General features: G+C 37.3%; 6 protein-coding genes across 11 annotated transcripts; 4 read left to right on the top strand and 2 right to left on the bottom strand.

Moving 5' to 3' along the window:
* Positions 1 to 474: 474 nt before the first annotated feature.
* Positions 475 to 9,677, top strand: CFAP410 (cilia and flagella associated protein 410). 2 transcript variants are annotated; one of them, XM_039364213.1, is made up of 7 exons: positions 477 to 728; positions 2,287 to 2,305; positions 3,210 to 3,256; positions 4,159 to 4,388; positions 5,480 to 5,648; positions 5,918 to 6,005; positions 7,492 to 9,677. In XM_039364213.1, exons 1-7 carry the CDS (start codon positions 544 to 546, stop codon positions 7,618 to 7,620), a joined length of 867 nt encoding a protein of 288 aa, XP_039220147.1. In that variant the 5' UTR covers positions 477 to 543; the 3' UTR covers positions 7,621 to 9,677. The 2 variants fall into 2 exon arrangements, with proteins under 2 accessions (XP_039220151.1, XP_039220147.1); XM_039364217.1 differs by lacking the exons at positions 2,287 to 2,305; positions 3,210 to 3,256 and having other exon boundaries at positions 475 to 728.
* A 1,758-nt stretch (positions 9,678 to 11,435) lies between these two features.
* On the bottom strand, positions 11,436 to 49,768 carry PFKL (phosphofructokinase, liver type). Its single transcript, XM_039364203.1, has 22 exons — positions 49,663 to 49,768; positions 41,292 to 41,365; positions 40,282 to 40,359; positions 36,365 to 36,554; positions 34,587 to 34,752; positions 34,300 to 34,344; positions 33,977 to 34,085; positions 32,619 to 32,714; positions 32,228 to 32,320; positions 29,440 to 29,565; positions 28,017 to 28,081; positions 25,593 to 25,656; positions 23,315 to 23,461; positions 22,964 to 23,034; positions 20,069 to 20,156; positions 19,074 to 19,226; positions 16,955 to 17,119; positions 15,632 to 15,693; positions 14,139 to 14,250; positions 13,329 to 13,428; positions 12,866 to 12,971; positions 11,436 to 12,448 (listed from the first exon to the last, which is right to left on the bottom strand). The coding sequence occupies exons 1-22, from the start codon at positions 49,766 to 49,768 to the stop codon at positions 12,301 to 12,303; spliced, it is 2,364 nt and encodes a 787-aa protein (XP_039220137.1). The 3' UTR covers positions 11,436 to 12,300.
* A 6,594-nt stretch (positions 49,769 to 56,362) lies between these two features.
* Positions 56,363 to 64,051, top strand: LOC120317512 (endothelial protein C receptor-like). Its single transcript, XM_039364178.1, has 4 exons — positions 56,363 to 56,745; positions 58,810 to 59,061; positions 60,826 to 61,095; positions 61,781 to 64,051. The coding sequence occupies exons 1-4, from the start codon at positions 56,685 to 56,687 to the stop codon at positions 61,891 to 61,893; spliced, it is 696 nt and encodes a 231-aa protein (XP_039220112.1). The 5' UTR covers positions 56,363 to 56,684; the 3' UTR covers positions 61,894 to 64,051.
* A 367-nt stretch (positions 64,052 to 64,418) lies between these two features.
* Positions 64,419 to 80,004, bottom strand: DNAJB11 (DnaJ heat shock protein family (Hsp40) member B11). Its single transcript, XM_039364164.1, has 10 exons — positions 79,846 to 80,004; positions 76,639 to 76,795; positions 75,158 to 75,255; positions 72,949 to 73,081; positions 71,911 to 72,053; positions 68,750 to 68,832; positions 67,768 to 67,825; positions 66,807 to 66,918; positions 66,445 to 66,604; positions 64,419 to 64,803 (listed from the first exon to the last, which is right to left on the bottom strand). The coding sequence occupies exons 1-10, from the start codon at positions 79,911 to 79,913 to the stop codon at positions 64,739 to 64,741; spliced, it is 1,077 nt and encodes a 358-aa protein (XP_039220098.1). The 5' UTR covers positions 79,914 to 80,004; the 3' UTR covers positions 64,419 to 64,738.
* Positions 80,005 to 80,148: 144 nt separating this feature from the next.
* TBCCD1 (TBCC domain containing 1) lies at positions 80,149 to 100,316 on the top strand. 5 transcript variants are annotated; one of them, XM_039364135.1, is made up of 9 exons: positions 80,149 to 80,191; positions 84,922 to 85,089; positions 86,510 to 86,871; positions 87,130 to 87,279; positions 88,719 to 89,085; positions 89,392 to 89,578; positions 89,690 to 90,187; positions 91,994 to 92,152; positions 93,556 to 93,970. In XM_039364135.1, the coding sequence occupies exons 3-8, from the start codon at positions 86,536 to 86,538 to the stop codon at positions 92,121 to 92,123; spliced, it is 1,668 nt and encodes a 555-aa protein (XP_039220069.1). In that variant the 5' UTR covers positions 80,149 to 80,191; positions 84,922 to 85,089; positions 86,510 to 86,535; the 3' UTR covers positions 92,124 to 92,152; positions 93,556 to 93,970. The 5 variants fall into 5 exon arrangements, with proteins under 5 accessions (XP_039220069.1, XP_039220087.1, XP_039220080.1 ...); XM_039364153.1 differs by lacking the exons at positions 80,149 to 80,191; positions 93,556 to 93,970 and adding exons at positions 80,972 to 81,315; positions 100,181 to 100,316; XM_039364129.1 differs by lacking the exon at positions 80,149 to 80,191 and adding an exon at positions 80,977 to 81,315.
* On the top strand, positions 96,728 to 101,994 carry CRYGS (crystallin gamma S). Its single transcript, XM_039364189.1, has 3 exons — positions 96,728 to 97,012; positions 100,181 to 100,423; positions 101,546 to 101,994. The coding sequence occupies exons 1-3, from the start codon at positions 96,992 to 96,994 to the stop codon at positions 101,816 to 101,818; spliced, it is 537 nt and encodes a 178-aa protein (XP_039220123.1). The 5' UTR covers positions 96,728 to 96,991; the 3' UTR covers positions 101,819 to 101,994.
* Positions 101,995 to 121,896: the final 19,902 nt, after the last annotated feature.

Here is a 121,896-nt window from a genome sequence, read left to right as displayed (position 1 = left end):
AATTTTTGCTTATTATGCTTCTACAATCCACAGTAACGCTGCATGCAGTCTGCCTCGTTTGACTCAGAGTACGACATAAGTGTTAAGAAAATGAAGCACAAATGGGTGAAACCAGATGTGTTAATTTTTATTTTAGAGAGAAAAGGCTGAATAAAAGTAGGTGGGAAAGCAAATATTCAAGTAATAAAAAATACGAGGTCCATCCCCAAACGTCGATCAGCCCCACTCCAAAGGACAGTTGACAAATATGGGTGCACTTATTGTGACACGCAAGCAGTCTAATGCCCAAGTAAGGTAGGAAGCTATCACGGGCAACAGTTCGATGGATAAGCCCGCCGTGAAGCGCCGAGCAGCGGCACGACTACGACAGTAAAGAAACCTTCCCGCTTGCCCATTTCAACTCCCGGGATCGCTACAACCGACCCCTCCCCTGCAGTGGTTGCTCAGGCTTGTGCGCCGTCGTTAATGGGCGTGGCGGCGACGAGGGGGTGGGAATAGACAGTTAAGTTCCGCCTCTGGTTGTCACTCTCCGCTGGGAGTGGGATGGAGATGATGGCGCCTGCGCCTGGAGTCGTCGTGGGAAACGCGTCGGAAATTCCCAAGCCAGCCTTAGCTAAGAGACACGAGAAGTCCGATGGTTGTGCGGGGACCATGAAATTGACTCGTAAAGCGGTTCTGGCTCGAGCGAAAGCTACGAGCCTTGCAGGGGTCCGCAAGCTGAATTGCTGGTGAGGAGTGAGCCCCGGTGGCCTTTCATATTAACTGCAGTTTCCGGCGTTCCTTGCCATTGGCCGTGGCGGCTGGGATGCTGGTCGCTGTAGTTCGGGCAGGGATTGGAGAGCTTCTGCTTTTCGATTTTAATTTGCTCTGTTGTCTTCTTAACGGGCACCAAGAGGTCTAGTACCGAGAGGTTCAGTGGTGAGAACAGGGTGCCTTGCAGAATTTTTATAAAGGCTTTGCCCAGCAAAAAGTGAATTCCTGAAATTCAATCGTTGTAGACTCTTCTGATTCCTAAATCCAGAGATGTTGAATTGCGAAAGAATTCCGTCCCAGTAACGATTAAAGCCACCATGTAAATATTGATTACTAGTACTATATGCCATTTCAGAATATTTTGTGTTTTGCACTATTAAAAATCACATTTCATTATCTGGTCATTTTTTTAATTCTCTTTTCTATCTTTCGGTTCATAGCCTATTTTCCTTCACCACTTCTCTTTCCCTTGCATTCATTAAGTGTGTGGCATAAAAAAGGTAGTAAAACTTGACTTTGATCCATCCAGCTATGCCCCCCCCAATTACCTTGGGTTCATTTATCTCTTTTTAAAATGCATAAAGTTACATTATCCTGATTTCATCTGGACCTGTCTAGCACTGTATATGGAGTGGTTCTAAATCTATTCAGAATTTAGCCAAATACAGCCTGATTAATATACACTATTGTGTAGGTAGACCATCCATCACTCAGCTGTTCCTTTTTGAGTTTCATGGTTGCATATTTGAAACTGAATTTTTTTTTTTTTTTTTACTGTTCTGGAAAAGGCTACTTGAAGCCATTGTTTCTTCCTAATTATCTTCCTGACAGCTGCAGGCTGTTTATAAGATTTTTTTGGCTCATTTGAAAAATATTTTTCCATACTTTTCTTTTTGGTATTAGATAGCATATATGCCTTATTACTATATCTCTCTGTATTTTTCTTTTCCTTTTTCTCAACAACTGCAGTCCTTTCATTTCCTTCCAAAAATATTCTGAAGTTATCATTCAGAAATATCGTACACTTATCCCACCACTCTTGTTTTCTCTGTCTGAAATGTCTTACTTTTGAAATTGTTACATAATACATTGTAAAATCAATCAGAATAAAGAACTTTGTTTTCATTCATTCCAAATTATAGGTTCCCTGGGGATAAGGACTAGAGTGGCTGCTCCACTGTGATTACAGCTCTGTTTTCTGTAGATCCTGTTTCTGTTTAACATCTTTCCAGAAATGTGGGGTTCCCCTTGAAATATTGGGAAAATAGCTCTTCCCCCATTATAATGCACACACTTGTTGACCTAGCTAAATGGAATAGTATCTGTGCACATATGAGCATAGGCAGAGAAATCAACTAAATGTATATAGCAGGTCATAAGTAGGCCATGCTGCCTTTCACAGGCTCACTAAAAGAACAAAGGGCATTTGTGGAGGGCTCCAATTGTTCTGTCATATATGGCTTTCTTTAGTGCGAATATTGCTTTAGTTAATGTGCTATTTTATATATGCCTTTTAAATGTGTTCTTTTTTAGGGGAAGCCACATCTCAGATGTAAGTACCATTTCTAAGTTTCTAATTTGTAAGAAATGGAAATAATTGTTGGTATATTGGTTCTCTCATAATCTGTTCTCAGTAGAGGATTGTGAATTTCTGACTGGAATAAAGTCAAGATACCAAATCCAGGGAAGAAGCAAAGACTCATCAGTAGGTACTTTGCTTCTTTCTCATTGGAAAAATAGTTATTAGAGGGCTGAGGTGCTGGCAGTGATGTAATTTTGAGCCACCTTTAGCTACAAGTACTTCATGCTGAAATGGCCAGGGAGAAGAGGTAGAGGATTGACACATCATTTGGAAGTGTTATATCACTGTGATTTACCTTGCTTGATTGACACAGTTTTAACGGACTCTCAGTTGCACTGTATATCTGAACAGTCATTCAGGAAAGCACAAGTTATAATGTATATTTGTTTGGAAAAGGTTCAATCCCTCGCATATCAAGATAAAAAAAAGACCTGCTTTTATATTCCAGAGCAGTTTCTTAACCTTAGCAGCTTTAAGATGCATAGACTTCCATTTCCAGAAGGTCTCAGCCTTCCCCAGCTGATTGGGAAATTCTAGGAGTCCACACATCTTAAAGTTACCAAAGTTGAGAATCACTGTTCTAAAGAATACTGTTCTTGAGATTCTGAAAAATAGCACCCAGTAATAATGTAGATTACTTTGAAATAGAAAAACTGTTAACTCAACTGATCTCTGTAGTTCAATCAATCCATCAAATATTTGGATTCAGTGCATTTTGGCCTCAATTGACATAAGAATGTGTTGTACTATGGTGCTTCTGTTACAGATGCTTAAATACAATATTTCTAATCAATCAGTTAATTGTTCCTTCTCCTTGGAAGACTGAAGTTTTGCTAATATTTTATTTGTTTTTTTTTTCTTTTTAATCATATAGATATCAATCTGCCATGAGCTTCCTAATGTTGAGGTGGTCACATTCAGGTGTGTGTTAGAATGGTGGCTGCCTAAAGAAAAGCCAAAGGAAATCAGTGGTCCTACTTTCAACATGGAACTTGAAAGAAAATCCTTATTATTTCTTAAGCATTCAGGCATTGTACTTCTTCAATCATTGTGTCTTCGTGTATCATTTTTAAGTTCTAATTTTTAGCAAAATTTCAAACTTCTTTAGCTGTATCTATAGATAATTGTTCAGTGGAAAGTCATATAGTGGTTTATTTCAATTTTGGATCATGCATGTGTAATCTCATGTTTCTACATTATGTGCCTAACCTACCCCTCCAGCCATACGTACCCTCTTTTCTATGCTTTAAATTATTGTTTTTTTAATAACACCAGATCACAAGGAAGAAAATTACAGTTCTTCATTTTTCATTTCATTAACTGTACAAATTAGCAATCCATCATTTAAATATTTTGAATATCTCTTTATATATTTGCTGTCTATGTGTGTATTTACATATCATTTCAGGAATTTATTTTTGATCCCTGATCTCTCTGTAGTTTATAAGTGCGCATTATCATAGCTCTGTACTGTGAATCCCAGACTTATCGTCTTTTACTTTCTTTTTATTCAATGCATTTTTAGTTACTGACCCAATCTCTACTCCTAGGTCCAGTAATTAAAGCAATCAAGACTTGTACTCTTTTAGGAAATGAGTAATTTTGAATATCATTGTGTGCAGTCCAATGCTATATTCTGGTTTCAAAATGTTGAAAATGTAATGGACAATCTAAATGTAATGGTTTAGTTATTTTTATTTCTCCACTTATTGTTCATGGTTTCAGGTGTTCTATAGAACCATAAGAAAGGGCACAAACATATGTTTATTCAGCTGACCTAGAAGAATTGTAGTTGTTAATGCTGCCCTTGTTTTCTTCTCTAGTGCAAATAACATCTCCAGTCTGGAACCCTTTAACCAGTGCGAGAAGCTAACTGAGCTTTACCTCAGGAGAAACTGTATTTCAAGCCTCCATGAACTGTTCCATTTGAAAAAACTGCCCCGCCTGAGAATCCTCTGGATGACTGAGAATCCCTGCTGTGGATCTGACCACCATCGCTACAGAATGACAGTTCTGCGTAATCTTCCCAATCTCCAAAAGCTAGACAATAAAAGTGTGTATAGCAGCACATTTCTTGGTGGGGTGTGTGAGAAGCTTAAGAAGAAATGTGTCGCAAAATGAGATTTAACTTTGAATTAATATTTCTTTGAACTAATGAGGGGAGGGTATTCATTGTTTCATTGAAAACAACTCCTTGTCAGGAAAAAGTGCACAGAAGCTCAGCATTGTTGGATTCCCAACAATTAGATATCTCTTTAATATTCTGGTGGGCAACCTTTGAACAGTTTGCAGCCCTCCCCAGTATACCATTTCTAGTCCTCAGAAAAAATGAGGCTGAATTTTTTTCCAGTCTTTCTGGAGCTCAAAAGAGTAACAATGTTCTGTCAGCTAGTTTACAATTAAGCCTATGCTATTCTTGCCTTGTGTAAAGAATTATCTGCTGTTGAAATGCATATTTAAACTTCAGAAGATTAAAAAAAAGTGGCAACAAATTTTGGCTCCTCATACTTTATTCTTTCTCTAATATTTTATAAAATTCGGGACATGTTTATCAATGGAACAGTATTTTTGATAAATACATTCTTTAATATATTCCTAGTTTCAAATGTGAAAGAAGCAGTTTTTCTACAGTTATCAATTCATAAAATTAACTGTTGGAAGAATGGTATATAGCCAAAGGTTTTATGATCAAAGGAGCCTTGTATTAATAAATACATCAAATATAATATATAGGACGATATCAAACATTCTATAGGCTTCAATTTAATACGAAAAGCCCTGATGATGCAGTGGTTAAAGTGCAGTAATGCAGGCTAACTCTGCCTACAGCCTAGAGTTCGAGCCTGACAGGGCTCAAGGTTCACTAAGCCTTCCATCCTTCTGAGATCAATAAAATGAGAACCCAGATTGTTGGGGGAAATATGTTTATATTATAAACTGCCCAGAGTGCAGTAAAGCATTATGTGGTGCTTTATAAGTGCTATTGCTATGATGAATCTGCTTGAAATACTTTTTATTTATTTTTTAAAAAAATGTTGCTGTAAACTGCTGAGGGTCCTCTAGGATAGGATGGACTATAAACAGTGTAAGAATAAATAAATAATATTCCCCCCCCCCCCGTTGGTTTTTGTTTGATTTCTGTAGTGGTGACAGAGGAAGAACTGACACATGCATTAGTAGAAGGAGAAGAGATAACAACATCCCCAGCTAAAACAGATGGAGACAGCTGCTGCCAATATTCTAATACTGAGTCCAGCACGACAGAATGTACAACAGAAAATGAACTCATGAACTTCAGCCTTGAAGAGACAAAGTGAGGCGAGCTCTGTTATTTGTTGTTAGCATTTATTTTCTGGACTTAATTTATGTAAAATGCTTTGTCCAACATGTGGTTCAATCTGAAGAAAAAAATTATTTCTCACTTGTGTAAACAATTTGTAATATGAGAAGGGATGCTATGATTTTTAAGTATGCAGAAATATTTAATTTTGTGTGCAACTGTTTAAATATATTACTTTGCCGGTTACATGTTAATAGAACCTTGCATTAGATCATTCTTTTACTTTTGTTCCTCTTGTACAGTAAAATCCGTGAGCAGCTTGGTATGAAGCCTGTTGTTCCAAAAGATACATTTTCACCCAAAGAAGTAGGTGGTAGCCAGACAAAATGGGTGAGTATAAGAGTCTTCACCATCCCAAAATCCATAGTTCTGTATATTTTGGATCATATGATGTATTATCTTGCACTAAACAATTGTATAAAACTCAGGTAATAATCAGTCTTGCTCAGCTGCATTGTTACAGTGAAAGAATTGAGAAGACAGCAACAGAAAACAAATGCTGTCTCTGCAAAGAAGCTAGTTAGAGGTAATTCAAGCTAATTAAAGAAACAGTGACCAACAACTCATTACAAATATGGCATAACAAAGTAGCAACAATAGTGCATTGGAATATCTGCAAGAAATACCACTTGCCTACAAGCAAGAACTGTTGGGAACTTAAAAAAGTAATAGAAAATGAAGAAACTAAAGTGCTCTGGGATAGACAAGCACCTGCCACATAACACCCCAGACTTAACAGTTGTCAATAAGAAAGACAAAAAAGTCTGGACAGTGGATGTGGCAGTACCTGGAGACAGCCAAAAAGAAAAGAAAGAACTGGAGAAAATAACAAAATGCAAGGACCTGCAAATACAGGTAGAATGATTGTGACAAAAGAAAGCAAAGATAGTACCAGCAATAGAGCATCTTGGATACAATCTCAAAACATTTGGAGCACCACATGAATATCATTGACACTGACAAAATCATTACCTTCATATACATCAAGTTATTATGATTGATTGCACAGTCACAGATGTTTAGACTGGTTTTGGCATTTTTATCTATTGTCCTTCCCAAAGACATGGGATAGAGATGATGTCGTTTGATGGTGGTAAAAGTTATTGCAGGATGTAAGCTGTTCCAAGTAAATCTCCCATTTGCAATTGACTGATAGTGATGATGTCGATAACGGTGTTCTAGTTGGTAGTCAAGATTTTTTGGGAATCGGTGCCCTATTACTCTCAATACCTTGTTTGCTTTCTTTTGCCATAGTTGTTCCAATTGTGTTGTGCCATTGCTAAATCTATCTTCTGTGAAATTCAGGTCTATTCATAATTTGCTTAAATATGTGAGAACAGATTGGAGAACAGTGAGGTATAGGTAATCCTCAACTTATGACCATTCAATGTTACAACAGTACTGAAAAAAATGATTTATGAACCGTTTTTCACACAACTGTTCCATTATCCCCCAGTCATGTGATCAACGTTCAGAAGCTTCTGGCTCATATTTATATTTATGATAGTTGCAATGTCCCAGAGTCATGCAATCACCTTTTGTGACTTTCTGGCAAGCAAAGTCAATTGGGAAGCTATATTCATTTAGCAACCATGTTACTAACTTAACAGTCGAAGTGATTCACTTAACAACTATGGCAAGAAAGGTCATCAAATGGGGCAAAACTCACTTAACTGTCTCATTTAGAAACAGAAAATTTTGACTCAATTGTAGTCATAAGTTGAGGATTACCTATAGTAATAAGAGGACTAGACTGCTTCTGCGCAGTAATTAGTTCTATGATCTGCTCTGATTTTGTTTTTTGTCACCTTAACAGAATAATATCCTCAGTGCCATCATGTTACTTCTAGAAGAGCTAGATTCAGAGGGTTTAGAAGTCATCCATCAAACAATTGGAAACAAACTCCAAGTCTTGCAGAAAAAGGAACTCCATGAGGACCGATAGCACCTCCAAGGAACTGTTTCTGGATCAGCAAAAATTATTTCACTAGTCCTACTAGCATTCTTTGTGTGCTGTTGGACTTCCTACGAGAATGGATGGTTTTCTACAGAAAAAACAAGCACATCTTGTGTTTCCTGTGCTTAGAACCATGTTCTACAATAATTTTTCATCTACAATGTACATGCCTGCATTTTACAACTCTTATTCTGCCTTCCAAAATGGCTGGCGGCAGAGATAGCAAACAAGCACGTATAGATTACGTCTATTTGTAGACAAATATTTAACATTTGGAAGAGGATGTACTTCATCTCCTGCTAGTGCCTTCCTGCTGGAAGAATCATGCCTAGACTTGTTTACTCATACCTTTGTCAGACCACATCTGTGATGCATCTGACTTGGTTAGCATCGTGGCCTTCCCTAATATCCCAATATTGGAGCAAGTCTAAGCTTCATATCTTCATGTCTCTTCCTTTTCCTTCTCCATTAAATAGTGTTTGACAATCCTGCCTCAAACCCAGAATTTCATAAAAAGTTAAAATTCATAAAAAGAAAATCATTGAATGTTTAAATTAAAAGCTTGAAGTCAAGTGTTTGCTGTCCTCATTCCTCCTCTGCTAAGTAACTTGAAATTTATGTTTGTGGGGGCGGGAATTATCACTTGCAATACCAATTACACTTACATCTTACAAAACTTAAGATTTCTTTCAGTCCATTAATTCTTCCAAAGCCGCCTAAAAAATAAAGGCTTCATGGAGGGGAGGATACAACATCAATGTGATTATATAAGGAAGCAGCAAAATCCAGTACAGTATTATTTGAGATAGTGGGTGCTCTAGCCTGTCAAGTTACGTCTAGTGCAGGAGCACCACTATGCCATGAAATAGGTAAAATTTTCCTTCCATAATATGAACATTGTTTGATTAATGACTGTGGCTAAAAATTATATACTTTTTTGCTGATTATTTATAGAACTCTGATCCAGATCAGTGTTTATCTCAAGATGGATGGGACTATCTGGCCCTTACTAATTTGGTTTGCAGCAGGTTCCATTTGTAACTTGGGATTTCCTGCTTCTGTTAAAATTACCACATGCATGAAAATAAATTTTACTTTACAGTCTAAAAATATTTATTTCTATGATCTAGTTTGGTGGGAAAATGTATTTTTTATCCAGCTTCACCTATTTGATTAAAAATGCTGACGAAATTATGTGTAAGCTAAGTGATTCAGTGATGTATAGGAAATTCAGTGTTGTAGAACACTTAAAAGTTCAAGTTTTTCAGATTCTGATGTTTAGTCCTTGATACTTAATTGGGCATCCAGTATTTTAAGTATGCAAAAAAATGGCTAAGTCCTTTGGTTTTGCCGTGACTCTAAACATTATGTGTGCTTTCTAACAGATGCTTTAAAGCCAGTGCTTCTTTCCTGTGATCAGGACTTCAAGATAAACACTTGCACAATGTAAATGCTTATCTCTGACCTTACAGTTATGTTCTGGAAGCATTATCTTTATTCAAACCTACATAGGAATCAAGAGTTTTGCTCAAACTGTGGTAAATATGGCTTATCAAAAGAATAGTAGTAATTCAGAGGATGTGGAGAAGATAGCATTTGTAAAAGTTTTAAATAAAAAGACATCTGTTATATTTGAATATTCTTTTATAGATAGCAAGGAATTTTTTAGTGCAAAAAAACTGGGCAGATACTAACCAACTACTGTATTTTCCGGTGTATAAGATGACTTTCTAAACCATAAAAATCTTCTCAAAAGTTGGGGGTCATCCTATATGCCCAGTCATCTTATACACCGGAAAATACGGTACATGTTTTTCAGAAAAGTTGAATTGCTTTGAGAACTGGACTATAAGACAAATCCAGCATATAATCTTGGAAAAATTGGTTATATTGCATTATCTGCTATAGAATATGCTGCTGTCAAGGAAGTGTGAACATCAAAGATGTCATCTAACTATATTTAGTGAAACTTAAATATATTCACAAAGGTATTATATTCCAGTGAAAAAAGCTTAATGAAGTCAAACACAAAAAGACTGAAAAAAGGAAAAAAACATTAAATATGCCACATATCAATAAAGAATATAGTTTAAACTTCACAAATGTTTCTCAAATCACAAAATATAAAAATTTTCCTTTTTTCAATCTTTTGTGTTTAACTTTATGAGGTCAAAATTCTGAACAAGGCCTTAGTTTGTGCACCTGCAGCTTGTCTTTTAGAATAGCTGTTGGAACACGGAAACCAGCAAAAGCAGTTTTAAAGTACAGAATGATTCATGTCTAAAAAGACATATATCATTTAAAAAAAGATATTGTCCTATTACACAGACACTTAAAAGAGAATAATAACTACAGGCATCAGTGTGACGTATTTAGTTTGAAATACCCAATGGGGAAAAGACCAGGCTCTATGGTAGTTAGTACTCAATAGGTGGGTGATCATAGTCCAGTTACCACCTTTTAGGCTAAAACATAGCTTGATATACTTTATAGAAATATTGTGAAGACATAGGCAATATTGGGGAAATAGCATAATAAAATGTAATAGCAATAGCAGCAAGAACTCAGGTTGTTTCAGAACATGAGAGGTTTGTATTCCGGACATTGTGTCCTAAAGCTGATAAGGGCGTTTCTACCAATGTGTTTAGTAAGAATTTTAGTAAATTTATGAGATGTTTTGCTGTTTATCACAGCACATTCTTTCTCTGCCTTGAGCTACTTATTCTTACACAAGCCCAGCAAAGAAATCTACCTGAAATCATCTGTTGAACTGGGCAATGATTTTTTTTTCTAATTGAAAAGAACTTATGGTATTCAAGATTATCTTCATGAACACAACCCTGAAAGAACAATGATATCCCCCCCCCCCAACAAAACGGATAGCATTTGTGTAGACAAGCAATGAAAACCTTGAAAGCCGCTGAGTTGAACTTTCCACTGACTGGAACTGCCTCAATGCCTCACAGGAAGGTCTCTTCACTAACAGCAATGCTTTTCGTGATGCAATTATAAATAACTTATCCTGAGAAATTGTGCAGTTTTATAACTTTTGACATGAACTCTGTTGTTTAGTGGATTTTAGTCTTCATTTGTTAGAGCAACTGAACCAACTAGCACACTTGACCAATAACTTTGCTATAATCTTCATAGAACAACTCATTCTGCTCTATTCTTTATATCCAGGTCCTGAGAGGTGCACTATACTGTAGTCTCAAGTATATTCTCCTTCTTTTCCCCTCTCGCCTCCTTCCCCAAATCTACCACTGTTTAACTCAAATTCTCATAATTTCTTAATTCTCCATGAAACAAACTTTTTCAATTAACAATTGTATGTCATGAGAATTGGCACCTATCTTATTGGATTAAAGATGATTTGAGATGCAACAGGTTATGTGTTAGATGCCTTGCACGCCAGTGTCTTATTAACATAAGTCAGAGCATGTGCATACCTTGCATTTTCATCTTGAAGGATCAGACTGCAGTAATGAAAAACATCAATTTTTAAGATAACAGAGAACTGCAATTTCCAATTACGAAATCAAATAATTGAACTTTTGAACAAATGCAGCATCTTAAATTCCAATGTCTCTTCTTAGTATGAAAATTTATATAGTTATAAACTAACATATTATAGTTATAAGCTATCCTGCCTTCTGTCTTTTACTCAACCCTATTTAGCAAGGATATTCTCAGTGAAGAATCAGGTATCAATAAGGCTGGAATTTAAACACCTGTTAACTTATCACATCTTGCAGATCTGAGGCCGATTTCCAACCAAAAACACAATTTGAGCATACACAGAATTGACTCAGTGCATGTTTTAATATCTCTACAGGACAGAAAGCAATGCCACGGACAAACAGGCAATATAGGGCACTGAATGCACAGAAATGCACCAGAAAGGTACAGACACAACAGTCGAGCTGTGCCATCATCACAGACCAGCCAGGGATAGTGAATTAAATACATGAGCCAGACAGAAGGAAGAATGGGATTCTAAGGAGAATGATGGCATACCAGCAACTCCTGCTGAGTACTCAGAAATACTACCCTGGTCGGCATGAACTACCTCAAGTGAGGGAGGGATGGGAAGAAAGAAGACCTCTCCTACTGTTTGTTGTTATATTGCAAACATGTTCCTTCTGCTAAGAAGGATCTTTGCTGTGCGTCAATAGTGATGGCAATAGGAATCCTTGGTTATTTTAGAGCATTTTCCCAAGGAGACTTTTTGGGAAACTATTTTCTCTAAATTACAGGAAGTCCCTTTCTGAAAACTTGCATTCTTCATGGCACCAGGCCAATCAAAATCTAAAGTAGCACATTGTCCACTGGTAATCAGTACATAATTCTTCTAAGTAATGTAGGAATGTTTCAAAAACCCTGTGAAATAGGAACAAATTCTGACCGGCATTGTATACCCTCTACTTCATGAGGCAACAAAGAGGTTTGAGGAAGGATAAGTGAACCCATCCATGCTCCTCAGTGGGCAAGAAAGAATGTAAGAATCGGTGTGGGCATGGAGTAATTCTGCAACAAAGGCAGGCTTTCTTCTGGCCACGCTCTTGTAGACTCACAGTGGCATCAGCTTTGCACTCGAAAGGCATGAGAAGGCCAGAAAGGGAGAGAACTACACAGAATTGATCTGATACATGGCTAAGGGAAGACTAGCTAGAATCCCTTCTCGATGCTGAGTGTACGCCGAGTGACATGTTCCATCTTTCCAGTTACATATTCAGTTAGACTGATCTGGTAGTGGGCCAGCATCTTCAGCATAAGGCGCAAATTCAGCCACCACTGCTCCTTAGGAAGCCTGTGTCTGCCGAAAAACAAACAAACTCTGAATGAATACCAATCTGGCATAGGTGATGCAACCACAAAGCAGCTCTGAATATATGCATACCATGTCTCTCTAACCAACAATCTCAGAATATCTAAATCATGGGGCAGAGCTACCAGTTAGACCTCTACATTCTCTAAAGCTCAAGAGAAAAGTAGATATATAATAGTCAAGAAGTACCACAGCTCACTTTTAGATTCAATATATGTAGTACAGTTCTGAAAAGATCTTCAAAAGGAATAATTATGTATCATAACTACATCAGCAGACAGAAAGGAAATTCAACTAACTGATCAATGCATGAACAAAGTATCTGACATCATTCTATATGTCATAATTTCCAGCATATCAGCGTTCCTTCTTAGAACTTTGGTGATACTCCACCAATATACTTACTCAAAATCGGTGACCTTTTTAAGCTCTGTCACAGGACTAAAGGACACAGTCTTCCTACGCAGGCCAATGACACAAGCAGATTCTGCAGAATTGGCAAATACTCGGCCTAGAGAAACAGAGAATCTTTACTTGTAATGCAAGAAAATCATCTCATCACATAAATGCCTTGGTTTTACACGAGGTATCTGGATATGTAATTCTGGATATTGCAACAACTACCAAATGATTGAAAGCTTCCTAAACTTTTATAAATAATTATATAATTTACCCACAGGAAACTAGCTTCATGATAATCATTCTGATAAGAATGATTAATCTATAGCTTTGTTTGAAAGCAAGTCTTTCCACAATTTGTTGCATATTGTTTCATCTCCTTTTGCCAATAGGCTCTGAGCATCTTCTTTTGTTACAGCATGCAATGGCATCAACATCTTCTATCATTGAGATGATAATTATGATCTACCTTTGCGGTACACTTCTTTCAACTTTTCTGACATCCATAAAACAGCTTTCACACCCAGCTTGGTACCATAGTTGCGGTCAAAGGGGGTTGGAGCACCTCCCTAGAGACAGGAAAGTAAAAGTAGAGCCAAAATAACAGCCATGCCAATCCTGTTGTAGAAGAGGCTGAGCTGCTGTATAGTTGACTGGAACCATTTAACTCAGAAGCCATTTTGCAAATATGTTCTGCAAAAGTGGGAAATAGCTAAAAGCAACAAGGTCTAGGCAAGTGCAAGATGGAAAATAACTATTAATTATATAGCCCTGAACTGAGAAAGCTCTTACTAAATATGTATTTTCTTGATGACACCAATTGTTGATAAATTGTGGTGTGCCTGGGATGAGGAGAGTATAGCTTTCCTGATCCTGCTGGATCTACAGCAGCCTTCAGTGCCATGAATCATGGTATCCTTCTGGATTGCCCATGAAGGCCTAGGATGGGCTTACTGTTTTTCAGTTGTCCTCCTCCTTCTTGAGTAGATGGTTCCATTTGATAATGGCATATATAATAGAGATATATAATAATTATGACTTATATTGAATTTTAAATTTTAAAATTTTAAATTTAAATTTTAAAGTTTGTCATATAAATAGCAGTATAATCCTCTCAGATTCATTTTTTTACTAGAATGGCAGGTAAGCTTTAGTAAGTACGTAAGAATTTCTTTATCATGTGATGTCTGCAGTGATTCCCTCCATTACAAATTTTAATCAGCTAGCTCATGCCTCCTCAAAATGCTAATGTAATCTCATGACCTTTAGCTCTACATACCTGTTGGAGATGGCCTAAAACATTAATTCTGCAATCAAATATTCCTTTCCCCTCTGAGGAGTACAGGTTGTACAGGAACTCAGTGGTGTAATGTTCATGGCATTTCTCATTGCTGATAAAAGAAAGAATAAAATACTGTATAATGTAAGCAAGTACAATTATATCTTTTGTAGAAAAGGTGGTACAGAATTTTTTTCCCGGAAAACAAAGATGTTAACTTCTGAATAATAAATCTGTCTGTAGCAAGTTTTGTCTACTTTTGGCTCTTTCTTTTAGTGTATCCATGAATCTTTCTGCCTTTTTAATTCATAAGAAAGATCTCTGGTGCAGCTTTCCCCCGCCATCCCAAACAAGAAAATGCAAAGTTTTTGTTTGAAACTAGTATTAAACACATGGAACATTGACAGAATTATTAATTCTTAACTTTCTGAAGACAAGTAGGTTTTCATTTTATTGCTTGTTTTGTATTTTTTATTAATTGCTTTATGCTGCACTTTTACTTTTTCTTTGGGGACATATACATAATATACAATATGTTACAATATTTTAAATACTGACATCTGTGTGAATATGAAGGAAGGCGAAGGCTTTGGAAAGAACCATTTACGAACCACAAAATATAAAGACTTAATCATTACTAAATTTTTACCCCATTAACAATATACAAGGAACTGAGGAGGAATTGGCCAATAGTATCCTCCAATTTGATGTTCTTTAGCTGTACTGGCCTGCAAACAGCATCGTCTCTACCAGGTATATGATGGGAATTTTAATCCAGCACATTTTCAGGATATCAGAAAGGGAGAGATAACAGGAGCCCTTGTTTAGCAACCCCAATTCAGATTAGCAGCTCTATTATTAAGTGAAATGTTTGCTAGTGGAAAATTATTTGATTGCCACCGTGCTTATGATTTAACTTCAGTTTTCTTTTTTCTCCACTCCTCCACCTTTTGGAATGCTCACGCCAGCACTGGGGTAATTAGCAAGGAGAGAATGGGGAATGCACATCAAAAGGAATATGGTGGTGCGGAGCTGCAAGTATACAGAGCAAACAGCTAGTGTACTCCCCATTGTATGCAGGCATTAGTTCCAAAGTTATTTTTTTAAGCACCTGTTGTAACTTCAAACAGTTGCTAAATGAGGCAGTTGGTAAGCGAGGTCCACTTGTAATGTATATTATTAATAACCAAACCACTGAACATCAACAATGCAAACTATTTTAGTTTTTGCACTTGAAAAAATCTTTTTTCTCTGCAGCCCACTAGATATCTACAGATCAAGGCCAATTTCTCAGGTTTGAAAATTATTATTTTCTCTACATTTCAGAGAACTACAATGATTTTTGTTCTGTTGAATCATTGCTCAGTTACAAAACATTAAAAAAGGTACAAAGTTCACACTTTTTCAGTGTCGTGTTGCAATAATAGGAATGTGCATCTTCTTTGACAATTCAAAGGACAATATGTCCTTGTTAAAATATTTCTATGACTTACCGGAGTACCAGACCTCTCTGAATATCTGTTTTCATTTTGTCAGTCAAATGTTCAACATTCGCCTGGCAAGATAAAAATTATAATAGTTTTTATTGGAACATTTTTTTGCTGATCAGAGTAAAAGAAGTTATTTAGACAAAAGGAGGAGGAAATGACATTTCTGAGCTACACAGAACAAGATTAGATAAAAAAAAATAAATGCTTTGTTCACGTTGGACAGAATGACTAGTTATCAGTGCAACAACTATCTGACAAGTCCAGATCAGTCAAAAATGTTAAAGAGAGAAATTTAAGAAACTCAGATCCTGTCTGTATCTTTTGTTCTGAGAATCCAGGGCTTCACCTCTCATATATCATTAAGAACATAAGCTACAACGACAACTACGGAATTCTTAACTAAATAAATCTAGATCCAATGTTTTCAGGCTTACATGGCTCTAGTTCAGAACAAATAATGAAATAATCAAAGTGACAGAAGCACTGGCCGCTGGATCGTGTTGTTTTTCTATCTATACAATTACTATCTCTAATCACATATTTATCACAAAAAACAATATGGTTTCACCCACATATAACTGTCATCTGGGATACAAAATGCCTCATAGCCATAAATAATATAAATTCTATTGCTTTTAATCAGATTTTAATGGGAATGAATACAAGCTTTTTCATTTGCTATGTAATGTTAATGCTAGATTAATATGTTCATATATGTGTCAACTAGGGATAGACATTTAGCAGTCAGTTTAGGTAGGAGTGTTAAAGAACCAGAGAAGGAATTTAAGAACTCTGTTTCTTCTCATAGAATGCAATCAACACTGTATAGTTGGCAGCCATATCATGATAAGGACCTGGTGCTATGATCTGGAGTCACTATGTATATCTTAGTTGGGGCTGCATCATGGAATTATTTTGCCCCCCAACTTTTCAATTTCCAAGTTCCACAGAGATATTACCAGACTGGGGAGAGATTTTTTTAAATCCCATTTTACCTTTTTTTTTTAACTTTTTTTTAAAGCTGTGAGTGTTTGAAATAAGTGTAAAACAAGAACATTAAATCTTGTACAGGTTTAATCTGCCTGTATCCCCAGTTTTCTTTTATTGGGAAAATATACACTATAGTGTCAAACATGTACAGCTGAACTTCAGGAACTGCATAGCAGGAATCACAACATGCAGAGGGAGGAAAGAGCATATATAGTTCATAAGCAACCCAATCTGACATATGATTTTCTACATTTGCACATAATGTTATTTACATAATAAACAGAAAAAAACATTTTCACACATTTTCATCACTTTTCATTTTCTTTACCAGCACACCTTTAAGTCATGAATGGTGAAAGGGTCTTCATAGATGTAAGCAGCATCCGCTCCCACTGCAATTCCAGTCACTGTCGACAAGTAGCCACAATAACCCCCCATAGTCTCCACAATGAAGACACGCCTTTTGGTACCTGAAGCAGACTGTTTGATGCGGTCACAGCTCTAAATGGCAAGAAATGAAGAGGCAAAAAATTACCTGTTCAGATATTGGAAGGCATTAAACCAGTGGTTCTCAACCTTTCTAATGCCGCGACCCCATAATACAGTTCCCCATGTTGTGCTGACCCCCAACCACTTATACATCACCGGGTGCCAGGGGCGTGGCCAAAGAAAAGGGGGAAAAATGGCGGACAGCCTTGTTTGGCGACCCCCGTGAAATGGTCGTTCGACCCCAAATGGGGTCCCGACCTACAGGTTGAGAACCACTGCATTAAACAGTTATAGTCTGCCAAGTCATGCAACTATGCTGGTATGCAATTGCTTAGCAAGAACAAACCTGGCTTAGGTCACAGTACAGCATTCCCAAACTCAACAGAAGAAATTGAGATAGATGATCTCAGTTATCATCACTACCCCCAACAATGTGAGGGACAAAAAACATTTCGACCTGACCAGTTATACTTCAGAATATCAAGAATCATCACATCTAATGTAAAGACCACCATAAAAACTTGTAAAATTGGGTCCAACTTGACTTTTGACTACAATGACTAATGGCAGAAATTCTGGTCCCAATTATGGCTGTAAGTTGAATGCGACTTGTATGCAGAATTTTGAACAACAAAGCCTGCCACTCAGTATCCTACAAAGAGTTTGAGAAAAGAAAAAGATACAGATACAGAGAATCACAGCAGATATAATATTATAAAAACTGAGTGAACATCACCAAAGAATCCACTGTGTAAATAAAGAAATGTTTCTTGCCAGCTTATCTTACTAGTGTCAGCTCTCCCATGCCTTTTGGACACAGAGTCTGAATTCTTTGGCCCAATGCCTGAAATCTGTTTTGTTAAAAACTGATTCTCTTATAGTTAACCAGCCAATACTAAGAACAAGGAAACACTTAACTTCCTTTCCTCTTTAACCCATTGTTTCCTCCCCTTATTGGAGACTGTGATTGAAACAGTGCATAAAGATAGTGGCTGTGATTTGAGAATACTTAAAGGTCTCTCAGATGGCCATCAGGCCACTCGTAATTAAGAATGTAATTAAAATTACAACAGCACTAAAAAAAAAGTGACTTATGACCATTTTTAACACTTGTAGCATCCCCATGGTCACATGATCAAAATTCAGATGCTTGGCAACTGACTCATATTTATGACAGTTGCAGTGTCCCAGGGTCACATGATCACCTTTTGTGACCTTCTGACAAGCAGAGTCAATGGGGAAGCCAGATTCACTAAGCAACTGTGTTACTAACTTAACAACGTCAATGATTCGCTTAACAATTGTGGCAAAAAAGTCATAAAATGGGGCAAAACCCACTTAACAACTGTCTCGCTTAGCAATAGAAATTTTGGGCTCAATTGTGGTCATAAATTGATGACTATCTGTAGATTAATCTTTTCCCTTTTTCATGATACAGAATTCATGATTGAAAGTAATTACAGACATACGATATAAGTGCTTTCTCACAATAAATAATACATAAATCATAAAACAGGACAATAGTTCTTAACTTAATTGGCTTTAAATAGAAATTATAGAAACATGCCATTCAAGCAATTTATAACATTTTTACTACTTAAACAATTAGTAAATACTTGATTTACTGGAAATGAAACATCTGTGAGAGGGAATACTCCAAATAATTGCATCTTGAATTGTGCAGACAGGGAGAGAAATGTGCTTCCTAGGATTAGTTATAATTAGTTTATACATTTTTAGGAAAATACTTGAAAATATGCAGTATTTGTTGAAAGCTGATAATCAAAGGAATGTCTGGGCAGGATAGCTACAAATCAGATTTATGAGTCTCAGTATTACTCCATGTTCCTCATTTTTTTTTGGCCATTTACAGAGAAGAAATGCATTGATGTAAGGATGTTTAAACAACTTATCTGCCAATCTGCCTAATTCCCTGGAATATACAGTTGCAATAACCACAGCTCACCTCCATGGCAGCATTGACAGCTGTATCAGATCCCAGGCTGAAATCAGTGCCAGGAACATTATTACTGATGGTAGCTGGTATCACACACATGATGATACAAAGCTCATCATACTGCCCACGAGCCTCCACCAACTGTAACACTCCTTCATATGCCTGCAAAAGAGAGAACAAATCGTAAGTCTAAGCCACAGCAGGAGGGCAAAAAGTGTATGAGAAAGACAACTCTTGACTTTGAATGAACTTGTTTTGAATTCTGAGCAGAGGTTAAATTTGCAAGAATTACAGTTGTTGATAAAAATGCATGATTAAAAAAATATGTAGACTAATATGAAGACTGTAAAAACGTATTGAGTTGCTTTATATCATCAAGGCCAGAGAATTGTTTATCTCAGTGTACTTAGTGTACATTGTACTGTGTGCTCACTGCCTAGTTTTCCACCCTCATCACCTACTTATCAGGAAATCAACTGCCTGTTTTTTGTTGCCATTAATCAACTGTTGAGGGTATCAGGGGGTAGCATCCCACTACCATTCACCATCTGAAGCAGATTATGGGAAAGGCCCTTTCATTATCCTTTCTTCTAAGTAACCTTGCTCAGTATCTGCTTTAAGAAAAAGGGAGGAGACAGTATGACTGATATGTATGTGTATAAATGTGTATGAGAAATAGTGCATGTGAATGGGTATACTGGCTCAGCAGTCTGTACTGACTGGCAGACTTCCAGCCTTACCTGAAAACTAATGAGTGTAGCTTGGATGCTTTGCATGAAAAAGTACCAATTCCACCATACAGCTATAGTCAGACTGCATAGAATAATGATTTAATCAATGTTCATTTAATTCTAGGCTTACATTCTATCCATGTATAATACTTACACTACAAATATGTCTGTTTAGAAAAGCCTTTTATAAAAAGGGTTGGGGGGGAGTGAGGTGAAGTAAGGTGAAAAGAGATAGTAATTAATATTGAAATGACACAACCAGTTTCTCAGTACCTCAAAACCTCCAATGACTAGCAGGGCCTGGATGTTAAATTTCCTAACATTTTCAGCAATCTGTTCCATACATGTCTTTGGAAGAGTTCTGGCAAAACAATAATAAAGCAAGTTTTAAACAAAGTTTTTTCCAGTTAGCATATGCATATTGAAAAACTATGTTCTGAGATTCTTCACAGTTATTAAACATAGATTTATGGAAGTAATTGATATATTGGCATTTTTCTCCACAAGAGAAAGTATGAAAAACGAAATACTGGCTTCCGGTTCCGGGTTGCAGTGTGTGCAATCACACGGAGAGGCTCTTCTCTTCGCTGGCTGCTTTCCCTCTGCCGGTAGACCCCTAATCGGGTCAAAAAGTCGCCCTGGAGGGGTGACTACCGATGAGGAGGACTCTCGTTAATCGTGGGGGGAGGCAGCAACTCCTTCCATGGTCTGAGGCAGCTCCTTAGGGTTTAGGGCCAACGGAGAAAAGATTGGCCAGTAACATGGCCAATCATTTAGCTACACCAGCCGAAAGTCAAAAGAACCCCTAAGCGTTAAGAAACCACCATGGATGATCAGGGTGAGACCTTTCCCTCTCTCTCTTTGCCCTAATTACTCTCCTGTTAAAAGCCTTCTGGAACTATTTCCCTGCCTTTGTCTATCTAGGAAAGAGCCTTAACAAAAAAAAAAAAAAAAGAAAAAAAAAGTTAACTTCCTATTGACTATTTTTATTTTTGGTCACTTTGGGGCCCTGGAAAAAGCCTTATCATAGAACTTTATTATTATATCTATTGTTTAAGCTGGAGAATATTGTTTTCCTATTTCTTGGATTTATTTTTTTTTAAAGGGATAAATCTTTATTGTTTGGGGGAAAAAAACTTTATTGGAAGCCGAAAAAGAGATTTTACAGCTTACTGAGGGCATCTTGTGGCGAAAACTATTACTGCAACTACACTTCCTCTTTGTTTTTTGAGGTTTTATCAAATGATGATAAAAGCGAAAAGATAAATGATATGAAACAGCTGGGTGGTGAAGTTGCTTACTAGTAATTGTGGAGGTGGATAAGTGCTGACTGTTTCTATGTGTTGACTGTTAGTAAATATAGCCTCCTCTAAAAAAGTAAAAGACTATCTCACCACTGAAATAGAGGAATTTCATCCACAGCTTGATTATGAACTTATATTAGAAGCAATTTTGGAAGCAACAATATATATGAAATCTTGGAGAAACATTAAAGATGACATCTCTGAACCACAAATTGAATCTCAAATCCCAATGGATCAATCTACAGGTCAAGGAACTAGCTCTAGAGAGGCCTATATGCAGCAATATACACAACTTAAAGAGACAGAGGAACAAGTCACTGAGCAAATGGATGTTAATCTACAATTTATGGAGAATTTTGAAGATCAAAAAACGACTCTGAGACACTTGCAATATTAAAAGTATCAGGAACTGACCTTCAGATACGAATTACTGAGAATAGTGACATAGTGGATAATCAACTTGTGACTATAACACAGAAACAAACTGTCTACACTATACAGATGATATTGGAAGAAGGGAAAGAGAACTTGGCCCAGATTGAAGTATTGATAAATACTCTCACTCAAATATTGAGACTCGACAATACAGAAGCTCTATTATGGAAACCAGACTGGGACAGAAAGAAAGCCAGAGTAAATTTAAAAATGTGATTTAAAACTTTACTTGACGGGTAAATAAGGCTTTAGAGACCTTGATTGAATAAAGATTAATTAAATACGTGAACTTAGTAAGAAAATGCTTTTCTGTATTAATATGCTTGTTGTGGATATAATAATTATTTGGATCAATTTAAACTTTATTGAGTGGGTTAAAAGAGTTTTTCAAAGATATAGATTGATTGATAGATTATAGATTTAAAAGAGTAGAAATGTATTTTTTGGAGTAATATTCTTATTTCAAGGAAGGATAGCTATTTGATAATAGAAGGAGATTAAGAGGGATTTCTCATAAAAGAAGAAATGGTATTAATAAATGAGTTACTAAATTAAAAAATAGAATACTTGTAGAAAATATAAGAATGTTATGGTTGAAATAATATGTGTATTTTATAGATAAGGATTATGCTAAGGAAAAAGGGAAAGTTGGGACACCTGAAGTGTTAACAATATATTTAAAAGCCAAATTGGAATATGGTAATTGTAAATAGTAAAGCTTAAAAAGAGGATTTGGATTTATACAGATGAAATGTTATTGATGATTATTCTGATTGACTGAATTTTATTGAAAAATACATTAATTTGAATATATTGTATTATTTGAGGGAAATAGAGAGGGAGTTTCTAATGATTTAACCTGAGTTAGATACCGTATTTTCTGGAGTATAAGATGACTGGGCGTATAAGACGACCCCCGACTTCGGAGCCGATTTGCATGCCTAGAAAGTCGTCTTATATGCCGGAAACTATCATAATTTCTGGCGTATAAGACGACCCCCGACTTCGGAGCCGATTTGAATGCTTTAGAAAGTCGTCTTATACGCCGGAAAATATGGTATGTATGGTTTTGTTTTTGGATGATTGATTACCCTACCACCATGTTGTTTCTCAAGTACCTTGTTGTAAAAATAAAAAAATCAATAAAACTTGTTTTTAAAAAATACCAAAATAATTCAATTCCACATTAGAAAGGCAGATGCAAGATAAGATAAGGTTCTTAATTAAAAGAACGGTTCAAAAATAAATAGTGATTATTCATGTCTTTCATGGAGGTAGGAAAAGGTTGTAGAATTTACTTGAGGTCAAGGGCTGACTACGTCATTCGCATATCCTCTCACTTTATGGAGAGTTTCAACTTGACTTCCTATTCTTTTTATACTCAATGCATACTTTCTTGTAAGTTTTTATTGGCTTTGATAGCACTAACCGTTTGGTGCCCAACATGGATCCTCCACGGCCCAACCAGCCTGCAACATCATGCCAGCACAGCTCTCTGACCTGTAAGAGCAAATAATTAAGTCTGTTGTGATTTGCTCTACCAACCTCAAATAAACCAGCCAATGCCAGTTTTCTCCCTTACAAACCAGTGGCAGATTAATATTTTATTGCATGAGAATTATTAATAACAATTCTTTAATCTGAAATTTTAAAACTCTAAGTGGTGTATTCAGAATTCATAAAGTTCCAAAGGAATATTGATGTCTAATTGTTCTCATATCAGAGAAAGAAGACATCCAGGAGAAGGAGTAGTCTTTCATCTGATTAGAAGAAGACTTACCTGTCCTTTGCTTAAGCCTTCAAAGCCATCATTCACCACATACATTGTGTGACCTTGGCAAATCCCAACACGAACAGCCGATCGGACTGCTGCATTCATGCCGGCTGCTGGAGCGCCTACATTCAGAATGGCAATGCTGAAATTGTTCTGGTGGAAAGGAAAGACAATTAGCAAACTATGCAGAACTTGAAGACCCTAAAACTATGGATAAACAATAAAAGTGGGTGTGTTTTAAAATAAAATCTATTTTCCTCAACACTCCTCCAAGTCTTTTAAGGATTGAAGCAGGATTCAGAAGATGCAAGGTTGTCTCAGATATATCTTCTTCCCCCTTTCCCCCCAAAGACCTTTTAAAAATGATAACGGGACAAAAAAGTAAAGGCTTTTGGGATTATGATTTGGTGGAACATTCAAAAGATTTTTAGAAGAAAGATAAAGTTTACTCCTCAACTATTTTTACTTGGTATTTTCGTTGACTTAAATGAAAAAGAAACTACTTTGATGTTGAATTTATTAACTGCAGCAAGGTTATTAGTAGGTTTATACTGGAAGAAAGATTCTTTGCCTACTCTAGAAGAATGGATATTTAAAGTATCTAGTTTTGCAGAAATGGCAAAAATTTCTGCTTATTTAAAGGATCATACACAAGAAAGATATATTATTGTATGGAGAAGATGGATAGATTATATTCAGAAAAAGTATGGAATTAAAAAGTTTCATTTATTTTTGAATGAATATTAAATATTATAGAGAATTGTTTATAGGTTATGGAGTTAAAGGTTAATTATGATATTTTTTTCCCTTTTCTTTTTCCTTCTCTTTTTTTTCTTTTCTTTTTTTATTATTATAAATTTTGTTATTATTAACCCTGTATTCTGCTCTGGGAAGTGAAGGGAGGGGGGTTGGGGTGGGAGGGAGGGAGGGTAAGGGGGGGTAAAGGTAGTAAAATTTTATTGTATTTTTATAATGTTTGTATGTTAAAAAATAAAAATTTTCAATAAAAAAAATGATAATGGGCAGGATATCATACATCATACAGGTCCTTGACTTACAACCACAGTTGGGACTGGAATTTTAGTCATTGAATGAAGGGGTTATTAAGTAAGAGGCCATGTGTTTGCTTTGCTCAATGACCGCAATCTGGGCATTCTTGGTTGCGGATGTTAAACCATCTCTCAGGTCATTAAGCAGACAGATTTTTGAAAGAGTTGCCTGCTGAAAGATTTTAGTTCCATGTAGAGATGAAATCCTCCTGGCAGGCAGTCCCTTTCGTCCTCAAATGTTCCTGCAGCCCCATGAAGGATTTCAGCTCCCCTCTGTGCTTGAATAGAAATTCCTTCATGGGGCTGCAGGAATGAAGTTGAAATCTTCAGGATTTCAGCATTGTTCTGCGAACCACTGAAAGATTTTCTCCTCCCCCTCCTTCTCCTTCACTTGCAACCTTCCCTGCTATTTTCCCAAATGACTTTCTGGGCAAGCAGGCAAGAAAGGTTGCAAATGGTAATCACATGACTGCGGGTGCTTGGCAACTGGTTGTAAATGCGAGCTGCTTGCCAAGCACCCAAAATGTGACCATGTGAACACAGGGTGAGCTGTACAACTTTACAATGGCCGGAAGCTATAAAGCAGGGGTCCTCAAACTTGGCAACTTTAAGACTTGGCAATTTTTTAAAGTTACGATGGTCTTTAAGACTTGGCAATTTTTCAAAGTTACGATGGTCTCGGAAAAGGTACTTTATAGCAGGAGTCCTCAATCTTGGCAACTTTAAGACTTGTGGACTTCAACTCCCAGAATTCCTCAGCCAGCTTTGGGAGTTAAAGCTGGCTCCCAAAGCTGGCTGAGGAATTTTGGGAGTTGAAGTCCACAAGTCTTAAAGTTGCCAAGATTGAGGACCCCTGCTATAAAGTACCTTTTCCGAGACCATCGTAACTTTGAAAAACTGTAAGCTGAGGATTATCTATAGTAACAATTGTCAGTTCTCTGCCTGTATATTGAGTACTATCAGTGCATTTAATTCAGAAAGCAGTTATTTTAACCTTTCTTCCACATTTGAATTAAATATTTTCTGAAATAAACAAGAATAATGCAAATCTTGAGTCACTGTCATTGGGGAGAGGATTATTTAAATCTATATACAGAACATAAATATTGCATTTCTATCTACATTTAGGCATGGCTAAGTGTCAGTCACATGTACATGACTGTGGAACATCACCACCAGTCCTCCTATCTCCAAACACAAGCACTCAGACAACTCATGTTCTTTCCTTTTCTTACCTTTTTCTGAGCTGGCTTCTGGTGTGCAAGCAGCTTATACATGTTCCAATTGTTTTCAAAGCTTCTGTAAAATAATTTTACAATCATATTGGTTACCATTTGACTGTTGTATTTTTTTTTCTTTTTAAATTAGCAATTTATTTGTTAAAACACTTAAGGAACAAAATAAATAGCTACATAAAAGTAGATAGTGGATAAAGAATAAAATATCAATGAATAAACAAACAGGGTTTATAATTATACAATTTAAAATTCATTATTTCATTCATGCATTAATTAATTTTATAGAATTGCTTCACTGTATCATCTTAAGAAATAGCCAGTGGTGGGATTCAAATATGTGAACAACTGGGTCTCTGTCTGGATGCCGCTCCCGGAAGTTCAGTCTGGGCCTGGGCCTGGGCCACAAAAAATTAGCTACCGGTTCTGCTGAAGTAGTACAAACTGACAGAACCCCACCACTGGAAATAACTAAACATTCCTATAAATGTTTAAACATGATATTAATATTAATATTCCCACTATTTGTCAATGTGCCAAAAATAGTTGCACAATCATGTAACGGAAAAAGGAAAAATTAGAAAAAATAAAAATAAGATTTAAAAAAGAGAAAAATCAGTAAAAACATTAAGAAACTACATAATTCTAAATTGCCTCCTAATGTACCAGATTATTGCATCAAAATATTTAAAAATATGGAAATTATTCTGATTCCTCTCTTTAAATCCATTCTTTTCCCTTTAAAACCTGCATTCAAGAGTATCTGAGTTTGCCTTATGTGATACATGATAAAAAGGGGCCATTTTTGTTTAAATTTAATCAAAGGTCTGTTCTGATAGATACTGTTAACTTTGCTATTGTGGTATATTCTCCAAAGTTTGGTTTCCAGGCTGAAACTGTAAGCAAAATACTCTTTTAGTTACTGTATCTCATAGGCTGCCCCTCCTCAACCCATAACTATTTGGTCATGTTAGCGGGAATTCTGAAAGATACGATTCCAAGACATCTAAAAGGTAACAGGTTTCAGAAAACTAGCTAGCAACTGTCCAAATCCAAAGGGTGATAAAGTGTCTCTTTTTATCTCCTAATATTCAAGCTCAGGAATTCTTTTAAACTGTGACATGGGATAACATAACTGATGAACAGAAGCGGTATCTGTGTGAGGTGCAAAGGATCCAAACGAAAATCATAATATTTATCATGATATCATGATGCAACCTCCGTTCTCTCTAAATTGTGGTTAAACACTAGTTGACAAGAAGTAGGATTTGTGTTACAATGTTTGTTTCATTGCTTAACAACCCCCCTTGCTTTCCCACCAATATGTGCGCATTTGAATCTGTAGATGTAATTTCTATGTGTTTCAGCTTTTCCTTGAAAATCACTTTCACACCTTTAGTGAATGATTTCTCTACCACGTTTCTGAAAAAAGTCCTTAGTCTTTTAAGATTATATTTTCATAAGCAATATCCAAGGACACTACTTATATTCTCAAAAAAGAGGCTCTAATTATTTCCTGGACATCATGACCATTTTAGAAGTATGGAAACAATTACTACCTGATTTTACTCAGTTTGCAATGTGTCATTTCCTTAATAAGCTATGTCACTTTTTTTAAATAGTCTGGCTGATAATCATCTCAATTTTCAGTATGATTTAATTGCTTTAAAGATTTCTTAGTGGAAATAGGAAATAGTACCAGCCTGAAATTCTTTTCTTAGACGTCAAACACTTACTTGAAAGAGTGACAACAGTATAAGTCAAATCATTCAATTTCTAATGTTTAGTCTCCAAGGTGCCTTAAATAACTAAAATAATTCCAAACTCATACAAGAAATGATGTCATTAAACTCTGGAAATGACCACTATTTTCAGAAACATACAAACTATTTAGGGAAAAATTACTAGAAATGAAAGGTTCAACCAAATAATCAGTTAGAACTGAGCATATTGAAGGCTATGAAGGCTGGCTATGCCTTCCAGAAAGAGAAAGGTAAGAATGACCACAGCACGGTAAAACAGGGTTCTATATTACAAGTAACTTCTTTCCAAGTGGCATCCATGATGCCAACACAACACTTCTTAGCATCTTTGACTCTAGATGATTGCATGGACTTGTTTTCTTGGTAACATTTTTGGAAGTTATTTGCTGTTACACCTTTTTCCTGGTCTTGAAATAAAATTACTGGTCCAAAGCCACTAACTGGCTTCTGTGTCTAACACAAAGTTTGGATTTCTCTATTCCTAATTCAGCACTTAGCCATTAGGTTAGAGTGCTTTAATGAACAGAGAAGACTAGGTTATTTCTACAGCATGACAATCTGCAGTATACTGAAGATGTTTTGGCTTGTCTTTTCTCATTCACACTTCTACAAGCAGATAAAAGAAATTCATTCTCTTCTCAGATTGAGAGATAGCTCTCACCTGCCTCTGAGCTGGATAGCTTCATCAAATCTTTTCTCATCCATAGCTTTCTGGACATCTTTGGTCTATAAGGATAAAGAATCACAAGGATGTTCTTGTGAGGAGTCACAAAAGAAATCAGGTAATACCATGTATGCAATGAGAATTATTATCTGTTTGTTCCAATTAAAGAACCAGCAAGTTAAGCCACTCAAGAATATATTATTATTTCAGAAAAACATGCAAAGAATAAGAAAAATAATTTGTGCATTGGCAGGAATACAGGGCAAAATGATTTCCTTTTGAATAAGGGATGGGGAAACTTTACATCAGTGTTTTTCAACTTTGGCAACTTTAAGAAGTGTGGACTTCAATTTCCAAAATTTCTGGCTGGGGAATTATGGGAATTGAAGAACATACATCTTAAAGTTGCCAAGGTTGAAAAACATTGCTTTTAGGCCCTCCAGATTTTGCTGAATAATAACTCTCAAATTCTTCCCCAGTGGGCATCTTGGGAGAAGCTTCTGGGAATTCAGGATCACAAATTAATCACCCCTACTTTAAAGAAAGCCTGAGCAAGGCCAAAAAGAGAGGTAGCCTCCTTCCTGGAACAAAATCAAGAATGACTCATAAGATATGAGTCTGTACTCAAAACTCTAAAACACTACACCCAAATACCACAATTTAAATGACTGTGACAAGTTATGCAAATAAGATAGGCCTGCAAGATATTTTCACTCTTTAAGAAGCATTGTTTTGTCATTTCTTTAATTTGATTTTGCAGAAACAAAAAAAAATATTGGAGTTCACAAAAATGTTATTTGTTCTTATAAAGAAATAAAGATAAGAAAAGAATCAGCAACCTTATCCCAGCCTTCACTGCTATTGTCCAAACAAAGTTCAAGGCTTGTCTTTCCCTGCTCACCCCTGCCTTATGGATGCTGTATTACTAATTCACAGCCTAGATAGAACTTGGGAGAAGTAGTTTACTTATTGATATCAATCCTTTATCTCCTAGTCCCTATTTGCTCTGTTTCCTGTAAAAGCAATCACATTGTTTTCCTTTTTTTTTTTTTAACTTTTCTCAAGGGAAAGAAAAACTGAGCTTTTAGGTATTGTATCTTAGATGCTTATTCCAATTACATCAACAGAATTGCCACATATTGTATATATCCTGAGTAGCTAAGACTACCTTTCTCCAATCTGGAAACTTTTAAATATAGAGAAACCTGATTTCCCAGAATTTTAATCAGAACTGCTAGGAACCTTTTGAGTTCTGAATATATTTGGGAGCATCAGGATGTGAGCACCAACATGAATTTTCAACCTCCTTATCTCCTCCATTTATTTCTCCTCCCGTCTTCTCCCAGCTCCAGCTAAAAGCAAAGCCAACAGCATCCTATCCTGAACATATTTGGCTTCTGTGTTTCTGTGAAATACTCACCACTTGCACACATTCCATTAGAGGTAGGCGCACTGATTGGTTCCCAGACAGACTCACCACACAGGCTGGAGTATCTGGTGTTGCTTCCAGTAATGCCATCACTGCTTCCATGCCCATTTTGCTGCTCTAGGAGTACACAAGTGCATTTGTTGTAAGCAGGTTGGCTCACTATTGGTGTTGGATGTTAAGCAGTGAACCAGAGTTTTTTAGTGCAGCAATGCTGTAATGAACAATCAATAACTACTCAGCTTCAAGGCTGAGAAATACAGAGGAAAAAGAATATATTAATATAAGGGCATGAGGGTAGGAGAAATAAATGCTGCAATTAAATTACAATGGGCATTGCTATCTTGACAGAGAGCAATCAACTGTTTTATGACTGCTTCCTAATATGTAGTAAAGGTTCTTCTCTAGTCATGCCATGCTATGTGTCTCAAGGGTATATGTCTTGAAAAAGCACCTTTGAGAGAGCTCAAGGCTAGATTCCTCCTCAGTGGTCTGTGATGATTTCTAGCTTTTTAGGTGAAGAGTGTAACCACCAGAAAAATCTGCTCAGTACAAAAAATCTTGGTTTCATGTGACCAAACATATGGAAAAGCAACAGAGGAAGCTTCAGAGACATAGTTGTCGCTCCCTGATACATCCAGTCCAGAATAACATAGAGTGGGTAAGAGCCCCAAGATCAAGGGCAGCTGCTAGATTGTGGAATTGCAAAGCATGCAATGACATTTCTAATGTAGGAGAAGATGGCAGTCTTTGAGTGGAAGGCCATGAAGAATTGGTGTTTGGGTATTAAAGCTGCAGAAGGGCATCCTGAGATTATGATGGGGATGAAAGTGATACCTTAAGAACTTGTTTGTAACAGATTTGCTTAATTAAATAATCAAGGTACTTGGCCAAGAAGAAAATGAGGCTGAGGCATGGAACATATTGTTTTTGGCATTGCAATATTGGAGGCTGCTCTGGACAATAGGTGGGTAGTCAAATGGGACTTCAGTAAGCTTGCAGACTTGCAGTGCCATGCCCAGTCTTGAAAGAACAATAGCTAATAAATGGACCAAGAAGATAGGGAAACTGAGGAGGAAAATAGTCATACCAGACTGGAGAAGAGAGCTATATTACAGTAGTCATACACATAAATTTCTCCTTCTGAAATCAATAAGATTCGAGGAAGACTACAGAAAGTATTGAATCCAGCAATGGTGATGCTGCTAAAATTGAAAATGAAGGGAACTGGTGGAATTAAATACCCACATTATACAGAGGCTTGAGCGGGAGTGGAGGACAGTGTCCTGAGAGGCCCTTTATCTCTTTCTCTTTGCTTTTTTTTGTCCTAAATGGAACTGTGTAGGTCTTTTAGCAAATGTAGGCTATTTTTTTCATGGTTTTCCTAATGCCAGTGTTAAAATTACAAAGTCTAGAGGGTCCTCAGCAAGAAAAATGGATCTTAAATGCCTTCAAGACTAGGTGTGGTAGAGACCAGAAACTAGTGACAGAGATTATGATAGCTTCAGAATGTGATGTCCTAAGAATTTCCCCCCAAAAATGACTCAGTGCCAAGAAGAGCAATTACACTTAAAACTATTCTGAAAATACCCAGCTGCACTTAGAAATGGGTGGGTCTACTGCATAGTCTTAACCAAGTCCCAAAGAGCAAAGATTGTGTCCATCCAAGGGAGAAACTTTGCTATCACAATGCTGGCACTGGTAGAATGGGGACATCAACAGCCTTATGTCCAAGGCCAGAAAGTATATGACCGGTATTGATATATATCCTATATAGGCAAATGAACAAAAGGTAAATTAAAATTAAATTCAAGAGAAAAGGGTGACAAAGTACAAATACTAGAAGTAACATGAGGTCTAAGCATACACCCATTATTTCTGTGATGGTAGAAAGCAAGCTAGAATTTGAGCAGCAGCTGCATACAACTGCTGCTATGCACAGGGTAAGATTCCTGCTAATAAATTTGGTTAATTGTAAAACATTATGAAGCATTCTGGGCAGGCACTTAATTCATGAATCACCAAGGTCATCATAAAAAAAACAAAGATTCATAATAGGGTTGATGGGAAAAAATAACTTTCAAAGTTTCGTTTGCAATCAAATAACAATTTTTTTCTTGAACGTCACACATTGTGAGGCAAGTAATGTCTATCACATACAGTAATTCTCTCCTGCTCAAGTTTTGCAGTAAGCCTGGCACCTGTTTCATGACAATTGTCCTCTAAACTATTTTCACCCTTATTTATGTACTGCTTCACAGCCATGGAACAACTTCTTTCCAGAGAGAAGAAAGAGATGAGATTATTAGACAGCTATCCTACAATATGACATCTAACTGAAAAAGAGAAATTATCTTTCCTTGAATATCTGACCTTGGTAGTGTCCGGATATAACTGTCTTTACTACAGGTTAATGCTTCTTCTTGGAATAAAATCAGTAGGCAAGGTTACCCAAGAGGGAACTGCCAAATTATGTCAGAAACTGTGTAAGTTCCTCCCATCCAGTAGCACCAAATAAACCCACAGGTTGAGAAATAAGATCTGGAAACATCAAACTATTCAACTGTTCTTTTTAAATATATTATTCCAAAAGGAGGAAACCGTGGAGCAGAACACAAAAAATTAACTTCAGGATTCAGACTTCCTGGTTTAAAGGTTTCTAAGCTGTCATACATGACTCCTTGGGAGGTTGTACATAGATATGAGGGAGATTTCAGATTTGGGGGAACTTAAATAGGCAACACATTATGGGGTTATTATTTAGTCATTATATCACACTTACCAAAACACGATCAAATGCAGATGGGGTCCCACCACGCTGCACGTGACCAAGCACAGTTACACGAGTGTCAAAGCCGAGACGTTTGACAACCAGCTGATTAAAAAGAGGGAAGGAAGGGATGATGCATTTTACATTCTTGAATTCCCTACCAACACAATGCCCTCCCCTAAACAAAATCAGAGACTGTTATAGATCAAGAGCTTCTACAAGAGAATCTATATTAAAGCTGCCCAAGTTGAGTTTCTCAACTTTGTATAGAGTTAAGGGTTGAAAAAAAATCAAAGAAACACATAATCTATGTAACTATTTCCAGAATTTAGAAGAACCTAAAACAATATTTTTCTCCCTTTGTTTTCAATGTCTGGTTCTAACCTATTAATTTGTCTCTTACCTCCTTCACATAGTTAGAGGTGATGGGCTTCCCATTCCTGTCTATGGCACCTTCAGCAATTATGATTATATTTAGTCGGGATCCTCTGCTTCGAGCCTGTCCAGATAAAAATATAAGAAACCAAACAACTGATGGACTCCAGGGCAAGAGACTTTCACAATCCTAATATTAGCACCCTGAGTTTTTAATCACACAGAAACATAGTACCCTACATGTAGGAAAAAATGGAGACAAAGCTGACCACGCTTAAGTGGTCCTGAATTTCCGACACCACAAATCTGGAAGATTTCATCTCTCATCCTTCTTTCAACAATTTTGTTTATGTTGGGCAGCTTGTAGTAACTGTGCACAGTATTCAAATCCAAGCAAGTTAGCATGCCTCAGAATATATTCAGGCAAATTCTTTATCTGTCAGCTGTTCCTTAAAAAAGTTAGTTTTTTCTAGGGTGCATTGTAAGCCATATTAGCTCAAGGAATACATATTTGAATTAAAATAGTATTAAAAAACCTAACATTCTGAAGAAATCTGGAATTCTGGAGAACATTGGAAGATTTCTCCTTGAGGTCATGCCATACCTTTTCTGGACCATGCCATTCCAGGGACAGGTTTGGCAATTTCCAGAAATACTCCTTCACATGTTCAAGGTGTTCTGGCTCCAAAACAGGCTTGTTACTTCTGGAAAATATTGGATCAGCCCTGGAATGGCAAGATATCAAAAAGGGAATAGAATGTTCCAGAATACTTCAGAACATTATATTCTCAAATCTATGAGTTTTGCACATCCCTATAAATATCAAGTGTTTTTTAAGTAAACTAGGGCAGATCTTTTCTATTGTTTTATACTGTCTTTTTTTTTTAAAGCCCAAATCTTTACAATCATATCTTATTTTTATAGGGGTTGTAGTAGCGCAATGGTTAGAATGCAATATTGTAGGCTAACTCTGCCCACAGCTAGGAGTTCAATCCTGACTGACTCAAAGTTGACTCAGCCTTCCATCCTTCTGAGGATGGTAAAATGAGGACCCAGATTGTTGGGGGCAATATACTAACATTTGTAAACTTCTCAGAGAATACTGTAAGCACTACGGAAAGGTATATAAATTTAAGTCCTATTGCTATTGCTATTATTTCTTAAAGAATCTCTCTAGGTCTCACTGGAGGGGAGTCCACAGGCACTTTTGGAAATAATGCTAGCCACTGATACTTTGTAATAAGACAGAAATTTTTATATAAAAATAATCTTTTTTTTAAGCCATGTTGCACAATGATACTTATAAAGGTATTTGTAGGACAAGTGAATTCCACAAGCATTGTCTAGCATGAGCTAGCTTTATTTAGTTGAATTACTAATTCTTACCTCACCAAGCCGTTCACACATAAAATCCTCCCAGCCATCCTCAGGGGGTGCTTCGGGAATGAAAAGCCAGTCAGCTCCAGAAGCCAGTGCTGAAACTAATGCTAGGTATCTGGAAAAGGAGAATAGTATCATCTTGTGAATGGCAGCTTCGATGTTTATTAAAGTGAAAGAAATGAAGACTGAAGGTCCTGAAGACTGAATGGAGGGAGCTGGGGGGAAGGAGGATTTCATAATGCATAAAGGGGGGTGTTTTTTTAGATTAGCCCTCCCCAGCTAGGAAATTGTTAATTCTTTTCTCAGTTCAACAAGTAAACAACTCTTACCCACAGTGCCTGCCCATCACTTCCAGCACAAATGTTCTCTGGTGACTGTAAAACAAAATTATAAAGTAAGAGCTTATCACCCAATGCTATCTTAGGTGAAGATACAAGTGCCTTACAATAATAAGTTGCTTTTATAATATGAAGGGGGGGGGAGAAACAGAGGAAATTAAGCAAAATAAAGTGCTCAATTTACAGAGAATAAGGAAGCAACTTCATTAAAATTAGCCACACCTTTTGTGCTTCTGACAATGACAGTGGAGAAAAGATATAAGAAATCTTGTGTTCACCTCTGGGCTGTTGTAGTGATGGCATCAATCACTTCCATGATGCGGTGTAAGGCAGAGTCAGTACCAATGGTCATGTCAGTGCCACAAAAGTCATTGTCAATGGAGCCCACAAGGCCCACAATATTTAAGTGACGGTATGTCTGAGATATTTCTTCAGTGATTTTTCCTATATGGAAAATGAACAAAGGGTTGTGAGTCTTAAGAATATCTCAAATGAATTGTTTCCAAACACAATTAAACAAAAATTATCCTACATCAAAATAAATGAAGGTTATTTCAATTAAAATCAGCTTTTTCTTTTATTGCATTTAAACGGTATTCTGATAAACTGTAAATTACATTCTTTGTCTTGATTAACAGTTTGTTTGAAAAAACAGGACAGATATGTCATATCTAAATAAAAGCACTGATTTCACTAAGTTCGTGTTTCTTTGGAACTGAAGGCTGATTTTATTTCTTTTATTTTTATTTCCATTATATGTTTTATGTTACAAAAATGCATAAAGAGGTGCAACTGACTATTAAAAAGATTCAGCGAAAGATTCAATGGTATTAAAAGTGAGGATTTTAAAAAAACCAATAATAAAATCATAGGTCTGGAAGGGATTCTGGAATTCACTTGGCCGGTGGTAAAATCCAGAATTACAGCATTCCAGACAGTTTGTAAAGGAATTTAGAGTGGACTTTGGGAAAAGGTGAAAGAATTGCTAAGGAGGATAAGGGGAACAAACCATTAAGGAGGGACTTGAAGAAGTTACTGCACAGTTTAGACACTGAAGGCAAGCAATGGAAAGAAACTCAAAATAATCCTGCCTTGATGCTGTTTGGCATAAAAGAGTTCTGTTATTTGACCCTACAACAGTAAAGTAAATTCACAGAATGTTTTTTGATGACCCACTTTGAACAACTAACTTAGATGGTCTTCTTGCTGCTTAAACATTCCAGTGAAGAAGAATCTGCTACTTCCTGACACAATCTGTTCTATTGTTGAACAGCTACTATCATAGAAATGTTTTCCATATGACCAATTGAAATCTTACTTCTTATAATTCAAATCAGTTTGTTTCCCTGTTACAGAACTACTCTGAAAAATTTGGCCATTCTTCTTTATGACAGCCCTCCAGATAATGCAATATCTCCTCACAACTTTTTTCTAGGTTAAACATAGTTAAAATGTCCCACCATTCATAATTTCTTTTTTCCTCTAGGTCCCTTGTCATCTTGGTTGTTCATTTCTGGGAGGCTCCAGTTGGTCACCCTTTACAATATTATGCCCAAAATTGGAAGTACCAAAGCAGAACAGAGAAGAACAATGATTCTTTTTGATCTTGACTCTAGAGATCTGTTGATGCAGCTTAGGATTGCACATGTATCATTTCTGTATCACACAGTTAGCTCTCATTCAGCTTATGATCTAAGGCATCTAGTTCTCTCTTTTCTGCATGTGCTGCAACCCAGTATGATCTTCCCCAACCCTGCAATTCTAAATCATATCTCTGATTTTTCCTACTGAAATTGATGATTTTCCATTGTCCTGTTGAAAGTGAACTAAGTAACTAAGTAAGTATGGTCCATTGGGTCATAAAGAATTGGACACAACTTAGTGACCGGACAACAAAATAAATACATGTGTTGATACTATCTTGCATCCTTAGAAGCATTGTTTGGTTACAGTCTTTTGGCTCTCAACATCCAAGCTGATTTTCAGAGTGAATAACATGAAATGCAAGCAGCAGCCTGGCACCAATATTACGATGTTAGAGGAGGTTTATACTTACCTTCTTCGACCAGTTCTTCCAAAAGACCACCCCACTCTGAACGGAAGATATTTGCACCAGTCAGGCTGCCATCGCCTCCAATGACGCACAAGTTAGTGATGCCATGCTGTACCAGGTTGTAGGCAGCCTGAAGGCGACCCTCCCGTGTGGTGAAAGCTTTGCAGCGGGCACTGCCAATGATAGTTCCTCCCTTTAAACAGAAAAGAAAGCCTAATTATGAATTAAAAAATTAGATGACTGCAGAAATTAATAGGAAAAAATGGTATTGAAAGTGTATGAGTTCCAATGGTAAACTAATATTGGTGTTTTCTAAAAGGGAACACAGAAGAAACAAAAAGGCTATGTGGTTCTAGATTTAAACAAGTTTAAGTTGGTATATGTTTTTGTTTCGAAAGCACATCCCCTGAAGTTACAAAAAGAATACATACAATTTTTTCATTTTTCTATTTTCTAACATTATGAAGCATCAATTGCCAGGGTTGGTGACACTGTGCAATCACTCACAAGATACCATTTTTAACATACCAATACATTGCAGAACTGACTGGAAAATACGCTAAATTCTGGAGGAACTTATTTGTTTCTCTATTATATCCCAAGCAGATGGCTTTCAGAATGATAACAGGAAGTTACTACAGTGATATGTGAACTGAGAAATACCAGCTCTGGTAGTTTTGAATAATGAAACTAGGAATCAAGGATTATTAAATTAGCATTTGACCTTTTCTGTTTAGCCCATCACAGACACCTCTTAATTAACCCAATTTTCTGTTGCTATGCCTGAAGAACTTAGCGGATTCTGCTGCTGCTGCTTGGTATTGGGAACATAACTATAATCGAACAATCATCTTCTGAACACCTGCCCCCTCAGCTCAGGAAAAGGATAACCTCTTTGAAGGTTGACATAATAAATTTACATCCACTGATTTGAAGCTTTTGACTATTACCTGTAACACAAATAAGGGCTAAACCCACAAAAATTATGGATTTAATTAGTTACAATGCTAATAAACTGAAGAGAAATATGATGAGGTCAGGAGTAGAAGAGCATGTTGCTAGAAAGATTATTATTTTTTAAATTGGACTGCTATCAAAACCAGTTAAAGCGTGCAAATCAAACTTGCTTAACTGCTAAATGACTTCTTTTAGAGAAGATCTGGGAATAATTTATATGGCACATGAAAGAAAAGATGGCATAGACATGGCAGCCTTGCTCAAGCCTGTACTTATTAGTAGCAGAAGCTACATCAGCAGTAAAGGAAGACAAAGAGAGACCCATCCTATAGAAACATGCAACACCAGAATGTTACCTGACAGAAAGGAAAAACATCAGTCAAACTGGGAAAGGTTCTAAGAAGAAGGAAAAATACAATACTTTTGTAAATGAAGTGGGTGGGTCTACTTCAAAGACATTCTGACAGTCAGGTCCATCTAAGAAGCAATTCTAATACAATACAATCCTTAACTCCTGCAGATGTAGTTAATTTTTTTTTTTAAAAAAAGTCATCTCACAATGTTCACCAAAAACAAACCTTTCCATTTTTCAATGACAAACACAAATTTAGGGTAATGTCGCCAGGACAACAATTTCTAAGTTGATCTTGTTTAGAGGTATTGAGGCTGCAATTCCAAGAATTCCCAATGATCCACAAATTTCACTAGAAGCTGCTCTGGAAGGTGCTAGATCAGATATGTCAAACACAAGGCCCGGGGGCCAGATGTGGCCCGCAAAGTGGTTTCATGTGGCCCACGAAGCCATCCTGGAAACAGTGAGGGAACGGCCCCCACTGCCTTGGCCCTGGCCCAGGCCAGCTGGGAGCCAATGTACAATTTTGTAGTGTCCATCTTGGCACTTGCCCCGGTGGACCATGCCTTGGCACTTGCCCCAGTCCCACCCCCTTCTGCCAGAGACCCTCAGATCTGTCCCACTCCTACCCAGGCCCCCATAGGCACCCTTGACCCAAATGATGTAGAACTGGCCACACCCACCCTGTAGGCCACATCCACGCCCACCCTGTAGGCTGCACCCACTCTGGCCACACCCACCTGCCCCCCCAGGGCAACCGCAATACTGATGCGGCCCTCAGTGAAATTGAGTTTGACACCCCTGTGCTTGATGGTTACCAAAGTGAGAATGGGGACATGGGTCATTAACCTGCACTGTCTAAAGACCTATGTTAAGTGTGTAGCTGCAGGGGGCAGGGATCTAATTTAAAAAACCTGTAAGACCTATTATATAACTTCCTTGGCTTAATCTGAAAAAGAGTGAAAATGTAGCAGCAGTTCATAAAATTGAAGAACTGTATCATACAATTTACAATACACAAAAATTCATTTCTTATCATTTAGGGTTGTTTGAAGGGATAGATAAAAAATAATATTATCCCTTTATATTATTATCTCAAAATTGCTCTTGCTATACGACAAGCTCAATCTTTCCCAAAAGTGGGACAAAGGGAAAATCATAATGAACAAATAAACATGCAAGAGAATCAGAACAATCCCATAGGTTGCTCTGAGAGTTGGATGAGGAGAAGCTAGGTATCACATGTGCTCAGGAGATCCAGATTGGTGGGATGTATCAGACAGGAAAGACATGAAACAACCAAATAGAAAATTTATCTGACTGGATTCCTTCCTCATATCTCAGCGGAAGATACTCCCTAGATTTCCCTAGTAGGAATAATCTTTCCTACTTAAATTGCAGTAAAGTTTACATGAATAATTTCAATGAGAAAGAAGCCCTGCAAGATTCAATTCATTGCCAAGATCTTTCCAGATAGCAAAATTGGACAAGCTCTCTACCTGGATTCTTGAAGAGCTATTAGCCTGGACCAACATTACTAGTCTAGAATAATTTTACAGCCATGGTCACATATAGAAGTAAATTTAAGGTTTCTAATTTAATAAGGTATAATATCAGTGGTGGGATTCAGCTGGTTCACACCACTTCGGCAGAACCAGTAGCTAATTTTTTGTTGCCCAGGCCCAGAATGGACTTCCAGAAGCGGCATCCACACAGAGAACCAGTTGTTCACATATTTGAATCCCAACACTGTATAATATGAACATATGGCATATCAGTGCCTGCAGTTCTTTTGCTCATTAGTTTCATAAATAGAAAAATGAGATAGTTTTCCATTAAATGTGAATCATGGGTCTTGGAGAGGGATGATGTCTAACAAATCAGGATTGTAAACCAGCTTTAAGCTGCTTTTTGGCTTAGAATTTCTGTCTTTTGCTGTTAACTAATTCATTAATTCCCTATTTCAACATAAAGGTGAGCTCTTTTTTGTTTCCCAGATGTGATTGTATGAATAAAAGGACTGTGCATAATAGTGTCTTAGTCATGCCATAATAATCAAGCCATGATTCCTGGTTCACAATTATGGGCATTGCTAGCTAATATAAGGTAGTTGTTCTTGCCACCCAAAAGCAAAGAGTGACAATAGAGCGGGGAGGCAAGGAATGTTGCGAGTCCCGTCCCCTAAGGAGATACATCTGGCGGGATCCAGAAGAAGGGCCTTCTCTTTGGAACATCATCATCATCCCTCCAGAAATTAGACTGGCCCCCACTCTAAAACTGACTCATGTCTTATTCAGTAAAATTTGAAGAAGCACTGCTATTAAGGCAAAGGAAGGCATGAGAGAGTCGAGGCAGCTCATAGTCATCTGACTGATAAGCACTGAGTCCTGGCACAACAGATAGGAAGACTGAGTCCACTGACTACGGTATGTTCTAGTACAGTTCTATTTTCAGTTCTTCCTGAAAATGGGAATCAGTTATTACCCCAAACTCAGAAATTTACACTTAATTCAAATTATTCAGAGAGTTAAGACAAAGCTGTGTACCATGAAAGGCTTAGATATGAATATAAGACCATCTAATTAAAGAAGTCAGGAAAGCTTAGTCTCACCAATTGAATAATATTGGACACACTGAGCCAATCTGCTTGCTTAATATTTTCTCCTCCTTCCACTAATCCCTCGTAACCCTAAGGAGAAAAAAAGAAAGTTTTGTAAAATACCATAATTGTACTACTAAGAAAACTTTATTAAAATTAATTTACAACACAGGGAATTATCTACATATTCCAATATCCTTGGTCTTACCCTTTTGTTCAAATTTACTGCAGGTTGCTACAAGAAGCAAAATTTAAAGCAGGACACATTTGTTCCACCATAAATTCCATTTAACTGTTTTCATAAAATTGTAACCATGCAAAAGACTGACACATGGAGGAAAGATCTTGAACTAAAACATTATAAAAATATAATAAATACATATTATCAAGAAAATATCCAATACAATATAGCAAAATTGGTTCAATGTAGTAATGTAGCATCTTGACTGCTGGAAGCTAATGTTTTTACACTACCACAACAGAATTGGGAGGCTAGTTGAACTGTGAAAAAAATCATGGAAAAATTGTCTGGAAATAAAAGCAGCTAAGAAACAGGTAGCCTGTTATCATAAATAAGGAATGGGTGGCCTAGTTAATATGTTATTTGGCCCTGATTTGATCAGCATTTTTGAGGGCCATATGTTCCTTATCAGTTTACTGTAGTTATATTTAGTTTGAATCTTGCCTCTGCCAACATTTCATCAACAATTTACACTAAATACAGAATTTATTCTGCATTTGTATTTATCAGTTATCAAAAGGATGAAAACATTTAACTTGTCAATGATGTTCCTCAACCATTTCTTAACTCTTAAGTTTTCCTAAACTTCCTAAGATTATATTGATAGGTCTGTTAGAATTAATCAATTTCTGCACCACTGTAAAAATATTTGTACCAGCATTTCCATTTTCAAATCCTTTGATCCTTTCGCTTTCCCAGAAGCAATTTAAAAGAACTATTTCTATAAACACATACACAACACAGGGAAAAAATATTTTGATAATAAATAAAAAATGTGAACCTCATATATCAGGAACACTTTAGCTCCAACATATATTCCCATGCGTGTTACAGCTCGAACAGCAGCATTCATACCTGGAAAAAATGGAATACAAGTTAAATTATGACCCAGGTCTCAGACAAATTGATGCAGTATATAGCTAGTTTGTAAAATACTACCATCCCAAAACTAGCATTCTCCAAATGTTGCTGTTAGAATTCTCGGAAATAAGTTCAAGTCCCAGAAGACAAAAAGCATTGTAAAAACATTCCTGCTTTTTTTTTTTTTTTTTTTGCTAGATGCTATACAGGGAATTTGCACTTCACTGAAACTGAACAGAGGCAGAGTACAAATTTCCACATACAAGGAATATATCTCACTGAATACCCTTGCCCTCCTGAATAAGCACTGAAAGAATTGCCTTCTTGTGCATGTACAGGGTAGCACTTTATTGTCTTGTGTTAGTGATGGATTAAAATTCCTTAGGAAGAAAACTTTATGCACAAAAAAATAAAGTTTAAAAAGTAGCTGGTAAAGGAATAAAACAGTACATATGAAATCTCATAGAAATTGCACAGCATGTGTCCCTTATGAGTAAAATATTTATTTTTGCTAATCAGTTTTATTTATGCTTAGCTGCTAAACAAAAATGCCAAAAATGCTTACTTCTTCCATTTGGGAGGATATGAAAGAAAAGAGAAAAGAAACTCTAAAAGAAACTCACAATAAAGTTAAGAGAAACAGATTCAACTTTCATTTAAAAAAAAAACAAAAAAACCCAAATCTGTCATTACTAACAGATAAAGTTTTTCCTCCCATCCATTCCATCTGCAGAGTTATTAACTGGAACAAAAGCAACAATATTTAGTGTAGGTGGAAGAAATACAATGATGAAAAAGATACAATTTGCAACTCAGGTACCATTAATATTGGACCTAACCATTACGTAAGTGAAATTGAGATGCATAACATAATATCAAAGAACATCACATGCTATTTCTTAAATCATCAGCATAACAATGAAACTTGCTGTGCCCAAACTGAACACCAGATTATTTTAATTTTAGGGTAAGTTGTATTGATTTTGTAAAACTTCTCTAGTCTCTTATGAAGTTTTTACCTGAGAGAAAAAGGTTAGAGCACAGCATTTATTTTTACTGAGTTACAAGCTGTATCACTGTGCTTTGAATAGATCTGCTATTTAGCTCTTTACTGTTGAATGTTTGCCTAAAAGATTTTAAAGTAAAAATATTTTATATTTTCTTTTTCTTTAAAATTTAATTTTGTTTTAAAAATGAAACATGCTGTCTTTTCATTAGGACTATCAGATTTGGGCTGTAAAAATCAGGACAACCACTAATGGCAGCAAAGCCTTCAAGTTTCTTGTATCTCTTGCTGCCATCTCAAGGTCATATGGATATTTTTAATCCAGACCTGGCAGCCTTACTTTTATGAGAGTTCCAAATGCATTAAATGTATTACTAGAAAAAGCTTGGCCCTATTCAGGGAAGGTTGTTACTGCTTTTATGATGCAAATTAGAAACGCTGGGTAGGGCCAATGTACCATGAAATGGCTCAAAGTTATATGATGAATAAATGACTGTGATTTATTACAAAATTTTAATATATTACATTATGCAATTATAAAAAAGTTTGATATTGTTTCAATTTCTGACACTGATACCACATAATTCAGTTGTGCTGATTATGTTTTACCTTGGGCAGAGAAATGAAACTCCTGCCTTTTCCCCTCTGTGCTGGGCTAAGGCACACAGACACAAACACACACACACATGGGTTGTGCTGACTTGAACTCTTGCAGGTCCCCAGGAGGAGCCTCCATCGTCTTCTCCTCCCTGGAATTCCTTTAGGTTGGAACTTTCTAAAATGGAATATCCTCATATTCACTACACTCTAATTTATCTGAAAGGAAAGGCTTATGAAAGCAGGAAATTGAAATGGGCAAGTCCTCTAACAGGATTGTTTTCCTTAATAAAATAACTACTGCAGGATGTAGATTGTTCCTTTCATTTACATTTCAATACTGATTCTTACTTGGCCTTGACTTAAAAATATTTTCCTTTTATATATATTTTGATACTGGTATGGTTTATTTTTATTTATTTAAAAAATTATGTAGCCATTCAATTTGTAACAAGCTCCGGTTGGCTCCCAATCAAAAATTAAAACAACATAAAATACTGTTATTACTAATAAAGGAGAATATTTGTAGCTCAGCGTTGCAATGAGGGATCCTTGGTGCTCTCTAAGCTTGGTTGTTTTCTTGCGAATGTTTCATTACTCAAACTAGGTAACATCATCACTGCTAGCAAGAAAACAATCAAGCTCAGAGGGCACCAAGGACCCCTCACTTTTGTTAATGAATTTCAAGTAAATGTTGGCTCCTGGCAATTATATAGCTAAGGCCACACAGGGGTTTTGGGAGCAATATGTTTGGAAATGGCTTGTCACTATCATCTTCTAAGATAATTTTCAGTTTCTCAGTCTAGAATGAAGAAAGTATGACTGACCAAAGTCAACCTATCGGCTTTAATGCTAATGTGAGAACTAGAATTCAGATCTCCCAATAGTAATCCAGCACTGTTAACTACATAAGATTTTTATTACAAAGAATTTTTCTATATGCAAAAAAAAAACCCCACCCAATTTATCTGTTTTCCATTAAAACAAACCCATCAGATTCTAACTGTTTGTGGAAAACCATCCAATTATTCTATATAAGTGGGTAATAAGTCCACTGCTTTATAATCCAACCAAATAGTAATTTTAGTAGAGATTCATCCAACAGCAATGATAGGAAACACTATTTGTAATGCAGGTACAAATTGCTTTGTCTTTGATCCCTGTGCCAGTGCCCTTAGGTTAACATTCTTATGTTCTCCATATATAGCATGTAATCAAGCATCCCTTAGCTGGTGAATCATGTTAATACTGAGGTTTATGAATGGATCAAATCCTAGATACCTAACCAACTTGTCACACTGGCTATATCTTGTTACATTGTTAAATATGATGTCAAAATAGTAAGCAAACATACAGCAGTATTATTAAAAAGCGTTCTGCTTATGCAGTTGTCATAAGGACTGCCCTAGATCCTCTAAAGTATATTTAAATGTATAGATTACTGTATGCCAGTGATGGCAAACTTTTTAGAGACCGAGTGCCCAAACTGCAACCCAAAACCCACTTATGCATCGTCGGGTGCTGGGTGGGTGTGGCCCATTGGGTGGGCATGGCTGCGGTGGTAACAGCAGACTGGGTGGGACTAAAAAGTTCAATCAATCAATTCCAACTTTGCAAGATCTTTTTTTTCTCCGCAAGAAGTTGAAATTGACTGATTGATTGAACCATTTTTTTTTTTACACGGCGGTGGAGGCCTAAAGCGAAAAGGTTTTATAAAACCCAGCTGAAGGTCTAGGACTGGGGCGACGGCGCATGTGCCCACAGAGAGGACTCTAAGTGCCACCTCTGGCACCACCTCTCACCACCATTGATTTTTTTCCTATTTTTTTTTCTACAATGACAATTTAACTACTTAGAAGCTCTTACACAAAACTATATATCAATAGTTGAGTACCAGTATTATGTAGGCTAAGTTTTGTTTAACAATGGTATATGGAAAAACAACATTTTTGTTTCAATAGTTTTAATTACTACTGGAATTATTTTTTTAAAAAAATAGAGTAAGCCACTTTAAAATATTTAATGAAATGCAGAAAGAAAGGAATATACAGACATTTATTCACTGATATCTATAAAACATTTGATTCATCACATCTAAGACCACAGGAGTAGGCTGCTCTAAAAGATTCACCAAAGTTTTGAATGTGAATCAACATATTTTTTGTTTCTTTTGGCCAAACCATATTTTCTTATCCTTTGCACGAAAATCAGAAGCCAACTGAATCCAAAAGGAAAGAAAAAAAATGTATTGGCAAGTAGGTCACATACCAGCTACTCTAATCAACTATAGTAGATTAGGCTTAATTTGCAGCATTATTCACAGAGCCAAAATAACAATTAATGTAAAGCTAATTTATAGAATTCCATAAACTCCAATTATAAAATAAATGAATCCAATGTAGCCTTAATTTTATATAGGAATTAGTTTAATGATTTACTTTATCTCATTCAACACTCTTTCAAAGAATCGTGTGATCAGACATTTAGAGGAGCTAAGACTGCCAAACACATGCTCAGCTGCTTTTCAGAGATATTGAAAATTAACTCTGAACTCTGCTCTGCCATTTCTTCTGCTTGGAATGGACACTTACAACTGCCTACCTGCTGTTTCTGTATTTTACTTTGTTACAATGAAGATCAAGCTCACGTGGATAGATTGTGAGTTTCACGTTCTGTTCTCTTTGCATTTTTGCATTGCTTCTGAAATTGTTGGCTATATGGCAAGATATAGTGGAGCTGGTGACTATTAGGTCATCATGTTGTCATCTACTTGATCATAAGGGAATTAAATCACAGCTTTCCTGATTATACCCAGCTCTTTTTCTTTTCTACTGCCAAAAAAAGAATAGAAAATTTCAACATTCAGGACACAGTGAAGGCTTAGTTGTGAATGTATAATTTGTAACTCAATTCAGGCAAGACTGAGGAAATAGCCTGTTCTAGATAGAGTGAAATACTTGGATCTAGGATTGAAATCTAATAGCCTTCTGAAACCAGCAATGCTCCAGTCAGATTTGTTGACTAGAGTTACAGGTAAGTAATTCTGATGCTGCATCACTTGCATTTCTTTCTAAAGTAGGTACAGTAGCTATTACTTCAATCCCTTTCTAGATAGAACACTGAATACAGATGGGATTTTATTTCAACATTTGAAGGGCTGAAATATTGTTGGCCAATCAAAGATGGTCTGGGATCAAGATAACTGAAACATTACCTCCTTTTATTCAATCTTGAATTGAAGATAAGGGTACACACCTTTTCACAAGATCATATGTGATCTTTGACTCCTGTGTCAGGAAAAGGAGCAGAACCAAGGGAAAGAAGTAGAAGTGACTGAGATGAAAAGATTAAATTAAAATTTTATTTAAATCAGAGTTAAAAATTATTCCCAAGACTTAATACTTTCCCTTGTTGTTTCATTGCAAATTATAAACCAACAGCAACTTCTTGAGTGGCATTCTACTTTTGAGGAGCTGCACGTTGCTTTAGTACCTTAATTTGTGCAAATCTGGTTCAGAAACCCCCATGTATCTCTCACAATGAAAATCAAGTATGTTGGTGGTAAACAGAACTAAAGTGGTGAACCAGTTGTGGAGCTCCCCCTAAGAGAATTAGACAAGTCCATTATTTGCCCATTTAAAGTAAGCTGTTTTATTCTATGAAACATTGTGTTCGATTTAAAAGGTAATCACATCCACTGCTTAATCTTGCTACTTTTACTTCTGTACAAACTATTTTATATAAAATGAATATATAAAATAACCAAACAATAAAAATATAGAATGGGAGTGGAAGATGATTTGGAAAAATACTTGCTACTTTATCTTCTTAAGAATCTGCTACAAACTCCACTGGAATAGACAGAATTGCAGATATAATTCATAGTTAAAATACCTATTGTTTGAAGGGCAACATATATTTTATACCATATAAATAAAAGATAGTGCAACCTATGGTTAGAATTCCGTCCTTAACTGGTTAATGTTAGGCAACTTCCTCTGAAGTAGGTTGCTTTTTCTAGCTCCATAGCTGGTTATCTTTAACACTAGAGCATTTCCATGTGATATGGAAAAAAAATGTCAATAACAGAGATTAGGAACCATGTGATACAAATGGAAAAGAGATTTCATCCAGCAATAATTCTGGGGTTGTAGAAAGGAGCCTTAAGGAGAAAGGAACCAAGGGAGGCAACAGTTACTTTAAAAAGGTAGCTAAGCTAGATTCTTTTCCATTTCTAGTCTCCACTATGATTGACCTATGGCATGGGTGTCAAACTCGCCTTATCATGTGACATATCACAACTTTTTTTGCATTGCCGGAGCTGGGGTGGGCGCAGCATCCATATGATGCAACTGGCCCGTAGGTTGGCAGTTTGACAACCTGACCTATAGGAAGAATCTTAGAAGTTTGTTCACCGATTTTAAAATAATTAATGTATTTTATTTACAATTTTGGCAAAACTTTGATTTTACTCATTTTAGTGATATTTGGATAGAATGGACAAAATTGTAGTTTGAATTTCATCCCAAATATTTGGACGATATTGTTCTCTCTCCCTGAAAATAATATGAATCACAGACATTTAGCTTCAAAAGATACCTCTTACCCAATTAGTTAACAAAACTGAGATTTTACATTGCTTAAAAAATCTGTGCTACATACAAGTTTGGCTTGTTACCCTGAAAGAATAAATAGATTAAGCTGCTATAATTCATAGAAGTACCTTGTAGACAAAATCTATTGTAACTTTTCATTCTAAATTTGTCAGATTGTCTCATTATAACTGAGAAGATTACATTGTAGAAAACAAGGGCAAAATAAAGGTTATATAAGAGTGACAGCTGTTATGGAATAAAACACACATTATGAACACCCATCAAATTCCATTTTTCTAAGACTCATTTGAGAAAGAGACAAGATCCAGGAATGACAGTTCATTACAACTAAACTGATTCTGCCATTACTGTAGATTTATATCAATTTTCTATATTATGTTGTTGATTTAAACTATAGTAGCACTGATATGATTGAAAATACAATATATAGAAGTTAAAAATTTGAAGGGGGTTTGGTTATTTTTAACACATACTAAAAGTTTTGAATTAAAATTTTACACTAAAACATTAAGCATCATTGATTAATTCATCTAATAGTCAGCATTCCAACTGAGTATGCAATCTTATTTTCAATTTTTCTTGGCCTGTGTGTGTTTTTAGTCATAACAAGTATAGCATTTTAATGATTGCAAGCAAAAAATCAATAATGCTTTCTGAATTTCCCTTTTTCCTACATTAAAGTATACGTCACAGATTCTTCACTAGAATCAAAGGCATTCTGTCCCCTGAAGGACTAAGGGTATTGATCTAGAAATAACAGCTACTTGTCTAATCAATTTCCATAGCACTCAAGACAGGACTACAATATATATTAGACAAGACCCTGATATATTTATGAGAAAAAAAATCCTTAGTCAAAATACTGAACACAAATGCAGCTTTAATGTTCACGTAATCAGCTTTAACTATTAACCATTACCTTAACTTTTAAAAATATGCAGGCAGATCTAATTCAAGTCCCCTAAATCCTGTGATAGATCAAATGCAGTCAATGGGAAATGAAAGAACTTGCATTGACATATCCCGTTTGCCTGGTGAGGTGATCTGCTTTAAGAAAAAAACCTTGTATCAAGAATTTGATGTTATCTAGTTTGATAATGAAATGGTTGCAAGAAAACAACCAAGCTTGGGAAGCACCAAAGACCCCAGTTTACAATATTTATATTTCAGAGATCAGCATGCAAAACACAAACATCTCTGTACAATAAGCCTTTTTCCAATTCTGGATCCCCAAAAAGATGGCTTTACTGGTTATCCTCTCAAATCCTATGCCTAGTATAGAAGCAAATGATGCAATTTTGTCTTTTCACATTCAAAGTACTCTTCACGAACATTTTTTGCAACCTTACTATGTTAGGACTGCATTATTAAGCAGACATTGGGGAAATGAAGAATGACAAAAGGCAACGCAGTGATCTGTGATTACAAAACTCCGGATGAAGACTAATGACACAAAAGGAGTCATCCACATCTTTTTGCTATCACCCTAGTCCTCGTCTAGATTTTTGCAGCTCAGTTCCGCAAGCCCTAACAATGTGAATAGAGGGACAGGGAAATTTCCTTGGCTCATCATGGAGGAAATGCTCTTCTGCGAATGTGCAGAGCTGCCTGCCCTGTGCCACGGCTGCGTGCGTCAAACAAGCAGAGTCGTCACAGCTCTTGCCGCTGAGCCTGTTCCAAAGAGGAATCTCCTAGCCCGTCAGGTCTGAACATTGCACCGCTAACCTTCGCCTCACCCACGATGAGGGCAGATGTGGCAGAGAGCAGCGCCCTCCGCCAACCTCAGGGGCGCCCTTATGCGAGCACCTATGTAAAAGCAGTGGAGGAGGAGCAGGAACTCCCTGGAGAAGATTTCTGCAACAGGCCCTCAAGGCGGACTTTAGGGTTTTCGACTCTTAACCTCCATAGGGCAGAGGCTCTACTGCTCAAGCCTAGTTCGCAAGCTCGCTTGTGCTCAGCTCTAACCGTGCTCATTTGCACGTTGCATCTGGTAGCACGTGACTCGCACACCCCCAGTTGGCGTTTTTTGAGCCGGCTCGACTGAAGGAAAGCCGGGGGTCGGTGCGACTGACCTTGTGCGTCGCCGCCGCTGGTGAGCACAGCCAACGCTAGACCGGCGCCCGCCATGCGTAGCTTCTCTAGGTCCAGCCCCGTTGAGCTTAGATCCGTTCCCGCCATTTTCCCAGCTTTATCCCGGGTGCAAAAATCTAAAGATAATCACGGGCAACAACAGCGTTCCAGGAACCGCGGCTTCTAGAAGCTCCGCCTCTCGACTGGTCTTCGTTCTAGAGGAGGGGCTACCTGGCCAGCGCAGGCGCTGTGGTGGAAACGTAATCACTGTCAATTTGTCTGCATCAGGTATTGTTTTGTACTGAGTTGCGACTGGTGAAATTGGTTGATCGTAGTGATCAGCAGGCTCCTATTGGGATTTGCTCCCTAAATGACTTATTTCAGATGCGATGGAGAAGACATGGAATCTCAAGTTCTTCCAAGAATGGCCCTGAAATACTTGCTATTGTACACCCATCTAAGTTGCTTTTCACTTCTCTCCTTAACATTGCCCATTACATTTCTTTTCCTAGTCCACTGACATCATACACTCAAGTTTGTGAGTTTGCTGTTTATTGCACCAGGGTTGTTTATTGTGTTTATAATGATCAAGGTTGATTGGTTCTTTAATACTAGACCTCTTTTTGACTAGCACACAGAATTTAACAAGAGAAATATGTAGTTGAACTGATTAGGTAGACTGACCAAACAGCACCAGTTCAATTGGAGCAACACAAAAAATAGCCATGCTACCAGCTACTATGCTCATGAGTTCATCGCAGTCTGGCATACCACAAGCAATTCCATCAACAGACACATTGATCTACAACCAGCCTATAAACCCCTCAGAATCCAACACAGCCAGCCAGAGACAGCACAGACCCTCAACCAACCCACACAAACCCCACCCTCCAACCAGTACCACATCTCCCAATGACCCTTACCTGAAATAACCTCATCACAAGACTCCCTGATGACTCACACCTGATCCCTCACAAGATAGTAACAAAACCCTCACTTGACACACCCACACCTGACCCATCACAAGACAACTGACCTACTGACCACATGAAGCTCTTATAAACAGAAGAACACTGACACCCCTTAAACTCTGCAAAGCTGTTACCTAGCCTGGTAACAGAATGTTTGGAAACTACAAGCTTGGAGAATGAACCTTCACCTATATCCTACACCCAAGCTACAGATATTCACCATTATTGCAAAATTCAATATTCAAAGAAGTGATAACCCACATACCAAATCCCTCACAGTTATATTTGACTTCAAGAAAGAAAACTTCTCAAAATTGAGAAAGACCAGTGAGAAAGAAAACCAAAAGGGAAAACTCACTCCAGGAAGATTTGGCAGTTTTTACAACCAATATATTCCTGAAATTAGGACAATGGCTGGAAAGTCCAAGAATAGATCTGTATAATAACTGCAAGCTTCTCAATAAGCTTAAAAGTCATGGAATTCAAGAGCAGGTCCTTTATGGATGAGCAACTGGCTAAAGAATAGAAAACAAAGAATAGAAATTAAATTGACATTTCTCATAATATAGGAATGCAATAGGCGGCCCCCTGGGGTTCTGTCCTGATGCTGTAGTGGTGTTGTTTTAACATATTTAGGGTCAGGCATGACTAGTTGAATAGTCAAATTTGCTAAATTGTGACATGTTCAGAGTAGTAAAATGGAAAGAGCCTCAAAGAAATATTTGCACATTAGAAAATAGGCATCAAAATGACATATCATTGATTGTGAACAAGTGAAGCATGATGGGCATTGGTGTCAAATATCCTAAATGATTACACAAACCACTGGACTCAGAGCTAGCAGTAAGTGATGAGGAAATACACTGGAATAAAAATAAATAATTCATCAATGAAGATGTTCACCATGTGAAACTTTTGGAAATTGCCTGTTAACTATTTAAAGCTATTGGTGACCTTCAGAATGATGAGTCTGAAAAATACTCATTAACCTTATCTACAAAAAACAACCCAATAAAAATTGCTTATGGTGAATCTCTTCTGACTGTTTTGGTTCTTTCCCATTATCTTGAAGGACTTACAATAAGGAAAAACACGTGGGCCTGTTTTGTGCAGACACAATTACAGAATTAGAATCTAATTTACTTTGGGGGAAGCTATGCAGTCCTTGTACCAGGGGTTTATGCTGTCTTCACAATATCTACTGCTACTTTTTCCACTTCTGAGCATTTTCCACTTTGCTAAAGCTCTCCAGCAGTCCATTTCATCAGTCTGAATTCCTTGGTAAACCAAAGTGGTGCTTGAAATCCACTGGAGGGAAGAGTGTGTTTAAAAGTGATATTAAATGTTAGGCTATTTCTGTATACTACAAAACAGTCAGCTTCAACAACACTCTTGACTTTCGATTGGTGTTTAGCCTACTCACTTGCAGTCAGGTCACCTAGTTTTAAAGATAGGAGCCCAGTTAGTTCCTGCTCACCTTGCCTCTCAGGATGTTAGCCACAGTTGCTAGCAAAACATCAAGAAATACATTCCTAGATCACGGTCATTAAATTCTGAAGCTCAGCACTACCCAAAAAGTTTATTTTAGAAAAAAGAAAATGCTGTTCCCAAAGGAAGGACAGTAAAGAAGTAAAATAAAACATACATTGCATATATATAGTACAGACCAAAGTCAGAAGTTAGCACATTCCTTATGCTGATAACAGACTTCTAACAATCCCTGACAATATAAGTACATTCCTTGAGCTCCCTTTATGATAGCCCCTTGGTTTTTTAATCATCTTCCCTAAATTATGGCCTTCTTGGCTAAGCAGTCTTTCACATCCTTCCTCATAACTAAATTCTTGACTTTACCAACTTACTTTTATCATAACAACTCACATCTCTAACTACCTCGATCAAGCATAACATATCATGGCTGCCTTCTTACTCCTTATGTCCCTTACACTATACCACATACCTCCCTACCCTCCAAGCTAGCCTGCTACTTTATACAGTAATTCATCCACAAAACTGGAAGAAATTAATTCCCCTCTACTCTTATCCAGATATCTATGATAAATGCCAAATCAGTGTTTTGTCCAGGATTAAATCCTAGATAGATACTTTGTCAGAAACTGACTTAGCATTAAAAAAAGTTAGATCTTTAGATTAAAGGGTCTTCCATCACTGTCATTGTCACACCATTAATAAGATTGTAGACTGAAAGGAAGGGAGATCAGCCACTGGTCTCCCCTCCACTCTTTATAATAGCTAGATTTCAGTTGCTCATCATATATCTCCCTGCAAATAATTTCCCAAAAACCCCTCACCTGTTCTCTCTCTCCCTGATTGTTTTGTGACAGCGCCCCATAATTAAATAAGATCCTTCCTACCTCTTCCCAAATATTTGCACATGAAGAGAACCTGGTAGCAAAAGCAGCCTAAGAGAATAAAAATAGGTAAGTTATTGACTGCAACAGGATTGTTTAGTCTCCTCTTTGTACATGCAAATGACACCAGTGCATCTATACAAGGGATGGGATTTTCATCCACTATTTTGCCTGATTTGACAGTTCCCCTCTCCAGCTGCTGCTGCTGCTACTGAATGAGCAACATCAAGGACAGATGATCCTTTTACAAGCAGGAAGTGGATGATTCAGACTTTATGCCAAATGATTCATCTTAAAAAAGAAGCTGGTAGGGCAGTTGGTATCTTTGTGGCTCTTTTTCTAAAGGTTGCTGGTAAAAGTATTTTTCATATGTAATAATTGTATAAAAGAGTATAGGGAAGGAATTGAGGAAGGTGATGCTGTTGTAAATAGGACTGGAAAAAATATTTATATGGATAGATCAGAAGAAGCTAACATTAGTGGAAAATGGTTGTACTCATGTGATATATAAACCATGAGTGAAGAGTCAGGATTGTTGTTTGTGTTACTACCATTCAATTTGATTCTGTTGCCTTTTGTTTCTTCAGAATAAAAAAACTGGATTAGAGTACAGGAAAGGTTTGTTTTTTGTTTTTTTTTTTTAAAAAGAGGGTAAAACCTTGTTATGCTCAGCTAATTCTTTAATCTTTCTTAGACATCTTGACTAAACAGCGAATAGACATCATGATGACCGTTGTCAGCATTTTTGTCATTTCATTGTTCTCTGGGACTCTTCTATCTGACTAGATTTATTCAATAATATCATTTACCAAAAACATAATGGCCTTGTGAGTGGTCAAGGTGATTCCATTAAATCCAATCCAAATCTGTAAATTTGACTCTCGAATTATCAGTATGGATGTTTTAAGTTATTGGAATTTTCAGGCTATGCTTAGAGAATAAACTCTTGGTTAACTTAACTATTAATAATGTAAGTGAGATTTGCGACTGGATTCACAGTTGGTTTATACAAAATGTTAGGCTAAAATAATGTGAACGCAGGCATTGAGACAAGACAGTTGAAAGTTAAAGTTCTGGAGATGCGCATTTCATATATGCACAGCAATTATGCTGGTAGTTGGGATAACCCATTTTTTAGCTCATGAAAAGTCAAGGGGAAGGTTGTGTGAGAAGTACATATGTATACAAATAAGTTGATCGAAAACTTTTCAGGCATAGGGGGAGGTTTTCAATCAATGTGTGCTACTTGTTCTAACAGATGCCTGTGAAACATGGACACTAACCTCACAATTGATACAAAAGCTATGAGTGGTGCAAAGAGCCATGGAAAGATACATGCTTGGCATTACAAGACAAGATAGAAATATCTGCCCATGGATTAGAGAACAAACAAAAGTATATAATATCATCAAGAGAGTAAAAGAATTGAAATGGAAACGGGCTGGTCACATAGCAAGAAGAACTGATGGCAGGTGGACCAAAAGTGTCATAGAATGGATCCTACTGGATAAAAAGCATCCACGAAAGAGACCTAAAACAAGATGGATTGATGACATCAGCAAGTATTGGCCCAATTGGCAAAAGAAAGCTCAGGACTGTATTGGTTGGAAACAAGAAGAGGCCTTCATCCTGCAGTGGATAGACAATAGCTAGAATGGTGATACAAATAAGTAAAAAAATCAGTCTGGAATAGAGTTATATAAAACAGTTTATACTTTGAACTACAAGTTTTCAGTTGGGATGTTGACAACAGCCTGACTGAGGTTTGCAGAGGAAAAAAAAGAGGACTAGTGCTAAGAAGATCAGCAGGAAGGGAGGGCTGGTGGAAGGACATCATTGAAAGCTGAAAAGAAAAGAAAAGGAGAAATTCAGAGGCATGGACCAGCCTTGTCTTTCTTCCATGTAAAATTATCTCTGAGGGTTTTGTTTTTGGTTGAAATCATATACAACAAAAACATTCTGGATTTTATTTCTGACAAACTGTGACTCATTCAGAATAGTTCAGTAGAACTTCTGGAGTACAATGTTTTTGTTTCATGTATGAAGCATTTATTTTTAGTTTTATACACTCTCCCTCTCTGGACTAATTTGGACTTGAAGAGGAGGCTCAGGGTTGATACTGCTCTTTGTGGGAATTCTGTGGCACCATGCATTCTCATAGGAATTTGGATGGGAGCAGGATTATGTTCTGAGTTCTCAGTTTCTTTCTCTCTCTCAGAAATATGTCAATTCTTTCTTTTTTTCTGTTGAAACTGAACACTGAATAGATGCTGCAAAGAATTGCTGAAACTTCTTGCCACTCAGATAGGCTGCATATGCATGTTATAAATATGGGATTGTTTGTAGTTTTGTCCATAGACAGAAGCAACTTAAAATTCCAAGCATGTCTAACTTTTGTGAAACGTAACATGATCTGTTTTTCTTCTGCCCATAATTACAATGTTACGCTTTTGGGGTTTGATGCAATGTTTCATGCCAATTTCCCACAGTGGGTTTCTGCCAGCAGGACTTTTAAGGCCACCGTTCAGTTTTCTGCAAAGAAGTGAGAGAAAGAGCAGAATGATGCACCTCTGCTGCTTACAAATAGTTCCACGTGCAACAGCTATAGCATTTGAATGCATTTAGTAATTCTTGGTGTTGTAATATTTCTGTTCTGCATTTAAATAGATATTGCCAGTGGCAACTTTATATTGCCTAAGTCTGCTATTCTATTAATATTATATATACAGCTAGGCAATTTTGGGCCAGTCACTTTCTCTCAGCCTAACTGACTTCACAGAGTTGTTGTGAGGATAATAGAAAAAAAGGTCATAAAATGGGGCAAAATTCACTTAACTGACTCAGTAACAATTGTGGTCATAAGGACTACCTGTGTTTATACTGGCTGTCTTTGTGGAATACTGTAGGCATACAATAGCAGTATCAGCCCATGTGGCTAGGCAAACTATTGACACACTCTGTATATACAGTATATAATGGATGAAACGAATGGATAAGGATATAGGAATTGTCTCTGTTACAGTATTGGATTTGTTGCTTGGGTTCTATTTTGTCTCAGATATTGGACCCAAGACATTCTACAGTATATGTCGCTCCAATGCTGCAGGCTTGGAATATCTCTTTTTGGGTAGTGTGCAATAAAATATCTTTATATATCTAATCTCAAAACTTGAAATTTCAAATGGCACTATGATCCAGGTTATACTGTCTGCAGACGCCCTCTTTCTGTCCTTTGTGAATATTATTTTTGCTGATATTTTGATTGGATCTTTTTCTCATGTTTTGTTTGCCTTGTCTCTCAGTCCTAAATACTATACTTGGCAAAAGCAGAGTCATGGTTGGCATTTTAAAACCATTTTCCAGCTACAGCCTGCACAGCTGTGAGAGAAGCAGGAGGAGGCGGATCTGGCAAGGAAAAAAGTTCCTTTGCTAAACATGAGGAAATAGAAAGATGAAAACATGCTCCACCCGCTTCTTCCCAGCCAGCCGTACCCTCTCTCTTCCAGCCCAGTCCTGGCAAAGGAAACTCCCTGATTTCTGGTGGTGCTTGTAGTTCCCAGAGATACTAACACATATTGGCTTGACATATAAAAGACTTCGAGGTTTTCTTTCGAGACACCTTACTTCACTAACAACACTGAAGTGTTCCTGGTTTTGCAAATAAGTGACTCCTGATTGGGAATGCTGCTCCTGCAAATTCTTCTCCAGTCTTGGACTCTCTATTACTGGGCATATGGTGAAGGTAAGTTTGGAAAATCATGTTGTCTTGATTTAAAACTGGAATAAGTGAGTATTCTGTGATTTAACTAGATTTCTGAGTAAGGAACAAGAAGGGTGAATATAAAGCTGGCTAAACACTATAAATATGAGCTGTGAAAAGTAGCAGAATATGTTAGTCTATACCACTGTGATATTGGCTGTGAAAGATTAACATGTGTATCCATGGATCTTTCTTTCTTATTCATAACCACTTATTTTCACAGATCTAATTCATACACCTGATGGTGGATCATCTATAATACCAAGTTATAGAATAGCCTCTTTAAAATTATTTGCCTGGGGCTAATCCTACTATTGTTTAGGAAGAAAATAAATATATTTTTATTTATGTTGGGTTTTAAAAACATTTTACTAGTTCAGTAATCCTAAATATCATTTGCTGGGGACTGTATCCACTGAAAACTGTGGAAGTACATTTGTACACTTCTAAGTACATTTATGCAGAAATAGAGTGAATGGATCAAAACTTTATCTGTACATTTATTTCATGCTTCATCCAAATCAGTAAAAAATATTTTAATGACATTTTGAAATTTACAAATAATCTGTTTTGAACTCCCAGTCATGATTTGGAAATTAGTGCTAGACCGAAAGAACCATATTACAATCATGTAAATGTTTACTTAGAGATAAAATTCTATTATCTTCCAAGATTGACAGTATTAGATGCAGAACTCTAAATTGGAAAAGATTAGTAATAATTATCAGCCTCGTGCATAGAGTGAATTTAGGACTATTCCTTTTGGAGTAGTCAGGACAAATTTGTGCAAATGATTAACTAAAAAGATTCTTCAGGGTTGGGATATTGTGCAATAGTTACCATGTTCTAAAGAGTAACCATGTTTTAAAATAAGGAAAAATCCCACGAGATAAGGCTGGTATCCAGTTTTAATGGAGCCTGAAGACTTCAGGGAGCTTCTCTTATTTAAGCTTGGAGTTTCTTCTCATGTTCAGGCACATGCCCCATATACATCCATGCCTTCCAAATGCACCCATATCCCACAGTTTTTTAGGAGTTAGTGACTCAATGTTGAATCTATCTCCTGTTTTATTATTGGCTACGCGCCTTGCAAAAACAATTTCTCTTCTCCCAGATGTATGGTTGAGCCAATTGCTTGTCTTTTTCCTATCTTCACTCTCAGTCTTGCATATTTTAAGGCACAGAATAAATAAAAACCGTAGTGTAAATCAGCTTCACATTGTTTTTTAAATGAAAAAAATACAGTCTCAAAATCAAGGAGAAAAACAATCTTCATACAATTGCATCATTATATTGCTTATCATGGAACTTTGGTTTCCCCAGAATATTAAGCATAGCTCTGGCTATCAAAAAGTATCCCCTCTTATTTTTTTAACTAAAAATAAGGTGAACCAGATAACTTGACAGGAAAACAGGAAAATGACTTGGCCACTGGTGGATGGTGGATGATCTCAGAAGCGATAGATTATTCTCTTAGCCACATTTCTTGCACCAGAGGAAGAATGTTGAGGCCACCATAAACAATGGTGCCTGGCAGTCTGGGTCATATATGCCTTGGCAGTCATCCAATCAGTGCCACAGTCAGTGCTATGAGAAATATTTTCTCAAAGGGAAAATTAGGCAGGCAACCACTCCTTCCTGAATGTGCAATATTTCCTGTACTAATCCCTCTGCTTTTTTCAGTTAAGACTACAGGATGCCTTTAAACAAAGGAAGAGAAAAAGAGTGAGATACAAAGAGCAGCCAGGCTGATTTCCTTTCCTTTTTTAAGGGGAGGGAAGGTGAGGATTGAGCCATCCTCCTGTCATCCCTCACTTGTCTAGCCAGAAGCAGTAGACTGGGAAGAATGGACTTAAAACCAGGACTTTTTTTCTCATAGAACGCCCAGAAGGGAGTTCCGGCACCTTTTTTGGATGGAACCTTGTAGGGTAGGCAAGGCGGGTTGTATGACATGTATGAGTTCCAGCACCTTTTTTTTTGAAGAAAAAAAGCACTGCTTAAAACTATTGCTTCCACTGGCTTGATTATCTCATTTTTTCCCCTCAGAAACTCATACCTTCATCATGTCATTGACTGCCAACTTTTCAAAAGAGAACTCTGCGGAATTTGTGGGCAATGCCGTCCTAGATGGGATACTGAGCCATAGCTTGGAGGGTGATATTGAACAGCTGAATGTGAGCCAATTGTTATCATTAGAGGCACCAAACCTCTGGGAACAGACGGAAAGCAAACTGCACAAATACCTGCAGAGCTTCCAGGGAATGGTTATGATACTCTCTAAGGAAAAGATCATATCCTGTGAGTAATGAAGGAGTTTTTAAGGTGGCAATAGTTGGGAGTATATATTAAGGCAATAGACTTTTTGCCAAATAAGATGGTATTGCTGAGCACCAACATTTATGACTGATGAAAATATCATTTTCACTATTTTGAGTTGGGAAATGTATGCAATATAATTTCTAAAAGCAATTTCAAAAGCAAAGCCTTACTTCCTAGCAACAAAAAATAATAAAAGAATTGAAAAATTCCAGACTTACAAGTGATGTTATCACATCTATTTTGTATTATCACTCAATCCACTGTACCCCTTCTTTCTGTTAAACTGAATTGCTCACATTTTCAAATTAACACCTGAAAGGGGTTGTCTATTAAGAGAGAAAATAAATGGAATTATTTCATCGGAGATATGGAACTGACAAACATGCTTGTGATCATTAGATAGCCATGCTATGTCTAACAGGAGCTAATACGGGTTTGTTGCAAACAAAATATGACAGGTTAATGTTGTTTCTTTTGTTAATTACTATGTTAGATGGGGAGGATGTTGCAGCAATGCTGCATTTGGAACTCATCAAAGACTTTGAGTTTCTCAAGGTATTCTCCATAAATGGTAAAATACTCATACTATAATTAGGTGAACTTCGGAGGGTACCAGTTATGGCTGCATGTCAGCTTGAGGAAAGTCAGCAGTGTAAAGTCCTTCCATGTCCCTGTACTGTTCAACTTTTTATTATTGACTTGGGAGTTGAGAAGATACTTACAAAATTTGCAGTACTAAGGAAGGAGGGATGGCCAATACTTTATGGGATATGGAAGATTCAGGCTTGAATAGTACACTGAAATAAACAGAATGGAATTTAATAGAATGTAATGTTCCGCATCTGGGTAGGAAAAAGAAAAGGCTCAAGTATAATGTGGGGGATATTGTTTGGTAGGAGTCCCTGTAAAATAGATCCAGGCTATGGTCAAGATCTTATACTTTTGGGCCCTAAAGGTCAAAAAAGGGCAATAACAAATTGGAGCAGGTTCAGGGGATGATTTCCAAGATGGTAGAGTCTGGAAGAAGCTTTATAAAGAATGATTAAAGGATTCAAGTATGTTTGACCTACAGAACCCAAGAAAGATATGGTAGTTTTTTTAAAAATGAAGGATTATCAGATACAAGTGGATGTATTCTCTAATGTTCCAGAGGGCAGGATCAGACCCAGTGAGTTAAAACTACATATAAGAGGTTTAGGCTAGAAATCCTGATTTTCTGAACTGTTGCCATAATTCTTCTCTGCTGAAGGCCAAATAGAAGTTGAATGGTCATCTGTCAGTCAGTCTAATAGATGCCACAATAAGGAAAGTATTGAACTAAATAATTTGTAAAGTTACTTCCAATTCCATGATTCATAGCACTGGCAGCAAAAATAAGGAGTTACACTGTCTAATAGATGTCCACAAAGTCTGTTTAAGAGAGTCCCTTAAAAGGGAAGTAAAATAGAAGATTGGAAGCCACTTTTGTAACCCCCCCCCTTTTATATTTCTTTGCACTTTTTTCACTTACAGTATTTAACTTTTAGTTTTTTGGAAATTGGTAATTTTCACTTTTAAAAAATTAAAAATATATAGATTCTATGGAAGTTACGATAAAACAATTGGAAAGATGCATATTGTATAAGAATGTTTGCAAGCCTCAGTTTCAGTGCTTCATTTGTTCTGTTATGCTGCATTACTTTGTGTATGATGTTCAAATAAATACTCAAATAAATATTTTTCTAACGAACATTTTGATTGCAGATCCCATATCCATATATTGCACAAAGGGGTGCGAAGTGTCTGAAAATGGCACCAGAAGCTTCTACAAGATTTTGCTGAATGGGAGCGATTTCCTGAAATTTCACACAAATAGTAATAACTGGGAAGGTTTGTCTAACACTCTTGTGGCCAATTATACCAGTAAGAAGCTGAATCAATTCCCAGAGACAACCACCAATCTACAGTTCTTCCTACAAGAAACATGTGTCAACTTTGTAAGGGCGCATACTAACAACAAAGAAGCTAGTACTGGTATGTGAAACAATTGATAGTTGCAGAGAAGCACTTGGCTAGACAGGTAGCCTGACAAATTATCCTGGCTCAGTCAATTCTTCTTATTCACTAATTCTAAGAGGAAACGATATGCAATAAAAGTGACGCTGCCATCTCAATAACACTGAAGAGCAAAATTCTGCAGTATTTTGCTTTTTTCTTAATAGAAAGAAATAACCTTAGAAATGAAAAATGAAACAGGAAAATAAAATACCTGATCTTTAGGAAGGGCATCCAATCAGTAAATGCTCAGTTCCATCCAGCTGCACTGACTCTACCCCAAATAGGGACTAGAGGGATTTAAAAAGGAAGTGTTTCATAAGGTGATGTGAGGATGGGCAGAATAGGGTCTGTGATCCCATCACTTAGGGCAAACTATTGTACAAAATAAATATTGCATGTGTGGTTGCTTGCTTGTCTTCCAGGGTATAGTTCTAGCTTGGGAAAAAAAATCTATCTCTGTACAGTAAATCATCACTAGACACTTCCTTTTAAGATTTTCTTCCTGCAAGACTTCCATTTAGATAGCATTTGAAATAAGTTCTGTTGGAAGTCATTTTAACATGTTGTTTTCTCCCTCCCCGGCTCCATCATCATCCACCAAAAAAAACAAAAAACAAAATCTGCCTAAAAGCAGGCCTAAATCTTTTCTTTCGTTTTGCAGGGCAACGTGAAGGACCTTCACACACTCCACTAGTGATAGGCATCAGCATCGGTGCTCTTGCTCTAATGGGATTAGCTGTTTGCCTGTTCTTGTGCACAGGTGGGAAGAGATAGCAGAAGCACTGACAAACAAATGGACCATCAGCTTTCTTGGTTTCTCAGTGGAGCCAATTGGAAGAGAAACATGCAGGACTCGGAATGTGTGGGGAAACAGACCATCACTATGAGAAATATAGGAATCTTATATCTATCTGAAAAAATGGTTGTCTTTTCTCCTTTAAAGAAGTTTCAACTGGTGTAGGTGGTTTTGGACTAGGAGGTCCATGCTCAAGTTCCCACCTGACCACAGAGTTCATTCATCACTCTGAGTCAGTCACTTCCAATTCAACTCAACCCAATATGCCAGTTTTCATATGGCATTATATTTTATCATGCTGAGAGCCAGTTTGGTCTACTGTTTAAGGCACCAAGTTAGAAACCAGGAAACTGAGTTCTAGTTCTGCCTTAGACATGGAAGCCCGCTGGGTGACTCTGGGCAGTCACTCTTTCTCAGCCACAATGTTGGGCTTGTCATAACCAATGCATCAACGCTTGGTTGATCTGGAGAAAAAAAGGAACTCTGCATTTGTAGGGGAAAAAATGGTGTAGGAAAACACTAGAAATATTTTTTTTTATCATGCTATGTCAGTATATACCTGTTTATTTACATATTGTGTTGGTTTTTTTATTTTGACCATGTTGCATTTTATTATGTTCTGTTGGCAATGTTTTAATTTGCACTGTATTATACCCATTTTTTGGGAGGTATTTAACAATCAGAGTTGCATGTTCTTTTATTTCTTTATCCATCAGGCAAATACAATGTAAAAATCTAGAATGCTTCAATTTCTTTTTGTTTTTTTCTATGTTCATCTTTGAAAGATCCTGATACAATTAAAGTTGTATGAAAATTTTAGGCATTCCTGATCAGATCACATTACAGAGCTTTAACAAAGGAAATATATTGATGGCAATGTGATACACTTCAGTTGATTTTGGATGGCTCTTTCTATACTTCTGTAGCTCCAAAGGGAATTTATGATGACAAATTCTGTGGACCTTTATAAGCCTGTGGACTTTTAAAAGCATTCAGAATTAGCAATTGTCTGTTTTATAAATTAAATTGGGTCAAGCTAGAAATAATGCTTCTCTCAAGAGGTTTTTACAGAATGTCTTCAGAAGTTTACTAAAAATTAGGACTCCACTATTTTTTCTGGATGCTTAGGATTACAGTGCTTATCAAGAAAACATGAGATAATAACTCCATGCATTTTATCCTTATAACACTGAGCAGGCGGCCAACAATTGCAAAATTGCTGCCTATTCATCACTTCTAAGTGCTCTAAAGATCCTCCAAAAATCGTCATTTAATTAAGGATTTTATTAGCTGTTCGCCAGAATTTAGATCTGGGGTTTTCAGTTATGAGCTGGCATAATCATATATTTAAATAGTCATATATTTTTTTTTTAAAAAAGCATTTTACCTGTCAAGTTTCCTTTCATTTGTAGAACTTAGAATATAGTTCTTAAAACAGAAAAAAGAATGGCATAATTGGCTGGATATTTTTTATAAAGTTATTCCAATCTATGCATAGTTTGTGGCTATTTATTTCACTGCTCGCCTTTTCTACTTCCTTATTCATATAGTGGCTTCATCAGTTTCATCCATTATAATACAATGCTGCTGGTAAATATCAGTGGGCTGGTTTTCCAGATTAAATAAAGCAATTTCATTTTCAGTCAAGAAATAAACATTATTTACTGCTAGGTCATTCTTGAGAATAAGAGGCTGATCCAGGGTCAGAAAGTGCAGCCATCTTTTCAGTAAAGTTATATAAAATGATACTGCAAAATACACAAAAGTCTGCATGAGACAGTTATGGGTGTGCCTATTAGCCAAGAGACTGGGAAAAATAGAAACTATGTGCCTTTCTAACCATACCTTTTCCAATGGTCCTATAGTCATGTTGAGCAGTTACAGTGTATTTGTTGTATGTACTGAAAATATGTCAATATTTACAGGCATGAGTACCATACACTGCAATATGGGTAATTTGAAAATATCTGGGAAACTCCAAATACTCAGATTCCATACTTTGTACTTCTGCAAACATATGTGTTACTTAAAATATGAATTGGCCCACGGTTCCCACAAATTTATAATCCAGTATTCTTACTTATCTAGTTAAAATGTTGTAACTGCAACATTATATAGAGCTCTGTTAAAAAAAAACAGCAACTCATATCTAAGTGAACAAAAGCAACATAACACATTTTCTTCTAAGTGCAATGACAGGCAATTAACAAAAAGGGTCTCAGTTCGTTCAAACCAGTTTCCTTCCATTCAACATTTCTAAGTGTTAACTTGCATGGATGGTGGCAAAACTTAACTTACACTTCTACAACTGTAAATAACAGGAAGCACCTAGCAGTTTAATCAGAAGAGAGGACAGCAATTTGTAGAGGTAGCTATTATCTGTCCATGCCTCATATCTGTCTAAGAAACATAGGGATAGGTGTAACTCCAAGATGAGCCACAGAACATCTCAAAACCAAGACGATACAAGATAAAGGAACCATGAAAAAATTATGAAAACTCATTAAGAGTGACAAGGAAAGTAACATCAAAATATATTTGAAAACGGAACTTCAGTGTGCTAATCCTGTTAAAAACACCATCTCTCTCTCTCTCTCAACTGCTGGAGCCTTATTGCTCCAAATAGAGCACCAGTTGTATCCAGAATAAAGAAATTTTGTTTGTTGTCTTCTGATCCATCCCAGAATTATCCTTACTATTGTAAAAAAGGAGGTTTCAGAGGTTACTCCACCCTCTGCATTTGTTCTACAATGACCGGCAGAAAAGGCTGCATTTTACAGTACTTATTTCATTTATCCACAAGAAAGTCCATTTGTCTCTGTCTCAATAGCCCTGCAGTCCATTATACACCTTCTGAACAGATGCTTGTTTCAGCAATTGTTTAAGACCTGCAAAATAATAAAATCACTATTACAATACGACAATACACTTGGGACTGCTACTATATTAAGGGGGAAAAGAGTTATTATTCTCAATTCTCAACCAACATATTACTCAAAACAGTTCAGAGAGGAAACCTTCAATAATACTATGGGTAATCCTCAACATATCATAATTGAGCCCAAAATTTATGTTGTTAAGTGAGACATTTATTAAGTTAATTTTGCCCCATTTTATGACCTTTCTTACCACTGTTGTTAAATGAAGCATTGCAGTTGTTAAGCTAGTAACACAGTTGTTAAATGAATCTGGCTTCCCCATTGATTTTGCTTGTCACAAGATCACAAAAGCTGATCACATGACCCCGGAACACTGCAAGTGTCCTGAGTCAGTTGCCAAGCATCTGAATTTTGTTCACGTGACCATAGGGATTCTGCAATCGTTGTAAGTGTGAAAATGGTCATAAGTTATTTTTTTCAGTATTACTGTAACCTCGAACAGTCACTAAATGAAATTGTAAGTCAGGTGGTCCCTGTATATATCCAATTATTTTCAAAAGGAGATAATCACATTGTTTTGACAAATAGTTAAAGCAGAATGAGAACCCAGGTGCCTTCTTGAAAAAGATCCCAACTAAGACATTTCATTCTATAATGACAGTATTTCAAATTTACAATAATGGATGCATTCTTGGTTGCTATTTATATCTTCTAAAATTTGAACTATAAGAGATCTGACACAGATCTCTTAATATGCTACAATGTACTGTTTTTAAAAGTATATGTTATGGGGCTGCATAATTTAATAAATAAATCTACTTTGTTTCAAAAGTTATTTTTTGTGATTCTTAGCATCATTAAACCAAAACTCTATGGTTTTGGAATGAGTCTTCTAGTGTTTTCATCTTATTAGCTTCTGACATGGAATACCATTTGTTGTTGATGAGTTTATTAAAACCCGCTTTCTTGATGTCCGGTATTTCTATTTGACTACATTTAACCTTCAAATGTTGTTTTTTTTTTTTTTTTGCTAAGGACAAAGACAGCCGACATGTTCACTTCCTACAATGTTCCTTCTGCTTCTACTTCATCAACTCAATCTTCTCAATTAGTTAGAATCAAAAACATAGTAAGACGGTTACCCTAATTTTAATGCTTTTTTCCATTCCTTACATTAGAAAATTGTCAGTTAAGAGATGTCACAAACTTTCCTCTGGGTTTCTTTACCAAAAGAAGTAAGGGTAATTAAAGACCCCATTGCTGCTAGCTATTGAATTTAAAGATAAAGGTATGTCCAGTTATGTCCATAAGGGGTGGTGCTCATTCCCTTTTCTTAGCCAAGAGAGCCAGCATTGTCCGAAGACTTTTCTGTGGTCATGTGGCCAGCATAACTATATGCTGAGACGCATGGAATGCTGTTACCTTCCTACTGAAGTGGTATCCAGTTATCTACTTGCATTTACATGTTTTCAAACTGCTAGGTTGGCAGGAACTGGGGCAAGTAACAGGAGCTCACCCCATTGTGTGCGCTCAAGTCTTGAAGATTCCTACATTCCTATATTCTGAGCATTAATATGTTGACAACCAAGGTAATAAATTTAATAAGTCAATGTTCTGTTTGAGTTATCATTACGGTACTACTATACATACTTTCTCGCTGTTCTCCAGTCAATTGTTCTTTTGGAAATTCAATATCAAATGTAATGATGAGAGAGCCTTTGATGTTATTGTTATCAAAGTTTGGAAGACCTTCGCCCTTCTTCCACAGCTTGGCTCCAGGTTTTGTGATTTTATCCCGGGCAATATGGACCTAACCAAAAAACAAACAAACAAACAAACAACAACAAAAAAAAACACATTGACAATTTTCAATAGGATTAACATTTTACATGAGAAGTATTTTACCAAAAAGAATCATAATGTCAATATTATATCTTAGTGCCAACATGTGTATTATGGATACAAAGGGATTCTTTGAAAATGTTTTCAGACAAAGGAATCCTCTACCTTACCTTATGTCCATCTAAATGAGCAATATCCATTTCAAATCCAATAAGAGCTTCCACAAGTGAGATAGTCACATTTGTATATAAATCATCTCCTCTTCTTTCAAAAACTGGATGCCTGTAGTCAACATATTAGAATATTAATATTTTTATTTCTTAATTCATCTGCAAATTCATTCATTTTACAGCATGTTAAATTAAAAAATATTATAATTTAAAAATACTGACAAATTGGAAATTATGTATTAATCTTCTGAAGAAATCCATTTAAATCATTTTGAAATTTGAGTGAGTACAGTCATACATAGTATTTTTGCATCACGATTAGAAGTAAATTAGCCTTTGTCCTAACACCATAGGGATATTAATTCTAATTTTACATACTAGCATTTAGATATGTATAAAATATCTCTGTATCTGTCATAACATGGCATAGAAAAAACTTTTAGATCTTCACAGCAACTCTTTGTGCATTTCCTCTGAAATCATCTTTAGATATTCAGTGCAGATATTTTTTCCAGAAACAACTTGACTCACCTAGTCTTTGGTAACAGTGAGAAAGATTTAGTCTGCTTTAAACCCCTACTGTTTCCTAGAAGCAAATGCTTTTAATGCTCTACACCAGGGGTAGGAAACCTCGGCTCTTTTATGACTTGTGGACTTCAACTCCCAGAGTTCCTGAGTCAGCTATGCTGGCTCAGGAATTCTGGGAGTTGAAGTCCACGAGTCATAAAAGAGCCGAGGTTGCCTATCCCTGCTCTATGCACTTCTTTCCTCAAAGGATTAATCTTACAGTTGGAGCATCACTGGTTTAATGGAATAATCTGCCCACCAAAGCCTTTATGAGTGCGTAGCATTTTTTCATGCAAAAATATGTAATTGCTAGTACCACTAAAGCAAGTGTGTTCATTGATAGCTAATGCAGAAAAAAAATTGGTAAATTATTTCATAAAGCAGAGAGACTTACTTAAGAACTTTTATTCGGAAGCGCAAATCACCTGGTTCTCCATCAACGTGAGGTTCTCCTGATGAAGTTTGAACAAGTGTTAGGTATGTTTAAATGTTTCAAAATTAAACCATCTCTTTCTAGTGATACCTTATGTCAGGGGTAGACAACCTTGGCTCTTTTATGACTTGTGGACTTCAACTCCCAGAATTCCTGAGCCACCATAGCTGACTCAGGAATTCTGGGAATTGAAGTCCACGAGTCATAAAAGAGCCAAGGTTGCCTACCCCTGCCTTAGGTCAGTGTTTCTTTAAGATTTCTATAATGACCTGATCTACCAGGATAGGGACCTTTTCCTCAAACTCTGTCCTTATGACTTAATGAAATTCAATACATATAGTTAACTCAAAAAAACATTGGTACACATTATTAAGGCAAAAGTCTAAAAATACAAGCTTACAACTGGTTAGACTGAATGTGAAATCTTAGTAAACTACCTAGTTTAATCTGCATAAAAATCTATGGTTAGCACATAGTTTTGTTATAATCATTATCCAATTTATGCAGATTATGAAATATCTGGGAACAAGAATAAATATAGGTAATATTGCAGCAGGATAAAAAAATTAGAGGATGATAATACTGACAGATTTCTATTTCTAGTGTCATAGGAAAATTATTATGTAGACATTGGCAAAAAAGCTTATAAAATAAAAAAAAGAAAGAAAAAATGTCACGACATACAGAAGATACATAATCTTCTGCACAAGATTATATATCTTCTGTATATATTTAAGTTTTAGTAGTATTATAGGAAGTATTTTTTCAAAGGCACAAAACGTTCCAAGTATATTTAAAAAAGCAGAATCCAAATTAGGCTCCAAATTTCCACCCCCAATTTATTTTCAATTTGAAACAAACAGAACACTCACAGTTTTTCACACATTCTATAAATTACAACCTCCAATTAGATGTCAAAAAGAATAAAAATTAAAAGATGTACCTTCCCCTATAAAGGGGTATTCCATCCCATCCCTAACACCAGGTTCTATCTCCACCTCTAATGTTCGTTCTTCATTTACAAGTCTGAGAAACAGGAAAATATCAGTTAAACAATATATGAAAGAGGATATATCCTTTTAACACTGTATTATCTTAAATGTCTTCAATCAGACCATATTGTATTTATTTATTTTACAAATGTTACTTTAAGTCTACTCATGCTTACAGTTGTGGTTTTGCAATATGCAGAACTTTTAAGATGTGGACTATTTTATAAGCAAACATGAATTTACTTACACATTTTTGTCATGTGAGTCAAATTAAACAATTAGGAATCTAAGAACATCACAATCATAAAACAAACCATAGCAATAAAGGAAATAATAAAATGGTTCTGCTCAAAAATTCCCATACCCTCGTATATTTGGGTAGCCTGAAAAATGTGAATGGGGGCATGCTTGGACTTTCCAACATGACAATGATCTACTTCCTAAAGCTATGTTGATCCTTTAGTGGCTGCAACAGAACAAAGGGAAGGTTCTGGAGTGGCAATCACAATCTCCTGACCACAACATCATTGAACCTGTCTGATATCTCAAACATACAGTTCATTCTAGACAACCAAAGAATGTAGAGGACCTGCAGACTTTTTGCCAAAAGGATAGCTAGCTTTACTACATCAGAAAATAAAGGGCCTCATTCATAACTATCCTAAAAGACAGTTTAGGATGTTGATGCTAAAGGGAGCAATTAGGACTATTAGGATCACTGATGTTAAAGGGAGCAATATATAGTATTAAGAACTAAGTTTGCAAACCACCATTTTATTATTGCTATGGTTTAATGATTGTGTTATTGTGGGATGCCTAATAGTTTAATCTGAATCAAAAAATTGTTTGATTACTTTTATTTATTTACAAAATAGTCCATAACTTACAAATTCTGCAAGGATTATGTAAATTTATGAACACAACTATATTTACATAGCTACAGGGAACACTTCAAGCCCTAGCCAAATATGTATGCTATACGACAGTGTTTCTTAACTGGTAATTTTAAGACATGTGGACCAACTACCATGATGATTGGGGTATTCTGGGAATTGAAGTGCAAGCACCTTAAAAGTTGCGAAGATTGAGAAAGCCTGTTGTACGAGAGATGGCTGTACACGGGTAAGAATTTGAAGGCCAAATGTATAGACATTCACAAAGCACTTGTTGGAAACCCCTTTAAACAATGAAGCCTTCCTGGAATAGCATAGTGTCTACACTGTGGTGCCCTCCTTGGTAAAAGATACATTTGATTTAAAGAATTGTCAGCAGGCGCTACCATGTATCCTCTAAAGCAGAGATCCCCAACTTTTTGGGCACCAGGGAACCGGTTCCATGGAGAGGTTTTTCTGCGGACCGGAGGGTGCGTGGTTTTATGTGCTGCCTGCATCCTGCGGATGGGGCTTTGCTTGCTTGTGCGGACCAGTTGCTGGCATGCCACGGCCCAATACTGGTCCACGGTCTGGAGATTGGGGACACCTGCTCTAAAGCCCCCTTTTTCTTCTTTGAATTTAATAATAATAATGATGATGATGATAAAGTTGGAAGGGACCTTGGAGGTCATCTAGTCCAACCCCCTGCTCAGGCAGGAAACCCTATACCATTTTGGACAAATGGCTGTCCAGTTTCTTCTTAAAAACTTCCAGTGTTGGAGCATTCACCACTTCTGGAGGCAGGTTGTTCCATTGGTTAATTGTTCTAACTGTCAGGAAGTTTCTCCTTAGTTCTAGGTTGCTTTTCTCTTTGGTTAGTTTCCACCCGTTGCTCCTTGTCCTGCCTTCAGGCACTTTGGAAAATAGCTTGACTCCCTCTTCTTTGTGGCAGCCCCTGAGATATTGGAACACTGCTATCATGTCCCCCCTCGTCCTTCTCTTCGTTAAACTAGACATACCCAATTCCAGCAACCGTTCCTTATATATTTTAGCCCCCAGTCCCCTAATCATCCTTGTTGCTCTTCTCTGTACTTTCTAGAGTCTCAACATCTTTTTTACATCGTGGTGACCAAAACTAGATGCAGTATTCCAAGTGTGGCTTTACCAAGGCATTGTAGAGTGGTATTAATACTTCACGTGATCTTGATTCTATCCCTCTATTAATGCAGCCTAGCACTGTGTTGGCCTTTTTGGCAGCTGCAGCACACTGCTGGCTCATATTTAAGTGATTGTCCACTGGGACTCCGAGATCCCTATCACAGTTACTACTATTGAGCAAGGTACTGTACCCCCTATACTATACCTGTACATTTGGTTTTTCTTGCCTAAATGTAGAACCTTACTTTTTTCACCATTGAATTTCATTTTGTTAGATAGCACCCAGTGTTCAAGTCTGTCCAGATCCTCCTGTATCCTAAGCCTGTCTTCTGGAGTGTTGGCTATTCCTGCCAGCTTGGTGTCGTCTGCAAATTTGATGAGTTCCCCATCTATTCCCTCATCCGGATCGTTGATGAAGAGCACTGGGCCCATTACAGAGCCCTTGGGCACCCCACTACACACTTCCCTCCATGTAGATGTGGTTCCATTGAGGAACCACATGCTGAGTACGGCCGGTCAGCCAGCTACGGATCCATCTGGTGGTGATGCTGTCTGACCCGCATTTTTCTATCTTATCAAGTAGTAGGTTGTGATCTACTTTGTCAAATGCCTTACTGAAGTCCAAGTAAATTATATCCACAGCATTCCTCTGGTCCACTATTTTTTTCACTTGGTCAAAGAATGCAATAATGTTTGTCTGGCATGATCTGTTTTTGACAAACCCGTGTTGGCTTTTAGTAATGACTTTGTTTGCCTGTAGGTGGTCGCTGATTCGTTGTTTGATTATCTTTTCCAGAATCTCCTGGAAAAGCACTGGATTGCAACTTTTATTTGGCAGAACAAATCTGCCAGAGATGTCATAATGACAGAGCAATTGTACAGGCTCCTTTCAGTCACCCTGAAGATTTTCAGGCATGGAAGTTTCGTTCTCTTTTCAATCCATAAAAAACCCTCAACAACACTCTATGCCATCTTGTGGCTCATACTGGTCACGTAATCATCCTCCTTCTCTGCTATTTTTAACAATTATGTATGACTGTCAATTACTCAAGCACCAAATGGCCATAGGACCTCAAACTCACTTGACATTGGGACATTCATCACAGACAACTTCTTGTGTCATCTGGAAACGTCCTGGGCCTAACTGTGTTGTCCTCATCTCTTGCCGGCAATTGCATTTCCGTGTCCCTGGTGCCTGTCTTGCAACTGGCTTGTTTCTAATAACCTGCAAACAGGTAAAGAATAACATTGTTGGATACAAACTTTACAATATACAACTCTTTAGCCTTTTCAGATAAATAAAGAAGACAAACATCTCATTTATAATACATCTGCTATTTAGACTTTGTAACATAAGTAATCTTAATATAAACAATCACAAATTATATCCTGGCTTTTCAGTTACCATTTAGTTGTTATTATTATTGATCTTTCCCTGATTTAAAATTATTAATAGCTAATTAACAAATAATTATTAATTAAATGATTATTTAATAAATTCCAATACAGAGGTTTATAATCTTAGCACACAATAAATTAAGAATCCTGTGACCACACTGGAAGACTCACCCAGTTTCCTTTTCCAAAGTATACACAATGGAGTTATTGATAACCCCCCCAGACCCTCCAAAAATGGAAAATGTGGAAGTAAAAGTGATAGGGGACCCTTCAAATCCTAGCTAAATTCCTACACTCCCAGCTGATAATCATAATGGTTATACTTAATTTTAAATAAAATTAATTTTTATTTATTTTATTTTTATGGTTCCACTCATTAGTTTTTGGAGAATGTCTGTCACCAAAGGCAAAGTATGGCTCCCGGTCTGAGAAAAAAGTTACATATTCCTGTTGCATATAAACAGGGCCATTGATTAATTTGAGCTGCTCTTATACTGTTCTCTTTCACAAGCATTTAGTTCTGAAACAAACTGAAAGCAGTTACCTAACATTCACCATGCACTGAAATTCCATAGGAAATACATACTGTAGGTGGTTCCAAGAATACTTTTGGTGTTCCTTCATATTTATTCACTGAGAGAGAACTATTTCTAATAATGAAGCCTGAAAAACAGATTTTTATATAAGCAAAGGAGACCTATTAAGCAAATTGCCTAACTTACTTCCACAAAATTTCCTGAATACACTTCTTCCAATGTAACTTCTAGGTCCACAATAATGTCGCTTCCTCTTGGAATGTTCCTGTCTTGCTGACGAGGACTGCCTCCAAACATGAAACCAAAATCTCCAAAGAAACTGAAAAGACATGAATATTGATTCATTTAGCTTCCTTTCTATTAAACTTATAGGACAGCAGGTAAGAAATTATTAACTGAGGCAATTATAGGGAGTAAGGAAGTTGATGGAGATTTACTGAATTATAAGAAGGAGGTACAACAGAATCAGATTTGTAAGAGTCTGTTATTATAGTCAATCTCAATAAAAATAGTTTTAAACTTCCTTTGGAATTGAACTTTTGGTCTGATCTACCTAGTGGGGCTGACATCAATTTTGCAAGTCTCCTATGCTCTTTTATTAAGGTAGGGCAAAGACTTCACTTTTGTTACTGGAATTGGCTACAATTCAGTTCAGTGAATTAGGGAGATGTCTGTCTCAGCCACTTTCAAACCTTATCTGGTTTTAATTCTGGATTTAAAATATGTTTTATTTCTCATCTTGGCAACAGAGCTTGCATATCTCCATCAAGATCATCTTTCTTAGACTCTACAGCAACTTGGGCAATTTTTAGCTAAGATGCAATTCTATTTTGAGAACCCTCTTACTTGATATTGCTGCTTAGAGTTCTAGAGAAACTTCCATGGACTTACTAGCTAGCCATGGAGAAGTAAGCAGTACCAGAATACATTTATCCTTAATTGCAAAAAATGGAACTGACTGCTATATTGGGCAAAATAGCCATCAGTTTCCTATAAAAACTGATATTTTCTTTTTAGAGGAAAAAGTATAGGTAGTCCTTGACTTATGATCATAATGGAGCCTGCCCATCATAGTTGTAAGTCGTGATGGTCATATAACTTGTGGGTCGTGTGATTGATTCAATATTATGATCTTTTTTGTGATTGTTAAGCAAAACCATGGTCATTAAGCAAACACCATGGTCATTAAGCAAACCAATGTTCCACGGTTTTGTCAAAAGCCAGAAGTGCTGGTTTTCAGCAAAACTGCCATAAAATGTGGTCATGTGATCATGGAATGCTGCAAATGCCACAAACGTGGCCATGTTGCTAAGGTCAATCATGTGAGTGGAGAAGGCCGTGACTGCCAAAACTTTAAACCCAGGTTATAAGTAGCCCCATGGTAGGTTTCTTATAGCTTCATAAGTTGAGGATTACTTGCAGAAAGAACATGGTAGATAAAAGTGCCATACACTTCCTAATCAGTACACTGACTGTGAACTTTAATATTCTACATTGCCAGGCCTGTAATTTGTATGAAATAAACTGATAACTATGCCTTCACATAAATCCACTGACTATGCAATTCAAGTATGTGCACTTAGTGATGAGGGTTTTCCAGATGTGAAACCATAATTGAGCATTCACATTCCTATTTAAGGCAGAGTTAATTCAACTAAAAAAAAATAGCATAGGACGTGATTGTTATTCTCTCTGTTGCAAGATAACAATTGCTGGTGAGGATTCATCCATGGCTTAGTGTTAACTGAAAAGGCAGACCTGGCATGTATTAATGAAACCTGATGTGTTCTCAAAAATGTGTGCAGGACACTCTGGGTTTTAAACAACATGCAGGACAGCAATGAGAGTGCTGCAGGTCAGAGCTATAACCAGCAGCTGTGTTTTCTGTCTTGCAAAGTGTGAATGCCTGTATGTTAGGCTGCAGTTCCTGCTTATGACATAGCTTCTAAATCCACGGAGTAATCAGTGTTGGGAATATAATATGTTTAATTCAGAATAGAGGAATAATGATTTCTTCTCAGATAGTCTTGATCTTTGGAGAATCCTGGCAAAACCTAAAATGATATAATTTCCACTCCAAACACATGTAGAACCTTCAGAGGTTTGCATAGGGACACCATTATAGATTCACAACTTAATTGTTACAAATAACTTTTTAACTCATTAATTGATATGGATGTTATTGTTCAGCTGGCATTTACTAATAGCAATTCTCATTGCTGTCTTTCATGTCGTTTCAATCTAGTTTTAGATGCTTCATTGCAATTTTGCTCTTGCTGAACAAAACACAATAGTAAAATGGCTGAAATTAATTAATAAAGATACTATTGTACTATACTGTAAGATAACACTTTATCTTGCAAAAAAAAAGTGTGAAGGAGCAAAGCAAACTTACTGTGAAAAAATATCTCCATGAGAACTTTGATGTCCCTCTTTTAACCCTTCTTCTCCATAGGCATCATACTGCTTTCGTTTTTCCTCATCTGACAATACCTGTAGGAGACATAAATTTTATGCATATATTAACATAGGTTTAAAATATTTCTAAACAGGACAATGAACAAAACTATATTTTGCCTTCATACTATACAGATCTGATCAATTTTGTGGTGGTCTGATATTTTCCAGAAATAAATATTTTAAACTGAAAGCAGTTTGTGTGCATCCCTCACCTATGTATCACATCTAGAATTCTCCAAATGGCTTCTGGTTCAGAAAAATATCTCCTGGAAAATGTCAGAACACACCTAAATGACCAAATCATCATGTGACTCATAGGCTTTAAAAAAAAATTACAATCCAATGCCACCAAATATTGCTGCCACCAGGAACGATACGTTGCCTTGATTTTCACAGCCACTTCTCCTGCAAAAGGCACACTGTTAAGTGCCTCCAAGCTTCAGGGACATTGCCAACTCCACCTGCCGTTATGTTGCTAGCCACTGAACAACTGATCAGTTTTCTAGTTACTCCTTTGTGTAAATTCTTTTTTACCAAATTATAACATGTAATTGCTTATGATATGCTACAGCTTGTTCAGGTTTGTTAATCCATTTTGTTGTAAGACATTTTATAGGACTGATTATACAAAAGCAACTAATAACTACTTACTATCAAAATATTTTGATTCTATTTCTCAAGGAAAAAGATTTAGAAGAAACTGACAGAAATGAGGAAGAAGAATGAAGGACAATAGCTTCATCTGTTTATTTTCTTTTCTGTTAAATGTTAGCTATTCACTTTTCCATCCTGATGTGTGTATAAGGAAACTATATACCAGCAGAGCAAATCTTATTATTAAAGCATATTCTCATGCATAAGTTTGGACCAGCATTTCCAAATACAATGCAAGAATCTGTCACATTCTTTAAACTAAAGGAAAAAGAGAGCTCCATGACTTTCTAAATTTGACAAATTAAGAAGAAACCTCTGCTTGTTCCCCATAATACGTAGGCATTTACATATGTATGATCTTTAGCTTGCCATTAATCAAGTTCGTGAAAATATTCTTTAGCATCTGCATATTAAATGCCAATGCAACATTTTAGCACATAGTTTTATACTTTTAAACATCACTTAATAGAGCAGCATGAACATCCATTGTTGACATATTTGATCTGCTATAATTGAAAGATGAATAGAAATAAATATCCTCTATTGCTTATTCACAAAGAAATAATACTTTCCATAAATCATTTTCAAGTACTCAATTAAATCAGCCTAAAGAAAATGAAGTTAAGAACAAAAGTCTCATTAATGTCACAAACACATTGCTATTTTCTAATCAGTAACCATCCTATTACAATTTCATTGAAGAGAACAACCCAGGAAGCATAGGATGCATATGTTGCCCACAGGCTTCTTCTAAATAGTTACCTCATAGGCAGCCCCAAGATCCTGAAATTTTTCCTGTGCGCGGGGATCATCTGGGTTTCTATCTGGATGAAGCTGAAGAGCTAGTTTTCGGTAGGCCTTTTTAATATCTTTAACAGATGCACTGCGAGGAACCCCCAAAATCTTATAGAAATCTCTCCTGAAAAGCAACAAAAATTATTGTCTCTTATGATCCTCAAAATAAAAAATAAGGGGAGAAAAACAATTTATGTTCTTCTTTGCCATAAATTGGTAATAATAAGAATAGCAATACACAGAGAAAGTTCTATAAGCTTTGCATTCTAAGGATCGCAGCATATGCTTTCTTGCAAAACACCAGAACTGCCAAAATGGGATGTCTTTGAGAGCATCTCTTTAGTGATCCTGTGATATTTAAGATTCTTAAATATATTTACTATTCAGTTAGGCAGGTAGCTTTCATGTGGTCATTCCTGGATCTAAAGACAGACAATCACTTATGCCCTAGTCCAGTGATGGCGAACATTTTAGAGACCGAGTGCCCAAACGGCAACCCAGAACCCACTTATTTATTGCAAAGTGCCAGGATCGCATCAACATTGTGGTGCCCTCAGGGGGGCAGGGGGCATGGCCCACTGTGTGGGCATGGCTGGGGTGGTCGTAGCCACCACAATGTTGCTTCTGGGGGGGGGGACACCTGTGGGGGCTGGGCAGGGGTGGGAGAGATCTAGAGAGTGTCTGGTGGGCAGGAGGCTTGTCCTGCAGGGTGAGGCAGGGAGCAGGGCGGGGGTATCATTGCCGCGGGGCAAGGCAATGCCTGACACCATCAGCCCCCCCACACAGAGGCCAGCGAGCGCATGGGGGCCGACCATGTCCGTCAGCAGCCACAGCCTGCCAGCCCCTTGACTGGTGCACTCTGGGGCTCCTCAGCCCGCTGCCAATACCGGGCCAGCCCTCCAGCAGCAGGCAGAGTAGGGGAGGGGGGGCACATGATGCAGACCGCTGGACGCGCTTACCCATCCCATCTGTTTATGGTTGCGGTTGGAGAGCAGATTGCTGCTGGTCATCTCGGCCCCCTTGCAGATCTTGCCTTTGGCCCGCGCACGGAGCATGTTCCCCTCACTCACCCAACCTGTGCGATCTGCTGGTGGTGGCGTGCACGTGCCCACAGAGAGGGCTCTGAGTGCCACTTCTGGCACACATGCTACAGATTCGCCACCACTGCCATAGTCATTGGATTACTGCAATGAACTCTACCTAGGGCTTCCTCTGAAGAGCATTTAAAACTATAGCTATTCCAGAACATGCAGCATTCAATATCCTTTGGTATGTTTATGACATATGTGACTTACATTGGTTGCTGGCAAACTTCTGGTTATTACTTATGAAGCCCTTCATGGTATAAGACCAGATTATTTGAGAACCACCTATCGCCAATGATTTCTGCCTGATGGCTAAGATTAGTCAGTTAATGTGCTCCCGGTCCCTTCAACCAAATAATGCCATCTATTAGAATTCAGAAAGTATATTTCTCTCTGCTGCCGTGTCTGCTCTCTGGAATGATAGATCTCAAGGATCTATGTATCTCCCACAGTAATAATGTTTTAGAAGTATTTAAAAACTATGACTGTACTTCCATCACTTGGGATAGGGTATTTGTGAATCCTGTTGGTGGAGATTTTTTTGGAAAGGGGTGGGTTTATGAGATATGGTGGTCCAGACATTTCAGATTTTTTCTATATTGTTAATCTGTTTTTAAACTGTAAGCACCCAAAGCTGTTTTGGAATTGGATTGTCTCCAAATCTAATAGACAAAGAAAAAAAACTGTAATCCTAACACAAGTAGAAATCTCTAGGCTGGCATAAGATTTAAAATGTCAGAGAAAATTCCACCCTTTATTTGTTCATTTAAACTGATATGCCCTTGAATTCATTGGCAGAAACAGAAATAAAACTCTGAGTACATAAAATTGCACTCTATGTGCTGAGTGTAAGAAATATCTTGCCTTTTAATAAAAGAAGCTTACAATTTTTTTAAAATGAGAGGCTTATATTTAAAAAAATGCAATAAAATAAAATTAAAATGAGTACTGACATTTAAAAAACAAATATAATTGAAGTTATTTCATGACTTAAATTATATGCCTGTTGCTATAAAATTATATCAAAAGTAGGTGACCGCCCAAGCTTTCGTTAGGAAACATTCCATAATTGGAACACTACTGAGAAAGTCAATAACCAAGAAGAGTAGCAGATTTAACCAACTGATTTCAGTACAGTACAGTTAGTCCTCAACTTATGACCACAATTGAGCCCAGAATTTATGTTGCTAAGTGAGAAATTTGTTAAGTGAGTTTTGTCCCATTTTACGACTTTTCTTACCACATTTGTTAAGTGAATCACTGCAGTTGTTAAATTAGTAACATGGTTACTAAGTGAATCTGGTTTTCCCATTGACTGTGCTTGTCAGAATGTCACAAAAGATGGTCACATGATCCTGGGGCACTGCCACTGGCATAAATATGAACCAGTTGTCAAGCATCCAAATGTAAATCACGTGACCATGCAGATGCTGCAATGGTCATAAGTGTGAAAAACTGTCATAAGTAACTGTTTTCAGTGCTGTTGTAACTTTGTACGGTCACTAAACGAACTGTTATAAACAGAGGACTATCTGTATACAGACAGGTAAAAGTGGAAGCATAGATATAGATTCCAGCCACAGAAAAGAAGTAACAGGTCTAAAAGAGAGCTTCATGGCTAAGGCAGGGATTTGAACCCGAGTGGCTAACATGATCCTAACACAACATGTTCACTACAACTCATCTCTCTTCCCTTCCCCCGCGCTTTAAAACACAGGATACACATTTCATCTGCCTATGAGGGCACAGGAAATCGAATCGTTTCCTGGCCACCCGCGAAGGGAGATGAAGAAGGAAATGGCAGTAACCACCTACAACTCTCGATAGGAAGAAATGGCCAGGAAGCAGCGGAACAGGGAGCAGTCCACACACCGGGGAAGAGGAAGACAAGGCGCTCCCATCGTGCGGAGACTGGCGAGAGCGAGCGGGGGGGGGGGGGGGGCAGAGCGCAGCAGGTTCAGCGGGCCTTTCAGAACACTGAAAGGGGAAGAGAGGCAGAGGGGGCTCCACCCTCTGCCGCGGGGCCACCTGCAAATCTTAGCACCGAAACGGGCTTTCCTTCCGGCCGCCTTTTCCTCCCTGCACTCACCCAGCGATGACGTCCCCAAGCAGGCACAGCAGCAGTAGAAGGAGGCCACCGAGGGAGCAGGGGGACATGGCGGGGGTCTAGTCGAAGAAGCTCCCAGCTCCTACCTGCCTCACGCACCGGTAACCGTAGGCATGAAAGAGAGCCCCCGGTACAGAGAAGCGGCCAATCGGAGCTCAGCATAGTAGGCACCTCGTCATTTGCCGCTGACCAATCACAATTGCACACTTCATCCGCGACCCGGTTAGGTTTGACCAATTAAACTTTGTAACGTCAACAAATTAGGACGCAGAAAAGAGCGTAATGGTCTCCGTCGTGGCGAGAAGCATTGTGATGATGTCATGCGTAGGTACGTTTCGAAGAGGACATTATCCATCCTTTTAGTTCCATACATTTTTAAAGCAGTTTAAGTCCGGGCTTCCTTTTTGGTGTCTCATGCTGAGCTGGTAGCAAACAGATTTTTTTCCTCCTATCATTTTCAAAATCAACGAATTCCATTTTTTTAAAGAAATAACGCAGTTACATGAAGGGCAATTCTGACAATTCATAAAATCTACTTTCTAAATGCTTAACTATATTATGCTTTTCCCCATCCCTCTTTTCTTCATCGGTTCTCTGAAGATCAGAATTCTTTGGCACATTAAATGATAACGCATTTTGCTGGGACCAGCGAATATACTTTAGGAAAAACATAAAATGCGGTTCTCTGCAAATATATTTATACCAGAATAATATTTGCCTCATCAGGAGGCAGCACCTTTCTGACTTTCTGAGACTGGAAACTAACCAGGTTGATCTGATTAATATTGGAGGAATATGTCTTATCAATTTATCTTTCTCGGAATGTCTATAGACTTGGGACTGTCTACTTCAGCTACAAATTTCTGCAAAAACGAAGTTTTTGGCTGAGATTTAATGGATACCTGGATGTTTAAACCTTGTCTAGAGTAGGAAGTCAAAAGCGTACCGGAAGATGACACTGACAAACTACTTCAGGATCTATTATGCATCTTTAATGAAATGTATACATTGAAAGACTAAAAAGTGAAGTCAAACTATTATGAAATACTTAAACACAATAGGTAATTAAATGTAACGCTATAAAACAGGGTGGCTGTTCACGATAGCATATAACATGTATAACTAATGATACAGCGCCATAGATTAATTAGGAGAAGCAAATGGAGGCAAATTTTCTGATCCGCCCGGTCTACAGATGTCGCTATTGCGAATTCTTAACTTTTCAACTGTCATTCCTATTCTTGCCAATGCAGTAGTGATACAGGGGTAGCGATTGGTGACTAGCCCAGCGATTCTACAAGACGATAGAACGTCTTTCGAAGCCTTCCCCAGGGAGTGTTTTTATTGGTGACTGAGTCAGACGTTGTGCGCAGGCGCGGAAAGAGTTAACCGTGAGCGTTCGAAAGCGACTTCGCCGCTGGCATCCGAGAAGCGCCTTGAGAGGAATGGCGGGTGAGTTCTTCTTTCTCCGCCTGGAGGGTGGTGTCGATCTCCTTTTTCATCACCCCCATCTCTCCGGCTTCATAGTGAATGCTGTGAGCGCTTGTTTAATAATGTATGAGAAGTGCAGCTTCAGTCTCCTTTTTCTTGCAAAAAGCGTCCCCGCCAACACTGCCTAACAAGAAGAAGGTTCTCATCTTTCATGATATCTTAACACTTCTTTTCCTAAGGCTTCTAACCAGATACGGAAATAAATGCTGTTCTATATCGCCTGCTCTATTGTCCTTTGTTGCATATAGGATTAGTTTTTATTGTTCATATTCTAAAAAGGAATGGGAGAATAAATACGTTACAGACATGTCTCCTATACAAGGAAACCCACAAGAGGCCAAATAGATTCCTCAAAGAGTTCCAGATTAGTTTACATTCCATCCTCCATCATGATCCCCATTTTAAGGACTCTGTATCCCCTGTGCACATCTGAATCTCCTGAACCAAGAAACAAAAAATGCATCAGTTCTGCCTTAGTGCACTTAATTTTAATAGCAGTTAGCTTACTAGTTATATGAATATATAAATATATGTGAACTGTGTACAGATAATACAGATGTAATAAAATTTTACCAGACATAAATTTCAGTACAGTAAACAGTACAGCAGTTTAAAGATTCAGCACAGAAATGAAATAGAAGGAATAAATTTCCATTTGCCCATAAAATAGAGCAACAATAATGCAAGGCAAATTTGAACAAAGTTTAGAAGGAAGCATACCTTTAATCACACCTGCCTTTATAGGAGCTATTTAATTGGAGACTGAGACAGTTCACAATGCTATAGAAAGTGCAGATAAAACAAACCTGTAGCAGAAGGCAATTAGCAGCAAGTAACAGAATCAGAATGGAGGAACTAAATGGAGGGACTAGTCACTAGGCTTTTGAGTAACAAAACAGTGGAGTACAAAACCTCAATAAATAACTGCATTGATAGCTGATGGAGGCAATTGAGAATGCCTTTATTAGACAATAAATTAATGTTCAATAAAATGATCTTTTAATTTTCTTATTAGTTTATAAGACAAACTTGAACAAAAAACTTAAAATTAAAAAGAAAAACAACAATCTCAAAGAATATATTTGAGAACAAAGATATACATACACACAAATAGAACTCTTGAGAAAACCCCCCAAACATTTCAAATACCTGTATTTAATTTTTCTTTCAAAAATCATGTGTATATAGAAAACGTATTGCTTATTAGACTAATAAATGTTGACTGGATTAAACTGAATTTATTATTTACTGTAGAGTTTTTAGAGCTGTTGAGCTGTTAGGGTTTTTAAAAGATAATTTCCCATACTTTTAAATACAATTGATGTAGTTTATTTTCCAAGTTTTTACAGTCATAAAAATTAGCATTTAACAATTAAATCTAAATTAATTTGTTAAGTTAGATTAATTTATATGCATTAGGAAAATACCATATAGTCAGTAAATTACTATAGGATTCATTACAAAATATTATTGGGTGATTTTCCCAATTCCTTAAAAATTTATGACTTGACTACCTGGACTTTGATTATCTGGCATTGACAGCAAAGATGGTATCCATTTATTTGTGTCCTACATCACCATTGCAGAATGTCTATAGCAGTGGTGGCGAACTGTGGCACGCGTGCCAGAGGCGGCACTCAGAGCCCTCTCTGTGGGCATCCGCGCCATGCCCCGGAGATGGCAACTGTACTCTTCAACCAGCTGCTCGCTAACTCGCCGAGGTCCCATGTGGCCAGATGCATCCCAGCACCCATGCGCTTGCTGGCCTCTGTGTGCGGGGGCCAATGGTGCCAGGTCCCTGCCTCGCCCTGTGACAATGGCACCCCTCCCTTGCCTCACCTCACCCCGCAGGACCAGCCTCCTGCCCACCGCCCCACCCGCCAGAGACCCCCTGGGTCTCCCCCAACCCTGCCCGGCCCACCTAGGTGTCCCTCCCCAGGAGCAACATCGAGTTGGCCATGCCCACCCATCTGCCATCACCACTGTAGCTACGCCCACCTTGCAGGCCATGCCCGCCCACCCAGCACCTGGTGATACATAAGTGGGTTTTGGGTTGAAGTTTGGGCACTCAGTCTCTAAAAGGTTCGCCATCACTGGTCTATAGGATTACTCTGGCAGGATGAAATATGATACATAGATTTGTTATATTTATTTTGGGCTTAATTATGGTTGTAAGTCAAGGACTACCTATATAACATTGACGAAATTCCCTTATTAGAGGTAATCCTTGACTTATAACCACAGTTGAGCCCAAAATTTCCATTGTTAACTAAGACAGTTAAGTGAACTGTGTCCCGTTTTAAGACCTGTTTTTGCCACAATTGTTAAGTGAATCACTGTAGTTGTTAGGTGAATCATGCAGGTGTTAAGTAAATCTGGCTTTACTTGTTGGAAGCTGGCTGGGAAGGTTGCAAATGGTGATCACATGAGCCCTGGACAGTGCAACTGTCATAAATCCATGCCAGTTGCCAAGCGTCTGAATTAGATCTCATGACCATGGGGATGCTGCAATAGTCATAAATGTGAAAGTGATCGTAAGTCACTTTTTTCAGTTCTGTTGAAACTTTTGGATTTGTATGTTGAGGACTACCTGTAATATATGAAATATAAATACACCATTCTTCCATTGTTCTTAATTGATACAATTTATTGTTTATAAATGAATTATTAAACTTGGTTGATCTGATATCAAGTTGATACTTGTGTCGATTGCTTTTATAAGATAAATTCAGAAACCACAGGATTACAGTCTACCATTAAATCTCTAGTTATTTTATTTCATGCTTAACTTGTGAATGATCAAGGAATAGTAGGAGAGACTGATTTGGCATCAGACATAATTTATATCCTTTTCAGATTTTTTATGATTTTTAGATCTGAATTTGAAATAGCTATTTCTTACTTTCAAGAGGAAATGTTATTATGCTTACTCAGTTTATATCCAATGAGCAGTCTGTGACTTTTTACAGGAAAGTTACATTTGTTATGCATTGGCACCTTCATTCTTTTTTGCATACTCTGTAGTACAGAAGCTACAGAACATTGTTTTTTTCCTAAGGCAAAGCTTTTTGGAATAATGTGTAAATAAAATTCCTTTATTTGAAATCATAACTAGGCAGTTGAATTAATAAGCACATTGAAGTAAAAACAGGTTGTTTTATAAATAAGTTGTTTAAAATGTTTTCAGCAGCTTCTGTAAGAAACGTAATAATGCCAAAATGATAAGATCATGGATTATTTCATCACATAGTTTCCTCATTTCTTCCCTTTGCATCCCCCCAACCCCAAGATGCTCATGATTGCTACTGTCTTCTTAAACTATGATAATGAAAATGCCAAATCTTACATTTTGTTTAAATTTTGTACGTAAGATGTTAATTTTTTTAAAATTGATGATATCCTATGTAATGATGACTGCGTTAATATGAGCCCACTAACTTTTTGTTGACACTGATTGAAATGTATTTAATTCAAAGTGCAGTTGAGATATGTCTACTGAAAAGTTTCAGAAGTACTAATGTTATCCACAAACATTTTAATTATTTGATTTCCTATTTTTACATTAAGATTTTGGATATTCCTGCTTTTCTTCTTCTTGGTTTGTCCTTCAAAAATGAGATCAAGCAAAGTGGAAGAAAAAGTAAAAGGCTAAAGCATCAGTGATGTTCCTTTGAAGCTCTTTTAACAAGAAATAAAGCAATCCACAAATGTTTTCTTTGTAAGAGCAGACTAGAAGTGAGTATATTGCTTTGCCTAGTGGCAGTTACAAGAGATGCAACATATTCAAACCAACAGCCAGGGTGTTTTTTATTTTGTTTTATTTTGTATAAATATTTTATTAATTTTCCAGTTTTACATTCAAATACTTAATAGACAATATGTTATCTGTAATTCAGTGGTATATATTCTTCAATCTAGATTCAATATTACACCATCAAATGTTTCCTCTCTTCTTCCGGTAGTACCTGTTTTCCCACACTAGGCAAATACAATACTTATTGTTATTAATAAATATACAATTGAATATCAATATCTTCGTTACATTTTTACCCAAATTTCAGAAATCAGGATAAGGCCATATTGATTGTTTGTTTTACTATTGAATTAACTTGAAATGTGCTTTGGTTTTATTTTTTATATGGAGATATTTATGAGAAATACAAACTCTTGGATTATTGATGGATTGATTCAGATTGGTCTCCCAAATGTTCTCTTCCATATAATCCCAGATTCAGACCACTTACTATGACTTTCTGCAAATAAGTCTAGTTCAAGGTCATTGCTGAGAAATTACCAGGATGAATATGATTATAGCAAGGAAAGTAAAGAGATTACCATACTTAATGAATAATTATAAATGGAAACTTTAAGAGTGTTTTCTTCATTTGCTCCTTCCTTTGAATGAACTGCTGAGGTGAATAAGTAAAAAAGGACTGTTCAAAATCGTTCATTGTATGAGAGAGAAAGGATTAATAAGCCAAAGCTGCTCTTAAGGTTCTACGCTCTGGCTCCATTAAAAATATAGCTGCTGTTCAAAATTACTTATGAACAAGCGCCATGCAGGATCCACTATCTGGCAAGTCTATTAAACAAATACAGAAGTTAAATGTCCTATTACTCATTTTCTTTCTGTGCAGAATAGGACTGAATAATTTGCAATCCATGGTTACTCATTGCCCTTATGCCCCCAGAATTTCTCATGGTTGTGCTGTGCTGCTGAAATTTGGCAAAATCTTTCCATGGTGATATGAAGTAAAAGAAGCATCACCTCTAGTACAGTACTTTTATCCATTTAATGCTTCCTCCAATGGGTACAAAAGGGGAAATTGGGCTGAATATTCTGGTGTTTTCCATCATCCAATGAATATTCATATTAGCACCATTCCTAATGCAAATTTTTTAAAATGCAGTCTTGGACTGCAAAAGTTTTGCTTGACCTGATATAGGTGAAATTTAATGTGTATATTTTGGTAATACATATTTAAATAGGATAAACCAAAAGAATTTTTAGGTGTGATGTACAAGACATAAATATTTAAACATGAGGTAATCAGGAGAAATTAATATGGCAAAATTCATTCATTTTCATGTATATTTGAATTGGAGACAGGTCTGGAAATAGTACTTTGTAGTATTTCTGCTTTTTCAAATTCAGATATATAAACTCTGCACCTTTTGAAAATGGAGCAACCTTCAGTCAGTTTGTGGGTGAAGATGGAGCCTTTCATAGTGGGAGCATTGCAAATCCCTTCTCCTTCCAAGTTTAGCATGCATTACCTTCGGAAAATGTCAACCTATGTCAGAATGCGCTCTGGTAAAGGCTATTATCCATACCTTACCTGGTCTATGTGGCGACACATTGCTTGTGGAAAACTACAGTTAGAGAAAGACCTGGCATGGCTTTACTTTGAGTTGTTTGACAGTCTTGTTGAGCAGACTTCGGAGGAGCGACTGGAATGGGCAGAAATGATATCTAGCTGCACAACTGAGGAAGAGACAGAGAAGCAAAGGAATCGGGTATGAACTAATCATATTTTTAATATATATTTTAAGGAATTTGAATTGTTAACTGGTTTATTTCTTTCTGCTATACATTGCAGCATAGAGCAGCACTAATGTAGGTGGACCAAACATTGTTTTGTTTTTAGAATACTTTCAGTTATTTGAAATTTAAGCAGTAGTCTATCTATTCCAGTTAAGTACATTTTGTTGAATGAAAATCAAATAACCTTACTAATTATTCTATATGAGTTTAAATTTTGGATCTTTCTTTAGTTAACTGTGGATACTCTTCAGTTCCTGCTGTTCCTTTATATTCAGCAATTAAACAAGTTTTCTTTGAGGACATCCCTTCTTGGAGAGGAGTGGCCAAACCCTAAGTCTAAGTCTCACAGTGGGCTAAAAGAATCTGCCAATCAGATTAAGGTATTGTTTGAACTGCTTTCCTCCAAAAAATTTCTCTCTGTAGAAGGACGCTTGTTGCTTTTATTTGAAGATAATGCAAGAATAACTGGTAAAGTTATAATGTATTTCCAATTTGTTTTCATACATTTACATTGCATGCTGAAATAATTAAAATAAGTACTTTTATTAAAAATTGGCATTATTATAGGTATTCATAATATGAATACTTATAAAATAATAATTGAATATCCATGTATAAATTCAAAGCAAACATTAAGTAAACAATGATCCAATTACATCGATTTAATATGTGCTATTAGTAATGTTGAGAGTTTTATCAAGATCAATCTTCTCCTATCTAATACCCTCAGTATATGTTGAATTTTCAACTCCCATTATTCACAGTTACTATGGGCCATGATGTAATAATCAGTGCTAAATGTGTAGATCTTTCCTCTTTTTCGGGGATGAATAGAGTTGAATATGCATTATAAATTGATGGACTTTTATTAAAGTACCTTATCACACCTCTTAATACCGCTTTATATATTTTCCTTTGTATCTTTTACGTATGCAAGTAGTCCTTGCCTTCTACTACAATTGACCCCCAAATTTCTGTTGTTAACTGAGACAGTTGTTAATTGAATTTTGCCCCATTTTACAACTTTTACTACAGCAGTTGTTATGTGAATCACTGCATTTATTAAATTGGTATCATAGTTGTTATGTGAATCTGACTTCCCCATTGATTTTGCTTGTCAGAAGGTCACAAAAGGTGATCACATGACCCTGGGACACTGCAACTGTCATAAATATGAGGCATTTGCCAAGCATTTGAATTCTGAACATCTGACCATGGGGATGCTACAATGGTCGTGTGTGAAAAACGGTTATATGTTTTTCAGTGCCGTTGTAACTTCAAATGGTCATTAAACATAAGTCGAGGACTACCTGTATACAAAGCATGTATGGATCTTCAGAACTGCTAGCTTCTTGTCTTCTTTTTAAAATAACAGTAAGAGGAAGTCTGCACTATTCTGACACTGATCATAAGAACGTAAAGTAATTATAGACTGCTCTCTGCTGCTTTTTATATTAAATGCCTATTGTAGTTTCTTTCAAATGAACAAGAAAAACTTTGAAAAGGAATCTACACATTAAACGACTTCTAGTTATATCTTACTTTATAGTTATTTTTTTTACGTTTCTATCTGGACTTTCTTAAAACTTAAAATAGCGTACATAGAGCTCCATCTTTCTATTTTATTCCAAACAACAACCCTGTGATGTAGGATAAGGTGAGAGAATGATTGGCTCAGGATTACCTAGTGAGCTTCCGTGGCTGAGAGCCTTGATATCAGTCCAACATAGGAATCACTTAAACTAAGAGGATAGTATATAAATGTGGTTTTGTGGATTGATTCTTGTTTCTAATATTTGTTCTTATGCTTGGTTTGAAGAATTGGAATGACAGCTACCACCATGACTTTATCGAAAACCACCTCCAGGATCTTCTGGAATTGTTACTGGACCCAGATCAGCTCAGTGCCTCCTCTCATTCTACGCACAGTAGCCTGCTATCACCCAAAGCTGTTCAAGCTCTTAGTTTCCTTATCGAAGGAAGTGTGGATCAAAATAGGACTATTCACCCTCTTCATGAACTTGCACTTTGGCAGCCATTGCATGCCAAGAGTGGCTTCTCAAAACTTTCTAAAGCCTTCTCCTGTGCCAAATTTGAGTCATGGATGAGGGCTTGTCTGACTGGGAACCCATTTGGGGCAATAGCCTGCCTCGCATCTGGAAGAAAGCTTGCATGGGCACAACAAGGTACAATTATTTCTGATCATAGAGTTCCTACTGACTGCTTGATAGGACATCTCCATCATGACTGCCCAGATTTAGTATTTTAGTTAAATTTTATACCCTAAAGTTGTTAAAATATTTATTTAATAATAAGCTTCAAGGAATATAAACATATTTATGAAGAGATATAGCTAAGATGCTAATTAAAATGTATATAGGAGTTGGTGGAGCATTTCCAGCTATATCTTATACAATAAGATACAGCTAAATGAGAGATTTTGGCTTCAGTAGAACTATTTTTTAAAAATAATATTTTCATAATTCTTCCAGTTGAAGGAACAAGTAAACGAGCTAAAATAGCCTGTAATGCTCACATAGTCCCTTCAGTTCATCGTTTGATTATGATGAGCCAGGTTTACAAGCAAACATTAGCAAAGAGCTCTATTACCCTAGAAGATACTCATGTGAAGATTCATCGGTGCTGTGAATCTTTTATCTATTTACTATCTCCACTGAGGTAAGTTATTTTTCAGTTGTCACTATTTGCCACCTAATAGAAAAGGTACATGCATGACTGCATTTTGTTGTTTTCCATCTCCTATTATTGGCTCTTTTTCCTCTCTTTCAGGTCTGTAACCATAGAAAAATGCAGGAATAGCACCTTTGTCTTAGGTCCAGTGCAAACTGTAGTACATCTCCATAGTTGTGACAATGTCAGACTTGTTGCTGTTTGCCATCATCTGTCTCTGTCATCTACGACTGGTTGCACCTTGCATGTTCTCACTCCAACTAGACCTCTTATATTATTGGGTAACCAAGCAATAACTTTTGCTCCTTTCCATACCCATTATCCAATGCTTGAGGATCACATGGGCAGAACTGGCCTAGCTACTGTGCCTAACAACTGGGATAATCCAATGATAGTATGTAAAGAAAACTGTGATAAAGAGGTATTCAGACTTCTCCCACCCTCGGAATTTTACCCCTTTGTTGTTCCATTTGAAATGGAGGGAGACACAACTGAAATACCTGGTGGTCTGCCACCTGCATATCAGAATGCACTGAGCCAACGAGAACAGAGGATACGAATCTGGCAGAAAACAGTGAAGGAAGCAGGGCTGACCAAGTAAGTAAAGTTAATTTTCCAGGAAAGAAGAGTCAGGTTTGTAATGGCTTTAGAATTAAATGCATCAGTATTAATGCAAATTAATAATTAAAATTTGTTGTGTGAATATTGTTTTGCTTTTCCCTTAACTTGTAGTCTCAAGGACAACTATGATCCTTTTATTAATCTGTTTTTACAAATTTTACACCTATCAAGTAAATCCAGCTTCTAGGCTGTAAATTAAAATTTAGAAAATTAATGAGCAAAATATCTTACATATCATAAATGTGAATGAACAAATCTTTTGCAAACAAGCCACTCTACTTTTTAGATTTTTTAAAAATAATTTGAATACTTCAGGGTGCAGGCAGTCACATGGCAATATTTTCTGAATGGAAGATATCAGACACAAATGCATTTTTGGGGTGCATTTTTTTGTCCTTACTATTCCTATTAATTTTAATGAATTATTTTAATGATAAATATTTTGCTTTTTTGATTGGAGTAGCTCACTAGAATAAAATAAATAATTTCTAAAAATAATAAACAGAACTTATATTTTCTATACTTTTAAGAAAGCTGTTTTATTATGTACAAAATGAATTGAACTTAAGTACTAAATAGAGATGTAAAGCCTAGAAAAAGATGGAAAAAAATCAAAAAAAAAATCAAGGCTTCTGCTTGTCACCCACATATGTGGAAAAATTATAAGAATGAGTTATTTTATTTTTCATATTACCTATCTGACTGCTTGTTGTTCCTAAGGAGGCAAATATCATGAAATGTTGCATTTCAGAATACTAAGTAAATGTGCTAAGTTATATGAATAAATAAATTATACTCTTCAAGTTTATACACTTGACATAGTTTTAAGAACAAACTTATACCTAATACATATTATTATTATTTTGCAATTTTTGAGAAAAATATATTCATAGAAAGAAATATAAAAATATAAATATAATGTAACCTTAATATAAAAACAAAATAATTTAATTTTGTTGTAATAGATTTAAATAGATTTAAATGCAATCAAGGAACAATGAAAAAGAAATTGAAGAAGTTTACAAGTTGAATAAGAATTAATAACACTAGATTAGTACCACATATAAAGGTGGACTTATATCAAGGATATTATATTTAACACTTTAAAACCACTGTCAAAAATCAGATAATTATCAGCAAAGGCAATAAATGCAAGAAGCATCAATCAAACTAAACAATATGGACTTCTATTTAATTTGGGAAAGCCTCTCTTTATTATTAGATCAAGCAGTATTCTAAATTCTTAGTCAAAGAGAAACCCAAATTTCAGCTGTTTTAGCAACTATCATAATGGACAGACCCAGCTGTGTGTATTTTGTAGGAATATAATGCTTAGTAATGCTTAATAAAAAAACTTGATTTTAAAATTTTGTTGCATTCTACGGTGATTCATTTCCTAGAGTTTTGAGTTTTATGACATTGCCACTAGGTATGAAAAAATTAAAGGAACACCGTTTACTGATTTGTTAGACTTATATTCCATGGACTAGAACTTGACTCCTATAACTGTTACAGCACAATAACTTGCAGAAGCATTTTTGAAATATTTTCTTGATTGTAAGTTTTTTTTATAGATTTTAATGATTCTGTTTTATTTTAATATTATAAAAATCTTAGAAAAATTTTATATGTTATAAAAATCTCAACCATAGCACAATAAGTTAAACCCCTTAATAATGATAAAAACATTTGGGCAGTGTGTATGTTGACTTTAAAGACATAGCGATAGGAATATTTACACAAATGTATACAGTACAGAGCTAATCCTGTTTCTGCTTTCAGGAATCAGAAGAAGACATTCCAGATGTTAGTGGAGAACAAATTCTATGAATGGCTAGTCCACACAGGGAGCCGTCAACAGCTTGATAGCTTGGTACTTCCTGCTGCAGGATCTAAACAGGCAGCAGGATAGGAGAACTCTCAAAGCAAACAAATCATCAGGTGAGTTCAAAGGTCACATTTATATTGCACACATACAAACTTTTTATTGTATTTTAATATAATACAAACAATTAGTGCTCGGTAAGTTAGGTTGAAAGTTGGTGATATAGGTGGTGATATAAGTGAGGAATGTGCTCATAGAAAGTATATCTTATATTTGGCATTGTAAGACTTTATAATCTAATCTCTAATTGTAGATTTTAAAAAATTCTACCAATTAAAGATTACATTGATTACAAATATCTTATTACCACTTAGGATTTTTTAAAATACTGACTTCCTTTTTCTTATATTGAATAAAATGTGTGATGTTATTATCATCACATTAAATATAATATTTTTCTATTTTCTATTAAATATGGACATTTCAGAATTAAAATAAATTATGGTCTATCGTTTTTTCTGTCAAACTATATCACTAAGTGAAGTCTTACTTAAGCAATTTCTGTATCTCATTTGTTATACTCTCTGTTTCTGGCTTACGGACTGTCCTAGTATCATTCTTTTATCATTGTGTTCAGCCTATTGCAATCTTGATGACTAAGGGTTTTGTCTCTTTCCAGTGTTAACATTCAGTTATTGTTTAATTTATATATAAAACTACTATTAAGAAGATCTCACCTCTCTTCTCCTCTCCTCTCCTCTCCTCTCCTCTGTGACAAAGCCAGGTCTTGAGTGATTTCTGAAACCTTAACATCCTCCTCAAGGGGGAGAATGTTCCATAAGGCAGGTGCCATAGCAGAGAAGACTTGCTGCCAAGTGCTGTTGCAACGTGTCTCCTCTGCCAAATCTGATGGGATGGGTAGATATAGTTGGGAAGAGGTGGATTCTCAGATAAACTGCCCCATGTCAAAACTCTGAATCAATACAGCCATGGAGCAGAGGTGTACTGTGCTTTTCTAGAGGCACATATAACTGCCTGTGTTGCGCATTCTGCACTAGCTGAAGCTTTCAGATATTCTTCAAGGGCAGTCCCATCTAGAATTCATTACGGTAGCCCATCGGAAGGTGACTAGGGCATGAGTGACTATGAACAGAGTGATCCGGTCCAGGGATGGATACAACTGGCACACAACATGTAGCTGTGCAAAGACCCTCCTAGCATGATTGCCACAAGTACAGGAGGATTCCCAGATTGTGCACCTATCAGTTTGGGACAATGCAACTTATTCAGCACCAAAGATGGCATAGTATTAAAACTAGGAGGCCCAAAACCTAGAACCATTCAGTCTTGCCAGGCATCTGAAATGGCATCCTATTGTTGTTGTTGCTATTATTGTCGTTATTAGTGTTATGTATTATGTATTTGTGATTGAAACTATCAAATAAACTGCTACTACCATGTGATTGGAATGTGATGAGACTGCAGATTTAACAATTTAACTCTATTTGTTTTGTTATAGTTCTGGAGATGCACTGTGCCAAGTGAAAAGTATTTCCCTCAAAATAGATTGGGGCCAACTTGAAGTTTAGAAACATAAATTTACTTAATGGCATTATCAAGAAGGAAACGGACTTTACTGCATATTTCAAGCTATATGATATCATCAGTTGCTCTGGATTTTTATAGGAGGATCTTGCTATTAACACTTCATTGTATATTTGAGAACAAAATGTAGATTCCTAGCATACTTACAGTAAATGTGCAGGAAAAGGTGTTACTTTCTTGATGTAAAGATAGTGGTAGTGGTCTGACTGCTGGGAGAATGATTTTTCTGTTGTTAATTAAATATTACTTATATTAATGTTTCTAGACAGAATTTATATTAGTTGTTTAGCACTTATAGTATGAAATTTAATTAAATTGACACAATGATATTTTGTGCCTTGTTTTTTTTTTTCAGATTTAATGATGTAATAATACTTATTAATATCCATATATTTTGGGAAACGGGTCTTGGATACTATGGATTGAATTCAGGCTTAAAATAGGCCCATTGAACTGTACAGATTTAAGTTACTCATAACTAACCAGTCAAAACTAATCTGATTTCAATGGTCAACTCTTAATATTACTAAGTTGCTGTTTCTTCCTTTTTGAAAGAAGTAGGCAGATCTAGGGATATTTTTTTCCAATTTTTGAAACCCTAAAATTTCAGGTCAGCTATTGAAGCTGGCATATGGGAGTTTCAAAGTAGAAAAGAAGAACTATTTCTGTGAGGGGTGGAGGGCTGGTTTTTTTGAAATGGTTCTTCAGTGTTCACAAGCAGACAAAGGAAAGATACTCCCACTGATGTTCTCCTGAAACTCCCCCTTGAAAACGTATGAACTCGACCCACAAGTAATACTGAATCTTCAAGACCTATATCTTGATAGAGTTGTACTCAATGCACTTTTCTAATCTCTCTTTAGAGGCATTGACGTTAACAACCATCCTGCATTTTTGTCTATGTGTAACTTATGTGACTTATTCCACAAGTTAATTATGCATCACGTAGGAAGTGTTTTCTTTTTGTTTGTTCTAAATCTCCTTCCAAACACCTGCATTAGATGGCTTGTAGTCCTTGTGTATTAGAATGGGAAGAACCTGCTTTCGCTACCTGATAAGTGTGATTTCATATTTGTATGATTTTATATATCAGTGGTGGCGAACCTATGGCATGGGTGCCAGAGATGGTACTCGGAGCCCTCTCTGTGGGCATACATGCTGTTGCCCCAGCCTTGCCTCCCCCCGTGACCCCCTCCTCACCAGCAGCCCCCCTGGAGGAGAGTCACCCCCGAGCGTGGCCCACGCAGAGCAGTGCATCCAAGGACATGGCAGCCAGACAGCGTAGACAAGACTCTGCCCTCACGCCCCATTGTGCACAGTTGATGCTGCGGGGTGCGGGCAGATGACGTGGCCACCATGGTGCTACTGGGCGATCTGCGGCGGGCCCTGCAGGTGGTGAGTGGCCTTGCGGGCAGGTGGGGTGGGGGCGGAGCGGGGCAGGGGTGGAGTGGGGGCGGGGCCAGTTTTTGGGCACTTGATCTCTAAAAGGTTTGCCTTCACTGTTATATATATTTTCCCTCAGTTGTCTTCTTTTAGAAGTATGTGGCTCGCATGGTTAAGACACTGGTTTGGTGATTAGCAAGCCCATGTTTGAAAACTGAGTGCTGCCATGGGACGGAATGAGCTCCTGTGCTTCCTTCCAGCTCCTGCCAGGGACATGAAAGGAGCCCCCAACTGGGCATCCCCTGAGCAACTGTGGCTAATCCTTTCAACCTGATAAGAGTGTGAATTGTCTTCTTTCCAAGCTAATGAGTGCTAAACATTTCTTGTAAGAAAATAACCAAGGTTGTCCTTTTTTTTTGCACTTTTCCAGTTTTGCTACCTTCTTTTTCAAATGCAATACCAAAATAGTTCTGCAGAAGTAAATATAAAGGAATTTTTATTTTCTGTCCCTTTTATAATGATCTTAGCATGGGATTTTCTTTTTTTACACTGCATATGTTGGCAATACACAGTTAACATCTCTGAGGTGATGGAATGTAGGCAACAGTATGTTGATTTACAAGTTAACTTAATTTCATTGTGAGTTACACAATGACAATAAAGATATTCTATCCTAATTTCTAGGTTAGATATCCTAGTTTGCATAGAATGGTGCAGGTAAAACTTGGGTTTTGTTATTTTAAGGCTTACTCCTACCTTTTCCTAGTGAGTTGAGGGAAAGAAACATGAACCTTGTCCACTGTCTCCATGCCTTCTTGGACTATCCTGGATTCTGCTGAATATTTCTAGAATAATGTCCATCTATTGTCCTTGGTCAGATCCTATGAAGCAGTATCCTAAGACACTCATACTGAAATCTTTGCTTATAGAATTTTAGATTAAACAACGGCAGGTTTGAAAATATTCTGTGACCAATACCCCAAACTATATAATATTAGTTTTTTATATACAAGTAGCTCTTATTTAAGAACTGCCTTGTTTAGTGACTATTTCCAGTTATGACAGTGATTAAAAAGTAAACTATGTGACTACTTGTCATATTTATGACCTTTGCAGTTTGGTAGAACAAAACAAAAAAAAACAAAAAAAAAACCCGAAGAAAGATTGTAAGCACAGTTGCAGTTTCAGTTAGCAATGATTTCATTTAGTGGCTGGATTTCTGGCCCTAATTTTGGTCACTAAATGAGAGCTACCTGTATTTTCTCAAAATGGAATGTATAAATCAAGTCTATATAGAAACTACTAGCTATAAGCAGTATGTTTATGCGTTATTCAAAAATATTTTAGTTAGCTAAACCTACAAAAATGATCAGAGCCATTTGCAACCTTTTCCTTGGAAGTCTGCAAATAAATACATTAAAATGCAAAAGCTAGGGAGACACATTACTTTACTCAATGGCAAGTGTATTACTTCAGTTAAAACTATTTATTCATAGAATAATAGCTTACCAGGCTACATTCCTCATCCATGCATGGTTCCCATATTTTCAGGCATTATGCTCCACTGAGGCTTCCTTTAATCGAATCCATCATTATATGTAATCAGAACAGGGGAACTGTTGCCATCACTCAATAGGAGCTGCAAGCACTTTTTATTTTGAGTATTTTTGACAGGAGTTTGGAGTTCTGACTCAGCAATGCATTCACAAGCCTAATGCATTAGAATGAGGAAAAATAAAGGGAGAAATGAAGCAGCGAGGCTTGCTTTTATTTTATAATCCTCTTTGTTTTTCTAGAACTTCTGAATAGCCCCAGAATCACTGAGTCAAGTTTGGAGTCCCATTTTCATGACAAAGCAAACATTTATCCTAAAAAATGAGCCCATTATAAAATGAGGCTTCCTGGTTTGAGCTCTTGCAGTTACTTCTAGTCTTTTTTCTTTAGGAATATTGCACCCAACGTTGATCATGTTTAAAACTGGAAGCAGGGTAAGTTGTGGTTTCAGTTGAAGGATATCTTTCTTTGTCCTGTTGTTTGTAAAAAGATGGCATCTCAAGATACAATCTGTTGATGAGCTTGGCAGAACTGAGATAAAAAGCAGAAGAGGAAGATTTCCCATCTTTTGTTAGAAAGCAAATTGTTAGGAAATAAATGAATGCCTGAAACTCTTAGTGGATTTTTCTAGCTTTCATCAAAACAGCAACTATTCTGTCAAATTAAGGTCTGCCCGTATTTGAAGGTGGAATCGTTGAGAGTATTAGATAACACCTTTCTTTTTTTTAATGTGTGTTTGCTTCATTCTGTGGATGATAAGAAAAGATATAGAAATTTTTATACTTACCAGGGTGATCTTGAAATGAAGATTTAGTCTTGCATTAGGACCAGTAATATTGGAGAGAAGATGTGCCTCATCTTGATAAAGCATGTTTCATGCAGAGAACAAGTATTTCCAGCTGTTCCATTCAAATATTTGTATAAGTTACAGTGGTAAATCTAGCCAGACAATCACTTTAATCTGCAGTCCCACCCAGGAACAGATATCATTTCCTTCATGTTAGTCAATGAACAAAAAAAAGGAAGATTTCCTTGGCGTTTTGGATTTTGGGCATGATTTACAAAATCTACTTCATAACAGTTCCTTGAGAATGGCTTACTTAAACTTATAAAAAAAATATATACTCTGAGCAATTAACTGAAGGTGTTTATTTGAAATTGCATCACTCAATCTGGAATAGAGTAGTACCTAGTTGAATGCTTTCCCATGTTTGCTTTAAATAAGGTTCCCCAAAGAGGTTGAAGTTTAACTATCATTCTGATTCATAAGTAGAAAACTTTTGAAACTGTCATTTACAGGAAGGAGCTTTCCAAACACAAAATCCCCAGATCTTCTAACAGATCTGTATCATGTGAGACATTGTAATGCACAGGCAGAATTCAGGGGGACTTTGCATAAAGTTATTGTGTCTTCTACATCTGAACAATTTCTCATTTTCTAAACTAGGCATTTACATAGTGCTGTGGTAATGTTTTTTTAATACCCATTTATGTTTGATCCCAATATCTTCCCCTGAGTTTGTATTCTGTGTCTGTTGTTCATGTAGTTCATTAGTTGTATTTTATCCCTGTGGAAATGCTAGTAGTTTCCCATATTCTACATTCACGACTATTGTATTTTCTCCAATACAACCTGTGAAGCAATTAGTGCAAAACTTCACCGAATACTATTCCTTTTCCCCTTGGATAATTTTTTTTCAGTGAAAATTCCCACTCAGATGTATTTGCATCAACAAATATTTTAGCCCAAGGGCAAATGGCAGCTTAGATTTTTGCCCTTATTATTGGAAAAACAGCTCTGTGTGTCTTTGTGCAAACTTCTGAAGGGCTAATCCCTCCTCTTCTCTCCCAAAATGGTTTATGCTTTTCTTTTTTTAAATTTAAAAAGGACAAAACACTTTAACATTCTTAAAGAGCCAGTTTAGATGGAACGTTAATCAAAGTAAAGACTTCCATCATCTGAAATGTAAAGTGGTAATAAATTCTGGTTATTTGTAAACTTTTGATTTTAAATAGTTCCTGGACAAAATCAGGAGATAAATTTTGGCAGGAATATTGCTGAGAGAAAATGTTTGTTCCTGTAACTGGTGCAGGTTCTAGCTTTTATGTGAGAAATGAATGAGCAATTAGACCCCTTGCCCAAACCATTTTATGTGCAGCTTTTATTTAAGCTATTTCTATGCTTTTTAAAACCTTGGTTCACTGCTTCAAAGGGGACACCTAGTTGGGGACTTGAAGAGGTCTTCCTTATGTTTATACTATTTGATTTTAATATAAGTCTGGATGGAGCAGATGCTCGGGGTAACATGGAGTTCCCTATTTTACTCCAGATACTAAAAAAATCATTTGAGTCTACATATCTCTTGTGTACAGTTGGAAGAAGAAAAGAACATGAATTGGATAAAAAGGATAAAATATATCTGACCTCAGATTGTGGGATCCTTGGTGCTCCCAGAAAGCATCAAAGACCCACAGTTCAACCCTGAGCTACAAAAATTCTTTTCTGTCAATGTCCTCAGTTTGGTGCTAAAGGTATGAAAAAGAAGGAAATAGATGTGACAGATATTAATTTACAAAGTCTTAAAAGCTCCAGAAATTATTTTCCATTTATAATCTTCCTGTATAGTAAAAATAGTAACAATACCTACAATAGCAATAATATATCACATCTATGTCTTACGTTCTTCTGGAAGATTGAGTGTTGTACATGAATATTTTTTTTTCATTTTATCCCATTAACAACAAACACCCAGTGAACTCACTGAAGCTTAAACTATGTCTCTCTGGTCCCAATCCTTAACCTGAATCATTATATTAGATTACTTTCTTACCCAAATCAAAGACAACCAATGGAGAGCTATTAAAAACTTCACTCCAAACAACCTTGCAACCCAATTTTACCCTCTGTTCCTATGATATTGGCCTCATTTTGTCTCCAAGCTGTAATTGAAATACTGCATATTGCATGTTCTTCATACTGCCAAATGCCAGGCAGCTCCAAAACATGCAGTGGCAAAGTGTCAGACCAAGGCATACTACCAAAGCTGAGATCTGTAAAACTGTATTCTGTAGAAAAGACTCAAAGAAGAGAAAGAGAGAATCATGTCTTGTTTTGCTAGTACTAATAGCCATTCATTCAGAAGTCCTGTCAATCATTTCATCAAAATTGGATGTTGCTGCAATGAGTTGATGCCATAATGAATCTTTTGATTACTGTATTTGGGGCTAATCAGCATGTGCCATGCCAGTTGTATCTTTTCATAAAAAGAAAAGATTCTGTTAGCTTAGGCATTACCTTGGCATTTAAAAATCAGTGGTTTGGGATGTTTTTCTATTTTAAACACCAAAATAAACTTAACATATATTTCCTTATACTGTAGGTTTAATGCCTGGGATCAAAATATATAATTGGATATTATCAGCAACTTTGCCCTTTAGTTATCCAAAGCACTGACCAGTAAAAGGGACGGTATAAGCTTGGGTGCAACTCCCATTAATATTTAGAGTCAAGAATTGCTCTGAGTAGTGCTAATCTGCTACAGAGTTCAGACAAAGTCTAGTTTTGCAAAAACTTATTTTTCTCTCCTTTGCTTATGTTTCAGATTACTTTCTATGAAGGCAAGAATTTCCAAGGATGCCGCTATGAGTCTGATAGGGATTGTTTGGATTTCCACACTGACTTGAGCCGTTGCAATTCCATCCGTGTAGAAAATGGTGCCTGGGTTGTTTATGAGCAGCCAAACTTTGCGGGAAACATGTATATTTTGACCCATGGAGAATATCCTGAATATCATTGCTGGATGGGCCTGAATGATAGAGTCAGCTCTTGCAAATCCATTCAATTGGTGAGTAGAATAAGTCTTTTTCCCCTTCAGAGAAACACTCTTTCCTTTTAAAAAATATGGTTCTTCTTACTTTAGTTCACTTCCAGTAATCTGCCTGTGAAAGAATATAGACATGGTCTTGGAAGAGCCAGGGGAGGGGGGAGGGGGCAATGACCTTACAAGTGAGGAGAAAAGATCACTGAATCCTGAGAAAGAGGAAAGCCTTAGAATAATCCAATATAAAACAGGTATGTCTATATAGCCACACAACCTATACAATTATGAGTGTAGACACACACACACATACACTTACACATGTACACATTTTGGCATAGAAAAGTTGCAATTATACACAATTTATAACATCTAATTAAAACACAATAATTTATGTTTAGCACTAGCTGCTTTTATATTTAGAATGTCCTTCAATTACCTGACAGGTCAATATTTCCAAGTGAAGGACATCCTTTAGAAGTTAGAACTGATTGGATGGGTAATTAGTTTGAAGAAAGTGTGCAATTTTAACTGAGTCTAGGAAACATGCTATTTCTGTATGCTTACACAATAAACAATCAAAACGCATGATGATAGCTTGTATATACTGTCAGAGAACAAAGGTTCAGTGTATATTAACTCTACCACACCAAAAGTTTGTGTAAATTTTGAGTTCCGTCAAACTTTTCATCTGTCAGGATATTGCTGTATTTGAGATTCTGATAAGTTAATAATACAGAGGTGTTACAACATAGCCCTGAGAATCAAATACATCTTAGACTAGCTTTCCCCAATAGGATACACTCTAGTTTTGTTGTAGTGAAAATGATCCTATAGGTTTCACTGTGACAGAAAAAATAGAGGTCACTTGCAGTTAATTACAATGTAGTTTTACAACACTTGCCATTGGTGATAAACTTTTCTTGTCTATCACATTGTAATATATGGCAGAAATATTCATGAAATTATAATTTTCGTAAAATATAATGAATAAATGTATTCAGTCAGTGGTGTAATGTATATATGTCCAACTACAAGGTATTATTTGTGATAATGTATATTCTCCATTTTATACCACATTTTAAGAGGAGGCAGAAAGGTCTGTGTTTAACTCTTTAATAATCTTTATGTTCTCTCTCTTCATTGCAGACTGGTGGAGACAAATACCAGATCCAGTTTTTTGAGAAGGGTGACTTTAGTGGTCAAATGCATGAATCTACAGAGGATTGCCCTTCTGTGATGGAGAAGTTTCACCTGCCAGAAATCCATTCTTGCAAAGTTCTGGATGGGGCATGGGTTTTCTATGAACATCCCAACTTCCGTGGCAAGCAATATTTCCTGGAGAGAGGGGATTACAGTAAACCCATGGAGTGGGGGGCTGTAACCCCACTGGTCCAGTCCTTCCGCCATATTGCAGAATAATAAATTGCATGGAGTCTGAAGCTGATATGATAGAGACTTGATGCCATACTTGTGGGCTTCATGCTGCCTGTCATTATTCGTGGTATATGTGTCCCTTTGAGTGATCCTTTAAAGGAGATGACTAATCTCTGCAACTGCTATTTTGGAAAGATAATTAAATTTATTTAGCATCAAAATCAGAGTGAGCCTAATCCTTTAACTCTCTCATATCTCCCTAGTTATGATTTAGAGCAGTGTTTCTCAACTTTGGCAACTTTAAGCTGTATGGGCTACAACTCCCAGAGCTGGCTGGGGAATTCTGGGAGTTGAAGTCCATACAGCTTAAAGTTGTCAAAGTTGAGAAACACTGGTTTAGAGAAAAGATAATAACATGGTTAAAATGAGAAGTGTGTATGTGTGTATTTGAAGATTTTGTTAAGGACTTCCTATCCTGAATAATTCAAACACCAGTTTAGCAGATAAGAGAATAAGCAAAATCACTCTGAGGAAGCTTTCTCAGAGGCCCTCCCAATTTCCTGAGCACAAAAATCCACAAAGAGGTTGCTTTTCTTGGCTACTCCTTTCACACTGGCAGCTCCAATGCTCCCTTTCTCTTTATGCTTAATACTGTAGATGGATATATAGATGTATATCACAATCACAATTCCCCTTTTTCCTTCACACATTCTGCCAATATTAGGAAGGACAGAAGGAACCACTTGAAAAAAAAAACAACTTAGGATAGCTTTAACCCTGATGGTGTTCTGAAAATGTATTGAAAAATCTGAGGCTTGAAAGATCACCTAATATGGAAATTCCCAGGATGAGGTTTAGCCAAAAAGTAGCTTTATGTACATTAGTTAAATATGGAGAAAATATAAATACAAGATAAACTAATAAAGGAAAATATTTGTAGCTCAAGGTTGAAATGTGGGGTCATCGGTACTCTCTGAGCTTGGTTGTTTCTTGCAGATGTTTCATTACCCAAACTAGGTATCATCAGCATCAAAAGATAAACTATTATCTCCAGGACATCTGTTTAGTCTCTATTATTGGAACACAATATCCAGGCAATAATTTGGGATACTATTAATAGAAAAACAAATATTTCTTAGACTAGCTTTTTTGAAAAAGAAAAAAGAAAACTTCAGTTCCTTTTACCAACAAATGCTTCTTGTCCGCATACTGGGGTGGGAGAGAAACTTGAGGTTTGTCTCCTTTATCCTGTAACAGAACGTGGAAATTAAATTCATTCATTTATTTGGAAACATTATAAGCTTAATTCACCTAACCTGCAGTAAAATTATGATTAAGGAATGATAATATATTCACTGGAATCAATACAATTATAACTGCTTTCTCCAATCAAGGCTGAACTTTTTTTTTTTTATTCTTTCCCCCCTTCCCCAGTCTATAGGTTCATTATTTTTCTGTTTCATATTGTTGTGCTTCATTTCTTTGCCATGAGATGTCCCCCCCATTTCCTTCTTTCCATAACTGGAACAATTTATGAAATGTTTGGATAAACTCATTCTGTTTTCTCCTCCCATATATATAATGCCTCAAGTCCTAGAAAATAACAAATGTTGATTTTGTTGATTCATTTTCTGTGCTGGGAACTCCAGGGAACCTGTGCATTTTTGCATATCAAGGGAATATCAAAAGGGGACTTTTGATAATGATATTCAGCATATAAACTCTGCACTTTTATTACATGAGCCTCGCAGACTCCTCTGGTTTGATATATGAGGTTATTAGGAAACTATGAAGCTGGGTATATGATGCTTGTCAGGAGCTACAACAAAACAGCTTTTGTGAAAACAAGTAGAGAACAATCCATGCAAAAGAGAGAGACAGGCAGGGGAGGAAAGATTGGAACTAAGCTTCAGTCCCGCTGAAAGATAGAAATCTGTGGAAACACTATTAGTGTGTTAATCTTTAAATTGCTACAGCTACAAGCCTCTCTAGGCTTTCTCTACTCACACTAACCATGACACAGTTATATTCCAGAAACCTTTATTTCATCAGTGTCTCTCTGATGTGGCCTTCATTTTGTCCCCAACCTATTCTTAGGATTAACAGTTTTTGTATTTAACCACCAAGGTAACTTTACCATGGGTATAATCTGGCAATTTTGTTGGAGTTGTAGCCAGGTGATCCAATAATGTGAGATTAGCCTGACAATTATTGTACACTCAGGCTAGGATGAACACGTCCCTTCTCACCAGTCCAAGGATAGGATTTCTGCTCTGATCAGCAGGGGAGTCTAGACCTTTCAAATTGTTCTTCAGAGAAGCTGGAGTGAGGAAGAAAGACCTTTACCATTTCATTGCATAATATTGCCCATACCTGTCAGCTGTTTTCAGATTGCTTTGAAACAAGGGTTTAATACTCTTATGGGAAGTGCAATAAGCCTGTTTTCAGTTCTTTATGGACAATAAATAAGGATAACACCATTTGAGAGTATTGTGCTTATTGAAGGATAAAGATTGGCAACGGGCAACAAATGATCTGCCAGTTCAAGAACTAGTAATTGCACTTTTAATCTGCTGTGAAGAATACCCCTTTGTTTCTGCTGCAATAGACTAACAAGGGTGTCTACCTTCTGGAGTTACAATAACTCATTGGATTCTAGTCTCCTGTGACAAGGTGAAATGAGATAGGTCATGAGAAAAGGTTTGTTGGCATTTAAAATGAAGACCAAAATGGCTGATCAGTTGGCAGATAGCCAACTGATAATCTGCTAGTTATGGAGCATCACATGAATTTCCCAAAGCCCTTCTGCAATGTGGTACTAACTTTTAATTTGATACTAGTGGAGTAATTATGTTAATGGTATTAATTTAATGACAAATAGGTTTTGACCCAGTCATCTCAGTTTTTAGCATAATCTCTGGTATGTCTAAAAGGTTGTCTACCACTGTTTTACACCATGACATTCCATTGATCTGAAACTGCTCTAGCAACTCAAGATAGATCATGTAATATGTATAAAGTGTCTGGGCTTGGTTAGTATTATCAACTATATTCTCAACCACAGATGAGTGATGAAAGTTTTCTAATTTTTTTTACTTTATCAGCAGTCAGCAAAAATGACAACACCATTTTCCCACATATATTTCATGGGAAAAGAGAAAATCTTGAACAGCAGCATATTGGTTCCTATTCTATGCCACGGATCTAATATGGGGACAATGATACTGGTTGCAACTGTCACAACAACAACAACAACAACAAAAAGACTCAAAGTATTTGGTTTATATTTTACAAAAGATTCCCCATTTCAAGAACAGGGTGAAAAAGTGAGAAATTGGATCATTTCTTTGTACCTATGAACTGTTTTGATCACTAGGGCAAATGATAAGAGATAAGGAGAAGGATCTTTAATAGTATTTCTGCATTTGTTTATCATCGGGCCTATTTTTAATTAAACCTTTCTCTTAAACACAGAGACAGAAGTGAATTCTTTATCTTTCTTTTATGCTTCTCTGATTTCAAGATACATTTTAAAAATCTTCACGTTTCTTAATCTAATTTTTACTTCAGTTACAATGAATTCACTGACAGCTAGTTAAGTTTATATTCTTCATCAAATAAAAACATATTATGAGTACTTTTAATGGAATATTTTTCTACTTAATTACTCACCATTCTTTTAGAAATATGCTTATGTTCAGAAGTATATCCTTTAATAAGACTCCTGCTGAATTCGAATCTCTAAAAAATGGAAAGTGCTGAAAATGTGACTTATATGAACTGCTTCATGCTGCTGAAGAATCAAGCTGAGAAAATTTTGGTTTGTTAGATCTTTATGAATAATTTGATTGTGTATGGCCTGAACGAGATAGTAACTAAATAATATAATACACCTCACTTTTTGTGGAAGAGAGGCAGAACTGGGGGGTGAGGTTAAGCATGTCATCAGCTTAGAATCATTATGTTGCCACAAATTGTCTAAATCCAACCCTTCTTCAATTCTGTTGACTCTTATCTGGCGCCAATTTGGTACTGAACTTTAGTTGACTAGATTCTTGTGTAGATTGAGCATTAAATCTTTGAACTGCAACTTAATATATAGTCTTGATCCTTTGCACTTTGATGAAAATGACATTATTCTATGGGAAGAATAAACTCTGTTATTTACATAACAGAGTATTATTTACATATCATATTTGATGTAAATCAGCCAACCAGCTTGAACATGGAAGATGAGTGAAAGTTGGTAACTAAACCAGAATTGAATTTGACAAGGTCCAATTTTATCATTTCCAATTGGAAACAGAGAAAACGTTTCACTTATCAAATGATTGAATGACATGCTGTGAAAAGCTTTGTTGTCTGTCTTATATCTAGATTTACCTATCTTTTTTTGCTTTAAGAATCTCAAGAATATTAGTTTTGTGACATCCTTTTCTTAAAACTTTAATAAAATTGCAATAGGAAACCAAAGGAAGTCCATTATTTAGTTTGCCAAATTTGAATCAAAGCTAGTAATCAAAATAAGATTTCAGCTATAAAAATGCTGTTTTCTATTTTCTAATTTACTGTCATGATTGCTGTTACTATTCAATATTTTTCTAGAACAGGGGTGTCAAACTGCCGGCCCATGGGCCGGATGTGTCATGCCAAAACCAAGCCCACCCCATTGCTGGCAATGGAAAAAAAGTCACGCTATGTCATGACATGTCATGTGATGTTGCGAGTTTGATACCCCTGTTCTAGAAGGTCAGGGTAGTATATAGATCTTCTCCCGTCAATCTTTTATCTTTCCCCCAATAACCCTAAATATTAAGCTGGCCTAATCTTAAAGTTAAGTGTGGATGGAAATTCAGGTTTCTGAAGCTTAGGCTGAAATCTCTAACCCCTTCAACAAATTCAAAACTAAAAATTAGATTGTTACATCAAATAGCTTTCTGTTTGTGATTTGAGCATTCTTTGTGTGGCATTTAATTATTATTTTTTTTTTGCAGATGTGAAACTATTTTGTTCTAGGAAGCAGTTGGTTTTCAGGGAAGCAGCTCAGTGTCTCTTTCTTATCTTCCTCCAATAAAGGATCTTGAAACAAATGCCTTTTTTATCCTCTCTGCTTGCATACCTGCTTTATCTTTAGTTATGACATCTTCAACTAGTTTCACACTATGGCAACTGCAGTCTTTGCTGACCAACCCAATGGCTTAATGGCTCTTGTTCTAGCACTGCTATTAAAACAACAAGTTGCATGAGCTCCTGTGGATTATATCACATATATGTCTGGCCTGTTGGACAACTCATCTATGTAAATGGAAGGCAGACTAGGCTGAACTGTGGAAGCCATTTTGTTTGCCTGTTGTATTTGTCCTATATTTGCATTTCCTTTGAGTGCCCTTTTATTGGATTGCTTGATCTCTCTAGCACCAAATGCAATTATCAGAGTTCCTTTCTCTCCTCTCCAAACAGCTTTTGCCCTCTGGTGAATATCACATTGTGCCCCAATGTTGGCAGGTAATACGAATAACAATAAAGTGTAGTCAGTATTTTAGCGGAGGGGGAAAATTTAGATTACTTTTTCCAGTGGGGGCTCTCTCATTGGAGCAGTGCAGGGTACATATGGATATGAGCCACAGACAGAGAGCAAGCAATAGGAATTGCTCAGCTGATTCCTTGCTTTGACAGCTAATTTCCATTTTTCAGTATCAGGGGGTCTGTTCCAGTAATTGGCATGCAGATTGTGTCTGATGGGCCTGTTAGACAGAAGAAAAGAATCTGCTAGTTAGAATAAGCCAACCCCAGGCTGATGGATGGGGCATAAGGAGGTCATTCCAGAAGAGAATATATATCTAGGTATATGTACACACATTCTGCCGGGGAGGTGTATAAAAATTCACACTCCATGCTCTCTCCTTCGCCCTGTCTCCATTTATCCTGCAAAGTCTAATTTATCATGTTCCATTGAGACAAACCTAGCTGCCTTCCTCTTTCCTTTTTTCCACCTTTAAGGGATATTTGATAGAAGCTATTATTGGTTCCAATAACAAGACAGTGGGGCAAAAAATAAATTAAAATGGTGCCATGGTGCATTACCAGCCCAAGACTTTTCTGAATTGGTCCACTTGTTAATCACACAGGCAGAATTAATTCATTTTCTCCATCACTCTTAATCCACTGGGCAGGCAGAAAGCTCTAATAGAATCTTGGCATTTGTATTTATTTCCTTTGTCTAAATTATTGTTTAAAATGATTTTTAAAACTTTGGATCTTCTCCAGTACTCGAATTCACTGAGCTTGAGAAAGTTAGACTGGAGGCTGACACAAGTTTTGTGAATGTTTGCACTGTGGAATGGTTGTCACCAATATTATTTTTTCCCAATCTATCAGTGCCTCTGGTCAAAATGGCCTTCCAAGTTCCTGTAATACTATGATCTATACACTGGAAATAAGCAATGAGAAAGATTGCACTTTATGGAATTTATGTTTCTTGGGAAAGTAGCATGCATTGCCTGCTTCCGTACTACTAGTCAGCTGTGCTCAGGATAATCAACAGCTTCAAACCAAGTATTGGCTCACAGGTCTGATGGATATATGAAGACAGTCCAGTCAGAAAGAGCTGGATTGTGCCATAGAATAGCCCTGGAATACAGTGCTTGGGCTCTAGAGGGGAGGAGGTAAACCAGCTTCAGTTTAATGGACAATTGGTGCTAGGCTGATCTCATTTCAGGGAAGCTGCCTATAATCCTTTATTGAACAGATGCAGGAATGTAGTGGGAAATCTTTTGATTAGCCCAACCCCAAGAATGCTGTCGCTGCCTACCCTTATAAAGGGCAGTTCAAGGCAGAGTCTCCACCTATCTCATGCTTTCTTGGTTCATTTATTGCCAAAACTAGAAATGAAGAAAATAAAAATGGAAAGGGGTAAGATTTATTAGTTCCAGAAAACTAATACCTTTCTCGAGAATTGATACTATGAGGAAATGACAAAGGACAGCTAAGCTTTGCTTCCCTTTATCTCTGGGATACTGAAGATGTAAGTAAAACCTTGGGTTTTTTTCTTCCACTGTTTCTTTGAGGCACAATGTTAGATATCCTCACAATTTATCCTCTATATCTGTTAGTGTTACTGAATGCAATTGCGTGACTCTTCTGAAAAGTACTAAAACCTGTATGAAAGGTAGCCTGGCCAAGTTCTCAAGTATGGAAGTGGGTTTGTCTGGAACAGGATCATTGTCAGGGATCTCTCTCACTTTCCTCTGTGTCCTTCTTTTATGTTTGCAACCTTTGAACTTGATTGTAATCTTCTGTCAAGAGAAGGCTAAACCTGTGATTAAAAAAAACCCCTCTGATTTACATGTTACAGTCATGGAGTACCTCTGCATCAGTGACCTGCCAATTATGCATCCTGATAGACGGGTAAATTGGGATTTCTAAGTACCTATTTACACTCATCCTACCCCACATGATTCCATTTCATTGGACAGTGTTTGGTAGCTGTTCTTCTTGCCAAAAGACAATGCTTGGTACAGCAGTGTACTGTATCATCTGATTGTGTCCTAAGTACAATTGAAATAAATTCAAAAGATAGCAGTTCATGGCTGAAATAAAAATTGAACAAAGTAATTCCCACATACCATTATAGCAGGTGAGGCAGAGCAGCCACTTCTTCAAACTTACCATGGCTTGGCAGTAATCCCAAACATTTAACCTTTTATTCAGGAATAAACTTACTTGGCAGAAAACCCTCAGATTCTACTTGGCTGCATTGGACGCATCATTGCAAACAAGAATAAATGATCTGCTCTCTGCAGTAGAAATATGTTACAAACCTTTAACTTCAAGTTCCAGAGTTAAATTCTAGGCTTCCTCCTACCCAGACTTTTGAGTTAATAATTCCTTGGAGGTTTGCTTATAGATTTGTTTTTTATCAACAGAGTTTGTCATTAAGTATGATCTCAAATGACAAGGGTGTGGCACTTTTTTCAAGGTTCTTTTCCCAATGACCTCCCAATTTATCCACTGTCTATTAATCAGTTGGCTTGTTCAGAAATAGCCTGGGCGACAGGTTAATGGTATGGTGGAAGTGTTGTGAGGAACATTGGACTATCTCCTTTCAATTTTTCAATGGCTTGTCACTTAGGCTAAAAGTGAAAGCAGAGAGAACTTAATTTTACCACAATGCCTATATATCTCAAACTCATATGCATTCAAGGAATAACAGTGCTGACAATGAATGGCCATTATTTGAAGTACCCAAAAATACCTCCCCCCACAATAACAGTGATAGAAGCAGCAGAAAGCCTATAATGAACTCCTTTGGGAGGAAGCCAGCAACACACATCTAACACAACTCAGCTCACTTTCCAGTTGAAACTGACCATGTCAGCATGCTAGAGCTATCCCTAAAGAAATGGCTTTTTTTCCTGCCCTCTTCAGTACAGAGGATTTCCCAAGCATTCTAAATCCATGTTCTACAAATAGGTCCAGTGCTCTTTCAGAATTACATTAATCTAGTATATATATAGGGAGTCTGTTTAAAGCCAGGTTGCTGCTTCTGTCATCATTATGTGATAGCATCTCTCCTGCAGTCCAACCCAATGGAGTGGTCATGCAATCTTCACCATCTAGAAGGGAGGGGGGCATATCTGCAATAATCTAGTGGCTGATAGCTGTTGGCTAGGTCCCAGATCTTGACCAAATCAACCTTAACAAGTAGATCATTTGTATAGCAAGAATTGGGTCATTAAAAGAAAGAAAAATGCTTCCTTAAAACTGGGCATGCTAACATGAATTCAGGCTGTTTCTGGTATTTTGAGAATGAGATAAAAGTAATGTCATGCAGATATGTCCTTTAATATCAGTTAGCAAAACATTTTTGTGCCATAGTGGATGTGAGGATGAACTCTTCCTCTATTCCCTTGCTCTTTTTAAAAATAGATTTTTTAAAAAAGTCTATCACCTTTCTCATCTTACAGCCATTTTTTAATATGCATGGAGAAACTGCTATGGGAATGAAAGGAAAACATAGGGCAAACTTTATTACTGCCAGATTTTCTCCTGGTATTTTAAATAGTTTTAATAATCCTTTGAAGATTGTTATTTGGATTGTTCCATGAAAAAGCTATAGATGGAACTGGGAAATCGCAACATTTATTTATTTATTTAAAATATTATCGGGATTGTACAAAAGGATATTCTTGTTGTTAACCTAATTACCGCCATTTTGCTTCTGTAAACTGTGCTTGCTAGGGACGCCATTTTGTGAAGGCAGGAAGAACATGTACACAGACCCAGAGATAAGGAAAAGAGTGGGAAAGGAATGAAATGTGATTGGCTGATATTATGTATACTGACATGTGTGTCCTTATGATTGGTTATTGCCTGCCTATATAAAGAAGTGCCTAACTGACCAGTGTAGGGCACTTCTGAATGCAGCTGCTGGTGTTTCAGATAATGTTCAACCCAGCAACTTTATTTGGCCAAATAAAGTTCTGTTTCTCTTGGAAACCTCTGCTTGAGTCTCCTGATTTGCCCTCTTGGAACCTCAAGTTCTTCGGGTAGCTGCTGACCCTTACAATATTTATACTCCATCCCAATCTATAAGAATTCTGGCTGGCTGACAAAAATGTTAAAACCAAAATAATAATTACAGTATTTATAACACACACTTCCTTCACAATATTCCACCAGCACAGGATATTCATAATCTTAAGGCTTATAACAATTCAGTCAGTATAAAAATATAATGGATTAGTATACTGAAGCAACAATAAAAAGTAGAAATAATGGTCTTATTTAAATATAGACTAGTTTATCTGCTTTGAAATTGTATTCCAAGTAAATTAGGTAAGTGGTTTTTATTTTGGAATAAACAGCAGATGGCACCAAAGGCATAGTTAAGCTCCCATCCCTTCAACTGAGAAACTTCTATAGAGAGCCGTCTTTTCCCATCACTTTTGAAAAAATAGTCAGATATTTTTAAAAGTTTGCTAAATAAATACCTTATTTGTCAATATTTGTATTTTGAAGCTCTAGAAGAGAAGGAGCAAGTAGTGATTATGCTTTACTAATATCAAAACATGTAAAATTTCAAGGTTGATAGCATTTAAATTGGAGAGTCAGATAAACTAAGACTTTTAGTAATATAAGGTTGATCTGTAAATTGGTAAGAAGTATTAATTCAAATCAGCTAAATTTAACAATTAAATTTAACAAATGCACAATTAAATGAAAGTTCAGTGCTTTTGTTTAAGTACTTTTAATCTTGACGTTCACATGTACTGTAAATTGCTGTCTTTCAGTTTTATCCTGTAAGGCCTGCTAGCTTCCAAACAGATTCTAATTTTGGAAGTGATTCATTCTTACAAGCAAGCAACTCTTTATATGAGGAGAGAATGTCTCTTTCTCTGTGATCAGAAAAATTACAGTCGTGATTCTACAGACAAAAAGCTAATGCATGAATAGCTTTTTGTAAGTGTCCCTTCTTGGTTTATTGATATGTGTAAAATTAACTTCTTGATGCTTTGGGGGGGGGGGATGATGTGATGACATAATTCTTAGTGGTGACATAATTCTTAAAACATCTTGCTTAGTAAAGACCAATTTATATCATTACCATCTCACGAAACTTTAGTTCAGCACTACAATATCATGTAATCATTCAATTACAACTTATTCCAAGACTACATCATTTCCAAGACAAAATTGTGGGATTATATGCTTCACCAAGGCAAACTATTCTTACTTGTTTTTTGTAAGAGGGAAAGTCAGTCTCTTGTGAGTATGTATATATGTAACAGGTAAATATATAACATGAAACTCAGGAAATGTGCCACGTGAAATAGTTTGAAATATATTTGGCTTAGGATCAAAAGTGTTTAGTGGGTGGCTTTTTTAAAGATTTTTAAAGTCCTCCCTTTGTAGGTGAGTTGGGCCAAGAGAAACTGACTATCCCAAGCCAGACTAGCTGGCTTTAGGTTATCCCCTGCATGGAACTCATTTCAAGCTAGGCAATTCTTTTAGCTTCAGCTGATGGAATCCTGCAATAAGATACAATTTTTGTGGTGATTTGGTTCAGATGAATGGCTGTCTGCTCAGAGCTGTCAATATGTGAATGTCATTGCAAGAAGTCCCTGTATGGTAAACATAGTTATTTGTCTGATGTTTTACTGAAATGAGAAACAATTTGAGATTATTTGCAAATTACAATGATATTGTAATTAATCACTGTTGCTGTTACGGACCTACAACCACTTAACTCCTGGCAATTCTTTCTGCAAACTAAACTATGCAATAATTTTGTTCTACAAATTTACACATGGTGGTGCTGCTATCTTCATCTAACTTGTATAGGGACACAAAGGTGACATATGAACAGAAGTAGGAGTGTTCCCTAACATTAAGGTTTATATTAATATTTGAAAGGAAGCTATCCTCCTGGAAAGGACAATGAGGGAGAGATCAGTGGATATGATGAGCTTATGCTCTGCAAAGTGAAAACAGATTTGCAAACAGATTTATCCCCAGCATTCTCTCTGTTGCTAGAGTTTAGAAAGAGAGAAGTCATGGCAAGATAGGGTAAGGAAAAAAGGCTGGGGTTTTACTGGCTTATTTATACTTAGAAGCTGCCTAACTCTGGATCACTCTGAGTGGCATTTATAATTAAAATAGGAAAAAAAGCCTGGGAAGCATAGATTGACACCCACCCTAGCTCCAGGCCTTGGAGACTTAGTCAGGCCTACAGAGAATTTTGGAATGTCATCAGAGGGGAGCCTTATGAGTCTCTGAGAGGATGGTACTCCTGAGGGCAGGTGTTGTGACAGAGAAGGTGTTCTTCCTAGGTGGCATTTTTTTAATTGAAGAGATTCAAAGTGCATGAATTTTGCCTGATTTCACAGCAGGGCAGAAACTCCCGGAGTAGATGGTTCTGAGATAACCATGCCCTATGCCCTGAAGGGCTTTATAGATGATAACCAGTGCCTTGAACTGCATCTAGAAGCAAACCAGCAACCAGTGCAACTTGAACAGAAGCAGGAACAATGGCATGTCTATCACTGCCTATCCTATCATATGTTGAATGAGCTATAGTTTCTAAGTGGTTTTCATGAGGCAGCCCCATGTAGAATGCATTGCAATAATACATTTGTGAGGGAACTAGGGCATGAGTGATTATCTGCAAGGATTCCCACTCTAAGAAGGAAGGGGCACAATTTGTGTACCAGATATTTTACAAAGGCCTTCCTGGCCACAAATCCTATCTGCTCCTCAAGCAGGATCTGTGAAATTGTGTACTAACCTTGAATGGGGAAGTTCTCCCTATCCAAGATTAAAGATGAGCTCCTCAAATGAGGAGCTATGAGTGTAACCTGTCTTCCCCATCAATACTGACTGACACTGATCCCTGCAAAAGAAAGCAAGCTACCATTAAATGGTGGTCTTTTACCCAAACCCTATAATTGTTTCTGAAGGATTCTGTGGTTAACAGTATCAAAGGCTGCCAAGAGATCAAGGAACACAATAATTGATATACACCTCAATCCTGTCTCTATCAAAGATTGTCATATATGATTACTGCTGTCTCTGTAATACCTCAGCCAGAAACTCAATTGAAATGGGTCCAGATAACCCAGTCCCTACAAAAAGTTCTATCAGTTACTGTCTGAGCACTTTCTTAATAGTCTTTCCCAGAAAAGGAAGCTGTGTTGAAGACTAGATTTTAGATGTCCAGAATTGTTATGACCAGTGAGGGCTTTTTGAGGAGGGGGAGCCCCACTGCATCCTTCAAGGCAGAAAGGACTGCCCTGGTCTTAAGGAAGCAGATACCACCACATGGACCAAGCTACTGGTTGCTTCCTGGACTCTCTTAACAATCCAGGAAGAATTGGGACCTAACGAACAGCTGTTTGGAATGCATTGATTGTAGAATCTTGTCCACATTGTCAGTAGTCACAGGTTCAGATTCACTCTACTTAACACAACAAGGTCATTCTCCACACATCCTAACTGTACTTGCCTAGTTGAATCTGATTCTGAGCAGATTCAAGGAACTTTAAAAGTAGAATTAAAATTCTTCACAGCAGCCCTGTAGATATTCCTATGGTCCATCTCTACCTACCAATTCTCCATAAAATCTGCCAGATGGTTATCACTGAACATAATAAAGTGGAACATTTTCAACAGGAACATCTCATATCCAGCCATCTGCAAAGCACAGCTTTACTCTTATTGTGACCAATCTCTTTACTCTTATTGTGACCAATCTCTTTACTCTTAATGTGGTACCAAATATCTGTGTTTAATCTGATTATTTTTGTCTTCTTCCTTCAATGGTGATATAGGCATCTCTTCTAGTGCTTCATCTCTCTTATAGATCAGTTTCTTAGAGAACCAAGGTGAACCCTAAGATTGATGCACAGGGCATCATAGGGGCAATATAGGAGCAATATAACCCAAAGACTCTACCACTCATCCTACTCATCAATTCCAGTCTGCAATCAAGGCCTCAGCTGAACCAGATCCACAGGAAAAACCCAACCTTCCTTTGGAATTACACATGGTCTATCAGTCTTATGGGACAGGTTGATCTCATAGAACTGGTAATACTGGCAATCTGAAAGATGATTAGAGCTGTGGTGGCGCAGTGTTAGAATGCAATATTGCAGGCTACTTCTGCTGCCTGCTGCCTGCCTGCAATTTGGCAGTTTGATTCACACTGGCTCAAGGTTGACTCAGCCTTCCATCCTTCCAGGGTTGGTAAAATGAGAACCCAGATTATTGGGGGCAATATGCTGACTCTGTAAAATTCTTAAAGAGGGCTGTAAAGCACTGTGAAGTGGTATATAAGTCTAAGTGCTATTGCTAGAAAGTTATCTATCTATGGCTATGGACTGATAGTGATATCCTCCAACCATTTTTGTTCCTTAAAAAAAAACCAGATCTAAAGTGTGGCCAGAGATATGTGTCAAGACTTTGATAACTTGAGACAGATTCATGATGGACTTTAATTCCTCTGTAACAGACTCAGTGATGCCCAAGGCAGATTGATATCCCTGATAACTAAAAGTCTCTGAATTTCTATAGTCAGCAGTTCAAGAAGGATAATGCTGTTCAGCAGGAATGGAGATACAGCAACAGCAATCCCAGCTGTTCCCTAAGGTCATCTTCAAACAGGAGCATCTTTATCCAGTTATCTCCAAAGTAGAGCCTCTGGGAACCCTCATTGCCTCATGGATTATAATAGCCACTGAACATACTCTTTCTCTGGATTTTCAGCTAATGCAGTGCTTAAAACTCAGGTAAGCATATTTTGTGAGAGGGATCGCTCCAGGAAAGCCAAAGAGACCTCAACAACATATGCCATTCCATTCCAGGAGAATATTGTGAAGGACAGATTTATTACATGCTGATCTGTTACTCAAAAGCAGTGGCTAAAGTCCAAGACCACTGAGGATCCTATAATCAGGGCTTTTTTTCTCATAGAATGCCCAGAACGCCCAGCACCTTTTTTGGATGGAACCTTGTAGGGTAGGGAAGGTGGGTTGTATGACATGTGTGAGTTCTGGCACCTATAGGCACTGCCTATAGTATAGCATAATGGTATGTGGGAATGACTTTGGGAGGCAGGATTAAGAGCTGAAGACTAGTTGTTGTTGTTAATTATGATGTCATGTCTGACCCATCATGACCCATGGACAACGTTCCTCCAGGTCTTCCTGTCCTCTACCATCTTCTGGAGTCCATTTAAGTTCACGCCTACTGCTTCGGTGACTCCATCCAGCCACCTCATTCTCTGTCGTCCCCTTCTTCTATTGCACTCAATCTTTCCCAGCATTAGGCCCTTCTCCAGTGAGTCCTTCCTTCTCATTAGGTGGCCAAAGTATTTGAGTTTCAACTTCAGGATCTGGCCTTCTAAAGAGCAGTCGGGGTTGATCTCTTCTAGGCCTGATCGGTTTGAACGCTTTGCAGTCCAAGGGACTTGCAGGAGTCTTCTCCAGCACCATAGTTCAAAGCACCATAGTTCATAGTTCAAAGACTAGTTGACTATCATGCAAAAAAGTATCTCAGTGCACAGAAATAGAGGAGTTGTGGGAAGCATTTCAGAACAGACCCTCTTTAGTTTTCTGGACAGTAAAAGGAAAGGAGGGGAAGAATATTTCTAGATGAGCAAGATTCTGTTAATGTGACTTTAAAATAAAATCAGAGCTAGTACTGATTTTTGTGCTTCTTGTCTGGAAACCCTTGAAGGGCTAATGCATACTATATAAGAAGAATATTGAGGATCAGACATCAGGACTCCTCCTAGACAGCATTCCAATGTGCCTATGGCAGACCACTCTCAGATTCCCACCATATTTACTCCTATTTATCACAAATTGTCTATCCTTTTAATCCCTCGCCCATCTCTCCTAGGCCAAGGCATTTGTGCCTTCCCTCATTCACCATCTAATTACATACCTGTAGTCACTTTAATCCTCACAAAACTCCAGAAATCTTGACAGCTACTCTTGATCCTAGTACCCAGCCTCCTATACCAGGGGTCCCCAACCCCAGTCCACAGACCGGCACTGGGCCGCAGCATGCCACAAACCGGTCTGCGCAAGCAAAGTGAAGCCCCATCCGCAGGATGCAGGCAGCATGTGAAACCCATGCCCCCCCAGTCAGCGGAACAACCTTTCTCCACGGAACCAGTCCTTGGTTGGGGGCAGCTGACCTATGTGATGTCAAGCTCCATAGTCAGTTCCTCCAGATACATATGCTATATTGACCCTGAGTGATGGTGTCTAATACCCATGAGTCTGCAGTACTGGCTGCCCAGGTATTGGAATAAAGGGTCAGCCGGCCTCCTATGGGAGATGAGTCTGTGAGATCACTTGCCTCATTTAAAGGACCGTCCCCCCACACCTCGAAAGGGCCACTTGGTCTGGACCTGTGGTCGATTTCTGTATGCCGAACGGTCCTGCTGCCACTCTTGTCTCTGAAAAGAATGCGAGATGTCTGGGCCCAATCCCAGAATGAAGCTGGCTGAAAGGGCTGCCTACGGTAACTGCCCTGTGATAAACTGGCCTCCAAACGCTTATCTCCTTTCCTTGTTGTGTTAACAAGAGTCTTGCGTTTGTCCTTACCTTCTACTAGGTAAGGATCGAGGGCCTTACCGAAAAGATGTCCACCTGTGTAAGATGCCACTTGGCCTTGGTGTCTGCATGCCAATTCCTGAGCCACAGGAGCCTGCGTGCTGAAATATCCGCAGCGATGATCCGAGCAGTGTATCTGGCCGTGTGTAAGGAGGCGTCAGCCAAATACTGGGATGCAGCCACCAATTTACCCAGATTTTGGTGAACTCTGATCTGGTCCGGAGGAATCATGTGCTGGAGTTCACGTAGCCATAGGACTGAGGCCCGGGCAAAGAAGGCCATGGATGCTGATGCCCTGGTTGTCCAGGCTGATGCCAGATGGGACCTACGTAAGGCAGCCTCAATTTTTTTATCCTCTGCCTTAAGTGCCTCGTTTACATCCCCTGGAATGGTAGCATTGGGGAACAGTGAATTTAGAGGTTCATCAACCTGAGGAACTTCCAATAAGGAGGCCAGGGAAGGAGCCACATTGAACAAAATTTTTTCTATGGCTCCAGGATTGGAAACAGATCCTAAATTGTCCCATTGCTTCTATACTATGTTAAGAAAAAATGGAGGGCAGGGAATATGACTTTGAGAGACCACCGGTTCAGCATACAGGAGATTAAGACCCTTGGATGAAGTTGTAGGTGGGGTCTCCTGTTCCTGAGGAAGATTGGCAGTTGTGCAGGTCCTGAGCAATAGAGAGTTAAAAAGTGAGTGGTCAAAGAGACCAACAGGAGGAACAGGGTCAGATGGAGAAATGCCTTCATCATCTGACATGATCAGGCCTGATGGTTCAGCACCTGCTGATTCTGAGTCGGATGAGGCATCATCAATAAGACCCGGTGATTGGGAGTGAGGTAGGGACTGTGGAGGTGCTGTGGGTGGCTGTGTAGTGGAAGAGGCCATGAACTGAGCCACGGCTTGGGCTATCATGGTCTGAAGCTGCTCAGGACTCAATGCTTGAGCCTCGGGAGAGCGGAGGCCCACTGCAGTGGGAGTGAAGGTAGCCTGAGGACCCAATGGAACAGTGTCCTGACCAATTGCCCCCTGTGCCCCTGGAACTGCCCTTGCGATGACTAGTTCAGTTTGGGAACTTCCCCTGGGGGGAGACCAGGCCCCTGGGGCCGAGGCACAGTGTGAGGAAAGGGGCTCAAAGATGGACCTTCCTACTGTGCTGGTGCCTGCCTGACCTCAATCTGTGGGATTCCTCCTCCAATATATGCTGACTGGTGGTCTCCTTGTTTGATTTGGCTCATTTTGAGACACTTCTCCCCCGCCTCTGTAGTGCGCTTCCTTTTGGCAGGTTCAGTGGAAGATTTTTCTGCCATGGTGATGACTTGCAAACTGCTATAAAGCTCTCTAAGGGCTCAACTTCAGCGAAAAGCGCCCCCCCTCAGCGTTGTAATTTCACTGAAGGAGCTCAGTCGGATGACAGTCAGGCCCAGGTGAGGGGGAGCGGTGGGGGTCAATTGATAGGCAGTGTGTCCTTACAGAATGAGCTTGCCCTCCCAAAGTTCAGCCGGAATGTTCGTAGACAATCAAGCAATGGTGGCTGATTCAAATGGGAGCCACAACAGTTACTCAAAATGGCGGCCGCAGCTCCACGCGTGCCAGAATTGCTGTTTAGAATGTTCCTGCAGGCAGTTAAATAATGGTGGCTGATTCAAAATGGTGGCTGCAACTGACTCAAAATGGCGGCCACAACTGTGTGCGTGCCAAAATTTCCGTTAGGGAAGCCTCAGAGGTAGCGAGCTACCTAGCAGAGGCCTACGAGGCCTAAAGCCTCAGTTTGCAACGAGCCCTCGTTCTGAGGAAACGCCTGGGCTCCTATTGCAGGCTGAAGGTAATTGCAGTGATCAGCTGGGCGGCAGTAGTCTTAGAAGAGGCAGCAGTCAACTTACAATGTTCCCGATGGAATGAAGAGGCCGAGGTCTCTAAGCGAGGCCTCCAGGCCTGAGTGAGTCCTGTGCTTCGCTTGTGGATCCCCCCTTCGCTCTGACACCCGGTGTGGCCGAGGGTCCTTGAAAGGATTCCTCTAGGCCTATGCGACGTCTGTCGCCGCTTGCAGATCCCCCCGATGATCAGTGGAGCTTACCCTCGCCTCTGGATTCCCCGGAGATCGGCGAAGCTTGCCTTCGTAATCAGAAGCCTCCGACGATCAGCTGGCTGGTGGGGATTGCCTCAGCGGCAATTCAAACTTCGGTGCTGAAGTCCTCAGGGGTGAGTAAAGGCTCTGGGGGATTGTAATTGAAAGAAGAGGGCACATAGAACGTGGGGAGCCTGCCAGCCCGGCCGGGCAGGCAGTCTTGGACAAGAAGAAAAAACTAACTTTATCTCCAAGGAGGATCAGAAGAATATAAATAATATAAGTCAAAGGAATAAGAATCACTACTGAAACCTTTTGCTCCAGGAGCTGAAGAAAAAAGTGTCCTTAGAGCAAAGAGACTAAGTCTAAACTAGGGTGCAAATGGCACAGCAGGGGCGGTACTACGCTTCAGACTTAGTCTGATTGGAGCAGATAGATTAAGACAACCCATCCGTGGATTCTCCATCATCATGCTGAGAAAAGGCGTTCAGGTAAGACAACGCCTCTTCTCCACGGAACCAGTCCTTGGTTGGGGGCAGCTGATCTAAGTGATGTCAGGCTCCATAGTTAGTTCCTCCACATACATATGCTATATTGTTTTATGAACATGGAATATGGAAGGCCTACTGGAAATGCAAACCACTACTTCTAGAACAGTGCTAAGATTGCAATCATTTTTAAAAAGTGTATTGATTAAAAAAAGAAAATAACAAAATAACATTTAGATGGTCAAGCTAAGTAATTTCTCTTTCCTATTCCCACCTACAATTTGTCTGCTTCATTTCTTTATATTGTGTCAGCAACTTTTTCAGAAATTGATTTCACCTTATCTTAAAATGGACGAATGCAATAGTTTTGCAGACATTAATAAACACATGTTCAGAAATGATGGGCTGAGCATTTACAGTGTCTTTCCAATATTTCTATTTGCAACTAGCAATGAACCATTTCCATTATGAGTACAGTGCTTCTGAGTTATGAGTTTGAATTATGATATTAATACTTTTGTTGTAAACCAGAAGAATGTCTTTAATATTAATGTTCTATTTAAATTATTATTTGTTCTTAGGTTTATTTATTTATTTATTTATTTATTTATTTATGAGACTTATATACCGCTTTTAAGTGCAAGCACTCTCTAAGCGGTGTACACCAGTAAGCAATGTATATATATATATTTACATTGCCCCCAACAATCTGGGTCCTCATTTTACCTACCCTGAAAGGATGGAAGGCTGAGTCATCCTTGAGCCGGTGAGATTTGAACTGCTGACCTGCTGAACACAGTCAGCTAAAGTGGCCTGCAGTACTGCACTCTAACTGCTGCGCCAAAACAGAGAGTATAATGTTTTAATTTTCTGCAGCTTCAATCCAAGAGTGAATTAACTGGTTTGAAGGTGGAAGCAAAGATGAAGCTGGATATAAAACCAATGATTTTTTTTTTTTACTAACCCTAACCATGTGTTGGCAGAAATGATTAGTGTATGAAGGAGATACATAATGTTTGTTTGTTTATACAATTTATAAGTTCCCTGACTCTGGACCGCTTACAGTTAAGACTAAAAAACCCTCCAGAAAACTCAAAGAAAGAAATACAAAGGGCACAAAACAATATATAATTCAAAAAGAAAACCATGCAACAGGGCTCACTCTTCATTGTGCTCCAGACTCTGGGAGAACAAGTAGATCTTTAACAGATTTCTGAACATCATCAAAGGGAGAGGCATTAGTCTCTAAGTTACCTTGAAGTAAGGTAATTTTAAACCTTATATGGGGTTTCACAAAATCCTTAAAGTCAAAAGTACTGTTCTTATTCACATTATATACTTAGAGTCTTAGACAATAGCTGTGTCATTCAGAAGAGAAGATAAATGTTACAGGTTATATTGAAAAGATTTTGTTCTAAAACATTCCACCTGTTGCTTAAAGAA

The sequence above is a fragment of the Crotalus tigris genome, unplaced genomic scaffold, assembly GCF_016545835.1.
Source record: "Crotalus tigris isolate CLP2741 ecotype Arizona unplaced genomic scaffold, ASM1654583v1 scf7180000017591.2836849, whole genome shotgun sequence".
Classification (NCBI taxonomy): domain Eukaryota; kingdom Metazoa; phylum Chordata; class Lepidosauria; order Squamata; family Viperidae; genus Crotalus; species Crotalus tigris.
The sequence above is the reverse complement of the archived record's forward strand: the minus strand, read 5'-3'. Positions and strand labels throughout refer to the sequence as shown.

Coding starts and splice junctions, on each gene's coding strand:
- CFAP410 (XM_039364213.1), top strand. CDS start 544: ATGGAGATGATGGCGCCTGCGCCTGGAGTCGTCGTGGGAAACGCGTCG. Junction 3,257..4,158: donor GTTGAGGTGGTCACATTCAG/GTGTGTGTTAGA, acceptor TTTCTTCTCTAG/TGCAAATAACATCTCCAGTC. Junction 5,649..5,917: donor TTCAGCCTTGAAGAGACAAA/GTGAGGCGAGCT, acceptor CCTCTTGTACAG/TAAAATCCGTGAGCAGCTTG.
- PFKL (XM_039364203.1), bottom strand. CDS start 49,768: ATGGCGGGAACGGATCTAAGCTCAACGGGGCTGGACCTAGAGAAGCTA. Junction 19,227..20,068: donor TAGTCATTGGAGGTTTTGAG/GTACTGAGAAAC, acceptor TCTCTTTTGCAG/GCATATGAAGGAGTGTTACA. Junction 12,449..12,865: donor AAAAAGGTCACCGATTTTGA/GTAAGTATATTG, acceptor GTTTTTCGGCAG/ACACAGGCTTCCTAAGGAGC.
- LOC120317512 (XM_039364178.1), top strand. CDS start 56,685: ATGCTGCTCCTGCAAATTCTTCTCCAGTCTTGGACTCTCTATTACTGG. Junction 56,746..58,809: donor TTACTGGGCATATGGTGAAG/GTAAGTTTGGAA, acceptor TTTTCCCCTCAG/AAACTCATACCTTCATCATG. Junction 59,062..60,825: donor TAAGGAAAAGATCATATCCT/GTGAGTAATGAA, acceptor TTTTGATTGCAG/ATCCCATATCCATATATTGC.
- DNAJB11 (XM_039364164.1), bottom strand. CDS start 79,913: ATGTCCCCCTGCTCCCTCGGTGGCCTCCTTCTACTGCTGCTGTGCCTG. Junction 76,796..79,845: donor CTTGGGGACGTCATCGCTGG/GTGAGTGCAGGG, acceptor GTTGCTTTTCAG/GAGAGATTTCTATAAGATTT. Junction 66,605..66,806: donor CTCATTTAGATGGACATAAG/GTAAGGTAGAGG, acceptor TTTTTTGGTTAG/GTCCATATTGCCCGGGATAA.
- TBCCD1 (XM_039364153.1), top strand. CDS start 86,536: ATGGAGCAACCTTCAGTCAGTTTGTGGGTGAAGATGGAGCCTTTCATA. Junction 86,872..87,129: donor CAGAGAAGCAAAGGAATCGG/GTATGAACTAAT, acceptor ATCTTTCTTTAG/TTAACTGTGGATACTCTTCA. Junction 89,579..89,689: donor TATTTACTATCTCCACTGAG/GTAAGTTATTTT, acceptor CCTCTCTTTCAG/GTCTGTAACCATAGAAAAAT.
- CRYGS (XM_039364189.1), top strand. CDS start 96,992: ATGTTTAAAACTGGAAGCAGG. Junction 97,013..100,180: donor TGTTTAAAACTGGAAGCAGG/GTAAGTTGTGGT, acceptor CTTATGTTTCAG/ATTACTTTCTATGAAGGCAA. Junction 100,424..101,545: donor CTTGCAAATCCATTCAATTG/GTGAGTAGAATA, acceptor TCTTCATTGCAG/ACTGGTGGAGACAAATACCA.